Source organism: Choloepus didactylus, chromosome 1, assembly GCF_015220235.1.
Source record: "Choloepus didactylus isolate mChoDid1 chromosome 1, mChoDid1.pri, whole genome shotgun sequence".
Taxonomy (NCBI): Eukaryota; Metazoa; Chordata; class Mammalia; order Pilosa; family Megalonychidae; genus Choloepus; species Choloepus didactylus.
In genome coordinates this window covers 5820817-5927106 of record NC_051307.1, presented here as the reverse complement: position 1 = coordinate 5927106, position 106290 = coordinate 5820817, and the positions used below count along the sequence as shown (strand labels likewise).

General features: G+C 45.4%; 1 protein-coding gene and 2 pseudogenes across 3 annotated transcripts; 2 read left to right on the top strand and 1 right to left on the bottom strand.

The window, feature by feature from the left end:
• Positions 1-18736: 18736 nt before the first annotated feature.
• On the top strand, positions 18737-99680 carry FAM3B (FAM3 metabolism regulating signaling molecule B). Of its 3 annotated transcripts, none has more exons than XM_037831458.1 (8): positions 18737-18895; positions 19105-19273; positions 59394-59517; positions 81427-81485; positions 88618-88668; positions 89810-89897; positions 91366-91498; positions 99579-99680. In XM_037831458.1, exons 2-8 carry the CDS (start codon positions 19180-19182, stop codon positions 99666-99668), a joined length of 639 nt encoding a protein of 212 aa, XP_037687386.1. In that variant the 5' UTR covers positions 18737-18895; positions 19105-19179; the 3' UTR covers positions 99669-99680. The 3 variants fall into 3 exon arrangements, with proteins under 3 accessions (XP_037687386.1, XP_037687385.1, XP_037687389.1); XM_037831457.1 differs by lacking the exons at positions 18737-18895; positions 19105-19273 and adding exons at positions 38276-38497; positions 44830-44973; XM_037831461.1 differs by lacking the exons at positions 18737-18895; positions 19105-19273 and adding an exon at positions 38276-38497.
• Positions 62445-63578, bottom strand: LOC119530348 (annotated as a pseudogene).
• Positions 99681-102321: 2641 nt separating the features above from the next.
• Positions 102322-103480, top strand: LOC119542224 (annotated as a pseudogene).
• Positions 103481-106290: the final 2810 nt, after the last annotated feature.

The window sequence follows — 106290 nt, the reverse complement described above, 5'->3', positions numbered from 1 at the left end:
ATTCACGCTCCCACAAGGAGTGATGAGTGTCCCTTCTTCTCTCATCAGAACTGTGTTATTCAACCTTTGGATTTTTGTGAGGCTGATGAGTGAGGAACGATGTTTGGGTGTAGTTCTTATTTGTTCAGGGTTATGAATGAGGTTGAGCATCTTCAGACATTTAAGAATCTACTATGGTTCATTTTCCATGAACCGTTCAAATCTTTTGCCCATTATTCTATTAGGCTTTTGGTCTTTTGCTTATCAATTTCTAAGGAATCATCATATATTTTACAGGCTCTATCTATTGAGGTATTTTTACATAATAGTGTCATACTAGCTGTGCAACTGTAACAAATTACTTAATCTCTTCCTGCTTTGATTTTCCAGTGAAATGGTTCTAATAATAATTCTGCCTCCCAGGGTTATTATAGAGATTAACAGAGATGATATCTGTAATATGTTAGTATGAGGCCTGCACATAGGAAGAGTCATATGTGGTGATTAAATTTTTTTTTTAATGTAAGGAGATTTTCAGTTGCAAATATCTTAGCCAGTTTATCAGGTCTTTTGACTTTGCTCGTGCTGGTTTTCATTTGTTTGTTTTGTTTCTGCCTTCCAGAAAGGTATATACACACACACATACTCAAATTCACTAAATCTTTTCTAATAATGCTTCTGGATTTGAATCATTTAGCAAGAATTTCTTAACTCCAGGTTTATAAAGAAATTGTCCCATGTTTTCTACTAGTATATTTATGGTTTCATTTTTTACATTTAAACCTTTGATCCATTTGTAATATGTTCTTCAATTCTACTTTCTTACACTGTGTAGGTTTTCTACACTGTTTACCTGAACATAATCTGTCATGGATTGAGAGAGGTAAATTAAAATCTATCAATGTGCTTCTGTCTGCTTCTGTAGAGCTCATCTCCATTTTATGAATGATGCTATTATATTACTTGTCATACGTGTTATATATTATATATTCAATCAAATCACCCTTTTAGCAAATAAGGCAAAGTGCTCTTCTGTGTTTCATTTAGTACCCTTGGCTTAAAATCTTTCTCTACTAGTAGGAGACCCCAGACCCTGCTTTATCCTTGTTTACATCAGCTTGCTGTGCAGCACCCATCCTTTTATTTTCAGCCTTTCTGAACCACCTATACAGTTTGAGCCAATCTTTTTTCCCCACAATCCAGAGATTTTTTTAAAAAAATAAGTGAGTTATTAAGACAAAAACTTGTACATGAATCTTCATAGTGGAGTCATTCACAATGGCCAACAGATGGAAACAACCCAAATATACACCAACGGATGAATAAACAGAATGTTCTAAACCCATACAATGAGATTTTATTCGGCCATAAAAAGGAATGAAGTACTGATACATGGTACAACATGGATGAAGCTTGAAAACATTATGCTGAGTGAAAGAAGCCAGACACAAAAGCCCACATATTGTGTGCTTCCATTTGTACGAAATATCCAGAATAGGTAAATCCTTAGAGCCAAGAAACAGACTGCTTATTGCCAGTGGCTGTGGGGAAGAGGGAATGTGAAGTGGCTGCTTAATTGGCACAGAGTTTCCAAATATGGCTGATTGGAAAGACCCTGGAACTAGATAGTGGTGAGGGTTGCACAATATTATGAATGCACTACATATCACAGAATTGTACACTTTAAAATGGGTAATACAATGAATTTTGTTATAGATTTTTGCCACATTAAAAAAAATGAGTTAAAATCCATTTACATTCATTGAAATGGCAAAACAGTCTTGCTTCTGGCCTGTTTTATGTTTACATTTGTACAGATTTTTTCCTTTCACTATGGGATGTTTGCTTTGCTTTGTTTTTCATGTATAGTTCTTTTATTCAAAAAGTTTGCATTTTTGGTATAGAGGTGACCTTATAACTATAGCTCTATGTAATAGCAGAGAGAGAGTCCCTTAGTCCTATATTTTTAGACAATCTATTCCCACCATCTCCCTTTCTACCACCCTCTGATTTTAATCCATCTTCATATTCATTGCTAACTGTATAACAATATGGTATTTCCTCAAAAAGTTACATATAGAATTACCATATGACCCAGCAATTATACTTCTAGGTACCCAAAGAAAGTGAAAAGATGGTGTCAAACAGTTACTCGTACCCCAATGTTCATAGCAGCATTATGCACAATAGCCAAAACGTGAAGCAACCTAAGTGTCTACCAACACATGAATGAACAAAATGTGGTACATCTACACAGTGGAATAGTATTCAGCCACAAGAAGGAATGAAGTTAGGAGGTGTTCCGGTTGCTAGTGCTGCCATTAAGCAAAACACCAGAAATGGATTGGCTTTTATAAAGGGGGTTTATTTGGTTACAAAGTTACAGTCTTAAGGCCATAAAGTGTCCAAGATAAGGCATCAATTGAGTACCTCCACTGAAGGATGGCCATTGGCATCTGGACAACCTCTGTTAGCTCGGAAGGCACGTGGCTGGTGTCTGCTTGTCTCCAGGTTGCGTTTCAAAGTGGCATTCTCCAAAATATCAGTGTCAGCTTCCAACGGTCATCTTCAAAATGTGTCTCTCAGCTGCAGCTACTCTCTCAGCTCCTGTGCATTCTTCAAAATGTCCCTCTTGGCTGTAGCAAGCTTGCTCCTTCTGTCTGAGCTTATATAGTGCTCTAGTAAACTAATCAAGGCCCATGCTGAATGGGTGGGGCCACACCTCCATGGAAACTATCCAATCAGAGTCATCACCCACAGTTGGGTGGGTCACATCTTCATTGAAACACTCAAAGGATTCCAATCTAATTAACACTAATATGTCTGCCCACGCAAGATTGTATCAAAGATAATGTCGCTTGGGGGCACATAATACATCCAAACTGACACAGGAGACATGCTGCAACATGGAAGAAACTTGAAAACATTATGCTCCATGAAATAAGCAAAGCACGTAAAGACAAATACTACATGATATCACTTATAAAAGATGGCTAGAAATAGCAAATTTACAGAGATAGAAAGCAGGTTATAGGTTACCGGGGGATGACAGGAGGGAGTCTGTGTTTGGGAAAAAAATGATCCATGTATGGTTATATATATGTAGACTTCTCTTGATTGAGTTGTTAGCTTTATTTGTTTCTGTTGGCTCCCAGCCACTATACATGAAACAATGAATTTATTCTATTTCCTACCTTCCTCCCTGCTTTTCTTCTCAGTTTTTGTTAGTTGTAACATTTCTACATTGCTCAGGATATGTAAAATTTACTTTCTGTTCTACCTCATCTCTGAGTGTTCACCATTTATTTTTGCCATCGTTTTCCCCATCGCCTTTTAATTCGCTAATGTTTTCCTCTAGTGGTTTCCTCAAAAATAACTTTTAGAAAGAGTTATTTCCTGAGTTCTTGCTTATTAAAGTTGTTTGTAGACTTCATACTTTAAAAATGGCTGGATATGAAATCCTTGTTTTACTTTTTCTTTTCTTAAGTATCTTGAAGGTTTTGCATTATTGTCTTCTGGCTTTGAATATTGCTTTGGGGGAATCTGAGACCAGGCTTAATCACCCCCCTCCCCATCTTGCTAAGTGATGTGATATTCTTTCCTGGCCTTCCCAAAGAGTCTTTCTTTATCTTTAAAATCCCCCAGACTTACTAGGATATGTCTCATGCCAATCATCTGAGGTCAGATTTCCTGGTACAAGGAAGTTAAATACTTCTGACCCATTGTTTTAGTCCCTCTCCCTTTTAATGTGGACTTCAATTATACATTTGTTATATCTGCCTTGCCTATCTTCTATCTACCATTTTTATACTTTAAAAATATTCTTTTATCTCCATAATATTTTTTGCTTGCTTCATTTCTACCCACTGTGTTCTTTACTAAGTTTTCATTAGTGACAATTTTCCCTAGTGCTTCTTATCCCTACCTGTTATATTTGTTTTTCTTCAATGTCTTTCTTGAGTTTAGTCAGATCACATTTCATCTCTTCCTAATATCTTGTCACTTCTTCTCTGAAATTTTTGCAATTCTTCATTATGGGTGTTTCTCAGGGAAATAATTGCTTCAGCAAGTTTTGTTTTTAATTTTTGATGAAATGCTTGCTTATTTTTTTTTATCTGCTCTCTGAAAACCTTTTTGTTTGAGTGATCTTCATTAGATGGTAAGTTTTGCTGCTTTTTATGCAATTTTTTTCACCTAATGTCTGCATATCAATTCTGCCTGAGTTCCTGTTTAAAAACACTTATGATGGAATGAATTGGATTTTCCTTGGCCATCCATTTGCAGGAAGGTCCAATAGGATGGGAGGTCTAGGTAGCCTTCCAGGTCCCAAATTCCAATATTCCCTCCTACTGCTACAGATATAGACTATTTTCTGAAAATTTGGAACATGTATGTACACAGTGTCACAGCCCTAATTCTTCTGATTCTCTGAGGAGTTCTGCCAGCCCACTCACTCTCCTCTTCCATTCCCATTGTTGAAAAGAAGGAATGAGGCTTTTGCACTTCCTTGTGAGCCCCTCATTTGGTGAAATGAATTTTTCCTGGTGCTTTCTGAGATTGCCTGCTGCTGGACCCCCTAACCACTCGCGATCCTTCTGCTCTGCGTTTCTTCCCCATGACTTCTGCCCTATCTTAGCTCCTTCTGGCAGCTTCTACACATTCTCTGGCATCTGCCACTTATCTATCTCTGTTAGTTTCACTGAAAATGCAGGGTCCAGGTCTTTGTAGTTTGTTTTGTTTTGTTTCATTTTTCTTGTTGCTTTTCTGTGATTTCCAAGAGAAAAGGGGGAAGTTGCTGAATTTCATACTGAAGTTCATCCTGGAAGTCTGGCCTGCTGTTTTTATTGTATATATTTTGAAACAGTTTTCTTTTTAGCCACCGTAGTATTTTAGTTCTGTTATTTTTAAATATTTAAATTTTATCATTGAAATTTGGATAAAGATTATTACAAACATGCTCATTGCAGTATTGTTCAAGAGGGTAAAGAAAAATGGAAGTGATCTGAATCTGCAACAGTAAAAATAGTCAAAGTAATTATCACATATCCATAAGGTGGAATATTCAGCAACTATTAAAAATGTATTTGAATAATTTTAATGTCAGGAAGTAAGTATATTAAGATAAAAATTATATAAAATATCCATGCAGTGTGATTAACAATTTTAAATGCACCCCCCGACACACACACATATACTCATACAGAAAAAAGAGCAAAGTCTAGAAAGAAATGCAACAAAAAAGTTAAAGTTACCTCTAAAAGAATTACAGGTGACTTTAAATATTCTTCTTTAAAACTTTCTATATTTCCTAATTGGATATTACTTCTATAATCAGAAACCACTATTAAAAAGCAACAATAGCAAGCCTAGTCCTTTATTTTCTCCCTATCTATCACACTTGATCCCATCCTTTTTGTGTTCTCTGTCTGCCTGGGCTGGAAGACTGCATCACTCTTGTCTCCTCCCATTCCTTCATGCCTCCACACCCAACTCATCCTTAACCCTTTCCGTTCTACCTCAGAAACAGTGCAAGTCTTCCCACTGTCACTGCATTGTTCTAATTATCCACCTTCTGGACTCTTGAGTTGGTGTCCTCATCTTCTAGCCCTTAGCCTCTCCCATGTTGTCCATGGACTGTGCCACTTCCAGCCTAAACACTTCCAATGCCCAAACTAACCCAAATCCACCTCTTCCACCAAACACCTACCACACTCCAACCTCTGGGCACCCTATATTCTGACACCATCACTGGAGTCAGAAATGATCACACATTATGTAATAAATGGCATATGATAGGCTCCAGACAACCAGAACAGATGCCCACACTGCCACCTGGGATGGGCTCCCTGAATCTTCCCAGGCTAGAATCTAGCAGGGCTTCAATGGAGATGGCCTGAAGGCACAAAGCCTTGAAGGAGATGACGCCGTCCAGCATCTCTGTCCCCCCAGAAGCAGTTCTTTGTGAAATAAAGACTTGTCCCAGTACAGAGAGGTTAAAAAATAGAAGTCCAAGATGCTGCATGGCAACCAGTGCCATAGCTGATTAATGTTTTGATTACCAGAATAGTTTTATAGCCAGGAAATGTTCATCTTGTATGTTTTCTCTATACTTGCTTCTTCTGTACTTTCTCTCTTCATCTTCCTGACAGCATCATTCGGTAGCTAGAGCAGACAATGTCCCTGTGTCACACGAAACAGGCTCTGTCAGACAGCTCTGTGGACAGGTTTTCAGAGAGGTGGTCCAAATTCATACCTGCTCAGCAGTGGAGGAGATTGGTCACTTGACATATTGATACTATTATTTTTAAATCCTTGCTACTTTTGGAGGCATCTGCTTATTCTATTAGCAAGTTTGATTTTCTCTTTCTCTGTGCATCACCGGTTTTGTGAGCTATTGTTTCACCTCTCTGACCCACTTGCCATTTAGGTTTCCCCGCTTGCTCTGCCACATCATTTGGGTAGGCTTTAGGGCTTTCATATTTGGGTACCCTTTAGGGCATTCACATTCGCATAACATTCACATAACCCTGCATATGCAAGGAAAGAACATTCTAGTGGAAATTCACATCCTTGGCCCGAAACACTAAATTACCCACTGATAGAAAGCTGTGTTCTCTCCTGAGATTCTCTGAATCAATGTTTATTGATTGCGTTTTCATTCATTTGAAAGAGAGGGAATCACTGCAATGCAAGAGAAATGAGATAAAATGAGCCAAGAAACTTAAATCCCAGGGTTTGCTGGCCTCAGTTATGGAAGACAGAGATGGGACTTATTTGCAAACCTCCCTCTTTCTCTCCTTCTCACTCTTCTGCTCACCTGCACTTTTCCAAATGGGCCCAGATCCTCTCTTGCCTCCAAGCTGTTGTATAGCTGATTCCTTTTGCATAGAATTCTCTGGATCGGGACTTCTCAGACTATAATGTGCACACAATCACCCGAGGATCTTGTTAAAATGCACATTGTGATTCTGTAGGTCTGGGGTGAGGTTTCCCTAACCATCTCCCAACTGGTGTGGATACTGCTGGTCCACGCCCCCTTCGTGCAGCAAGGTCCGGATTATACCCTCTTCCCCTAACCCACCTTTCAACGGACACCCTGCCTGATTTCTGCTTCTCATCCTTCAGACCCCAGCCAGGCCTCACCTCCACCTGGAGCCCTCCTGGGATGGGATAAAAATTCCACCAAGCATGATTCCCTCATAATGTTGTGTTAATTTGGCCCGTGTCCCTGAGTGACTGTCAACTCCCAGAAAGCAGGCAGTGGGTGTGGTGACCATCGTTCCACCAGGACCCAGCCCTGTGCCTGGAGCATGGAAGATAATCAATACCTATCTTCCGGATCAATGGATGAATGGTTGCTTGTCTGTATTTCTCTACACGTCCTACAGTCTCATTAAAAGTAACCATTTCAATTCCCAATGGGTAAAATTTTTAAATGTACCAGGTGTGCATGTGTCTTGAGATCTGTTTCTGTGGCTTGCGCTCTATGAAAATGTGTCGATTTCATCTCTGGAGTGCTGGGGTGCACCTCCCCATCAATCTGCTGGGACTACCTGCCCTTCCCCAAGCCCCCACTCCCCACGCACCCTTCTGGGTACTTAGCAGGGAAGAAGAAGGCTGAGGGAAAGGGCCGTCTGAGCTTGTCTAAATCCCCCGAAGGAAGGCAGTGTGTCCATTTGTTCTTTCCCTCTGCACGTGGGGCGCTAGCTATTGTGTCCAGGGTGCCTGGTCTCAGGACAGCGGACATGTGCAGCCTTGGAATGCTATTTTTCCACTCGGGTTATCAACCAGGCCTCTGTTTCCTGTGTCCTCTTAGGTGGGCCTCCCACCTGCTCTTTCCACAGCCTCCACAGGGCTGCCGTCTGACCAGGTAAGGCAGGGGACCATTCCAGATGAAACAAGAACACTGATGCTTGCTTTCCCCTCATGGTTCCAATTTACATGGCATAGGGCATGCTTGGCTCACCTTTCTCTCCCAGCGTTTAGCACATTACCTGGCAGGTAGTAAGCATTCAATAAATATTTTTTCGTGGAATGAATGAATGAAAGCATTTGTGATGCCTCACTCTTAGCATAAATAGAAGTATTAATATAAGCAGTTTTTAATGACTTTGAAGGGAAATGAATGAATCCAAACAGTAGAGCTATCCTGAAAGAATAGTAAAGTTGAGGTACTTATCTTGGTCCTTTATTAGGAAAACCCCAGTAGCTTTTTGAAAGCAGGTGAATGCAGAGGATGCGAGTATTAGAGAGAGGGGAAGAAGGAAGAGGTGTTTCCTGAAGTTAATATCAGAATAAACCTGATGCATGTGGATCTATTTGCTCATAACTTTATTGCCATTGAACAAATGTTAGGGAGGGCTGGCTGCGGCTCAGGACCTGTCAGAGGTCGGGAGGGGATTACACTATAGATAAACAAGTCGGCGAGCAAATCTGTAAAATAATGCCAGCTAAGAACTGTGGAGGGTTGAAGAAATAAAAGGCAGGGAAGAGGGAGAGCGTTGGGGTGGGCTGCCAGGCGCCAAGGTCATTTATACCCTGTCTAGAAGGGAGGAGTACAAGAGGAATACACTGTCTCTGCGACAGCTGCAGGCTGGCTCACCCAGCTGGCTGATTATGACTTGATCACTAAGGTTTTCCCCTGACTGGGCTGTCCCACCCACCTTAGGCACTTGCACGGACAAGCTCTGCTTCAAGGAGCTAAAGCACCATCACAGTCCTTGTGGAGAGGGCTCAGGTGACATTTCCGTGGTCCTTTCATCGTGACATTCTGTTACTCTCATCCCATATTGTCTGGAATCAAAGGGTGAATTACCATTTTAACAAACTAACCCCATTAAAAAGTGCTTCCAGGGAGGTGGCCTAGCAGTGCTTCTCAAACTTTTGCGTACACAAATTACCTGGGGATGGTGTTAAACTGAGCATTCTAGTGTATCAAAAATCAGGATAACCTGTCTCCTCCCTTCCTTTGATTTCTGACAAACAAAATTTAATAGGCCCAATACAGAGGCACTTCTGCCAAGCCCCATATCAGCCAAACTAAAATCTAAGTTTCTATTCCCTGTAAATGCCTGGCTGGCCCAGAAAACAGAATTTAAACCAGCCAACCAGCTATTGCTAACTCCCTACTCTTACCCCAGCTAACTTCCTTATTGCTAAGCAACTGCCTGCGCTAAACATGCTAATAAATGTAACTTGCATTAACCAGTGAAGATTTCCTCCCTTTTTCTGTCTATATAAGCCTGTTCTCTCTACTCATGGAACTCCTCTCTACCTCATGGTGACTGGAATCCCCCCAGTTCATGAATTGATTCAATTAAACTCTATGATATCTGTGATGGTTAGGTTCATGTGTCAATTTGGCCTGGTCATGGTGTCCAGGTGTCTGGTGAAGCTAGCACTTGCCTAACCATTACTTCAAGGACATTTGTGGCTGGTTAATAAACCAGAAGGCTGGTTTATTAAATCATCAGTCAATTGACTACAGCTCCGACTGATTACATCAACAAAGGGTGTGTCTTCCGCAATGAGAGAATTCAATCAGCTGGATTTAATCCAATCAGTTGAAGGCTTTTAAGAAAGAGAGGGAGAGGACCTTCACTGCTTCAGCTAGCCAGAGAAGGATTTCCTGAGGAGTTCATCAAACACCTTCATTGGAGTTGCCAGTTTGCTGCCTGCTCTACGGAATTTGGACTCGTGCATACACACAGTTGCGTGAGACACTTTTATAAAATCTTATATTTATAGATATCTCTTGTTGATTCTGTTTCCCTAGAGAACCCTAACTAATACAACTTGGTACCAGGAGTGGTTCTTGAGAAACAGAATCTTAAAATGGACTTTTACAATTGGTTTTCTACTCTGATTAGATTCAAAGGCACTAATGACACCATTTCCAATAATCAAGATGGCAGTTACAGTCTATGGCATGAGTTGGCAATGGAGATATGCAAAATATCACCATTTAATCTCCTAATCATACTCTTGTACAAAGCAAGGCTCTGGGTGACAGTGTTTTTGACACATTCACAGAGTTTTGCAGGGTTATAAGGTATAATGAGGTTGGCTGGTCACGCTTAGATACACTAAAGTTATAAGAGAAAAGGATGAGCTAAAGGCTTCAAAATTGAAACTTAAGTGCCATATGACAGATGTAAAGTTTTCTATGTGTGCCCTGAAAGAAAATCTTATTTCCTGTGGCTGCAGACTTGAGATTTCTGAAAACTAGACCCAGAGTCTCATTGTGTGAGTAGCAGATTTACAACGTAAACTAAAATCTCAACCTCACAGTGTGTCTGCTGTTAAAGTAAAGGCATTGATTAGAAAAGAATGGGATCCTGAAACTTGGGATGGTGACATATGGATTGATAATAATGGCAGTGAGGACACTGGAAAACTGGATTCTGTTAGATATACAGAGTCTTTGATAGATATACCTGTAATGGTCTGTCCTGAGGAAACAGTCTGCCCTGAGGAGACAGCTACCCAACCTCCAGACTGCTTTGAGAAAATGGCTTCCTGACCTACAGTCTGCCCTGAGGAGCCTGCCATCCAACCTCCATCTAAAGAGATTAACCCTTCAGTGCCTGCTAAACCTCTGTTCACCTCCCCTGAGGAAGCAGCCCTCACTCCTCTGTCTGAAGAGATTAATCCTGTTTCATGAGATGAAACTACAACAGAATGTCCTGAGGTAAATGGCTTGGAGGATACTTCTAATTCTTTTCACGACACAACCCCATGACCTATCTTTGCTTCAAGACCTATAAATAGACTGAAGTGCCAACAGGCCCTGAAGGGTGAGGTACAAAGTGTGACCCATGAGGAAGTACAGTGTACTCCAAAAGAACTGTATGAGTTTTCCAAATCAGGGGAATATGTGTGGGAATGGATATTAAGAGTGTGGAATAATGGTGGAAGGAATATAAAGTTGGATCCAGCTGAATTTACTGACATGGGCCCACAAAGCAGAGATTCTGCATTCAGTGTTGTAGCTTGAGGGTTTAGAAAGGGCATTAACAATTTGTTTGGGTGGTTGCCTGAAACATGTTTCAAAAGATGGGCGACATTATCTGAGGCTGTAATGCCAGAACTGTGTTGGTATAATATAGAGGAGGGGATTCAAAGGCTTAGAGAGACTGGAATGTTAGAGTGGATTTATCATGGAAGACCTGCGTACACACCCCTGGAATGTCCAGAGGACAAACCTTTTACCAGGATTGTGAGGAATAAATTTGCGAGACTAGCTTTATCATCCCTGAAGAGCCCTGTAGTCGCCCTTCTCTGAAGGTCAGATATTACTGTAGGAACGGCTGTCACTGAGCTGGAATCCTTAAACACAATGGGGATAATCAGATCTTGGATTGGCAGAAGCCACATGGCAGCAGTTAATCACCAAAGACAAGGTGGCAGTGGCTACCATAATGGAAAACAGGCTCAAAGCAGCAGTCAAAATAATCTGACTCACAGAGACTTATGGCATTGGCTAGTAGATCACGGAGTACCTAGTACTGAAATAGATGGGCAGTCTACTAAATTCTTGTTTGATCTGTATAAGCCAAAGAATTCTAGGCCAAGTGAACAAAAGTCTACCTTGAATTACAAAAACAGGGAGTCACATCCCCTTAATCAATTTCCAGACTTGAGACAGTTTACAGATCCAGAGCCCCTTGAGTGAGGGGAATGCTGGGTACCCTCAGGGAAGGATCCTGTTACACTGCCAAAAGTTTATACTGTTAATCTTCCTTCTAGCCTTCCCCAGGGGGACATATGGCCTTTTACCAGGGTAACTGTGCATTGGGGAAAAGGAAATGATCAGATATTTTGGGGATTATTAGACACTGGTACAGAAGTGACATTAATTCCAGGAGACCCAAAACATCACTCTATTGCACCAGTCAGAGTTGGGGCTTATGGAGGTCAGGTTATCAATGGAGTTTTAGCTCAGGTCTGTCTCACAGTTGGTCCTATGTGTCCCTGAACCCATTCTGTGGTTATTTCCCCAGTTCCAGAATGCATAATTGAAATAGACATGCTCAGCAACTGGCAGATTCCGCACATTGGTTCCCTGTCTCATGGAGTGAGGGCTATTATGGTGGGAAAGGCCAAGTGGAAGCCACTAGAACTGCCCCTGCCTAGCAAAATAGTAAAACAGAAGCAATACCAGATTCCTGGAGGGATTGCAGAAATTAATGCTAATAGAACTGCTCTACATATCAAAATAGTACATCAAATCAATACTGCATTGCAGAGATTAATGCCACCATCAAGGACTTGAAGGATGCAGGGGTGGTGATTCCCACCACATCCCCATCCAACTCTCCTATTTGGCTTGTGCAGAAAACAGATGGGTCTTGGAGGATGACAGTGGATTATCGTAAGCTTAATCAGGTGGTGACTCCAATTGCAGCTGCTGTTCCAGATGTGGTATCATTGCTTGAGCAAATCAACACATCCCCTGGTACCTGGTATGCAGCTACTAATCTAGCAAATGCTTTTTTCTTAATAGCTGTTAGTAAGGACCATCAGAAACAGTTTGCATTCAGCTGGCAAGGCCAGCAGTTTACATTCACTGTGCTACCTCAGGGGTATATCAATTCTCCATCCCTATGTCATAATATTGTCTGCAGGGAATGTGATCGTTTCTCTCTCCCACAAGACATCACACTGGCCCATTATATTGATGATATCATATTTATTGGACGTAGTGAGCAAGAAGTAGCAACTACTCTAGATTCATTGGTAAGGTATTTGTGTGTCAAAAGATGGGAGATAAATCCAACAAAAATACAGGGGCCTTCCACCTCAGTAAAATTTCTAGGTGTCCAGTGGTGTGGGGCCTGTCGAGATATTCCTTCTAAGGTGAAGGATAAGCTGCTGCATCTGGCCCCTTTACAACCAAAAAAAAAAAAAAAAGACATAATGCTTAGTTGGCCTCTTTGGATTTTGGAGACAATGTATTCCTCATTTGGGTGTACTACTGCAGCCCATTTACCGAGTGACCAGAAAAGCTTCTAGTTTTGAGTGGAGACTAGAACAAGATGAGGCTCTGCGACAGGTCCAGGCTGCTGTGCAAGCTGCTGTGCCACTTGGACCGTATGATCCAGCTGACCCAATGGTGCTGGAAGCGTCAGTGACAAATAGGCTGTTTGGAGCCTTTGGCAGGCTCCTATAGGAGAATCATAACGCAGACCCTTTGGATTTTGGAGTAAAGCTTTACCATCCTCTGCAGATAACTACTCTCCATTTGAGAAACAGCTTTCACCTGCTATTGGGCATTAATAGAGACAGAACACTTAACCATGGGCCACCAAGTTACCATGGGAACTGAGTTACCTATCATGAGCTGGGTGTTGTCTGACCTGCCAAGCCATAAAGTTGGGCGTGCACAGCAGCACTCCATCATAAAATGGAAATGGTATATACCAGACAGAGCTCGAGCAGATCCTGAAGGCACAAGTAAGTTACATGAGGAAGTGGCCCAAATGCCCATGGCCCCATTCCTTCCACCTTACCTTCTCTTTCCCAGCCCACAGCTATGGCATCTTGGGGAGTTCCTTACAATCAGTTGACTGAGGAAGAGAAAACTCGGGCCTGGTTTACAGATGGTTCTGCACGATATGCAGGCACCACCCTAAAGTGGACAGCTGCAGCACTGCAGCCGCTTTCTGGGATGTTCCTGAAGGTGAGGGGAAATCCTCCCAGTGGGCAGAACTTCGAGCAGTGCACCTGGTTGTTCACTTTGCTTGGAAGGAGAACTGGCCCGAGGCGTGTTTGTGTACTGATTCATGGGCTGTTGCTAATGATTTGCCTGGATGGTCAGGGACTTGGAAGGAACATGATTGGAAAATCGGTGACAAGGAAGTCTGGGGAAGAGATATGTGGATAGACCTTTCTGAAAAGGCAAAAAACATGAAGATATTTGTGTCCCATGTGAATGCTCACCAGAGGGTGACTTCAGCCGAGGAAGATTTTCATAATCAAGTGGATAAAATGACCCATTTGGTGGATACCATCAGCCTCTTTCCACAGCCACTCCTGTCATTGCCCAATGGGCTCATGAACAAAGTGGTCATGGTGGTAGGGATGGAGGTTATGCATGGGCTCAGCAACATGGACTTTCACTCACCAAGGCTGACCTGTCCACAGCCACTGCTGAGTGCCCAATCTGCCAGCAGCAGAGACCCACACTCAGTCCCCGATATGGCACCATTCCTCAAGGTGATCAGCCTGCTACCTGGGGGCAGGTTGATTACATTGGACTACTTCCATTATGGAAGGGGCAGCGATTTTTTTCTTACTGGAATAGACACATACTCCAGATACGGGTTTGCCTTCCCTGCATGACATGCTTCTGCCAAAACTACCATCCTGGGACTTACAGAATGCCTCATCCACCGTCATGGTATTCCACACAGCATTGCTTCTGACCAAGGAACCCACTTCACAGCAAATGAAGTGAGGGGATGGGCACATGCTCATGGAATTCTCTGGTCTTACCCTGGTCCCCATCATCCAGAGGCAGCTGGGTTGATAGAACGGTGGAATGGCCTGTTGAAGACTCAATTACAGTGCCAACTAGGTGGCAATACCTTGCAGGGCTGGGTATTGAATCAGTGTGCACTCCAGGGTGCTATTTCTCCCATAGCCAGGATTCACGGGTCCAAGAATCAAGGGGTGGAAACAGGGGTGGCACCACTCAGTATCACTCCTAGTGATCCACTGGGAAAATTTTTGCTTCCTGTCCCTGCAAGCTTAAGCTCTGCTGGTCTACAAGTCTTAGTTCCTAAAGAAGGAGTGCTTCCACCAGGAAATACAATAATAATTCCATTGAACTGGAAGTTAAGACTACCACCTGGCCACTTTGGGCTTCTTATGCCTCTGAATCAATAGGCAAGGAAGGGGATTACTGTACTGGCTGGGATGATTGATCCTGACTATCAAGGGGAAATAGCACTGCAACTACAAAATGGAAGTAAAGAAGAGTTTTCTGGAATACAGGAGATCCCCTAGGGCGTCTCTTAGTACTCCCAGGCCCTGTGATTAAAGTCAATGGGAAACTGCAACAACCCAATCCAGGCAGGACTAGTAATGGCCAAGAAACTTAAGGAATGAAGGTTTGGGTCACCCCAGCAGGCAAAGAACCACAGCCAGCTGAAGTGCTTGCTGAGGGTAAAGGGAACATGGAATGGGTAGTGGAAGAAGGTAGTGATAAATATTAACTATGACCATGTGACCAGTTACAGAAATGAGGACATGAATATTTCCTCCTTGTTTTGTTATGTGTATGTTTGTATTTGTACATAAAGCAAATATCTTTGTTTTCTTCTCTGTCTTATCCCCTTATATGACATAAGTTGTATTGTTTATTTCATAGCATTTAAGTTAAAGGAAATCTAGTTTAAGATTTAATGTCACCCAAGGACTTGCACCCTATTCTGGAGAGATTTGGTACATTTCTGGTTGTATGCAGAACAGCTGAGTATTGTTAGGCAAAATATATGTCTGTTTTTGTTCTCTACTTAGAGATAAAGTTTGGTTTAAGGTGATGTGTATAACTGCCAGGTTGACAAGGTATGGACTGTGATGGTTAGGTTCATGTGTCAACTTGGCCAGGTGATGGTACCCAGGTGTCTGGTCAAGCAAGCACATTAATGCAAGGACATTTGTGGCTAGTTACTAAACCAGAAGGCTGATTTATTAAATCATCAGTCAATTGGCTGCAGCTGTGACTGATTACATCAGTGAAGGGCATGTCTTCCGCAATGAGAGCATTCAGTCAGCTGGATTTAATCCAATCAGTTGAAGACTTTTAAGGAAGAGAGGGAGAGAACCTTCACTTCTTCAGCTAGCCAGAGAAGCATTTCCTGAGTTCATCGAACACCTTTGTCAGAGTTGCCAGTTCACTGCCTGAGGAGTTCATTGAACACCTTCATTGGAGTTGCCAGTTTGCTGCCTGCCCTATGAAATTTGGACTCGTGCATGCCCACAGTTGCATGAGACACTTTTATAAAATCTTATATTTATAGAAATCTCTTGTTGATTCTGTTTCCCTAAAGAACCCTAACTAATACAAGATCTAACCAAATTTTGCTCAAGTTTTTATTTTAACATTAACAAACTCAGAGGTTCTCAGCTGCTCCTGTGGAACATTTGACAATGTCAGGAGGCTTTTTGGTGGTCACAGTGGGGCACTGCCAGTGGCCATCCCGTGAACAGAGGGCAAGGATGCTGCTGAACATGCCCCCTTGTGCAGGATGGCCCCCACCACAGAGAATCAGCTAACCCCAAACAGGGACAGTGGCCAGGTGGAGAAACCCTGCCTTCTACTCCAGTGGGCTCTAATTCTGTCTGCACTTAAGAGTCACCTCGGGTTCTTTGAAAAGACAATTCCTGGGGCTTCCTTGGATAATGCCAACCTCAGAATTTCTGGCATGGGGTGGGTGGGGGCTGGGTCTGTACTTTTCAGATGCCCTCTGATGTCCAATCTGGGCTGAGGAACAGTGGCCTCAACCAGCCTTGACCCTAATGGTGGAAAATCTGGGCTGGGTAAGAAGGTTGGTATTTGGGCTCCTTTCATGCCCCCTACTTTCGTGCAGCATAATCTTCGCCAACCCCAGCTGTAGAGCAAGTTGCTACAATGGGGTGTCATGGGAACACAGATTCCACTCACAACAGAGACTTTGGGCAAATGAGCTGTTTATTATTGCACAGTATAAAGAGTCCAGAACAGCAATTACTCTCTTTGTTACACAGCACAAAGAACTCAAAAGCAAAGGGGATGAAACCCCATCATAGCTGGTCTCCCGGGGTGGCCAAGGCAGCACTGGGTCGGAGTCAGTAGATGTCAGCTTTGCACACCCCACTTTGTGTCAGAGAAGAGAGCCCCATCTATACTGTTTGTGGGTGGTTTTTATCCACCTCGGAGGGAGGGGCCCTGCTGCTGAGAATTCCTGTTCTGAAAAGCATCTGGGGCTGCTTATTCCTGGTTTCCAGGTTTAAGGACTGGCTGGGCCTTTTCATTAGGCTTAACATCTCCCCCAGGTTGTGGAAAGCACACAAAAGAAAAGGAGTTGGGGACAGCGGAAGGCTGAAGGATGGCTGCTTATTGTGTGTCCACGATCTCCCCAGAGAAGGAGGTGGGTGAAGGTGAGCCTGGGTGATCGCCACTGTGCTGGTCTGAAGCTGTTCTGTACCCCAGAAAAGGCCATGTTCTTTTAATCCATTCCTGTGGGTGTAGACCTACTGTGGGTGGGACTGTCTGATTAGATTATTTCAGTTGAGATGTGACCCACCTCATTCAAGGTGGGTCTTAATCCCCTTACTGGAGGCCTTTATAAGAGAATAAAGGACACACAAAAAAAACCCCAGAGAGCTCAGAGAAGCCCCAGACAAGCTAAGAGATGAAATTAAGAGAAGCTCACAGAGAGGCGCACCAGAGACACCAAGAGGGAGCCTCTGAACCCAGGAGAGAAGGACCAGCAGACATCGCCATGTGCCTGGCTGCATGACAGTGGTGCCCAACTCGGGGTAACTGGTCTTCAGAGAAGGTATTGGCCTGTGGATGCCTTAATTGGGACAATTTGCATGGCCTGAGAACTATAGATTTGTAAGCTAATAAATTCCCATTGTAAAAGCTGGTATATTGCATTCCAGCAGCTTTAGCAAAGGAAACGCTTAACAGGTGTCTGTGACTTCCCAAACGTCAGCTGCCAGGGAATGCTGCTCACACCAAACCTGCCTGAATCTGGAGGCCTCTCCCCAGATGCCTGGGGGTTCCAACTCGACTCGGGTACCAGGGTGAGGGTTGGTGTTCTCTTCTGTTCCCTTTTCTGGAAACCAATTCTTTTCTGTTATCTGCCTTTATTTCCTTTAAACAGCTTAGGGAGTCCATGGGCTTTTTGTATTCAATCTTTATCAAAACCCTGGAGGTGGGCAGTTAGTAGGAATAATCCCAACCATCCAATTTATGGGTGAGAAACTGAAGGGCCAGAAGAGTTAGGTGAACTAGCTAGAAAAGTGGCAGAGCTGGGGTTAGAAGCCAGAGTTTATGCATTCAAATCAAATGACGTCCTCACTTTACTCCACTGCTTTCCATGGAGTTCATGCTCATTCATCCATTCATTCAAAATGCACTGGCAGTTCACGATGTACCAGGCATGTTGCCAGTTCTTGCCCAGAAGTAACCCTTGGGCTCTTGGGAGGGGGAGATGACAGGGAAGGTCAATGGGGGTGGGGGTTGGAACCCGGAGGAAGGGCCATCGCTGAACTCAGACTGAGTCTCACCAGCTGCATGACCTTGCAGACGTCACACTTTTCCGATCCTGGGCTGCCTCGGCTGTAAAATGAGCATAATCATCCCAGCCTCCCTGGATTGAGGCGACTCTGGGTGTGGGTTATCACTGGACAGGAAGAGAAGCACTGCCAGGGGGTTGGTGCAAGTAAAGCCCGGCTCCCCACCAGCTCTGCATTTTAGGAGACTTTCCTTCATTCAACGCATTTAATTCCCCAGTGCTCCCCGAGGGCCCGCCCCGTGCTGGCTGTTGGGACCCCCCCCCACCTTTCCGGAAACGACAGGGCTGCCGGGGAGACTGGCATGCAAAGAAATCTTGAACCCCATTCTCCAAGAGAAGTACGTGAAAGTACCCTGGGAAGCATTTTCACATAAGTATTTTAAAACGGAAGTAAAAGCGCTTCACACCCTTCTCTGCCTCCCTCTCTCGGTTGGAGGCCAAAAGCTCTTCCTGTAAGAAAGCGCATAACTGCTGGGCGCTAAGATGCCCATAACCCAGGACACTACCCGCCCGAGGGCGCGCACACGCCGAGCGGCCGCTTCCCGCGGCGGCCCTGGTCCCGGGACTGCCCCCCGTGGGAAGCTCACGTAGCAAAGTTTCAGCATCTGCGACCCTGGAAGGATCAGGTCCGCAGTCGGAGGGGCCCAGAGGGTGAAGGCCGCGTAGACCCCGCCGCGCGGAGACAGAGGCCGTGCCCCCCGACGTGGCCCCAGGGCGAGGGGTGGGGAGACGGCGGGAGGGGCGCACCGCGGACGCGCAGACCCGGGTCCACGGGGGGCGGGAGAGGCCGCGTGGACCCGCCTCCTCCCAACCCCCCCCCCGTTCCCTCCCCCAGGCCCCGGCGCGGCGGGAGAGGCGGTGCAGACCCGACGTGCCCACCTCGGGGGGCTCCCGCCCCGGCCCCGTCGGGATGAGGCTCCCCGCACCGCCGGCCGCGGGGATGGCGCCGGGGCGACGGCGAAGACCCCTCCGGGAGCGTGGAGACGACGAGCGCCCGGCATGCGGTGAGGGGTCGGCGGGTAGGGGTCGTGCTGGCCTTAGGCGTGGAGGGATCGGGAGCCAGGGGTCGCGGCGCGCTGCGGGCGTCACGTCGGGGCTGCGCTGGGGGTGGGGCTGGGGGCGGCGGACCCCCCGGGGCCCTGGAACCGGCACCCTGCCCGGGATCCGAGGCCGAGTCGGGTGTGGGGGGCGCCGGCAGTGCCCCCCACTCACCCTTCGTGGGCGACCAGGGAAGTTGTGACCTGTGGAGGGTTCTGGAACCTGCGCAGGGAAGGGCCGAGCGACTCGGATCAGATCCCTGAAAACAGTGTGAGCCCTTGGAGGTTTTCAGCTGGGGACAGACATGGTCAAACCTTCATTTTCGAAAGAAAGAGCCCCTGGGAGCCGAGGGAGGGAGGCCAGTTAAGGTCAAGCGGGCAAGGGCAGGAGCCATCAGCGTGGAGAGGGAGGATTCATCTGAGGGCTCTGAAGGAAGTGGGAGCAGAACAACAGGTAAAGAGCAGGTGCTGAGGATGAGGTGGGATCCAGGGGACTCCTGGGGTTTTCAGAAAGGTGTCAAGTGCATGGAAGGCAGTGACTTTGGCAATTCTTTTTTTTCCTCCTTTTGTTCACCACATCTATTTTCAGTTCTCCAACAATTCCAAAAGGAAGTGTGTTCAAAATAATCAGTTTCCAGGTTTGAGCCCACTCACATAGAGTAGATCTCATGGCACCAGAACCGGAGGTAATGTAGATGTGCACAGGCTGAGTGATATCTTAAGAATTTTACAGGGAGATAGAAAAGTGGCTGGTGTGGGTTCCCCTGCTGGAGGTCCAGTTGATATGCTCTTGGCTTCATGAGCCAGGTTGGGGTACAGGATAGGGTAAGAGGGTTAGTCCTACCACAAGCCTGAAACCACTAAAATATTGCAACTCAGTCCAACTTAGTAGATTGTGCCAGTTTGGATATATTATGTCCCCCAGAAAAAGCCATGTTCTTTATTGCAATCTTGTGCAGGCAGATGTATTAGTGTTGATTAAGTTGGAACCTATTGATTGAGTGTTTCCATGGAGATGTGACTCAATCAACTGTGGACAAAACATTTGATTGGATAATTTTCATGGAGGTGTTGTCCCACCCATTCAGGTTGTGTCATAATTAAATCACTGGAGTCATATAAAGCAGCTGACAAACAGAGGGAACTCAGAGCTGCAGCTAAGAGAAGACAAAATGCTCCAAGAGCAACATTTTGGAGAATGCCATATTGAAACCCAACCCAAGAGCAAGTGAACACCAGACACATGCCTTCCCAGCTAACAGAGGTTTTCCAGGCACCAGTGGCCTTTCTCCAGTGAAGGTGCCCTATTGCTGATGCCTTACCTTGGACACATTATGGCCTTAAGACTGTAACTTTGTAACCAAATAAACCCCCTTTATAAAAGCCAGTCCATCTCTGGTGTTTTGCAAAATGGCAGCATTAGCAAACTGGAACATAGATTTTAGTTGCGTCTGAGTTTTGGGAATATTTTCCAATGTATTTCTTTTATCATTTTTGGACTATTATGTACATATGCTATTGAGATGTTTTGCTTTTGTTCTTTTCCAAAGGATTTACTTTAAGAAATAGCTTTTCTCCTTAGAACAAGACAGCCTCCATGTTGTTTCTCTTTGACAGGTCCTTAGGTAACGTTTTTCTGAATCAAAACTGAAATTCAGCTGGTTTTTCTTTTGATTGATTATGTCAGGGAGAGACAAAATAGCCCATCAAAATATTAGTAATAAGAGTGACTATTTATGGGATATTGTTCTAGGTACCTTCCCTCTAGCTCTCACCTTACCCTCCCACAACCCTATGAGATGGGCGCTGTTATCCCCATTTTATAGATGAAGCAGCCGAAGCGCAGAAATGTTAAATGTTTCGGCCCGGTTACCCAGCTGGTGAGGGGCGGAACTAGCAAATCTGGATCAAGCTGATGTAAATTCCGTGTTTCTTCCTCCTAAACATTTCAACCACTGCACTCAGCCAAATTGTTTTATGAAGCGTGAAATCCAGCAGCAAAGGAAATTCGTTTGGGTGTCTGCTGCTTTTGCACACATCTTCTGTCCCATGTGAGGAGCAAATGGACAATGAACCAACCAACCTGGTGGGGCGGCCAGGGAAAGGACGGTGCGAAATGGTGCCTGGATGGCACGAAACATGGAGGTCAGTGTGAGCGTGAGAACGCTTCCCTTGGCCCCTGAGGACCTGCTAACTGCTTGGTGTGGATTCGTCTTCAGGAGAGAAGGCAGGGAACTCTGAGGCAGGGTCTGGCGAGGAGACCCAGGTCCTGGCTCCCAGTGTACCCCACGCTCTTCATTTGCCTCACTGGTGAAAGGGGGTGACCTGAGATCTTGCTTGGAGCATGGGGTTTCGCACTGCTCAAGGAGACATACGGCATTGTCTTCCTTCTGGGACCAGCAGTTGCATGATCCTTGAAACTGGAGTACTGATTTATGTTACACTATTGCCCGGAACCTTTTTCCATTCTCCAAACCAGAGTTCATTCTCTGCGAACCCTCCCTTACCGACGGATGGACAGCAGTTGCTCCAGCCTGCCCTTAGAGCTGCTCTCTCATTTCTGTTTCACTCAGATGCAGAAAATTGGGTGCCTTTTCTCACCAAACAAGTCACCCCCATGTGAAATGGCGTTTTCCACATGAAGCTCAAATTTTATTTCAGATTCTCCCTCCTCCACCGTCATGGCCAGGAGCAATGTGATGAGAAAACACAAGAAATGCTGTGAACTGCAGGGTCTCAACCTCTCCAGTCACAATCGCAGGAGTCAAAAACGGTCCAAAATGTGACCCTTCTCCCAAGCCCTCAGTGTCAGCTCCAGGGTGGCTTCTGTAGCCAGAGCTGTGGCCCAGCTCTTGGTTTCTCCAGACAACACTTTTTCCAAATGAAAACTGAAGGTCACTAAGGATTATTATTGTGCAAACACACGTGGCTCCTTCAGGAGACTTACAGACAGTCTGTAAGTAGCAGTTTGACTAGCAAAGCCACCGAGGTTTAGAAGTTCCCTCACAACACACTGACCCCTACCCTCCAGCCCAGCAGTGGCTGTCTCTGTGGCGGGAGCGGTCAGGCGAGTGGCCTCCTCGTTTGCGTTGCCATCCTGCCCGGCCAGGCTACTCCCCAGAACAAGGGAAGCAGTCCCCCAAGATGGCAGCTGTCCAGCTCCTGGTTGAAAGGAGGACAGAACGACTTATCAATTTCACTTTGCAGCTCACCTTTCCAGATTCTTCTGGCCCCGTTTAGCCTCAGAGCCTGCTAGGCTGAGTCCGAGCCTTCTACCAACCAGAGTTCACTGTCCGCTGGATTCTCTTCCTCCCAAGCTGTTGCTGCAAGGAAGCTGCGAGGCATGAGTTGGGAAGGAGGGTCGGCAGTTTTCCCCGGAGAGTGTGCCTTCCTTCCCCAGCCCTTTGCCCTCCCTCGTCTTGCTCCACAGGCAGCCTGTGGCCTTTTCCCCATTGGGCGAGTCATCACCCCTAATTCTTTGTGTTTAGAGAGGGAGCCTCGTCCCGGGCCCTGGCCCTTAGCATCACCTTCTCAAGGCCCTGAATGACCAGCATGTGCGAGAACTTTTCGGGAAGCTGTGTAGACTCCACCCCTCTCTTGCTGAGGGTTTTCTAACGTCTGCAGGGACTCTTGTGTGTTTCTGGTTCACTTTCCATAACTTTGCACTAAAATGTCAGTTGCACCAACCCAGCAATCTCTGTTTTGTTCGCTGATGTATCTCTGGGCTCTTAACGGTGCCTGGCATCCGGTTCGTGATGTGAAAACCTCTGTCTTATTGACTTGACTTGAACAAGGGCCTGTACCCTCCACGGGGCTGCTCTGTCTGGGCTCCTGGTGCCTGGAAGGATGAACACTTCCCTCCCCCTGGTGCAGCCGAGTCTCTGGCTGCCTGAAGGTATCGTGGGACAAAGCACGGCCCGCACCGATAACGGAATGTACTGAGTGCCCACAAGCTGCTGTCATCTGGGCTGGCTCTTGGCATGCATCATCTCATTTGATTTTCTCAGCAATCCCAGATAGAAATCTTCTTCCCATTTCCCAGAATAGAAGACTGAGGTTCAAGGGTATTGGAAAGTTGCGTCTGTCAGTGTGGATGGAACCTCCACTGACACCCGGGTCCACTGACTCCAGATTTGGATTATGTGTCAGTCTCTAGTGACTCTGCTCACTGTTTTGGTCAGCAAGTCTAAAGCAGCGGTTGTCAAACATTTTTGGTGTCAGACACCTATATACTCTTAAAAATTATTGAGGGCTCCAAAGTGCTTTTATTTATAGAGGTTATATCTCTTGACGTTTACTGTATTAGGAATTGAAACTGAGAAGTTTTAAAATTATTTATTTATTGATTCGTAGAAAAATAACAATACATCTGTTACAGATTAACAAATATTTTTATGAGACAGAATTTTATTTTCCAAGAAAAACATCTAGTGAGAAAAATGGCATTGTTTTACATTTTTGCAAATTTCTTTAATATCCTTGAAATAAGACAGCTGGATTCTCATATCTCCTTTTGCAGTCATTCTGTTGCAGCATGTTCTTTTGGTTGAATTCATGAAGAAAATCTGGCCTCACACGGATACGGAGTTGGAACAGTGAGGACTACTTAATAGCCTTTTGGGGTAGTTGTGGATCTGCTTCTTTGACACTATACCCAGACTCAACAAGTGGTAGCTTCTTAAGGATTTAGTTGCACTAAGGACTGTGAAAATCAATTTTTCTCACTCTGCTACATTGAAATGTCCTGGTCTGCCTTGCATTTTTTTTTAATCTTTTATTTTTTTTGATTTTTATTTATTTATTTTTGCCTTGTGCTTTGGATGTTTGCCCTTGCATGATTTTGTATTGTTAATACATCAGTCACTTGGTAAATAATGGTTCACTGAGTCATACAGACCTTCCGGATCTAACTCCTGAGAGAATGAGAATGGAAAAGGCAGATAACATCTTAGTATTATTAAGAAAATGGTTTTGATCTCACAAACTGACTGAAGTGTCTCCAGGAACCCCAGGGATCCCAGGACTACACTTTGAGAAGTGCTGATCTTAAAACTTAAAAGTAGAAGATAAATATATAAAATTCAGTATGTGAAACTAGGGAAAGGCAAATGAAGAAGATCTGAACACATGTTAGAAAACAGTAAAAAATCATGCTGTGTCTCATCACGTGAGTGTGTGTGTGTGCACACGTGTGTGTGTGTGTGTCTAGATCTGACTGTCCTAGTTGCTACTCAGGCTCCCAGGTCACAGAGGCACATTGTGCCATGATTCAGTACACTGGCTTCCCATGAGCCAGGGGCCTGCTGCAGAGGTTGGGGTGACCAGAAGTCTGCAGGGTGGAATGAGGGGCTGGCAGGGAAGAGGAGAACCTTCAAGGAAGGGCAGGGCGGAGTGCTGAGGATTGCATCCAGCCAGAGGCGGGACTGAGGACTGTTCACCCCAGCCCTGGGCAGAGGCAGCTTGTCACATGTGTGGCCAACAAGAGCCAAGAGCAGGCTTCAGAGGAGGCCCCTCGGGGTCTGAAAGGGCCCTTAGCAGGGTGGCTTGTGTGCACCGGGGTGGCAGACGGAGCTGTCAATGTGCCTCCACGGGCCAGTGGCCTGCGAATGTCGGCACACCTTCTGGCTCTCTCATTTCGACTCATCTACTTTTTATATTCTTATAACATCTTTATTGAAGTATCATTTATGTGCAATAAAATATGCAAGTCCTAAACATTTATAGCTCTTTATACTTACGTCACTTTTGACATATGGTATTTGTGTACTCACCACCCAGATCAAGATATAGAACTTTTGCTCCAGAAAGTTTCCTTCTGCTCCCACCCCCTCTGCCCCACACTCAGAAGAAACCACTATTCCACCTTCTGTCACCATAGATTTGTTTTGCCTGCTCTTGGACTTCACCTAAATGTAACCATACAGTATGTGCACACATTGCTTTTGAGGGTTGTCTGTGTTGTTGTGTTTATGAGTAGTAATCTTTTTCATTGCTGAGTAGTACAATGGATAGACCACAGTTGGTTTATCCAGTCTCATATGGATGGGCTTTTGAGTTATATCCAGTTTTTGGCTGTTATCAATGAGGTTACTGTGAACAGGAATACACGGTTGCTCTAGGATATGATACTTAGGAGTGCCATTGCTGGGTTGTATGGTAAGTGTATGTTGAACTTCATTAGACTCTGCCCAGTGGTTTTCCAAGTGGTTGTTCTATTTTACACCTCCACAAATTGTGTATGAGCGTTCCAGTGGCTCCACATCCTTGCCAATACTTGGTGTCAGTCTTTCAGATTTTAGCCATTCTTGCTTATACGTTGGTATCTCATTGTTGTCTTCTCTTTCTTTTTTTCTCTTTTTCATCATAGAATTTTCTGTAATTCACTTTTCTGTAGTTTACTCTATAAGATATTCCTGGCAGCCTGTAATAACTGTTTTTTCCATTGAAATGAGGGGTGAGGGACCCATATAAGGATTTAAAGATGTTTTGTTTTTGAGCAGCTATAGATTCCATTCCTGAGCACTGAAAGCTTCTCCTTTAAAGGAGAAGAAAACATGAAATGTGTAAACATTTTAGAGAATTAAAGACACCTAGTATATGTTTTGATCCTAAGACATCAAGGTATAGTTGTAATCATCATCTGCTCTACAGGTTCTTCATTTGTCACCCAAGTATTGTGAGAAGCAAACATGGTTGGTGTTTATGACCTTTAATTGGATGATCCCCACGACCTGTCTGACCCTCCCTCTTTCCAGGGCCTCATCCTGTAACTCCTGCTGTTTGTGGGGCTCTGCCTCTTGGTCAGTCTTCTGTCCTGTCACTCAGGATGTCTAAATTGGACTAATTACTCACTTCCCTTCCAACCTGCTGCCCCTCCTGACTTCCTGTCTCTTTCAATTAAATCACTAACTCACTCATTAACTCATTTATTCATTTGTTCACCAGAGATCTATTGAGAAGTCCTTCGGGGTCAGGCACTGTTCTAGAGACTGGGGTCCCAGCAATGCACAAGATGCAGTCCTGCCTCGATGGAACTTACATTCTGCTAAGGGAGACAGGCGTAAAGAGACTACAAACAAGGAAAGTAATTTGGATGGTGATCACTACAGTGAAGGATAGTGAGAGAGTGAGGGGTGAGGTTATTCTCTAGGGTGTTGGGGAAGGCTTCTCAGAGGAGCCCCGCTTTGTATGGAAATGGAAACGTCATGAAGGATGTTCTCCTAACCTCTTTGTCAGAATGGTGGACCATCTCTGCTTTCCTGCCTCGGACTCCTCATCAGTCCTCAGGACCTTTGATGTTTTCTTCCCTTTCTCTCTTACATCTCTTTATTCTTTTCCATTACAATTGACAGCACCCAAGTTGAAAATGCATCATTCATCATTTATTGTAATATCCTCCCAACATCCCAGCCTTTTCTTGCTCTCCACTCTAATCCATTCTGTCTGCTCTGATTCCACTGTCTCCCTGTGCTCCCCAGAGATGCTTCATTATCTTAGGGTGAAGGCAAGAACCTATTAGCATACACTGGGGAATCACACCTGAGTATAAAGCCACCACCTAATTAGCTGGGTGCTCAGCCTCTTCAAGTCTCAGTTTCCTCATCAAGATGGCATTAGCAGTTCCAACCTCCCTGAGTCATGAAGAGTATGGACAGTTGACACCAAGGGCCAAGCCCAGAACCTGGCACAAAGTAGGCACTCAGTAAATGATAACTGTGCCAGTTTGGATATATTATGTGCCCCACAAAAGCCATGATCTTTAATCTAATCTTGTTGGGTGGAAACTTTTGAATGTCTTCATGGAGATGTGACACACTCAACTGTGGGTGAGAACTCTGATTAAATTATTTCTATGGAAATATGGCTCCACCCATTCAGGGAGGGTCTTAATTACATCACTGGAGTCCTGTGAGAGAGTTCACAGACAGAAGGAGCTCAAAGCAGCTGAGAGAGACTTTTGGAGAGATGCTTGCTGATGCTTTGAGATGCTTGGAGAAGTTTAGAGATGCTAACCCAGAGTTTGCTCTGGAGAAGCTAAGAGAGGACCCTGACACTTAGATGCACAGGAGCTAAAGAAGCTAAGAGAGACAAGCTCAGAGACATTTTGGAGAAAGCCATTTTGAAATTCAACCCAGGAGCAAAGGACCAGCAGACGCCAGCTACGTGCCTTCCCAGCTGACAGAGGTGTTCTGGATGCTATCAGCCTTCCTTCAGTGAAGGCATCCTCTTGTTGATGTCTTAGTTTGGACATTTTTATGGCCTCAGAACTGTAAATTTGTAACCAAATAAACCCCCTTTATAAGAGCCAATCCATTTCTGGTATTTTGCATAATGGCAGCATTAGCAAACAGGAACAGTAACCTTTATTATTACTGTTTATATCATCATCCAGTCACTTAAGAACTCCTTCAGACTGAGTCTCTACCTTAACCAGTTGAATTTCACAGATTTAAATTCAACTAAGAATTGTCACATGTCTGGTGTGGGCTGAGAACCATTGGGGACTGCAGGAGACAGTGGAATGAACCATTGTGGGTATACTGCAGACCTCGCCAAGTGCAGGCACAGGAGATCTACTCAACTGGACCTTCCATTCATTAGGATTTGGTTTCAAGGCGGCAGACCAAATATCACATATATTCTAGTGTTGTGCCACATTTGGTCGGACGCAGTCAGCACTTTTAAAAGTTGAATCCTGGTTTTACTACTCCTGGTGACATAAGGCATGTGAGTGCTAGAGCAGAAGAAGATGCCTAGAACTGGATGGATGGAGAGGTTCAGCCAGCCAGCTAGTGTCCTTATGCCATGCCAGGTATGTGCCTAAAGGGCCCCTCAAAGGGAAAGTAAGCTTTTTGCATCTCAGCTCTGCATCTGTAAAATGGGAATAATAATAGTTGCTTTTGCTTTTAATTTAGTGTCTACCTTGTAGCAGGCATTGTACTAGCCAGGCCCTTTACATAAATTGTTTCAGAATAATACTGCCCAGTAGGCATCAATATCCCTATTTTATAGGCAGGGAAACAAAGGCTTGGAGAGATTAAATAATTTGCCCACGAGTGGTTAGACTATTACTGAAACCCAGGATGGTCTGATTTTGTGCTGCGGCCTTTGTCATCCCTTCCACTTGAGCCTCATGCCTTCCTGGGGACTGGCGCTCTCTCCTGGCCTCATCCCTGCCTGCTGCTCTGGGATTAGAGATTGGGGTCTGAAGGGTGGGAGGTCAGAGGTCAAAAGGGTCAGAGGAGACCAGGTGTTTTCAGTAATACAAGAGGCTTGAAAGTGGTCTGTTGATTTTTGTCTTGGCATTCAAAGACATTATTTTCATGGTTGCTCATTAACTGTGTAAAGAGTTAGTTTTCACCTTTAACTTGTGTCTTGTACAACGGCAGGTGCTCAATAAATATTTGTTAATTTTGATTTTATTTAATCTATGCCTGTTGCAAGACACAGTATCAGTGTCAAAAGAAAATCTAGAGAAAAAATGTAAAATGAAAAGATTTTTAAAATATGATTTTTTTCTGCTCTTGATGTATTTTGAAAGTCATATTATCAGTATTTCACTCAAGGAAATATGATACATAGGTTCCCTTAAAGAAACAATAATTAGTGGAGAATATCTGGAAGAATCTGAGGACTGAACCATGGGGTCTGAGGGCTCTGGTGGTTTGAAGCTATGTACCCCGGAAAAACATGTTCTTAAACTTAATCCATTCCTATGGGTGTGAACCCATTGTAAGTAGGACTTTTTGTTGAGGTGACTTCAGTCAAGGTGTGGCCCAACTACATCAGGATGGGTTTTAGTCCTATTACTGGAGTCCTTTACAAGCAGAGTACAATTCAGACAGATATAGAGAAAGCCACAGAGGGAGCAGCCAAAAGCTGAACATCAGAAGAACCCGGAGAAGAAGGGCCAGGCCAGGAGAAGCCACCATGTACACTGCCATGTGACAGAGGAGCCCAGGGCCCAGGATCTCTGGCAGCCAGCCCCAGAACGCCAGTCTTCAGGGAAAAAAGCATTGCCTTAATGATGTCTTGATTCAGACTTTTCCTAGCCTCAAAACTATGAGTCAATAAATTCCCATTGTTTAAACCAACCCATTGCATGCATGATATTTGCTTCAGCAGCCAGGAGAAAACTAAAACAATTGATAAGACTCCACATCTGATTCTTTAAATAAAAAACAAGAACCAGAAAAAAAAATAAAAACAAAAAACATCTGAGCCTTTAACATGCTATGAGATGGAGAATAAAGTTAAGAAGCCATCTCATTCAGCTGAGACAAGTAGAAAGCAGGAAGAAAATATGTTTGCATTTCCATCAAGATTTGCTATGAAGGATTGAAAGATTTTAATTTTAAAACAAAGAAGGAAAGAAAGTATATGAGAAGGGGACAAACTTTCTAAGCAAGACAAAACTCAAAAGCTGTAAAAAGAAAAGACAGGTAACTTTTTAAAAAAAACTCAAAAGCTGTAAAAAGAGAAGACAAAACTTTTTTTTTAATCTGCCTGGGGGAAAAATTTGACATACAAAGTAAAAAACAAACTAGGAAAAAATATTTCATTACATGTGACAAGGGACTAGTTAATATAGGATCATAAGAGCTACAGTATATTATTCAGAGTTATGTATTAATGTGTGTAGTAGGCTTCCATTTGTGTCAAAAGGGGAGCTGTGTAATGTGCCTGTATATGCAAAAGTGTCCCCTCCCGCTTTGTCCCCTTGCAATTTTTGTTGCTTGGCTTCTCCCAGAGTGAATTTGAGTGTGTTTTAAGGGGAGTTCCTTCATAAATGGTGGTACATGCTTAAAGTAAGCAAGCAAGGTGGAACCAAGAATAGTAAAAATTACCCTTGAAAAGCCCTTTAAATGAAACAAGAATGTGTAAACATTGCGAGTGTCAATTAGTGCAACTTCTCTCAAAATTACAAGTATATCAGCTCAGTAATTCCACTTCTAGGAATTTCTATTTCATCCATCCATTCATTTATTATTTCACTTAAGTGAAATGTTATATGTACAAGATTCTCATTGCAGAGTGTTATTCCTAACAAAAGGTCATAAAAAATGAAAATGTCTATAGTAGGGAACTGGCTAAATAAATTATGGTCCATCCCTGCTGTAGGATGCTCTGCACTGGTGGAAAGAACGGAGAAGAGCTCTGTGTACATAACTGAAAGGATCTCTGTTTTAGTTTCTTGGTTGCAAAAACAAATGCCATACAATGGGTTGACTTAAACAATGGGAATTTATTGGCTTGCAGTTTTTTTTTTAATTCAATTTTATTGAGCTTGTTCACATACCATACAATCATCCAATGTGCACAATCATTTGCCCATGGTACCATCATACAGCTATGCATCCATTATTCCAGAAAAGAAATAAAAACCAAAAAATAAAACTCAAATTCTCCCATATCCCTAACTCCCCCTCCATTATTGATTCATGGTATCGGTATAGTACATTTGTTACTGTTGATGAAAGAATGCTAAAATACTACTAACTGTAGTACATACTTTGAAATAGGTATATTTTTTTCCCTATATACCCCTCTTTTATTAACTTCTAGTTTTAGTGTCATACATTTGTTCTAGTTTATGAAAGAGATTTCTAGTATTTGTATAGTTAACCACAGATATTGTCCACCACAATTCACTGTTTTATATATTCCCATATTTTAACCTCCAACTTTCCTTCTGGTGACACACGTGACTCTAAGCTTCCCCTTTCCACCACATTCACACAACATTCAGCACTGTTAGTTATTCTCACAATAACATGCTACTGTTAACCTCTGTCCATTTCCAAACACTTAAGTTTAACCTAGTTAAACATCCTGTTCATAATAAGCAACCACTCCCCATTCTTTATCTTCATTCTATATCCTGATCTTATATTTCATGTCTATGAGTTTACATATTATAATTAGTTCATATCAGTGAGACCTGACAATATTTGTCCTTTTGTATCCGACTTATTTCACTCAATAAAGTGCCCTCAAGGTTTCTTTATCATCCCGTTTTTTGTTTTTGTTTCTGTTTTTTTAAGACGGTTTTGTCCACCAACCACACATTCCATCCTTAGTAAACAAATGATGGTTCCCTGTATAATCACATATTTATGCATAAACCACCATCTATATAAGGACATCTCCATTTCTTCCACAAAGAAGGTAGGGAAACAAAAGAAAAAGAAAAAGAAAGAAAAAAATGACAGCTTAAAAGCAACAAAAGGAAAGATAAAATTAAGCTAAAATACAATAAAAGAGTCAGATAACATTACCAATGCCAAGAGTCCCATACCCCTCCCTTATATCCCCCTCTTATAGGCATTTAGCTTTGGTATATTGCCTTTGTTACATTAAAGAAAGCATAATAAAATGCTTCTGCTAACTATAGTCTGTAGTTTGCACTGATTGTCTTTTTCCCTAATACCACCCCATTTTTAACACCTTGCAAGGTTGACATTCATTTGTTCTCCCTTTTGTAAAAACGTATTTGTGTATTTTATAATAATTGTTGCGCACTCTAGGCTTCATTGAGTTATATAGTCCCAGTCTTTATCTTTCCTCCTTCCTTCTGGTATCCCACATGCTCCTAACCTTCCTCTTTCAACCACACTCACATTCATTCAGTGTACTTACATTGTTGTGCTACCATCACCCAAAATGGTGTTCCAAACCTCTCACTCCTGTCTTTTCCTATCTGTCTGTAGTGCTCCCTTTAGTATTTCCTATAGAGCAGGTATCTTGTTCACAAGCTCTGTCATTGTCTGTTTGTCAGAGCATATTTAAAACTCTCTCTCATATTTGAAGGACAGTTTTGCCAGATATAGGATTCTGGGTTGACAGTTTTCTCTTTCAGTATCTTAAATATATCACCCCACTTCCTTCTTGCCTCCATGGTTTCTACTGAGAAATCCGCACATAATCTTATCAGTTCCTTTGTATGTGGTGGATTGCTTTTCTCTTGCTGCTTTCAGGATTCTCTCTTTGTCTTTGACTTTTGATAATCTGATTATTAAGTGTCTTGGTGTAGGTCCATTCAGATCTGTTCTTTTGGGGGTATGTTGCTCTTCTTGGATCTGTAATTTTATGTCTTTCATAAGAGATGGGAAATTTTCATTGATGATTTCCTTTATTATTGCTTCTGCCTCTTTTCCCTTCTCTTCTTCTGGATGCCCATGACATGTACATTCGTGCTGTTTATGTTGTCATTCAGTTCCCTAAGCCGTTGTACATATTTTTCCATTCTTTTTCCTATCTGTTCTTTTGGGTGTAGGATTTCAGGTGTCTTGTTCTCCAGTTCCTGAGTGTTTTCTTTGGCCTCTTGAACTCTGCTATTGTATGTCTTCATTGTGTTTTTCATCTCTTGTGTTGTGCCTTTCATTTCCATAGATTGTGCCAGAAGTTTTTTCAAACTTTTGATTTCTACCTTATGTACGCCCAGAGTTTACATTATACGCTTCATTTCTTTCACCATATCTTCCCTGAACTCATTGATTTGGTTTTTTATTTGATTTAGCATAGTTCTTTGAAAATCTTAAATTGATTGTTTCATTAAAGTGAAACAATGTCGCAACTGTATCTTAATTGAGGTGTAAGTATGTTCCTTTGACTGGGCCATATCTTCATTTTTCTTAATGTAATTTTTAGTTTTCTGTTGTCTGCTTCTGGTTTCCTTGGTTACCCCAATCAGATTTTTCCAGACCAGACTGGATTTAGGTCTCAGAGTGGAGCTGTATTCAGAGTCCAGTTTCCCTGAGGGTGTGTCTTAGAAGATTGACAGACTTCCCTATGAGGTCTCTAGCTGCTGTGCTTTTTCTAACCTGCCTAGCAGGTGGCACCTGTCAGCCTGTCACTCCCGACTGGTGTAAGGAGGTATGTTAGGTTATTTCTTTTTTTGACTGGTTTCCCCCAGGCCCTGGGTTCTGTGTTCTGAGGGGAGGACAGGCCCTTGAGCTGGGCCCCACCTCCTTCCTCTTAGGGAAGATACACCCCCTAGGGAGCTATCTTCTGCATTTCAATAGTTCATTTGTCTCTCTGACTCTGTCAACTCCACCCATGTCTGGGTCACAGCCTGTGAAATGAAAATGGCTGAGGCTTCACTGAGCCTCAGGTTGAGAGAGAGAAAAAGGGAAAGAAAGCCCCCTTCAGAGCCAATACATGGTCCCCAGTTTTGCCCTTCAGTCCGATAGAGCACCCAGTCCTCTGGGCTCCCCCTCCTGGGGTACAGGTGTTTTCTGGCTCTCTAAGGTCAGTCTCTAAAAGTCTCTGTATTTTTCTTTCATTTTTTAAATTACTTTTTTCCCCCTCCGTCAGCCCCACCTCCTCTCCAATGGGAGAGACCTCAGGGTATTTTGCTGCTTGTCTATGTTTGTAGCTTATATTCATCATTCGGCATTTGTTAATTAAAACCCCAGTTGGAGCTGGGCTGAGCTATAGTTGCTCACTCCGAGAATGCTGCTTTCTCCCCCAGCGAGGTCCTGCCACTCAGCCTGCTTTTGGGGGAGGGGGCACCTGGCACGGTTCCCCAGTTTTTACTTACAGATTTTATGCTGCAATTTCAGCCATTCCACCCAATCCAGGTTGATGTACGATGTGTATACAGTCAGTTTCCCCCAACAGTTGTTCCAGATTATTTACTAGTTGTTCCTGGTTGTTTATTAGTTGTTCTAGGGGACTGACTAAATTCCACACCTCTCTGTGCCGCCATCTCAGCTCCTGCCCTTGGCTTGCAGTTTTGAAACTAGGAGGAGTCCAAAATCAAGGCATCAGCAAAGTGATGCTTTCTCCTTGAAGACTGTGGCATTCCGGGGCTGGTTGCCACTGATCCCTTGATCCTTGGCTTTGTCTTGCACATGGTATTCTGCTTTCTTTTCTGGCTTCCATTGACTTACTGCTTCTTGCTTCCCGTGGCTTCTCTTCTTTGTGTCCAATTTTCTTTGCTTATAAGGGCTTTAGCTATATTGGATTAAGGCCCACCCTCATTCAGTTTGGGCACATCGTAACCAGCATCTTCAAAGGTCCTATTTACAAATGGGTTCACACAACAGGACCAGGGGTTGAACATGCTTTGGTGGGGGACATGATTCAATCCCCAGCAATCTACAAGGCATCTTGATAAGTAAACCAAGTAAAAGCACGGTATAGGACACTGAGAGTGAGCTACAGTTTGCTAAAATGTTTCCGTGTATGTGGGGATATACTTTCTTCTTTGGTCAAATATGTGTAAAGAAATTCTGGAAGGGCACTGAGAAGTTAATATCTTTAGTTTTCTATTTGGTGGAGGGGATACAGGGTAGGGTTAAGGAGGTGACGTCAAAAGTTCGGACTATGTCAACATAATAGCTAGTGAACATATTTATTTCTTAATGCTCTTGCAAATCAAAACGGAAAAACCTAACAACATTAAAAAATTAGCAACAGAAATATACACACAGATTTTGAACAGGAAAATGTGTCCAAGAAATCACTTTCATAATGGAAGCAATTAAAACTAAGATATTTTTGTCAACAACAGATTATCAGAGGTTAAAAACTTGTATTGGCAAAGGTTTAGGCAAATAGACAGCTCATACACCATTGGTGGGAGCATAAGCACTATTTCTTTGGAGGACCATTGGAAATGTCTGCTAAAATTCAAAATGCACATATACTTCAATTCAGTCATTCCACTTCTAGAAATTTATTCTAAATCTATCCTAATATTTATGCCAAGATGTATGCACAGAGGAATTCATTTATTGAGGCATTTCTTACTTCAATGTGGAAGTAAACAAAAGTGGAAAAGACTAAAAATAACCAAAAATGTCCTTTTGTGGCCTGTTTAAGGATGTAATGGTACATCCCAACAGTAGAACAGAATGCAGGGGTTAAGAACAAGATGCCAAGTCTGTGTGTGCTTATATTTTACACTCTCTACCATAATATAATAGAAAAGGTACATTGCAAAATGCCATGGACAATGTTTCCTTTTGTTTAAAAGGGGAAGGGGAACATATATGGGTTGGCACATGCAAAAAAGAGATCTGTAAGTTCCCTCTGGAAAGGGAACTCTAAGCCTAGGATTGGTGCTGGGAGACAAGCCTATTGAATAAGCTCCATGATGGTGGAGGGGCCATTAGGGAGAGAAGCATTTTGAAGATGAGCCAAGGTCCAAATAAGAGCAAACTAGGCAGGGAGACATGTAATTTTTAGTGCACATTTATATTATTTCATTTTTTAAATGCAATTTTATTGAGATTTACTCACACACCATATAATCCATCCAAAGTATACAATCAGTGGCACACAGTATCATCACGTTGTGCATTCATTGCCACAATTAATTTTCAAGCATTTTCATCACTCCAAAATAAAGAAAAAAAAGTTTAAAAATATAAAAAAGAATACCCAAACCATCCCATATCACTTATCCCCCCTATTATTTATATTTTTTTTGTCATTATTTTATTACATACACAGCATATTACCTACAGTTTGATTTAAAGAGAGTGTCAGTCACCAGGTTTTCATTATCACATAATCACATGATAAAAGCGATACAGTTATACAGTTATCATCAAGAATCAAGTCTACTAGATTACCATTCAACAGATTCAGGTATTTTCTTCTACCTATTCTAATACACTACAAACTGAAAAGGAATATCTATATAATGCTTAAGAATAACCTCCAGATTGACTTCTCAGCTCTATTAGAGATCTCTCAGCCACTGAGACTTTATTTTGTTTCATTTTTCCCCCCTTTTTGGTCAATAAGGCATTTTCAACCTCATGATTCCAGGGCCAGCTCATCCCTGTGAGTCCTGTCCCTCATTGTCAGGGAGACTTACACCCCTGGGAGTCATGTCCCACATAGCGGGGAGGGGGTTGAGTTTATTTGCAGAGTTGGCTGAGAGAAAAAGGCCACATCTGAGCAACAAAAGAGGTTCTCTGGGGGTGACTCTTAGGCAAAAATATAAGTAGGCTTAGCTTCTTCTTTACAAGAATGAGTTTCATAAGGGCAAGGCTCAAGATCAAGGGCTTGACTTATTAAATTGGGATTCCTTAATGCTTGCAGAATATCAGGAATTCCCCAGGTAAGAAAGTTTAATATTTTCACATTTTTCACCAGTCCCTCAAGGGGACTTTGCAAATACTTTTTTATTTTCTGCCCACAGTACTCTGGAATGCATTGGGGTATCATATTAACCTGTACAGAATAACAAGATTTCATTCCCTACTTTAGGTTCCATGCAACCATTTGTTTAAAAGCACATTTATTTTTAAATTTTTAAAGTAGCTTGGCTTTTATGTATGATCACGGAAATGCAACAGTGTTTTCATTTTTATGTTTCCTTCCAGTCTCTCTATGATAAATGTTCAGCTTTGATTTTTCACTTAACTTGGATTTCATGTCCATTTTACATGTATATTACAAGTAGTATCTAGTTCCAGGGTAATTTTCCAAGTGATTAAACAGTATTTGATTTAAATAGTCCTTTCTCTGTTTGTTGGCCTGGTAGGTTTCTTCCTATTTTTCAATTATCTGAGAGTACATAGCATTTCATCTTTGTAAAGAAATTCCCAGAAATGGATTTCATCATCTTTTCTAAAGGTCATAGGAATTGCTGAGGAAAACTTGGGTAGGAGTGCTTGTTACAGATGTTTTGGGAAGGCGAACGGGCTATGGGCAAGTCTGGGTGTGGGCAAGTGAAGCAAAATTAAAACAAACCCAAAGATAAAAGCCCAGCACAGGGAAGCTAAAGACAAAGGTATCGTTCCTGGTAGATGCAGCCAAGACGGGCTGTGAAGTGCTGGCTCAGGTGCACAGTTGTTAAACTACTTGCTCCGATAGCTGGAGGAGGCTGCTGAGCCTTGCTGTGGAGCAAATCAGATGGAGTTTGCAGCAGTCCTATTTTCCGACCCCTCTGATTTGGGGAGGCAGCAGGTGAGGGTGAACTGCAGGATAAACCACCATGTCTACATGACGTGTGTCTGGGGGCCCCTTGGATGGGGCCCCATGGGAGCTTCCCAAGAGGCAAAGTATTGCAGGGCGGGTCATGCCCAACCCCCCTGGTGACACCCCAGAGGGCAGATGAGTGTCCCTGGGCCAGGCTGAGGACACCTAATGCATGTTCCTGGAGCCTCTGGGCTTCTTGGGAGGGGGGAGTCCAGAGCAGAGCAGAGGGACTCTGGAGGTGGGGTGGCTGGTCTTTGCCAGACGCTGCCTCCCTGGGGCTCTATTGGCAACAGGCCGACTATTGTGGAAGGCTTGACTGGCCCTTGGTGGCCTGAGGCCACTGTGACAACGGTGGGTTCAAAAGCGAGTGAAACTCTGATGGGGCTTGGGAAAGTACACATGGTAGGGCGCAGAGGGATAGGCCGCCCTGAGGGAAGCCCCCTTCAAGCACCTGCCTTGACCCCCACCCCTTTGGGCTCCCTGGTCTCTGTGTAAACAGTTGGCGTCTGCCACAGCGGTTCCTGCAGACCGGTGCTCCATTCCCTCAGTGGACCCTGGCAGTAAATGAGAATGCCCGAGGCGGGGCCACCACGCTGCGCTGTGCCCGTGCCTGGTGAGCGAGAGCTGCTGTGGGGGACGCAGAGAACCTTACAAGGCGGGGACCGTGGACGTGGGCCCTGGGGACAAGGGCCGGCTGCCGCTGCGCTTTGCGTGTGCGGGGTTCAGGCCCTGCTGACCTTCGCAGCCAATGGCGAAGCGTGAAGGGACACCCTTGTGCCCTTACTAAGGAACCAACCCTTCCCGGCCCCTCGGGTCACGGTCACGTCAGCTCTGGCCAGGGGGTCAGCCGGGAGGAGAGCGCGGCCCGCCTCGGCGTCCGCCCGCCCCGCTCCCGGACGCAGCAGCGGACCCCCACCCGGCTCCCCGGCGCGCCCCGCACCCGCCCCGCGCCCCCACCCGGCTCCCCGGCGCGCCCCGCACCCGCCCCGCGCCCCCACCCGGCTCCCCGGCGCGCCCCGCCTGGCCCCGCGCACCTGCCCGGCCCGCAACCGCCCTTTGCCCAACCTGCCACGCGCACCTGCCCGGCTCACCGCCCGCCCCGAGGGCGTGTCCCGGCGGGGCGGCCCAGTTAGTGCGAGGTTCCCACCGGCGTCCCGGGAGCTGCCGCCTAGAGCCAGGAGTGGGGCGCCGGCTTGGCGGGAGCGGGCCCCGCGGGGAGCAGCACCTGGAAGATGCGCCTGGTGGCTGGGGGTGAGTGCGACCCGGGCCGTGGCAAGAGAAGATGGAAGGAGGGAGCGGGAGCCCAGGCTTGGGGTAGGGCGCCCCCTCACCCAGCCTGCGAGGGGCGGGTACTGAGTGAGAGAGCTAGAGGGTGGGCGGATGAGAACGGGGCGGGGTGGGGAGCTGGCGCGAATCCGGAAGGGGGCAATGGACCCCTGCCTGCCCATGCCCCACCACTCCAATTGAGGTGCAGCCCCGACCTTGGAGGGCTCCCCAAAGCTGCAGCTGGTTCCCGGGGGAGCGCCTGTGCCTGCTGCATCCCGCTGGGGGACCCCATGGGTCAGGGGCTGCCCTGGGGGCATTTCTGGGCTCCACCCGCTGCTGTGGCCCCTCCGGCTGGGTCAGGAGTCTGCAGCCACTTTTCAAGCTGACCGGTCTAGCAAATTAGGAAAAGTGAAGGAGACAGGGAGACCACCCTTTCCAAACTGCTGAGAGGTGTGGGTGGCTTAGAAGCAGGACTGATTAAGATCCAACACCTGATTATAACAGTCCCCAAGGCATCTTTTAATAAGGCTGTGTTTATTTTTTCCATTTGTCCAAGAATCCGTGACTGCCAAAGATTTGGGGAAAATAGGGAAGAGTGGAGGTGGGGAAACCCAATGATTTCACCAGGATTTTCATTGCTCAAAGCCTGTCTGCTTCACAGTGCCCTGCCACCGAGTCACACGGTGCTCTGAGGTCCCAGTGCTGAGCCCCCAGCCTCTGTCATGCACACCCTGTCTAGTTGGTTTTGCTGTTTTTTTCCTTTAATCTGGGGCATCTGGATTCTCCTGCCTGGGGCTCCTTGTCTTTTACAAAAACAGAAACTTCCCGGGTTTTGTTGGCAAGCCACTTCCCCCTCTCTGGATGGCACGTTCTCTGCAAGGGGAGTGGGATGCTCAAAGATCCCGGGGCCTCCTTCCAGCAGTAATATTCTCGAGGTGCAGCAGGTCACACGCCAGAAAGTTGTCCCAAACGCTGTCCTTTCTGCTCCGTTCCCAGAGTGTAGTGAAACCAAGCTGTAAGACTTTTGCCTTATAGTGTAAAATATTCATATTTTCTTTAAAAAATTTATTTACAAACAATACTGCTTTTTGGTAACTTGTGTGATTATAGGATAAATATCTCTGTGTGTGTGTGTGTGAGTGAGAGAGAGAGAGAAAGAGAAAGAAACACCTCACTCGGAGCATAGATTTTCATCAAAGCTCTTTTGGGAGAATTTTTTTTCATTATTTCTGCATTTTATACTTACAGTAGCATCATTTTGCTGCTTGCTTAGTGAAAAATTCAGAATTTCACTTTCACACACCGAGCTGGGATTCTTTCGTGACCTACGTGGTCCTTTCACATAGTGCTTCAAGAAATGCCAGGCTTGTCTTGATCGGGGTCTGTGTGATTGTGAGAGAAGTTGCCAGAGTACAGTCACGGCCACGTCACTTTTGATTCAGTGAGCCAAATCTCCAGTGAAAGACCAGGCAGCATTCTTGGACGTGATGTGCTACTTGATACTTCATTCAAACATTGGTGTTATGCCAGTCAGATAGTTCATAGGAAGGACAGTCACATTGAAAAACAGGCTGAATTAAGCCATCTCCTGGTGACTGGGTAAAGTAACCGCAATCCCTCAAAAAGGGCATTGGCGTGTGAACCTTTCGAGGTGGGTTCTATTCCATCGCAAGCCTGCCTGGCTGTTCAAGAGGGGTGCCTCCCAGCACTTATGCCAGCAAGCCTTAGGGGGCAGGACAGCAGAGCCCAGAAACCACAAAGAAGCCAAGTCCGCCAAATGTAGACTGCCTCCCTCCTGCTCCAGTTTACTAGAGCTGCCATTATGCAAAATGGCAGAAATGGATTGGCTTTGATAAAGGGGATTAATTAGGTTACAAATATACAGTTCTAAGGCCATAAAAGTGTCCAAACTAAGGCATCAACAAGAGGATACCTCCACTGAAGAAAAGCTGATTGCATCCTGAACACCTCTGTTAGCTGAGAAGGCACATGGCTGGCATCTCCTCCTTTGCTCCTGAGTTGCATTTCAAAATGCCTTTCTCCAAAATGTCTCTGGGCTTCTGTCTCTCTTAGTTTATCTTAGCTCTCTGCTTGGTTCTCCTGGGGCATTTCCCTCTAAGCATCTGTGAGTTTTCTCTTAGTTTCTCTAGTGCAGGCTCTGGGCTTCATCGCTTAGCTTACCATCTCCAAATGTCTTTCTGTCTGCATCTCCAAGTGTCTAGGTCAGTGTCAGCTCTTTGCTTCTCTCCAAAATGTCTCTCTCAACTTCTCTGAGCTCCTTCTCTCTGTAAGTTCTCTTAAAGTACAACAGTGAATGAATCATTGGATGGGTGGGGTCACACCTCCATGGACATGATCTAATCAAAAGGTCTCACCTGCAGTTGGGGAGTCACATCTCCATGGAAACAGTCAATCAAAAGTTTCCACCCAAAAAGATTGGATTAAAAGATCATGACTCTTCTGGGGTCCATAACAGTTTCAGATCGGCACCCCACCCCCATCCCAGCCCTCCTGGGCTTTCAGGTACAAGGAGTGTAGGGTGTAAACACCTGCAGGATAAGGTGACGGGTTTGTGTTGGCAGTGCCACCAGGAACTGCAGCTTCTTTGTCCAAGTTCAGGCGGAAGGAAATTCCATCCCTAGGAGGGTGTTCTTAGACATTCAGAATCGCCTTCTCCAGGTGGTCCCCGGATAGGGGGTGGAGGGGCGGGAGCCTCCTAAGAGCCCTGCACCGTAGCCTGGTTTGGTATAAACTGGTTGTGAGATTGCTTCCTTCTGCCATTAAGTGAAATGTCCGTGGCCAGCCTGAGAATCCTGAGGATGTGAGGGTGAGGTTGAGGGTACGTGCACACACATGCTAAATGAGGGTGATTCTGCTAGGTGGCAAGCACCTATAGGAGGATATTTCCATAAGCTGATGACGACTTTATTACCTTTTGGGAAAGTGTTGGTCCCTGGTTACAGAATCACAGTTTCCTGGATCTGTGTACATTCTCAGCCCACCACCCAAGCCAGATCCCCTCCCACCAGGACAGGGTGCCTCCCAGGAGCCATCTGAGGCTCACCCAAAACTCCAGGCTTCAGTTGCAGCCTTGGGCTCTCACCTTTGCAGATGGAATCCTCACCTGCGCCTCAATTCCGATGCTGGCTCCTCTTCTGCTGCCAGTGTCTGAGACCTTATCTTGGCAGGTTGCCTCACAGCCCGCCCACTCTGCTTTTGTCCCCGACCTTTGATGCAGGTGCCCAGCCCAGGGCCAGGCTGAACCATAGCTCACTTCTGCCTGCCTGCCTGGACTTTGGCTGCCACCTCCTAGCTCCCACGTCCTGCCCTCCCTCTGGCTGCTAGGAGACCTCTATGACTTTATGTTAGCCCCTGCAGTGGCTGCCAGTCCAGCTCTGATGATGGGCTGGTCCCAGCGCCAGCCCCTGGATTGTCCTCGCCTGTTGGAGGTGGCTCTGGTCTAATTGTGGCTTCTCCTAGTCAGCTGCATTCTGTCCCCAGGCTGGATGTCATCTGGCTGCACCCTTCACCCACAGCATACATGGCTTATAGGAGCCTTGAAGAATGTCCAGGGATGGGGAGCTTGTTGCTGCACGGGATGGGCCGTTTTGTGGTTTATTGTTCAACTGGTGAAGCTGCTGCTGCTTTTCATTCATTCTTCATTTTCTTCTCTGTCACTTCCACCCACTTGTCTTTGTTCAACTGGGAAGACAATCTTGTGTCCCTTCTGTGTATCTGTCATTTAGACATTTGAAAGGTGGCATCACATTTCCTTTCAGTCTTCTCCAAACTAAACAGCAGCACTGCTCAAAGATCTCACATGTGATATGGTTTCTAGAATATTCTCTGAATATTCTCTGGCCTGCTAGTCTTCCTCTTCAAATGGACTTGCATGAAATGGTCCACACACAGGATACGGTGGACTGCTGTTGCCTTTGAGACCCCACAAAGCTGACTCCATGCTTTAGAGGAGTGACACTGCGCTGTTCACTTGGGGTTCCTCCCACAGAATTTTCTGGAACATTGCAGGGGTCTCTTCATCATCCTGGGTGTGTAGGGACAGTCCTGGAAGGGAGACCCCTGTGTGTGCACTGCCCAGGGCTCCCGTGAGGTGTGTCCCAGCACAGAGAGACGTAGAAGGCTGCACAGAGGGGGCTGCTGGTTGGTAGATGGCCAGCAGTGTGCAGGAGAGAACGTGCTGAGCCGGGGGTCTCACTTCTCCAAGGTCCACAGCAGGAGTGACAGACTCTACAGTAGCTGTGGGTGGCTGAATGGAGCAAATGGAGGGAGGTGCTGCAGGACAGAGTGGGCTACAGACCCCAGCACCGTCTGATTTTTCTTCCTGCAGTTGGCTGAGAAATCCATTCCATCCAAGAGGCTGCACTGGCATTTGGCCCCAGGAAGCCGTCCCTGCAATGTGGTCCAACGCTCTTATGGATTTTATCATTTGCAAAATAGAAAAAGAAACTGGTGTTGAAATATGCACTTAAAATAAAATAAAACCCCAAGAGGAAACAGAGATGTCTGGCGGCCCGGGGAATGGTCCACTGGTCCAAGGTGCGGTGAGGGAGCTCAGTGGAGACCCTCATGAGTATGGGGTCCATATTGTCGCTACAGCAAGAGAAGAGTTGGGAGGCAGTTGCTGAGGTGGTGGTGGTCTGGCAGGGGATGGAGGCTGGGGAGAGGAGGAAAAGGCAACAGAGGGGAGATTTATTTTGGAGGTCGACCACACGGGGCTGGCCGAGGGAGTCCATCTTGGTTGGGATGGAGACTGTACAATTAAGGGAGACCCCCAGGTATCTGGTGGTGGGTTCCATCCATCTACTGAGATGCAAAGGTGTGGGGAGGGGCCGGTTGGGAGTCGGGAGAACCAAGAGTTTAGTTTGGGACCTAATAAGTCTGAAGCCTTGTGAGCATCCAAGGGTTGATGTCAGCCAGAGAGGAGCTAGGGGGAAGGCCTGGGACCGCAGAGCCTGGGGTCTGGAAAAGCCGAGCCCTGGGCAGGAAAGCCAGCAGAGAAGGGTGCGGCTTGCCCAGGGGGGTCGACCCTGTCAGGAAAATGGGGTCACTCGGGAGGGCGAGGACGGAGCCGTCATCCAGGGGCCCTGGAGGTTGTTGGACACCTTGACCGCACAGGGGCCTGGAGCCACGGGGTGGAGGGTGAGGAGGGGGCGACCCGAGAGGACTGTTATTTTGTGATGTTTGGCCTGAGGGAACAGGAGTGAGGCAGCAGGAAGGGTGTGGGGTCAGGTAAAAGGTTTCCTTTATTTTTCCTTTTCCATTTCCCTTCTCCTTTCCCTTCCCTTCTCACCTCTCCCCTCCCTTCTTCTTCACCTTCACCTTTTTCTGTTTTCTTTCTTCCTTCTTGCCTTTCCTCCCTGCCAGCCTTCTTTTCCCTTTTCTTTAAGACTGGAGCCAATGGACAAATCCTGCCATCTTTTGGGCAGGGCCCGTGGGCCTCACTCCATCACCACAGTTTTGCTCCTTGAACTGCTGAGCTTGCCCTGATCCGTGAGTTATTTAGGGGGTTAACTCAAACAGGCTTGGCGGTGGACTGCCGTGCGGGGTCAGGGAGCTGTCTCCTGGGCTTCCGGTCACCTAGGAGTGAGCAAATCCCCATTCCTTAGGGATCATAGAGACGTTTTGCCGCTGCAGATAGCAGCGTGGATGGGAGAGGTAGGATTTGGAGCCAATCTACTTGATAGATATTGGCAGGGACCTTCTGCCCGCAGGATCTTGGGTGTTCCCTCGGCTCGGCTCTGATTCTAATGATGGCCTCGGGGTTTCTGGCAATGGTACGAGGTCTGGCGGCCACTCGGCAAGGACTCATCGTGTGCTCCCTGGGTGCCAAGTGAGGTTCTAAGCCCTGGTGATGTAGCAGTGACCAAACAGACGGGACACCTGCCTCAGAAGATACCGTCTGTCCCCAGGGGCATGTTCAAATTTGATTGTGGCTCAAAAAAGGAAGCAGTGGCTTTCGTTTTAGAGGTCTGTGTTCCCAAAGCCCTTTGATGAATCGTTGACATCAGCACTTGCGGAACCTCTAAGACCCAAACCAATGGCAGTTACGAAAACCGGACCTTGAAAACCTTCCCGTCTTGACTGCGTTCTCGGCTGCTGTCCCCTTCATGTGCCTCCCCGCAGGGAAAGCAGCCAAACCACCCTGGCTCCATCAGGCAGCTCTGTGCCCGGGAAGCAGCATCACCAGGGATCACCTTCCTTTCCAGCAGCCCTGCAGGGCTGGAGGAGGGAGTGAGGACCCCCGTTGGGGTGGGGTCACGGTGGCACCCTCAGCCGCGCACCCTCCGTCTCCCTAGGTGCTTTGAAGGGAGTGTTCCTTTGCTTCGCCTCCATCTGTGCCTGGTATTCCGGTTACCTCCTCGTAGAGCTGATTCCCGACGTTTCCCTGTCACGGGCTGTCTACGGCGTTCGGAGCCTGGGGGTGAAGCCCGTCCTCAAAGGTAAGGGCCGTGAGCTTGGTGAACGGCAGCCTGCGCCTTCTCTGCAGCGCCGGCAGGTGCGGGTCCCGGGTGGAGGAGACGTAAGTGATGCTCAGGGCTCCGTCATCTAACCCCCACCACCCCGCCGTGGTAGGCACCTCCGGGCAGAGAGAGCAGCCAGCCCCCAGGTCTCCCAGCTGGGACCCCACAGCAGCCTCACCTGCAGCTCTCTCGGCCTCCACGCCTCTGCGTCCTCGGAGGTGACACATCTGGAGGGGCCCCGGGGCTAAGTTCTAGAAACATTTTGAGGCTTTCTAAAGGACGGAACAGCTTCTTAAAACCCGTATTCACTAGGTACTGTCTTTGGAAGCACAAGCAAGCAATGGGGTAAATTGGAAGGAAACGTCAGATGCCCAGAAGACCTTGTATATTGGTAGAGAGAGCTGCTTGGGTAGAACATCAGCTTAGAAAACTTCTGCTCTCTGTGTGGCACCCGCTTTATATTATTTCATTCACTCACATTTTGTTGTGAGCCTTTTTATTTATTCATTTATTTTTTTGCCTGCCCGCCATCCCCAGGCAGAGTTCCAGGAGTTGAGGATATAGACAGAGAACAAAACACACACGGTCCCTGCACTTATATTCTGGTGGGAAGAGATGATAATTTTTTTTTAACTTTTTAGTTTGAAGTAATTTCAAACTTACAGGACAGTTACAAAAATAATACAAAACCCATAGAGAGAACTCCAGCATACCCGATCCACCAACTTGTAATGTGTTGTCACGTTTGCTGTATCAGTCTTTCCATCAGTCTATCCATCCATCTATTTATCTACTTTCTCAACATTTGAGAGTAGGTTGCGTAGGAGACGATAATTATTAAATGAATAAATATATTATATCAGGACTGATCAGCGTTATGAAGAAAACTAAGGCAGGACCGTGGGGCAGGGTGTGACTTGCCATTTTCAAGAGGACGGTCAGGGAAATCTCTGAGAAGGTGACAACTGAGAAGAGATCCGAGTAAAGCCAGGAAGGAGCCATGCACCTTCCAGAAGGCTTTTTGCGAGTTTGGTTTAAAACATGGGTTGCAATTTGAAGCCTGAGGGGACTGGGTATCAGACAGACTTGGCCTGGAGACAACATTTATTTAAAATCAAAACAAACAAAAAGAAAACATGAGCAGGTGTTTAAAAATCAGGGATTTCCCATAAAACTCCAAATCTACATAATCTTTTGAGACATCAGCTGCAGCTGGACAGACTGACTGTTAGAAAGGACGTAGGCTCAGTTCCAAGGGCACTTGTGTTGGTTTAAATCCACTGGCATATGGAGGGAACAAGGGAAACTGAGGCCCATGTATTTTACACATAGATTACACACAGGTGATGTGAGGCAGGATGTTTTTTTCTCCTGCTTTCATTTTTTTTTTTTTTTTTTTGGTTTGTTTTAAAATAAAGTTTTTATTTTGGAACCATTTTCAATTTACAGAAATATTGCAAAGATAGTACAGAGTTCCTATAGACCCCTCACCCAGTTTCCCCCTAACATCATATATCCCCAGAGAACACTTGTCAGAACTAAGAAACTGATGTTGCACGTTGCTGTCAACTAAACTCCAGACTTATTTGGATTTCACCGGTTTTTCTATTAATGTCCTTTTTCTGTCCCCAATTCGAATCCAGGGGGCCACACTGCATTTCATCATCATGTCTCCTTGGTCTGCTCTGGTCTGTGACAGTTTCTCAGCCTCCCCTTGTTTTTCCTGACCTTGACAGTCTGGAGGACTGGCCAGGCATCCTGTCCAGTGTCCCCCAGTCTGGGTCTGTCTGAGGTTTCCTCGCGATTAGACAGGGCTGTGGGTTTTTAGAAAGACTCCCATGGAGCCCCGTGGCCGTCAGATCCCATCTGACCAGGAGGTATGGGAAGTCCACACGCTCACTGGCGCTGTCAGCCTGCAGCCGTGGGTAAGCTTTACCTTTTCCTGCTGTGTTCTTTGGAACAAGTGACTTAGAGTCACTAAGTCCAGCCCACCCTCAAGTTGGGGAGGACAGGAATTAAGCTCCACCTACAGGGGGAAGCCTTTGTATTAAAAATGTTAATTTGGTTACCTTAAAACAAATCCATTCTCATGGTTTAAAATTCAAATACACCAAAGAGTACAGAGTGAAAAGCCTCTCCCCATCTCTATCCCCAAAAGTAACAATGCCACCATTTTCTTGTGACTCATGCTAGAGGCATTTTATACACAGGCAAGCAAATGTATATAAAAATATGTATACATATATACACACATATATATACACACATATATATGTGTGTGTATATATATATACTTTGCTCCACCTTTTTTACACAAAGGTAGCCTGTGGGTTGCACTGTTCTGCACCAAACTGCAGGGTTGTTTGAACAAGTGAGATCCTGTGAACACCCAATTGTCTGATTGTGAGGGATGGTTAAGTAAATTACATTATTGTGTAGCAAGGGCCTGGCCACAGCCATTAGCAGTTCCACAAATAAATAGTTATCTAGTATCTTGGAGAAGTTATACACTAAATGAAAATAAAATTGAATGCAGAGTACGTTATGATTTCAGTTGGGTGAAGTTATCTTTCAGGAGGTTAAAGTGCAGAAAAGGTCCCAGGAGACTGTAAATCACTGAGGTAAGGTGGAAGGAAGTCTTGCGGGTATAATGTTTTGTTTTATATAAAAGAAATGTTAAAAAATGGGGCTGCAAGCTTCTAGGAACACAACCCGGAGGCTCCGGATGCCACAAGTGGATGATGAGACTCAGTTACTCTTTTCCTGGTCAGGGAGCAAAGGTCTGTTTGTCTTTCTAGGATCTGTCTCCCTGGCTTGAAGGTGTTTGTAGTTAATTGCTCTGTGGAAATAAGAGTAGAGCAAACACCCCACCCAGGGCCGGGTCAGGATGCAGATTCCTAAAGCCTGAATTATCAGGCTTGAGGCCACACACTTGTGGATTTTTCACACCCTGGCAGGATGAAGTGCCGCCCCTCAACCTGGCATATAACTGTTCATCCATCCATCCATTGTCCATCCATCTGTCTGTCTGTCCACTAATCCATCCATCCATCCATTCATTAATCCATCCATCCATCCATCCATCCATCCATCCATCCATCTATCCATTAATCCATCCATCCATCCATCTGTCCGTCCGTGTGTTTGTTCCTTTATTCACCCAGTATTTACTGTGTGGCCCTGTTCCAGGTACAGGGATGCAGCTGTGGCTAAGATGTACACCCGCCCCTCTTCATGGAGTATGCAGTCTAGTGCAGAAATAACCCAGTAGTGGTAGTGCATTGAGATATCAGGGCATTGCAGGAACACAGAAGAGGGGACTAAGCCAGCCAGGGGTGGAGGGCAGCTTCGTGGCAGAAATGATGAACAAGCCAAGTGGGAGTTAGCCAGGTTTGGGGGGCTTAGGGGAGGGAGGGGACACTCCAGGCAAAGGAATAAGAAAAGGCCACAGACTGGGCCCTGGGCCCAGCAGTTTGCAGTCATGATTTCATTTCATCCCCACAGTAGCCCTATGAGGGGGATACTATCAACTCTGTTTTTTTTTTTTTTACAAAACAGATTGTACATTCGATTGTTCACAGTCCGATTACATAGTTGTACATTCATCACCAAAATCCCTGACACCTTCATTAGCACACACACAAAAATAACAAGAATAAAATAATTAAAGTGAAAAAGAGCAATTAAAGTAAAGAAGAACACTGGGTACCTTTGTCTGTTTGTTTGTTTGTTTCCTTCCCCCATTTTTCTACTCATCCATCCATAAACTAGACAAAGGGGAGTGTGGTCCTTATGGCTTTCCCAATCCCATTGTCACCCGTCATATCCTGCTTTCATTTTTATTCTGCACTATACATCCTAGAAGAGATTGTTATCTCAGAGGGAAATGCCTGTTGTCAAAGCCCGTTTATTTACTAATTCAACAGGTTTTTATTAATTACCCTCTGTGTGCCAGGATCTGGGTATGACATATTTAAGGTTTATCCTGTACGTCTAAGAATCTCAAAGCCTAATCATGTGCAGAATGTATTAAATAAAAACAGGCATTTGGAATACAACTCTAACTGGGAATGAAGCCAAATTATAGAAAGATCCATTAATTATGTTGGAAAAATTGTAGAACCCTCAGGTAGTAAGCTGTGTCCTTTATAAAACTGCATTGGAATATGCTGCTGTCTTTTCCAGTCTAGAAATAAATGGTACAAAAGTAAATTGCACAAACATAAAAAACTGGGTAATGATAAAAAGTACTTTTGCAAAAGCCATGCCTTTTCAGATGATTTATCTTTAATTGTCAAAAATAAAAAGCTTTATAGAAATTGACTATGCTTGATGTGTTTTTACCTTTATTGAGGTGTTTACGTTGCACGTGCTTGTAATCAAATATACTTACTTCATAAACACCATGGGTGAGGTCCAGCATCAGGGGGCCCCACATGTGGAGGGCATGGAAGGCACCCCAAGGGCCTTAGTCTTTCTTTCATTGTATCTGCTTTTACACAAAAGCTGTGTCCTGGAGGAGGCGGCCGTGGTCTTGTTAAAAGTGTTCAAAATTAGCGTGGTTTCGGCTCCCATGGGGCAGGCCAGGAACACCCTTCCACCCTTTCCCGTGAGTGAGGCACATTGAGCGACGGGAACCCCAAGGGTGCTGGGTGGGAGAGGGTGGCAGGTGGAGCCCAGGGGCTTGGCGGCCACACCCCGGCTCCCGCTGGCTCCTGATGGGTCTCCATCCATGAATGTTTTTATTTGGAAATAGGCCCTTGAAAGGGGTGATTATTTCAGATGAGGCCAAACTGGAGTAGGGTGGGAAACGTACTCCGATACAACTGGTGTCCATATAAGAAGGGAAGAAGAGACATAGACAAGGGCAGGGGATACAGCCGCTTGCAGACAGGCAAGAGAGAAGGCTGTTTGGATTTGGAAGCAGAGATGCATCTACAAGGAGAGATGCATCTACAAGGAGCACCAAGTATGGCTGAGCAAGTCCAGGTGCTGGAAGGGACAAGAAAGGATTCTCCCCTACAGACTTCAGAGGAAGCATGGCCGTTTTGACACCTTGATTTTGGATTTCTGGGAACTGGGAAACAATACAATTCTGCAGTTTAAGCCTCCCAGTTTGTGGTACTTTGTTACAGCAGTCCCAAGCAACTAAGATATATGTCTAATTCTATGTTGTATTCACAACCCGAGAGTCCCTAAATGTCTGCCCCAAGGAAGCACCCCATAGACTTTGGTGGGCAAAACACAGCTCTCTTATTTGAGTTTGTATCAGAAAACAGCCAAGGGAGTCTTCTATGTTAAGACATTCTATACTACAACAGTCTGTATGTTTTCTGGAATAATAATTTTAAAAATCTGTATAGAGCTTTATAAACTTAAAAGCAGGAGAGCGTATAATCTTCATTCCCAATTAGCTTTTTTGATCTCTCCTTTTACATATTAGGTTGGTATAGAGAAGGTGGCAGTAGGGTCTCGGTGCACTGGAGTCTGGGGGATGGCTGGCTTTTGGACTTCCAATGGGGGCTGCCAGGGGCAATTGGTCAACAGAGCAGTGACTCGAGGGCTCGTAATTCATGCCCACTAACACGTTTTCTCTACGTCCACTCATTCTTCTCCCCATTGTAATTCACCTCCATCTTCACCATTGTCTTGACACCGCTTCCTGGAAGCCCTCCTGTGGCCACCACACAGGCAAACCCAGGGGCCTCTTTGTGACTTTGGGTGGTCCTGACGGCCACTGTGTCTCCCCCTGTCCTGTTCCATCTGTGGGGCAGCTCCTTTGTGCTGCTCCTGCCCAGGGCCCTGCCGGCCACCCCCTTCTAGACTGCTGAGGCTAGTGGGCCAGTGGCCTCTGCGTCCTGCTTCCCTCCCACCAAGGCCCTGGAGACCCAGCAGCAGGCCCCTCCCTGCCCTCCGTCCCCTGATTGGGCCTGTGTATCCTGGCACCCTCGCCAACACCGATGGGACCCAGCTTTCTGATTACGGCCAGGCTGCCAGGGCGAGAGCTGGCTGCTGTAACGTGCAGGCCTCAAGTTCCTGATGACTTTGGGAATGTCCAGCTGCACCTGAAGCTGTAATTTCTTCCTGACATGTGGGAGGAGGAATAAGGAACAGCTCCGCGGTCACACCCAAACTCATTAGAACCTCTTTATTTGCTTGACCACGTCACAGGGGCCATCAGCGAAGCGGTGCCAGTGTCAAAAGATGCCAAACCCTTTGCGGGACACCGAGTGGGTGTGGCCTCTTGTGTAAATGGCCTGCTCCTGTGCTTGCCCATTTTTCTATTGGGTTGTTCCCTTTTTTTGGTTTATTTTCAGGAAGTTGAGTACGCATGTTTGCTACCAACGCTATTTCCTACACAGCACTTACCACATTCGGTAATGATCTTTTTACTCATTTACTTTCTGTCTCTTCCGTGTGTATGAAGCTGTTCTAGCCTCTGCTGCGTCTGTAAAGTCTAGGACAGTAACGAGTATTTCAATAACAGTATTTGTCAAATGAGTGAATCTGGTTTGGAAGCCACATGCACTTAACAATACAGGCTGCAAAGGTTTCTCTTGAGGGCAAGTACAGAGCCCTATTGAGGTTGTCTTCCAACACTTCAGGTAGAAAGGCATTCGAATCATTTTCTTAGAAAGTCTGTGAGACAGAATAAAGCAAACAGGTGAGCTGGATTTAGTCACCTGCCTACCCTCTCAACCAAAATTAAAATAATGAATAATTGTGAAATATCTGTTGTTGAGAGAACTCTGAAGGGCAAGTTGAGAAGACTAATTTTTAATTCTAATTCTAGCACTGATTAGAATTCGTGTCCTTGAGTCGTTTCTCTTCTGTGAATGAAGGAACATGTAGATGCTAGCTATAGCTAAGGTGCTTTCCAATTCCAAAATAAATTCTGCCTTCCATGATTCCACATCCTCTGAAATAGAACGTGTGTTAGTTTCCGGTGGCTGCCGTAGCAAAGTGCAATTTGTTCTCTCCCAGGTCTGGAGGCCGGAAGTCTGAAATCCAGGTGTCGGCAGGGCCGGGCGCCCCCCGAGGTCTGTGGGGGAGGCTCTCCGTGGCCTCTGCCCTGCTTTGGGTGGTGGCTGTCCCTGGCTTCCCTGGCTCACAGACGTGTCTCTGTCTCTGCCTTCCCCATGTGTCTCTCTGTGCCTCTTCTTATAAGGCCCCAGTCCTTGGATTTAGGGCCCACCCTAATCCCATATGATCTCATCTTAATTGATCACATCTGCAAAGACTCTTTCCAAACAAGGCCACATTCACAGGCTGGGGTTTAGGGTTCTAATGAATCTTTTGGGGGACACAGTTTAATCCCTAGCACAACTCTGTGCATGTAGAAAAAGCCCAGCATTATAATCTTAAACATGTCACATGGTATTAATTTCAGTGCCCCACATATAGGGAACAGTGCCGCCTCTCACCCAAGGTCTCCCGAGGGTGACATGGTGTGCTACGTCCACGTAATAGGTCACACTCACATCTGTCTGCAAACGACGACCCGCCACCCATGGCCTCTGGAGAGCTCAGCGTCCTTCCACCCTGGCACCACTTAACTGCCTGACTTGTGCTTCCGCAGCTGGCGGCGTGAGCTCTGGTTTGCAGCTGCGCTGTGTTCCCTGCACGCGGAGGCACCAATAAATCATTGTCATCGATTACAAGGAAACTACCCCCCTCCACTCAGCACTCCTTTGAATGCCTTTTGCCCTTTCAGTTCTGTAGACTTAATCTCAGTGAACAATGAGGTGATTTGAGGCTACCGGAATGCTTTTTCAGCTGGCAAACAGAAAGCCATCCTTTTTGTTTGCCTTGCATACATGGGCAAGGCCAGATCTCATTGACTGATACTTCTTGTGACTTTGAATGGAGTCTTAGTTTGCCCAATTGCTATGACACGTACTGCACAGTGGGTTGTCTTAAACAAGCCTTTGTTGCCTCATGACTTTGAAGGCTAGAGGTCCAAAAGCAAGGTGCCGGCCAGGCCCTCTTTCTCCCTGAAGTCTGTAGCGTTCTGGAGCTGGCTTGCCACAATCCTCGGGGCTCCTTGGCTTCTTGCATCTCTGCCTCTCGCCACGTGGCCATCTCTCTCTCTTTTAGCTTCTGGCTTCTGGGGCTCACTGCATCCAATTTCTTCTCCTTATATAGGACTCAGTTATATGGGTTAGTTAGTTGGGCCACACCTTAACTAATAGCCCACTTTCCAGTGTCCTGTTTACATTGGGTTAACACCAATGTAAATCCCTGGAATGCAGATTAAGGTTACGAACATGCCCTTGTCGGGGTCCATGATTTCAATCTACTACAAGTGGGTCTCTGAAACCAGGTGGAATCATCTTCCTCATTTAGAAGGGCCAACAAGATCATAGTTCCCGAATCAAAAAGCATTTAAGAAAGAAAGATTTCTGGATGCCACTCAGGAAAATTAAAAAAAACCTGTGGGTCTGAGATAAGAGTCCATGAACCTGTATTTGTTTTAGTGTATTTGGTCTTAACACTTGGCTTGATGCACAGCCAAATTTGATAAAACTCAAACTAAATGATCTCTGTGGTTTCTTTGAAATCTTGGAATCTTTGTTGGATTTGGATATACATTTTGTAAACCCTCTTCTCCACTCTGAAGTCAGAGCCTCAGTCATTACATTCATGCGGGGACAATAAACCATCAGTGCCACCGTGGATGCCTGGAGACCTCGTGGGTCTGCTGTTTGCTAAGCTACTCAGTTTTGTTTGTGTTTTTAAGTAGCTAGAGAAAATGAACCAGGCTTTCCTCAATAAAAAATAATTTCTGCAAGTGTGGAGTTTGCAGGAGGAGGCAGCCGTGTCCAAGGAGAGCGATGTTGCTAATCAGGGGTGGTTGGTCTTAAACTGTCAGATAGGTTTTTCCCAAGAGACAAATGAACAAGATGCAGTAAGCAGGTTCATTGGGTGGGTGCATCTGCTTCTGTGCATCTGCGTGAACTTTGCTTTTCCAGTGTTTGGGGCAGGAATTTTAGAAAAAGCATGGGGAACCTCGACAACATGTCCCCAGTGGGACAAGAGGCAGGGTCTGGGAAGGAGACCCTGAATTAGCTTCCTGGGCTGCCGTAAGGAAGCACCACAAACCCAGGGGTCTTCAAACAGGAACTTATTGCCTCATTGTTCTGAAGACCAGAAGTTTGAACTCAAATGTGGACAGGACCTGCTCCCTCAGAGGTTCTCGGGAGGGCTCCGCTCCATGCCCTCTCTTGGCTTCAGGTGGAGGCCGGCAGTCAGCAGTTCTTGACTTATGGCAGCATAGCTCGGGCTCTGCCTCCAGCTCCACGAGACCTCCTTTCCTGCCTCCATCTCCACGTGCTGCCTCCTTGCTGCCTCTGGCTGGTCTGTGTCCAAATGTCCCATTCTCGCAAGGACACTGGCTGTATTGGATGTAGAGCCCACCTGTCCAGTAAACCCTCATCTTCCCATGGCTCTTTCCATCTGCAGTGGCTCCATTTCCAAATACGGTCTCATTCGGAGGTACTGGGTGGGGATGTCTTTTTTGGGGGACTCAGTTCACCCCATAACAGGCCCTGTCTGCCGAGATGATAGTGCCACTCCACAACCCCGCCCTGACTGAGGAATGCACTCTTCTCCATCCACATCATGACATTTTGTGCTTCTAGAAAATGGATGGAAGGCTAAGAAAGCCCCTGGCTGTGAAGGAAGGAAGGGAGGGAGGGAGGGAGAGAGGAAGGAAGGAAGGAAGGAAGACATTTGTGTTACCCAGACACTGTGAGAAAGATAAACGTTCCATCTCCAGGTCATGTCCCTCGTCAGGAGAGCCACATAGTCCTTCGAGAGCTGATGGCATTCGAGCACCTCCCTTCTAGAAAGTGCACCTGTGCACATCCAGGTGAAACAGAGCACACTGCGCCGTGCAGGGCTTACGAGTGCCGCGGCCACAGCTCCTTCTCCCAGCAAGGCACGGGGTTCTGCTTCCACTGACCCCCCAGCACCCAGGGGTGCTGCTGGCTGCAGGGATAGCTGGGGAGGAGGGCGAGGGCAGGGGGTCCCTCCAGCACCCCCGTGGTTGACTCCCACTCGGGCCTTTGGGTGAGTGAGCTGGGGTGAGAGGGTGGCTGTGCCGGGCACCAGAGTCGTGGGGGGCTGTGTTCGCTCGGCTGGAGTGGTCACCCTGTCCCTGGGTCTGAGCAGGCAGACGCCCCCGCGTCTGTGCCAGGCAGGCAGGCAGAGGGGGCACCCACAGCTCCTGAGCCTGCTGCTCCTTTCTGACAGGCGTGATGGGGAGTAGGAGCAGCTGGGTGAGGACCCCAGCTCACGGCTGCCCGCTCCCCTCCCTCTCTCTCCTGTCCTCCTTTCTTCATCTCCCAAGAGACGCTCCCTGTGAACCCCGGGTCTCTTCCCCACCCAGAACCCCGGCCTGCTCCTGCCGTCTCCCTCTACCCTCCCTTTGCAATCTGCTGCCCCTGCCGGGACTGCTCTGGGGGCGCTGGGCCCGGGTGCCCTGTGAGATCCTTACTTGAGGCTCAGGATGACTGCGGTGTCAGAGCCACAGAAAGGACACGGACTGGGTGCTGGAGGCGGGGAGGGAGGCCCCAGCTCAGCCTGCAGGTCCCAGGAAACCAGTCACGCCTTTCCTTTATTTTTACAATGAAAACTATTTTTTTTAAGTCAAAACTGTTATAAGTGTATGGGCGCAACATTAGGTGAATCGTAAAAATGCTGATTATTTTATAAATCTTCCAAGGCATTTTTAGAAAGAACCACTCTTTTGCTTTATTCCCTTTTCCTTCTTCCCCATTACTTAGATATTTAATTACTAATTTAGGTTTAACTTCTCTCTTCTTTCTGTATTGCTTTTGGTACTTACTGACCAGAACATGGGATTTGCATGGAAAGCAAAACAACAGCCAGATTTGTTGTCAGAAAATAGGGAGGCCCGTTTTTTTCTTTTTTCTTTTCTCTTTGTTTTTCTTTTCTTCCCTTTTCTTTTCTGTTCTTTTCTTTTCCTTTGGGGGGTTTTGTTATGAAAGTGAGTTCTGATTTAGAATGGAAAAATTAAAAATTACTCATTTTTAAAAGTTAACAAATTCAACAAACATCATAAAAACCCAGAGAAATAAGAACATTATTAATTTCTTGGTACATCTTTCTCCGTAACCTCTGATGTACATGGTCATTGCCTCTTCATATGACAACAGTTTTATAATATAATTTTCTGCAGAGAGAAGGATAATCTAGTTTTCCCTCCAGCATGATTGATTGAAGTGTATTTATTATTGATAGTTTAGGGAAGCTCCTCTTCATTGGTAATGGCACATACATTTTTAGGAATCCTGTCAAATTTGGAAAAGCATCTCTCCAGTTTCTTTCACATACAATCTCTGAAAATGTCAGGGCATTCCTAGTTTTCTTTGTAGTTGCTAATCTTAAGTACTTTTTGAGCTAATGGTTCTCCTGAGCTGGTTTTCCCACAGATGTCTTCCTTCTCATGGCATGAGTTTTGCATCACATCAGCAAGAAATGTACGTATTTTTCCAGTGTGCTTGTTTATATGATCCACTCTTCTTCATTAACTGGATTATCAAACAATCCAAGAACATCTTTATTGTTCCATATATAGGTTTACAGATTGATATGCACAGGAGTTTGTCACGGTAACATTTGCTTTTTCAGGCCAGCGTGCTGGGTTGTTGCAGAGCTCGATTTTTATTCCGGTGTCCTCACTCTCGATGCTTTAATTTAGAGCAGCATCTTTCACGTTTGTGCAGGACCTGGGAGGCGACACTGCCCGTCTGCCTCATGGAGATCTTCCTCGTAGACTCTTCTAGGGTCACCAGGTCCAGGTGCCCTGCGTGCATTCTTTTGCCTGGCTTTAAAACAAAGTAAAACTGCCTTTCCCAGTTTCCGTTGCTCCCCGCTGTGCTAACCTGCTGTCGTTCTGCTGTCCTAACCGCTATGTCGTCTGGGATTATGGAGAGAGCCGGGGTCCTCGCGGCTTCTCTCTGGGAACTCTTGGGCAGCCGACGTGTCGATGACCCACTTCTGCTAGTCAACGTGGTGCATCTCTCAGCGTCTACAGCAGCTTCACACACAGACTGTGTCCTTCCCAAGACCTGGTGCGGAGGGTCACGCATCCGTGGGGTCACCGCAGCACTCAGCACTGCAGTGGTGGCAAAAGAGCCTGGCAGAGGTCACCGAGAGGGGCAGGGAGGGCTGATTAAATCAACCGCCCCTGGTCGTGTCGAGAACAGCCCTGTCAGCTCTCCAGGGGACAGATCCTGGCGCACCTGTTCAGGGGAAGCTTCACCTGTGGGGTTGCGGGCTGACTCGTGTCCACGTCCTATGCCTGGCCGCGTGTGTGCGACCCTATTTGGAAATGAGATCTCAGAAGATGTGGCCAGTTAAGAGGAGGCCAGACTGCAGTAGGGCGGGCCCCAAGCCTCCCAAGAAGAGGGAATTTGGCCACAGACGGACGGACAGACAGTGAGAGACGCCATATGCCAGAGGCAGGGATGGAGCTGGGGGTCACCGGCAAAGCCCCACCAGGAACCGGCAGGCTTCAGAGGGTGCAGGGACCCCCCAGCACCTTGATTTCAGACCTCGAGTCCCCAGAACTGTGAGAGAGCATGTTACTGTGGTCTTAAGCCCCCCAGTTTGTGGTGCTTTGTTCCAGCAGCCCCAGAAGACTGGGACATACGCTAAGGGTACGTGCAGGCCATGTGTAGTGTGACTGTGTGACCCCACTGTAGCACTGTCTCTCCCTAAATGTGAGTCTGCACATACAGATGTCTGCGCACTTGGGAAATGGGCCACTTGTATTTTTGAATAGTATGTTAGTTACATTTTCAAATAATATGCTCAATATATTTTTATATTGAAATTTTTGAAAATCAAAGTAATGTAACACACTGTTTAAATAAGTTTGCCCTATGTTTTCCAACTTTGGAGACACCCTTTGCACACATAGGAAAAATCTGCAAGGAAATATACCAAAAGGTAAAATGATGAAGATCCCTGAGAATGGAAATATGTAGAGGTTTTCCCCCTTCTTTTTACTGGCAGAAATTAAATCAGGAAAGATAAAATCTACCTTATAGGTAGAATCGATAGGAATAAAAACTGGTAAATTGAAGTGAGTCACAGTAATGCGCTTTCAGAAGACAAACTATAAAACACAGTCCCCTGGCGGCTTTTGCGATTGAGGGCGGGTTCAGTTTCTCTTTAGTTGTCTGTCTGCTGTGACACCAGATTTCTGTAACACCAGAGTTTCGGTTCTGATGTTCATTAGGGGATACAATGGCAGTGGGTGGGGACAGACAAAACCCTGCCTTCATGGAGAAATAAAAAAAAAAAAAGTAAATATTTCAATATTAGAAAGTAATAAGTGCTAAGAAAATGAACTCACACAGGTGGGGGCTGGGCAGTGCTGGGTGGGCTGGAAGTTGAGATTCGCGGTCCAGTGAAGGAGAGAAGGGTACAAGCCATGCCACGCTGGGGACAAGGACCCTGAGGACTGGGTACGAATCGGCTTCAGCTCAGCCACAGCGACACACTCCATGTTCTGCTGCTTCTCTGCACCCCGAGTTCCTCCTGCCTGTACCTGCAGGGGGGCGCTGTTTGCCCTGGTCATGAAATCGTATCTTACTTACATTTACTTCTACGGGCTGTATTTGCTGGTCGTGTGCACTAAGTCAGAAAAACACAGTTATCCTTTAACTAGAGAGCCAAGCCCTGGTCCAGTGTCAGGGCCGAGGCAGTGCTGCTGCATTTTCCCCTGGACCTTGGGATTTGAGTGGGAACCTCCAGCAGCCTTGTGGGTTCTGTGGCTGACGACAGTGACACCTGTCACCTGAGTGTGGCTTGGTGACGAAGGGACGGGAGAGGTGTCCAGGTGCTGCAGCTTGCCCATCCAAGGTGAGACCATCTCCAGGGCCCTGCCAGCGCTGACATCGTCAGACTCCACGGCGGGACCAGGGCAGCCCATTTCATCGGGCATGGGTGACAGGGGAGTGGCCCGAGTGGCAGTGGGGGAGGCTGGGGCTGCCAGGACAGAAGCTGTCAAGTGCTCCACAGGTGGCCGATTTGCTCCCCTGCACTCTTAGACTCACAGTGTCCTCCTTGTATTGTAATGCAACATGTGCATCTCTGCATCGCACCCTGGGATACCAGTTATGATGATCAGGCCCCAGGCAGTGGCTCCCACTCAGATTAAAGTAGCCCCCTATCTTTAGGGAACTTTTCAATGCCCCTACTGAAACTGGAGATACCGTCTCACCCCTGCCCCTAGGTCCCCCCACCCACCCACTGGGAGTCGCTGCTAGGAGCTCTGAGGGGCTGGAATAAAGCTGCACAGACCAGCAGCGGGCTCGTCTGATCAGTGACCGTGCGATGCTAACTTACATTCTTCTTTGTCACAGCCCCGGTCCCCAAAAGACAGAAATGTGACCACTGGGCACCGTGCCCCCCGAACACCTATGCCTACCGGCTGCTCAGCGGGGGTGGAAGAGACAAGTACGCCAAAATCTGCTTTGAAGATGAGCTGTGAGTACCGGTTCTGTTGCATGCTTTCCTGATGCCATGATTCAGCGGGCAAAGGCGTTCTTCAGGTGTGTCTTATGAACCTCGCCCACCTGGCTGGGAGCAGGCGTCCTTCTTCACAGCCCACACCTCCTGTCCACCAGGTGTCAGGTTCGCAGTGGCCTGAATAGATCCAGGTTCATCTAAGTGAGAGAAACCGTGGCTGTTCCTGACCATGAGTGGGGGTTCTCTCCCCACACCCCTACCCTGTGTTCCAAAACTGGATTGACAGTTAACTGTGTTCATTCCTCACCAGGAATAATTTCCACTCTGAATTTTGAAGTCACTGCATGGGACCAAATTACCCTCCCCCCAGCCACGTGCATGTGTCAGCCCCGAGAATGGAGAACGAGCCCCTCGGGTCTCCAGCTGCAGGGTGTTCGCTCACCGAGGGCTCCAGGTGCTGCGTCCTGAAATCCGTCCTGTGTTTGCTGGAGGCCGTGCTTCCCAGGGGCTGCTCCCAGCCTGCAGCCGAGCACCTGGGGGTTCCTGCGAGACGCAGCTCCTCTCGCGGCTGACTGCACTCGGGCGCCAGGATGCCCCACTGGCCTCGAGGAACCTTCCCCAGATGACAGGGCAGCCTAGGACCCTTGTCCCTCCCTCATTCACTGGAGGTCAGGCTTGCATGCGACCTGATGGTTTTCCCGCCTTGGCTGCCCTCCAGCCTTTCCCATCTCCCCTGCATTTTCTCCCATAGGCATTTCCCCTATTAAAATCCCTATACATGTAATCCTTTTTTGGTACCTGCTTCTCTGAGGATTCTGATTAACACAGGCTTGGGCACGTACTTTCATCTTTGCCATTCTGAGGGATGAAAATTGGAATCTCGGGATAGTTTTATATTTTTGTAGTTATCTGTGAATGAATTGAGGGTCTTCTTATGCTAACTGTCCTTGCGTTTATTTTCTGTGAATCACCTGTTCATAACCTTTGTCCATTTTTATTTGTGGCGTGGATGTTTTATTGATTTGTAAGAACTCTTTATATAGTAAGGAAGTTAGCCTATTGTGAGTTGTGTAAACTTTCTCTATATTTGTCTTTTGACTTTCTAAAATGATTCCTTTAAATATGCTCACACCTTAATTAATGTTTACCTTTAATGAAGCCAAGAAAACACAGACCAGATAGTGAAAGCAATAAGAACAAAAAACAATTTTAAAAAACAACAAAAGCAGAAAACAACATAAATATGAAGATGTCACAAAGATCATGTATCTCTCATAATTATAAATGGTCTGAAAACTGCCAACTGGAGGAAAATGACTCCTAGATGGGATCACAGGACACAACCCCAAACTACGCTGTATATAAGCAACACATACACATAGAAAATGACTCAGAAGGTGGTAACTAAAGGATAGGCAAAAGCGTAATAAATATAGAAAGTGGAATTGAGAGTTTAATAGTAAATAAAATTAAAGTCAAGGTAAAAAGCATTAATCAGACAACTATAAAGGGTCTAATCTATAAGAATGATCTAAAAATCATTAACGCACTGCATTACATAGCATAAAAATTTACAAAGCATAAACTACAAGGAACCCAGGGAAAAACAGGGATAAAAATTTCAGTAGTAAGAGACTTTAATTAGCTAATATTAAAACATGAAAACTTGTCAAAAACTAAGAATACAGAAGAACTACACTCAATTTACAAGGTAGAACGGCTATAATATAAGTCTTTTCCAACTTTTCATTATGTGAATTTTCAAACATATTAAAAAATTGATAGACTAGTAGGGTAGCATCTATATGCCTACAACCCAGATTCAGCAATTAATATTTACCTTATTTGCTTTATCTATTTGACCTCTTACCCCCTCCATCCCCCAGCAACTATTGATCTGCTTTCTGTTACTATAATTTAGTTTGCATTTTCTAGAATTTTATATAAATGAAACCGTTTTTCTCTAACTTCTTTCACTCAGTGTAATTATTTTTATATTCTTCCAAGTTGTTGTGCATGTTGATAGTTACGTGCACTTACCACAACTTGTTCATCTCTTCATCTGCTGATGGACATTAGGGTTGTTTCCTTTTAGGCTGTTACAAATAAGCCCTCTATGGACATGGACGTCTGCTTTCATTTTTCTCGGGTAAATGTTCAGGGCTAGAATGGCTGGGTCGTATGGTAAGTGTATGTTTAACATTTTAAGAAACTTCAACATTGTTTTGCAAAGTGGTTGTACCATTCCTATCAGCAGAATATGAGAATTTTAGTTGATCCATTGCCAGCTTGGTATGGTCAGTCTTTCTAATATTGGACATGCTGATAGGTATGTAGCGGTATCTGACTGAGGTTTTAATTTGCATTTCCCTAATGACTCATGATGTTGAGCAGCTCTTCATATGTTTAGTTGCCCTATGTATATCTTCTTTGGTGAAGTGTCTGTACAAATCTTTCTCCCATTTTCTATTTGGTTGGTTGTTTTCTTATTATTGATTTTTTTAAAATTTGCGTTTATTTTCCTCAGAACCAAATGCTAGGACATGATTATATTGAAAGATTAACCAATGCTTCAGACGTTAGATTTGATGAATAGTTACAAAAGCCAAGCAACAGTTCATCCCCCAAATCTTGATATAAACAACTTAAAGAATTGCTCCTAAAATCATGCTTAGGCAAAACCCGCCTGGAACACATTGGAAGCAACATAGCCAAAGACATATATACCTCCTTCTCGTACAAAAGTTTTCAAAAACACTTGGAGAATTCCATAATTTATATTTTAAAAGAATGCTGTTTGATGAACAGAAACAATCAGAGAAAACAAGTGACCAGAGGATTATTTCTTATAATAAGGCAGCTAAACGTCCTCATATCTCAAAATCCTTTACAAAAGGAAGTAACTTAGTAAGTTCTAGTTCAGGATTATTATTTTCTGGGGTCTGTTACTTCCTTTTTTTCCTTTTCTTTTCATCTGCTTCCAGCTTCTTCAGTTGTAAGTGCTCCCAGTTTCTTATTCTTTGCTTTCTTAACCTTTTCCTTGATGGCAGCCACATCAATTTTAATTTCAGTAGAACCTTCCTTAGGTTTCACAACTGGTTTTTCTTTTGGCGGAATAAAAGCTTTGTTTCTTTCCTCTTGTCTCTAATTGAGACCTTCTGCTTGTTTAGCCTTTACTGTTTCCATTTTCTATCGCTTTTTCTGACTTGCCTTCAAAAAGTGTTCACCATTAACCAATTCTTCCTCAATATGACTTTCTGCCTGTGGTGGTGAGAATGGTGTCTATTCTTTTTTAACAGTTTTTTTCTTTGGCTCCTTGGATTATTCACATTTTGGGCTTTGAACTGCAGCAAAATTTTTTCCCAACTTTGTGATCTTAATTCAGAATCTTTTGCCAACTCTCATTTAATCATTAAGGTTTTAATGTTATAAATTGGATGAACAGTCTTCACAGTATCTAAGACTACCTTTCAAAAATCTTTTAAGCCACTGAAAGGTTCAATGACTGAAACCATGTTTCCCTGAGCCATAATGTGACAGTTTGTTAAAAGTTCCAATGCCTTCAGTGTAGATCCTTTGGGACCAATAAGCCATTGTCTTCCTTTTACAAACCTTCCTCTATTTCATACTGAAGAACCTACTCTAATGATATCACATGCAACAACATCCTGAAGAATTCGAACTGCCTGTTCAAATGAAACACTCCTTGCTAAAAGTTTTATTAGGTCTCTGGCCCTAGTGATGATGTATAGATCAAAAGTCGTCTTTGTTTTATAAACTGTGATGCTGTCCTCAGTCAGGTCTAGGGTTGCATTAATGTGATGTCCATTCAAGGCTTTCTGCACCAGTGACCAGCATCCTTTCAAGTAAGCTTCCCTATATTTTGGAAATAAAGTTGCAAAACTGTTTTCCTCCAAGAGCCTTCTGGGATTATCCTCTTTAGAAAAGGATGGTTCCTTCCAACCATCAAGAACAATGAGGGGTTCTTATTCATCCTGGTTCTCCCGCTTCAGCTTCTGGTTTCGAAACTCAGATTTCCCAGACGCTGTAGCTGACACGTTTGCTGAGGAAGATGCCATCTTTAAATTGCTTCCTCTCATTGATTTTGTGGTTTATTTGTATATTCTGTATAAGATTCCTTTATCAAATACATGATTTTTCCCTGTCTATGGCTGTCATTTCCATTTCTTAACAGTGTTTATCAAAGAGAACAAAATTGTTCATTCTGATTAAGTCCAGCTTACCAATTTTTTATTTTATGGATCATAATATTGGCACTCATATCTAACAACTCTTTGCCTAAGCAAGGTCACAAGATTTTCTCCCATGTTTTCTTCTAGAAGTTTTCTAGTTTTAGGTTTATGTTTTATGGAATATGATATGACCCACTTTGAGGTGCTTTCTTTTCTTGGTATGGGATAGCGATCAAAGTCATTTTTTAAATATGAATGTCTAATTGTTCTAGCACTACTTATTCAAAAGACTACCTTTCACCACTGAATTTCCTTTATTGGTGAAAATCAGTTGACTATATTTATGTGTGTCTAATTTCAGATTCTCTATTATGCTAGACATATTATCTTGGTAACTGTAGCTTTAAAATAAGCCTTGAAGTTCAGTAGTATAAGTTCTCCAATTTCATTCTTCTTTTTCAAAATTATTTTGACTATTCTAGGCCCTTTGCATTTCCATTTGAATTTTAGACTCGATGTATCAATTTCTACAAAAAGTGAGCTGTGATTTTGATTGGGAGTGCATTGAATCTCTAGATCAGTTTGGAGAAATTGATATCTTAACAATATTGAACTCTTATGATTAATTGTCCTAGTTTTAATCTATTATATACCCCAGAAAAAGCCATAATCTTGAATGCAATCTTGTGGGGGCAGACCTATTGTGAGTGAGAGCTTTTGATTAGGTTGTTTCCTTGGAGATGTGACCCTCCCATTCAAGATGAGTCTTAATTATTTACTGGAATCCTTTAAGAGAGCTCACAGAGAAAAAGAAGTTCAGAGATGCTTAGAGAGAGAAAACCCAGAGATGTTTTGGAGGCAGCCATTGAAACCGGTCTCTTGGAGATGCAGACAAAAGGACATTTGGAGATGCTAAGCTAAGAGATGAAGCCCAGAGTTTGCACCAGAGAAGCTAAGAGAGGACCCCCAGATGCTTAGAGAGAAAGCCACTGGAATCAGAAGCTGAAAGCAATGCACCCTGGGAGCAAAGGACCAGCAGACACCAGCCACGTGCCTTCCCGGCTGGCAGAGGTGTTCTGGATGCCATCAGCCTTTCTACAGTGATGGTATCCTCTTGTTGATGCCTTAGTTTAGACATTTTTATGGCCTTGGAACTGTAAATTTGTAAACTAATAAACTCCCATTAAGCAAACCATTTCTGGTATTTTGCATTTCAGCAGCTTTAGCAAACTGAAACATCAATGAACACAGCCTATCCCTCCATTTATTTGAATCATCTTTAATTTCTCTCAGCAATGTATTGTAGTTTTCAGTGTACAGGCCATGCAAATCTTTTGTCACATGTATCCCTAAGTATGTCATGTCATCTTTTGATGCCCTTTTGAATTGTATTTTTTTTTTTTTTTAATTTCAATTTCCAATTCTTCACAGCTAGTCTAGGGAAAGACAATTGATCTGGTATCCTGCAATCTTGTTAAACTCACAGTTCTCGTAGATATTTTGTAGGTTCCATTGGGTTTCAACATAGGTGACCATGTCATATATGAAGAAAGACTGTTTTAGCACATCCTTTCTGATGCACATGCCTTCAATTTCTGTTCCTTGCCTGATTGCACAGATCAGAACATCAATTCCGAGTAGAAGTGATGAGAGCAGATGTCCTTGCCTTTTACCTTATGTTAGGGAGACAGTGTTCAGTCATGCAGCATGAAATACGAGACTAGCTAGAGATTTTTTCATAGATATCTGTTACCAGCTTGAGGCAGTTTCCTTTTATTCTGAGGTTGCTGAGAGTTTTTATCAGCAGTGGATGCCAGGATTTGTCAAATGCTTTCTACACATTTCTTGAGGTGATTATATATTTTTTCAAGTCTGAGAATATGGTGAATTACTTTGATTTTTGGATGTTAAACCCACCTTGCCTTGTTATGATAAACTCCACTTGGTCATGATAAATTATCTTTTCTATATATTGTTGAGTTCAATTTGCTAAAATTTTGTTAAGAGTTTTTGCATCCATGTTCATGAGGGATGTTGGTCTATAGTTTTCTTATAATTTCTTTTCCAGTTTGCTAAAGCCCCATTATGCAAAATACCACAAATGGATTAGCTTTTATAAAGGGGGTTTATTTGGTTACAGATTTACAGTCCTAAGGCCATAAAAGTGTCCAAACTAACTCATCACCAAGAGGATACCTTCACTAAAGAATGGCCAAGGATGTCCAGAACACCTGTTTCAGCTGGGAAGGCACATGGCTGGCATCTGCTGGTCCTTTGCTCCTGGGTTGTATTTCAAAATGGCTTTATCCAAAACATTTCTGGGCTTCTGTCTTCACTCCACTCTCTCAGTTCCTCTGCATCCTTGCTTCTGTCTCCCAAGACATTTCTTTCTAAGTGTCTGGGGGTCCTCTCTTCGCTTCTCTGGGCTTCATCTCTTAGATTATTATCTCCAAACATCCTTCTGCCGCATCTCCAAGCATCTCTAAGCGTGTCTGTCAGCTCTGGCTCCTGTCTGTCTTCCTGAGCCTCTTAAAGGACTCCAGTGATCTAAATAAGACCCACCCTGAATGGGCAAGGCCACACCTCCATGGAAATATCTAATCAAAATGTCTCACCTACAGTTGAGTGAGTCACATCTCCATGGAAACAACCTAATCAAAAGATTAATAAGTCTGCTCCCACGAGATTGCATTAAAGAACATGGCTTTTTCTAGGGGACATAATAGATACAAACCAGCACAATTTATTTCTCTGGTTTTGGTATTCAGGTAATGCTGGCCCCTACAATGAGTTGGTCAGTGCTCCACCTCTTCAGTGCGGTCGGGGTTACTGCTTCTGGGGGGAGGGACGGCCGGTAGCTAAGCCCTCAGCTCTCGGGGCTGCTTAAAGGGTACCGGCGGCGGGGGCTCTTTCCCGGAGGCGAGGGAGAGGCGGAGGACTTGGCCGGGTCCTCGGCGAGAGGCGTGCAAGGTGTGGAGGGCGGCGATAAGGACAAGACACTCTTCATCCAGTAGGAGCATGCGCCAAAGAGGCTTTATTCAGGGGTGATCACAGGTTATATAGGCTGGTAAGAAGGGCAGGGCTGGAAAGGAGGTGAAGTAGCCTTAAATGGCAATACTGAAGGGAGAGGGGCTAGGATTGGTTCTGAGAGGACGCAGGAGCCGTTGCAGCGGGCGGGGGTTGTTCTGGCCACGGTGCATGCGCGCTGGCGGTGGCAGGAGTGGCCTTGGCACAAGGGAGTGTGTGGGCAAGATAGGGAAGTGAGGAAAGGGCGGTTGGGAGAAAGGCGGTTTCCTCCGGCAAGCCTCCCCTGCCCGTGACATTTTGGGTGAGGAAAAGGGAGCTGCCTCGACCTCGCTCCCCAGGCTCGGGGGGGGCTGCAGAGGGCACTCACGCCCGTACCTACTACCCTCCCCAGGGGGTGATCAGGTCCCCTGGCCCAGGCCTGGCAAGCTGAGGTACAAGCTCAGCTACCCGCAATTCCCCTTTCTTTTCTAATTAGAGGAAGAGGCTTTACCGGAGAGGCCCGCTAAGGGTGAGGGAAGGGGGAGGTCAGGGAAGGGAAAAAGGGGTTGACGGTGGCTCGGTGAGGCTGGAGCTCAGTGTTGGTGTGGTGCCTGGGCGCTTGACAATGGCTTCGCTGCAGCGGGCTGGGCGAAGGTGAGGGGTTTAAAGTTCAGGGGTTCAGAGAAGCTGGAACTCGAGGCGAGAGCGATGTTCAGGTGATTGGGAAGGGCCTCGCGGTCGGCGGGTTGACCGGTGGCGTTGAGGTCGCGGAGGGTTGGTTGTCATCTCGGAGTGGGGGGCGTCAGAGGTGGCGAGTCGCTGATACTGGATTTGCACGAACGAGGAAAAAATGGCATCCGTTTGTTTCCTTACAAGCTGGACAATTTTGCGGATGAGGCAGGGTCCTAAGATGAGAGCTAGAATAATTATTAATAGGGGGCCAAGAAAAGGAAGGATGTATGGGAGGATGGGAGTGAAAACACTGGACCAATAACTGGTGGCTTCACGATCTCTTTTACGTTTTTCCAGTCCTTCTCGGACCCTTTTCAGACTGTCCTCGACGAGACCTGTGGAATTGGCATAAACATAGCACTCTTCTCCTAGGGCGGCGCAGAGGCCTCCCTCTTTGAGGAGGAGAAGGTCAAGACCTCGGCGGTTTTGGAGCACTACCTCAGAGAGGGAATTGACAGAATTTTTAGATGGTAAATAGCGTTTTGTAAGTGACGAATGTCCTCGTCAACAGCCGCCCTGAGGTGAGTTAGGGCGGAGCCTTGACTGGCTAGTGCAGCGATTCCGGTGCCAGCGCCGGCAAGACCTAGGAGGGAGGCAATTGTGAGGACGGTGATGGGCTCTCGCTTTTGTAGAAGGGCAGGAGCTGCAGTTCTTTTCAGACGGAGGAAGAAGTCTTCTTCGCTGTGGTATAAGACCCTAGGGATAAGGACAATTAGGAGGCAAGTTTCTTTATATTCACTGATGATATTTGTGCTGAGACAGGGGGTAAGTCCTGTAGAGGAGCAGAGCCATTGGGAGGAGTTATGAGGAATGAGAAATTTTGCCGAGCTGCTGGGAGATGAGTAGCTGGCACAGGCAGTGAGGTCGGGAGAGTTACTGGAGCGAGGGCGGACGCACTTTCCCGTATAGGAGACTGAATGAAAGGTCAGGGGGACGGCAGAGGTATTCCAACTGCATTCCGAGGGGCTGTTTTCTGTGCTTTCTGAAAAGGAGAGGTTGGAGGCAACGGGCTCGTACAGTGAGGAAGAGGTGGAGAGGCAGAGCCAGCAGGAGGAGGTAAAATTGGGGTTGGAGGAGTTCACTGAGGCAAAGGCGGCTTGGATGAGGCTGAGGAGGGGAGAGGAATAACGAGAGGGGGGCAGAAAAGGTTGGGGTGGTGGGGTTGGCGATGCGTTGTTTGCAGCTGAGGTGCGGCTGGTTGGAGTTGAGGTGAGGCTGGAGAGCTGTGGAAAAAGGGGGTTAATGACTTTATTGGGACCTATGCCAGAGGGTGTTTTTAAAGCAGTATTTTGGCATGATTGGTTTACAGCCTCCTTTTTTATTAGAATAAGTGATCCTCGGTCGGCTCCTTTCTCATAGATTCTGAAGCCCCAAGTTTGACCGAGTAACCAGGAGGGATTAGTGGGGAGCTGCACTGTAAGATTAAGATGTGTGCAGGATCCCTCACTTTCTTGGCCGAGCCAGTTAACAGTAGGGAGTTTGCACCCTGTAGGGGCCCACTTTAAGGTAAGGTAATGATTAGGAACAGGAGGCTTCCAATTAGTGGCTAATGTTTCACACCCCCAGTATGCACAGTAGTACTTGTTGGGGGAATTACAGTACGATTTTCCAGGATTTGAGGATGGGCACATGTAATATTGGGCCTGGGGATCACTTACCTTTTGAGCGCAGGTTTCTTCGACTCTGGAGACAAAGGTGGCGAAAGGCTTACTCGGCTCCTGGAAGAGCTTGGTGAATTTATTAGGCCGACAGGCAGAGCAGTTGGCAAATGCTCGTAAGGCGATTCCCCAAAGGATAGGCCAAAAGGTGGCAGGTGCATTAATATAAGCAGACGCAGTTAGAAACGCTTCCGTGCCTAGATAGGCTTCGGGGGGATGATAGACTCCAATGGCTGCGTCTTGCTCACTTTGCTTAGCTGCTTCTGCCTGGAAGTGAGCACGCCAGTCAACAAACTGACCGGGGTTAAAAATTGAACGGGCAAGCGAGGCCCAGTCTTGAGGGAGGCAATAGTTCATGGCGAGATCCTGCAGTATTTGGGAAGCATATGGGCTACCTAACCCGTCCTCCTTGACGGCCCTGCGAAGCTGCTTGATAGTATCTAAGTCAATGGGATACCAGTCATGCGGTCTCTGTGGGGTGGGGGCAAGGTTAAGAGGAAAGCAGCGAAAAGCACGAGAGAAAGGAGGACGCGCTTGCAGAGGGCTTGGCGCGGGAGTGGGGGTAGGGGGAGCGTTGTCCCAAGGGTTGCCTTGAGGTGCAGAAGGCAGCCAGGGGTTGTTAGTCGGCAGGGTGGGAGGAGCGGCGGCAGCTGCCGGCAGCGGTTCCGAGGGGGAGCTCGCCGAAGGGGAAGGCGGAAATGGGAGGCCCCAAGCGTCGCAAGATGGCGGCGCGGTGGGCGTGGCTAAGACACAAGATGGTGGATCAGCCCCGCCCTGTGAAAGGGCGGGGTTCAAGGCACAAGATGATGGACTAGCTCCGCCCTGTGGAAGGGCGGGGTAAAGCGTATGCGGTTTCCGGCCCAGCTTAGGGCTGATGTCATCGCCGGAGCATTTCCTCCCCTCGATGGAAAAAGAAGGAGGAAGTTCGCCATCTTGGCGTGGCGCAGTGTTACTTTGCTTTTTGGGAGTCACCTCGAGCGCGTTGTTAATCTGCTCGACTAAGGACTCCGTGTCCGAGTCATGATTTGAATTAGTATCGCTATCTGAATCTGTTGGCTGGGTTGATAGGGCTTCTTTGGATTTAACGGGGCCTTGATCAGGGGGGAGGGAGCCTTGAAGGCAGGAGCGGATGGTTATCAAGGTGGGGAGCAAGCCGGGAGGGAAGCGCTTGCTCTCATGTTCCATGGCGTTGGTGACTCGATCAATAAGACGATCATAAATAACAGGGTCCCAAAGATGGCAAGTGGTGAGCCATGGGTTAAAGGGCAGCAGGAGGTCCCAGTATATTTGCAGCTGCCGGACAGACACTTTACAGCGATGCGTGTCTAGGAGACCCGCTAGAGCACGAACTTGAGGTGCCTGGCATGTAGATAGACGATTACCCATAGCTGAGGGGAGAGGAGGGGGGTTTGTTTACCGAGCAGAGAGAATGAGATAAACCGTGGCCTTGAGGCCGAAGGAGACGGCGAGAGCGGAAAGCAGTGCCCTTTGGCAACGGGAGCAGTCAGGGGGGGCAGTTGCAAAGAGGCACACGGTGCCAAATGAGGAAAGAAAGATACAAAGAACTACAGCAAAGTAATGGAGGGGAAGAGGGAGAGCGTTAGGAGGAACGGGGGTCATAGAAGTGCGCATACAAGAGGACGAAGAGAGCGTGGGGGAAGGGAGGAGCGGCTTCGGAGCAGTGAACCTGACACGGCTCCGGAAGCGGTGAAGGAGAGGCGGCCCTTACCTTGCAGGCGAGGAAACGGGAAGCTGGAGAGGCGTCCGGGCGAGCGGGCAACCTGCCGAACTGTCGTGTGGAGACGTTCCTCACACGGGGCACCAGTTGCGGTCGGGGTTACTGCATCTGGGGGGAGGGACGGCCGGTAGCTGAGCCCTCAGCTCTCGGGGCTGCTTAAAGGGTACCAGCGGCGGGGGCTCTTTCCCGGAGGCGAGGGGGAGGCGGAGGACTTGGCCGGGTCCTCGGCGGGAGGCGTGCAAGGTGTGGAGGGCGGCAATAAGGACAAGACACTCTTCATCCAGTAGGAGCATGCGCCAAAGAGGCTTTATTCAGGGGTGATCACAGGTTATATAGGCTGGTAAGAAGGGCAGGGCTGGAAAGGAGGTGAAGTAGCCTTAAATGGCAATACTGAAGGGAGAGGGGCTAGGATTGGTTCTGAGAGGACGCAGGAGCCGTTGCAGCGGGCGGGGGTTGTTCTGGCCACGGTGCATGCGCGCTGGCGGTGGCAGGAGTGGCCTTGGCACAAGGGAGTGTGTGGGCAAGATAGGGAAGTGAGGAAAGGGCGGTTGGGAGAAAGGCGGTTTCCTCCGGCAAGCCTCCCCTGCCCGTGACATTTTGGGTGAGGAAAAGGGAGCTGCCTCGACCTCGCTCCCCAGGCTCGGGGGGGCTGCAGAGGGCACTCACGCCCGTACCTACTACCCTCCCCAGGGGGTGATCAGGTCCCCTGGCCCAGGCCTGGCAAGCTGAGGCACAAGCTCAGCTACCCGCATTCAGTATTCTGGAAGAGTTTGTGTAGAACAATGAAATGGTGCAAATGCAGCAGGAAAAAGATATGCAATCATCATTGTGCAGACAGGTCAGGCTCAGGCTTCCAGGCTCACACCGGACACACTTTGATCTCTAGCTTGCCCTATTGGGACACGTGCGGACTGTCCTGGAAACTTGCTGAGTCTCGGGGTCTGTATTAGTTTCCTGTTGTTGCTGTAAGAAAATACCATGAACTTAGAGACATTGAGTAACACAAATTTTTGATCACATTTCTGGAGGTTGGAAGTGCGCAGTGGGTCAGCAGGGCTGCGTTACTTCTGGAGGCTCTCGGGGAGAACCTGTTCCCTTGCCTTTTCCAGCTTCTAGAGGCTGCCTGCTGTCCTTGGCTTCTGGTCGTGCATCACAACAACCTCTGCTTCCATCTAACTCCCGACTCTCCTGCCTTGTGATGATACTGGATCCACTCGGATAATCCAGGGCCATCTCCCCACCTCAAGGTCCTTTACTTCATCAGTCTGCAAGTCCCTTTTGCATGGAAGGTGATTTAGTCACAGGTTCTTGGAATTAGGACATGGGTATTTTGGGGTATGCAGGGTCTGAGGCTTTTCTAGAGGGCTGGTCCCGAAGGCATGCACTGCTATGTGACTAGCCATTGTAACTGAAACTCAGGGTCCCGGCAGTGAAACCGTGTACACCGTCAGTTGATGCGCACGCAAAACAGTGCCAGCAGGCTGATTGAGCCTACGGCACAGCTCTGTCCATGCCGTACAGCATCCTCAGTCACGTAAAGTACATCCTGAGGGCCAAGCCTCGGTCACAGTTCCAAACTCCCCAAGAACCATGCAAGGATCAAGTAACCAGACCTCACCGCCATATACCTAGGAGTGCAGTTGCACAAGGCATAAGGATGGTATACACATCTTCAGTTGCATAGATAATACCAACTTCTCCAAAGTGGCTTTATGGATTCACTTTCCGCCAGCAATTATGAAAATTCCCATTGTTCCAAATCCTCACCAGAGCTTGTTATTTTCAGTCTTTTAAGTTTTAGCCATTCTTGTAGGCAAGTATGATAGTTCATTTTAGTTTTAATTTGCTTTTCCCTGATAATTAATGAGTTTGGGCATCTTTTCATAAATTAACCAGACATTTGAATATCCTCCTTGGAGAAGGGTCTACACCTGATCAAGATGTTTGCTCATTTTTCTGTTGCTTTATGTCTTTTTCTTATTGATTTAAAGGAGTTCTTTATATATCTTGAGAAGGAACCTATTATTTGTTATTTATGATGTAAAACCTATTCCTACTTTTTAGCTTGCCTTTTTGCTTTCAAAATAAAGTTCTTAATTTTAATATGATTAAATTCATAATTTTTTTATTTTAAGATTACTATGTTCTAGTTTAAAAATTTTTTTCCTTTTCCTTGGATGATGAAAATATTTTCCTATACTGTCTTCTAAAAGTATGATTACTTTACCTTTCACATTCAGAACTCTAATCCACCTGGAATAAATTTCAGTGTATGTTGTGAGGTAGGAGTTAAGGTCCTGTTTATTTTTTCACATCACTTCCCAGAACCATTTATTTAACAAACAAAAAAAAGGGTCTTTCTTCCACTATTTTCCAGCATCACCTTTGAATAATTAAGAACTTTTGTATCCATAAATCTCTTTCTGGACCCTTCTTTCTGCTTCTTTGACCTATCTGTCTACCCTTATGCTAATATCACACTGTTTTAATTAAAAAAATTGTGCTAGATCTTGATACAAGGTAGTATAAAGTTTGCCAGTTTGCTCTTCTTCATGGACGTGTGCACTACTCTTGGCCTGTGGCATTTCCATATAAAATTTGGAATTAACTTGTCATTCCCTCTAAAAAAAATTCTGGATTTTTTTTTGAAAGGGACGGATTGAGATTGCATTGAATCTATAGATCAATTGGGGAAGAACTGACCTGATTACAATATTGAATCTTCTCATCTCTGAACATGGTATATTTCTTCATTTATATAGGTCTAAAATGTCTCTCCATTATTATAGTTTTGTGTGTAAAGATATTGCATATCCTTTGTCAGATTTATTTCTAGGTATTTGACAGTTTATGCTATTTTAAATGATATCTATTTATATATTCACATTCTAATTATTTGTTCTTTTTTGTATTGATCTTATATCATCAGTCTTTCTCAACTAACATTGATTTCAGTCGTTTGTCTGTAGACTTTTGGATTTTCTCTACACAGCCATAACCTTAAATAACAGCTTCATTTATTCCTTTTTATATCATTATACTTTTTATTTCTTCCTCTTGCCTTACTGCATTGGGAGGATCTCTAGTAAAATGCAGAAAATAAAGGGACACTGGGCTTCCTTGTTTCTGATATCTCTGGGAAAGCTTTCAAACTCTTACCATTAAGTCTAATGTTTGTTAAGATTTTTTGATGATATCCTTTATAGAGTAAAGAAATTTCCTCTTCTTCCTAGTTTCCTCTGAGTTATTTGTTTCTTGTGGTTTTTTCAAGCCATGAATAGCTATCTAATACAAGCTCTTTTTCTGCCTCTATCAGAATGATCCTATAATATTATTCTCTTAATATGGAAAATTACATAGATTATTTTCTAGTGCTAATCTGACATTCCTGGAATTAACCAAATCTGGTAACGATAAACTATACTGTTCATATACTGCTGGCATTGGTTTGCTCCTGTTTGGTTTCAGATTTCTGTGTTTATGCTCATGAATAAATTTGACGTCTAATGTTTTCTTGTTGGGGTCTGGAATAAAGAATATTCTTGCCTCAGTCTACAAGTCGGGGAGCGCTCTCTCTGTTCTCATGCAGAGTCTATTTTAAATTGTCTTTCTTCCTTAAACACTTAAAAGAATTTGCTGTTGGGTCCATCTGGGCCTGGAGTTTTCTTTCTGGGTTTCTTTCTGTAAAATGTTCAAAATTTCTATTTCTTTCTGTATCTGTTTTGTTAAGTTGTATTTTTCTAGGAATTTGTCCGTTTCATCTAAATTGTAAATCTGCAGATGTAATGATGTTGACACAACTTCTAAACATTTCAAGGACTGCAGAGTCTAAATGCTGTGTTCCTTTTTCACTAACATTGATGATTGGTGCCTTCTTTTTACCCTGATCAACGTCACCAGGGGTTTATTAATTCATTAGATTTTTTCAAAGAATCAAATTTTGGCTTCCCTATTATATGCTTGTTTCCTAGTCCATTTATTATTATTCCTTTTCTCCATGGATATTTTTGCTATAATATATATAATTTTTTATTCTTGAGAAGCTTTAGCCTATTATTTTCCAATATTTCTTCTTTATTTCAAAATATGCATTTAAAGCTATCATTTTTTCTTTGAGCAGTGCTTTAACAGTGTTCTAGTTTGCTAATGCTGTGGAATGCGAAACACCAGAGATGGATTGGCTTTTATAAAAAGGGGGTTTATTTGGCTACACAGTTACAGTCTTAAGGCCATAAAGTGTCCAAGATAAGTCATCAGCAATCGGGTACCTTCACTGGAGGATGGCCAATGGCTTCCGGAAAACCTCTGTTAGCTGGGAAGGCACGTGGCTGGCATCTGTTCCAAAGTTCTGGTTTCAAAATGGCTTTCTCCCAGGATGTTCCTCTCTAGGCTGCAGTTCCTCAAAAATGTCACTCTCAGTTGCTCTTGGGGCGTTTGTCCTCTCTTATCTTCTCCGGAGCAAAAGTCTGCTTTCAATGGCCATCTTCAAACTGTCTCTCATCCTCAGCTCCTCTCTCAGCTCCTGGGTGTTCTTCAGAGTGTCCCTCTTGGCTGTAGCAAGCTCATTTATATGGCTCCACTGATCAAGGCTCACCTTGAATGGGTGAGGTAACACCTCTATGGAAACCATCCAATCAGAGTCATCACCCACAGTTGGGTGGGGCATCTCCATGGAAACACTCAGAGAATTACAATCTAATCAACACTGATAGGTCTGCCCACACAAGATTACATCAAAGATGATGGCGTTTAGGGGGACATAATACATTCAAACTGGCACAAACGGCATCCTCAAAGGTCTGATATGTCATGTTTTTGTTATCATTCAGTTAAAAATATTTGATTTACATTATGATACCTTCTTTGACCTTGAAGAACAACGTCCTTTAGTGCTTCCCATGGTGGTATTCTGCTGGAGGTTAATACTTCAAGTTTATGTTTGCATGGCATGTCTTGATCTCATCTTCATTCAAGAAGGATATTTTCCCAGGCTATGCAGGCCATCATTTTCTTTCAACACATTCAGGATACCATTCAGTTTTGTCCTGGCATTGCTTGTTTCTTTTGAGAAGACAGACAGTTATCTAATTGTTGCTACTATAAAAATAACTGCCTTTTTTTCCTCCACTGGTTGCCTTTAAGAATTTTCTTTGTTTTTGGTTGCAGCTTTTTGTACCCTGATGTGTCTTGGTTTTTGTTGTTGTTGTTTGTCTTGCCTGGGGTTTGCTGGGCTTCATAAATATACATGGATGGAAGTCTTACATCATATTTGGAAAATTCTCTGGCCTTTTATCTTCTGCCCTGTTCTCTTTTTCCTCTTCTTCTGAAACTCTTAATGAAACATATGATAGACCTTAGTACTGTATTCACTACAGCTTATAATTCACCCTGCACTTTTCATCTTTTTATTTCTCCATCCTTCATGGAAGATATATTCTAGTTCACTACTTCTCTCTGTTCTGCCTTACCTAATCTGCTGTTAAACCCATCCACTGACTTCATTTAGCTTATTATTTTAGTTCAAGAACTTCATTTTGGCTCTTCTTCAAATTCATGCATCATTTTTTTGTAGTTTCTAGTTCTGAAATTTTCCATTTTATTTACCATCTTCTTGAACATACTCTGTATGGTTATTTTTAAATTGTGCTGGATAATTCTATATTTGGAACCCCTGAATATCTGTCACTATTTATCATTTCTGTTGGCCTTTAATACACAGTGGACTTTAATACACCCACGGCTGGTTTGTGTTGGCTTCTCTTATGTGCCTTGTTACACTTGATAGCATGCTAGAAAGCCCATTTAAGAAATTGCTTTAAAAAATTGAGGCATGGGGGAGAACCTAAGATGGTGGCTAGATGAGACAGGGCAAAAAAACACCTCCATGAAAAATGCTAGATAAAAACCAGAAAGTGACCCAGAACACCACTGCCAGCAATGCACCAGCTGGACAAGGTCTGCTAAATCCACAGGGAATGTGCATTTGGTGAAACCGGGAGCCTGCATTCTGAAACGAGTGAGTCAGCTGAAAGTCCCGCAGCCGCGCTGTGGTGTGGGGAAATGGTGGGCTGGCGTTTGGAGACGGACTAGTTCTTTAAAAAGAAAAAGCCTGGGAGCGGCTGCATATACAATGGGGAGAGCCATGCAGTGAAGCACAGCGGGAGCGGGCAGGGCTAACGCCTCGGTGTCTGACATGGAGGATACCCCTTCCCACACCCGCTGCTGATTGTCTCAAGACCAGAAGAGCAGAGGGGAGCCAAAGGGAGAAAAAAAATCCTTGCAGCCATCTCCCCAGCAAGCGGGGGACACTCCTGCCCGGGGCCAGACCCATAGCCCAGAGCCGCGCCAAGAAACCCAGTGTGACAGGGAATCTTTCCTGAAGCACTACACACAAGCCACAATATTGGCCATGGACAGTGGCCTTTAATACACCCACGGCTGATTGTCCCGGAGCTGGGAGGGCAGAGCTGTGGGAAAAGGGGGAAGTTAACGCGTCCCATTTGACCATCTTTGAAGCGGGCTGGGAGTGCCCTGCATGGCCCAGCAACCCAGGGTTTCCCTGGTGGGCCGGCGCGTACTGGTGATGTGGCACAGCCCTCCGTCAGCAGAGGTCCTGGAAGAGCACAGCTGGGAAGGGGGAACCGCTCGGAAATCCCAAGGACCCTACATGAATACCAAGGACTTGTGGGTCAGCGGCAGAGACAATCGGTGGAAAGACTGAAATGAAGGCTTAGGCTCCTGCAACAGCCTTAAATCTCTGGGAACACCTGGGAGGTTTGATTATTAAAGCTGTCCTGCCTGCCTGACTACCCAGACACACGCTCCACATTCGGGGCAGACAGCACCAACAACACACCCAAACTTGGTGCTCCAATTGGACCCCACAAGAATCAGACCCCCACACACCACAAAGACAAAGTTGGGGAGAACTGACTTGAGGGGAATAGGTGACTCATGGATGCCATCTGCTGGTTAGTTAGAGAAAGTGTACACCACCAAGCTGCAGTTATGTCAAACTAGGGATCAAGTAAAGCAAATGCCAAGAGGCCAAAAACAACAGAAAATCTTAAAGCATATGATAAAACCAGACGATATGGAGAACCCAAACCAAAACACCCAAATCAAAAGATCAGAAGACACACAGTACTTGGCACAATTAATCAAAGAATTACAGACAGGCAACAAGAGCATGGCTCAGGATATAAAGGATATAAAGAAGAACATGGCACAGGATATAAAAGACATAAAGAAGACCCTTGAGGAGCATGAAGAAGAAATTGCAAGAGTAAATAAAAAAATAAAAGCTCCTATGGAAATAAAAGAAACTGTTGGCCAAATCAAAAAAACTCTGGATACTCATAATACAAGATCAGAGGAAGTTGAACAACAACTCAGCCTCCTTGAGGACCACAGAACAGAAAATGAAAGAACAAAAGAAAGAATGGGGAAAAAAATTTAAAAAATCGAAATGGATCTCAGGGAAACGATAGATAAAATAAAATGTCCAAATTTAAGACTCATTGGTGTCCCAGAAGGGGAGGAGAAGGGTAAAGGTCTAGAAAGAGTATTCAAAGAAATTGTTGGGGAAAACTGCCCAAACCTTCTACACAATATAAATACACAAAGCATAAATGCCCAGTGAACTTCAAATAGAATAAATCCAAATAAACCCACTCCAAGACATATTCTGATCAGACTGTCAAATACTGAAGAGAAGGAGCAAGTTCTGAAAGCAGCAAGAGAAAAGCAATTCACCACATACAAAGGAAACAACATAAGACTAAGTAGTGACTACTCAGCGGCCACCATGGAGGTGAGAAGGCAGTGGCATGACAGATTTAAAACTCTGAGAGAGAAAAATTTCCAACCAAGAATACTTTATCCAGCAAAACTCTCCTTCAAATTTGAGGGAGAGCTTGAATTTTTCACAGACAAATGCTGAGAGATTTTGCTAATAAAAGACCTGCCCTACTTCAGATACTAAAGGGAGCCCTACCGACAGAGAAAAAAGCTGAGGGACTTCACCACCAGTAGATAAGTCCTATAAGAAAAGCTAAAGGGAGTTGAGCAGCCTGAAAGGAAGGGACACTAAACAATTGACTGAAACTACATGAAGAAATAAAGGGTACCACTAAAGATCACATGGTAAATACAAATACCAATACTACTGTATTTTTGATTTGTAACTCCACTGTTTACTTCCTACAGGATCTAAAATACATAAACTGTAATGATTAATCAGTGGTTTTGGACTCAATTTAAATATGTAATTTTTGACAAGAACTACATAAAAGTGGGGGAATGAGGGAGTATAGGAACATAGTTTATGTGTCATATTGAAGTTAAGTTGGTATCAGAGAAAAACAAGGTTGTGTTGTAGATTTAAGATGTTAAATTTAAGCCCCACAGTAAACACAAAGAAAATAGCAGAGAATATGACCATAGAGATGAAAAGTAGAATAGGGGTTCCAAGAAGTGGGGGAAGGGGCAATGGGGAGTTAAGAAATGAGTGTAGGGGTCCTGTTTGGGGTGAAGGGAAACTTCTAGAAAGGGATGGTGGGAAGGTGATAGCGTTGCAACATTCTAAATGTGATTAATCCCACTAATGGAGTGCTGGGGAGGGGGTGGAATGGGAAGATTTAGGCTGTATATATATGTTTCCACAATTAAAAAAAAAAAAAAAGCCAGTCTAAATAAATGACAATTAAAAGCCAAGGATGATCCTGGATGGGATCTGAGGATGGAGGAGGGGAGGCTCAAAGGGACACAGATGGGACATAAGGAAAAAAAAAAAAGAAAAGAAAAAGAAATATAGAATGTAAGCTTTGTATCAAGGTTGAATTTCTTGAATCTCTTAGCTGCGTTTAATGGGATTGCATAAAAGAATGTTCTTGTTCATGGGAAGTGTATACGTGAATTATAGTGAATGCTCAAGGATGTGTGCAGCTAGCTCTCATATGTTCAGAGGACAGAGCAATAGATGATGGATGATAGGGAGGGAGGAAGGGAGGGAAAGAAATGGTGATGTGACAGGATGTAAAAGGTGGTGGATCGGGGTATTGGGGGAGGGGGAGGGGTATGCTGGAGTTCTATTTATGGGGTTTGTACTGTTTTTGCAACTGTTCCTGTAAGTTTGAATTTATCTCAAAATAAAATTTATTATTAAAAAAAATTGAGGCATGGAATGATATTGTCTTCTTCTAAGGATTTTTGTTTGCCTATTCCAGGGACCTGAAACCATTACCAGAACAGGGTGGCCTGAATAAATAAAGACTGAGATGTCCAGGCCGCCCAGTTGACTCCAAGCAGGACTACAGTCCATAGAAGTTCTGTTTCTGGTTTGGTCTCAATTTTAGGATTCAGCGCTTTGTGGTCCCAACCCAAATAAGGCATGAGGAGTTTGTCCTGGCCCTTGACTGAGCCACCAGCCCGTGTACCCCTGGTCTCATGTGGTTGTCATAAGTTCTTCTCAGCTTCTTGGCATCTTTTCTGGAGTCAGAAAATGCTCCCGGAGTAACAGTAGCTTTGACTGCTAGGACAACTACCTGGGAATTTAGTGTTCCGCCAGCTCTTGGTCTAAGATGCTTTACTGCCTTATTAGGTCTCCAGTGCATTCAAGCAGATCTTTAAAAAAAATTCCCCATCTTTTCTGTTTTCCTTTATGGGAGGATAGGTTCAGATTACCCAATTTTCCATGATCAGAAATGTAAGGTTTTGTTTTGTTTTGTTTTTGCTTCTTTCAAGTTCTTATGAGATAGTCTCTAAAGTCGTCAAAGAGCTAGAAATCTCACTGAGAGTTCAGTTATACATGTAAGAAGCAAAATATTACAATGTTACATTCACTATTCCAAGGCATGGTAAAAGGAGGAACGCTCCAAAATTCTTTTTATGGGGCTAACATAGCATTGATACTAAAAACTGACGAAGGGTGGACACACACAAACCCTCAGCATTTCTCCTGGAAAGTCTTAATCTCCATGGCTTTAGGGAACAATTCTCTTGAATTTTGACATTTCCACATCTCCAACTCAAAAGTAAAAATTAAGTGAAGTACTCTAAGGTCTTTATTCAGGGAGATAAACTGGATTCGGTTTTGTGGTTGGATGAGACAATCCCAGGGGCCGATGGGGAAGTGGATGTGTGCGAGTTGAGGATGAGCAGGCGTGGATTGGGTTACTCACCATCTCTCACTACTTCATATTTATAAAACGGAAAAACAAATATTCATGAGATGGTGGAGGATTAGGCGAAAGAACATTTGTAAAGAGCCTGTGCTAAACAAATACTGGTTTCTCGTCTTACTGTCCATGTGTTTGATTATAAGATTAGAGACCATGTCTGAGTGCCCTGTGGCACTGAGACTTTTGAAACTTGGGGGTAGCTGGATGTGTATGGACAGGGAGGAGGGGAAGACTTTCTAAGGAGCTGCGTCCAGGCAAGTGCACATCCAAGAGGGGATGTTATGTGACATTGGTGAGAAGGATTACGCCCAGAGAGGATCTGATGAAGCGGGGGTGGGAGTGGGGATGGGGCTGCGGGAGCCAAGACTCACTTCTTAGTAACAAAGACACTCTTTGAATAACGCTTATTTAAATTTCAGGCTCATCGGGGAAAAGACTGGAAATGTTGCAAGGGGAATCAATATCGCCGTTGTCAACTGTAAGTTATCAAATGTTTTCTTTGAGACTTCTTTAAAGACTCTATCATCAGATTTTCAAAGATACTATGGTATTCACTGAAGTGATTTTTCTACACCCTCTTGTTTATGTTTATATCTTAATGCATTTTTAAATTATATATTTAATTAGTTTTACAGTGCCTCATTTTTTGCTGATTGTGGTTTATCATTTAAAAATAAAGGAATTAGACCCATGTCCACAAGACAAGTATAGATGAAAAAGCAGATTTAAAAAAAAGACAGCAGACGGCAGACTTAAACCCAGATAAACTGGCCATGGGGATGGAGAGCATCCGTGGAGCTGGGGCTGGAGCAAAACAATCACAGCTGCCACTGGAGGTTCTTGACAGTAAACACCCTAGAAGGTTTGGGCGGACGGTTTCATAAGGCATGCCTCTCGGTGATCCAGCGGGGGAGCCTAAAATGCAAAGAGGAAAGGGTTGTTCTGTGTCCTTCCAAAAATGCAGTTCATCCTCACCAGGCTTAGCTCCAAGATCCACAGTGGACAACGGAAGTTATACTTCCTGGCAAGAACCTGGAGGGCGGGGAATCTGTGTTACTGATGAAGACTGGATCCATATATTTTAAGGGTCAACCAACTAATCAGTCATGCTTTAAAAATACTGCAGCAGAACAAACCTTACTTGCGGGGACTGAGCTTGTGCCTCGACTTACCAGGCCTGGGCCAGGGGACTTGATATCACCCCCTGGGGAGGGTAGTAGGTACGGGCGTGAGTGCCCTCTGCAGCCCCCCCGAGCCTGAGGAGCGAGGTCAAGGCAGCTCCCTTTTCCTCACCCAAAATGCCACTGGCAGGGGAGGCTTGCCGGAGGAAACCGCCTTTCTCCCAACTGCCCTTTCCCCACTTCCTTATCTTACCCACATACTCCCTTGTGCCAAGGCCACTCCTGCCACCGCCAGTGCGCATGCACCGTGGCCAAAACAACCCCCGCCCGCTGCAACGGCTCCTGCGTCCTCTCAGAACCAATCCTAGCCCCTCTCCCTTCAATATTGCCATTTTAGGCTACTTCACCTCCTTTCCAGCCCTGCCCCTCTTACCAGCCTATATAACCTGTAATCACCCCCTGAATAAATCTCTTTGGCGCATACTCCTACTGGATGAAGAGGGTTTTTGTCCTTATCGCCGCCCTCCATACCTTGCACGCCTCTCGCCGAGGACCTTGGCCACGTCCTCCGCCTCGCCCTCGCCTCCGGGAAAGAGCCCCCGCCGCCGGTACCCTTTAAGCAGCCCCGAGAGCTGAGGGCTCGGCTACCGGCCGCCACTCCCCCTAGAAGCAGTAACCCCGACCGCAACTGGTGCCCCGTGTGAGGAACGTCTCCACACGACAGTTTGGCAGGTCACCCGCTTGCCCGGACGCCCCTCCAGCTTCCCATTTCCTCGCCTGCAAGGTAAGGGCCGCCTCTCCCTCGCCGCTTCCGGAGCCGTGTGAGGTTCCTTGCTCCGAAGCCGCTCCTCCCTTCCCCCACGCTCTCTTCATCCAGTAGGAACTCCTCCCTTCCCCCACGCTCTCTTCGTCCTCTTGTATGTGCACTTCTATGACCCCCGTTCCTCCTAACGCTCTCCCTCTTCCCCTCCATTACTTTGCTGTAGTTCTTTGTATCTTTATTTCCTCATTTGGTGCCGTGTGCCTCTTTGCAACCGCCCCCCCCTGACTGCTCTCGTTGCCAAAGGGCACTGCTTTCTGCTCTCGCCGTCTCCTTCGGCCTTGCAGCCACAGTTTATCTCATTCTCTCTGCTCAGTAAACTACTCCTCCTTCTCCTCCCCGCCAGCCGGCCGGCCCGGCTCGGAAGCAACTCCCCCTCCTCTCCCCTCAGCTATGGGTAATCGTATATCTACATGTCAGGCACCTCAAGTTCGTGCTCTAGCGGGTCTCCTAGACACGCATCGCTGTAAAGTGTCTGTCCGGCAGCTGCAGATATACTGGGATCTCCTGCTGCCCTTTAACCCATGGCTCACCACTTGCCATCTTTGGGACCCTGTTACTTATGATCGCCTTATTGATCGAGTCACTAATGCCATGGAACATGAGAGCAAGCGCTTCCCTCCCGGTTTGCTCCCCACCTTGATAACCATCCGCTCCTGCCTTCAAGGCTCCCTCCCCCCTGATAGAGGCCCCGTTAAATCCAAAGAGGCCCTATCAACCCAGCCAACAGACTCAGATAGCGATACTAATTCAAATCATGACTCGGACACGGAGTCCTTAGTCGAGCAGATTAACAACGCGCTCGAGGTGACTCCCAAAAAGCAAAATAACACTGCGCCACGCCAAGATGGCGAACTTCCTCCTTCTTCTTCCATCGAGGGGAGGAAATGCTCCGGCGATGACATCAGCCCTAAGCTGGGCCGGAAACCGCGTATGCTTTACCCCGCCCTTCCACAGGGCGGAGCTAGTCCACCATCTTATGCCTTGAACCCCACCCTTTCACAGGGCGGGGCTGATCCACCATCTTGTGTCTTAGCCACGCCCACCGCGCCGCCATCTTGCGACGCTTGGGGCCTCCCACTCCCGCCTCTCCCTCCGGCGAGCTCCCCTTCGGAGCCGCTACCGGCAGCTGCCGCTGTTCCTCCCACCCTGCCGACTAACAACCCCTGGCTGCCTTCTGCACCTCAAGGCAACCCTTGGGGCAACGCTCCCCCTACCCCCACTCCCGCGCCAAGTCCTCTGCAAGCGCGTCCTCCTTTCTCTCGTGCTTTTCGCTGTTTTCCTCTTAACCTTGCCCCCACCCCACAGAGGCCGCATGACTGGTATCCCATTGACTTAGATACTATCAAGCAGCTTCGCAAGGCCGTCAAGGAGGACGGGTTAGGTAGCCCATATGCTTCCCAAATACTACAGGATCTCGCCATGAACTATTGCCTCCCACAAGACTGGGCCTCGCTTGCCCGTTCAATTTTTAACCCCGGTTAGTTTGTTGACTGGCGTGCTCACTTCCAGGCAGAAGCAGCTAAGCAAAGTGAGCAAGATGCAGCCATTGGAGTCTATCATCCCCCCGAAGCCTATTTGGGCACTAGAGCATTTCTAAATGCATCTGCTTATATTAATGTCCCTGCTGCCTTCTGGACTATCCTCAGAGGCATCGCCTTACGCGCGTTTGCCAATTGCTCTGCCTGTCGGCCTAATAAATTCACCAAGCTCTTCCAGGAGCCGAGTAAGCCTTTCGCCACCTTTGTCTCCAGAGTCGAAGAAACCTGCGCTCGAAGGGTAAGTAATCCCCAGGCCCAATATTACATGTGCCCATCCTCAAATCCTGGAAAATCGTACTGCAATTCCCCCAACGAGTACTACTGTGCATACTGGGGGTGTGAGACATTAGCCAATAATTGAAAGCCTCCTGTTCCTAATCATTACCTTACCTTAAAGTGGGCCCCTACAGGGTGCAAACTCCCTACTGTTAACTGGCTCGGCCAAGAAAGTGAGAGATCCTGCACACAGCTTAATCTTACAGTGCAGCTCCCCACTAATCCCTCCTGGTTACTCGGTCAAACTTGAGGCTTCAGAATCTATAAAAAAGGAACCGACCGAGGATCACTTATTCTAATAAAAAAGGAGGCTGTAAACCAACCAGGCCAAAATACTGCTTTAAAAACACCCTCTGGCATAGGTCCCAACCAAGTCATTAACCCCCTTTTTCCACAGCTCTCCAGCCTCACCTCAACTCCAACCAGCTGCACCTCAGCTGCCAACAGCGCATCGCCAACCCCACCACCCCAACCTTTTCTGCCCCCCTCTCGTTATTCCTCTCCCCTCCTCAGCCTCATCCAAGCCGCCTTTGCCTCAGTGAACTCCTCCAACCCCAATTTTACCTCCTCCTGCTGGCTCTGCCTCTCCACCTCTTCCTCACTGTACGAGCCCGTTGCCTCCAACCTCTCCTTTTCAGAAAGCACAGAAGACAGCCCCTTAAAATGCAATTGGAATACCTCTGCCGTCCCCCTGACCTTTCATTCAGTCTCCTATACGGGAAAGTGCGTCCGCCCTCGCTCCAGTAACTCTCCCGACCTCACTGCCTGTGCCAGCTACTCATCTCCCAGCAGCTCGGCAAAATTTCTCATTCCTCATAATTCCTCCCAATGGCTCTGCTCCTCTACAGGACTTACCCCCTGTCTCAGCACGAATATCATCAGTGAATATAAAGAAACTTGCCTCCTAATTGTCCTTATCCCTAGGGTTTTATACCACAGCGAAGAAGACTTCTTCCTCCGTCTGGAAAGAACTGCAGCTCCTGCCCTTCTGCAAAAGCGAGAGCCCATCACCGTCCTCACAATTGCCTCCCTCCTAGGTCTTGCCGGCGCTGGCACCGGAATCGCTGCACTAGCCAGTCAAGGCTCCGCCCTAACTCACCTCGGGGCGGCTATTGACGAGGACATTCGTCACCTACAAAACGCTATTTACCATCTAAAAAATTCTGTCAATTCCCTCTCTGAGGTCGTGCTCCAAAACCGCCGAGGTCTTGACCTTCTCCTCCTCAAAGAAGGAGGCCTCTGCGCCGCCCTAGGAGAAGAGTGCTGTGTATATGCCAATTCCACAGGTCTCGTCGAGGACAGCCTGAAAAGGGTCCGAGAGGGACTGGAAAAGCGTAAAAGAGATCGTAAAGCCACCAATTATTGGTCCAGTTTTTTCACTCTCATCCTCCCATACATCCTTCCTTTTCTTGGCCCCCTATTAATAATTATTCTAGCTCTCATCTTAGGACCCTGCCTCATCCGCAAAATTGTCCAGCTTGTAAGAAAACAAACAGATGCCATTTTTTCCTCGTTCGTGCAAATCCAGTATCAGCGACTCGCCACCTCTGACACCCCCCACTCCAAGATGACAGCCAACCCTCCGCGACCTCAACGACACCGGTCGACTCGCCAACCGCGAGGCCCTTCTCAATCACCTGAACATCGCTCTCACCTCGAGTTCCAGCTTCTCTGAACCCCTGAACTTTAAACCCCTGAACTTTAAACCCCTCACCTTCGCCCAGCCCGCTGCAGCGAAGCCCTTGTCGAGCGCCCGGGCACCACACCAACACTGAGCTCCAGCCTCGCTGAGCCACCGTCAACCCCTTTTTCCCTTCCCTTACCTCCCCCTTCCCTCACCCTTAGCGGACCTCTCCGGTAAAGCCTCTTCCTCTAATTAGAAAAGAAAGGGGAATTGCGGGGACTGAGCTTGTGCCTCGACTTACCAGGCCTGGGCCAGGGGACTTGATATCACCCCCTGGGGAGGGTAGTAGGTACGGGCGTGAGTGCCCTCTGCAGCCCCCCCGAGCCTGAGGAGCGAGGTCAAGGCAGCTCCCTTTTCCTCACCCAAAATGCCACTGGCAGGGGAGGCTTGCCGGAGGAAACCGCCTTTCTCCCAACTGCCCTTTCCCCACTTCCTTATCTTACCCACATACTCCCTTGTGCCAAGGCCACTCCTGCCACCGCCAGTGCGCATGCACCGTGGCCAAAACAACCCCCGCCCGCTGCAACGGCTCCTGCGTCCTCTCAGAACCAATCCTAGCCCCTCTCCCTTCAATATTGCCATTTTAGGCTACTTCACCTCCTTTCCAGCCCTGCCCCTCTTACCAGCCTATATAACCTGTAATCACCCCTGAATAAATCTCTTTGGCGCATACTCCTACTGGATGAAGAGGGTTTTTGTCCTTATCGCCGCCCTCCATACCTTGCACGCCTCTCGCCGAGGACCTTGGCCACGTCCTCCGCTTCGCCCTCGCCTCCGGGAAAGAGCCCCCGCCGCCGGTACCCTTTAAGCAGCCCCGAGAGCTGAGGGCTCGGCTACCGGCCGCCACTCCCCCTAGAAGCAGTAACCCCGACCGCACTTACTATGCTCCAAGTTCTCGTTAAACTTCAAGGTAACAAATAGACCTTTCCCTTCAGCCTGGGCTGTTCTGCTTCTGGGCACGTGGAGGACACACTTTCACCTAAACTTCATCCTCCCAAAAGACGCTCCCCGTGTCTCCGTGGCTCCTCCAGGCAGCCAATGGCAGTCCAGGCTGCAGGGTCTGAACATGCCGTCAGGTTGTTAGTTGCAAATGTCAGAGTAGAAACAACACATCTACCCTGGGGTCCCAGCGTCCAGGGAAGGGCTTGCCTGCTTCCTGCACAAGGCTCCTCGGCGGCTCCCAGGCCTCTGCAGACCCAACCGGAGTCCCGGTCCTGGATGGAGAGTGCCCCTGCCATACACACACACATGCACACATATATGCACATGTACACACACACATGCACACACATCCACATAGGCACACACATTCTCACACATGCACGTGCATGCACATACACGCATGCATACATATGCACACACATATGCATGCATACATGCACTCGTGCACATGTACACACACATGCACATACATCCACATAGGCACACAATTCTCACACGTGCACATGCATGCACATACACGCATGCATACATATGCACACACGTGCACACATATATGCATGCATACATGCACCTGTGCACATGTACACACACATGCACACACATCCACATAGCCTCACACATGCACATGCATGCACATACACGCATGCATACATATGCACACACACATATGCATGCATACATGCACCCGTGCACGTGCATGCATGCACATGCACACACACGCACACCAGCAGGGAGTGGCTCTGTGGTAAGGGGCTTCAGACTGTCCTGCACTTTAAGAGCAAGCTCATCTGCTTAAATTCCCCTTGGACTCCTAACCTCTCCCCAGGGCAAGGAAGCCCTGTCTGCCCCAGTCCGCTTCCTGCTGGAAAATACTCCCAGCAGCCTCCCTTGCTCTGGACCAGCCACCACCAGGGTCCAGGGGCAGTGGCTGGGGCAAGCTGGGGGCTCTGGTGTTTCCGGGGGAAGAGGTGGGACGAGTGGGGAAGGAAGGAATAAAGATGAGATGTTACTGGCAGGAGGTGGGAGCCGCTGGCGCCCTGGCTCTCTGTCCCCTGGTAAAAGCCCTCCTGCAGGGGGGGCAGCCCCTCTTCTTCAGGTGGAGTCATCTCCTCAGCCAGGTTTCCGGAGAGAAACGGAAATACACCGCTCTGAGGGCTCTCGTGCCTCGAGTGCCTCCTGGGTTCCAATGAACTTCCTTTTTAAAAACCCTTTTCTTTCATTTTCAGATATAACCGGGAAAGTGACAGAAACAAGATATTTTGATATGTACAAAGATGGTAAGAAAATTATGTTCCTGTTCAAGTGGGTTAAAAACATAAAATTAAGATTAAATATACACATAAAAAATGTCAGACGTTCTTATCTTGCCTACTAAAAAGAAATGGCTAGCAACTTACGTGAATTTTCTAGAACAGTCTTATGTAAATCCTCTTAGGTTCTAATTGAGTTCACATCATACAGTTTCCAGGAATTATCTACAAGTATCTTTTCTCCGGTCACACTTTTCCTGCATCTTTCCCTGCTGTGCCCTCATCCAATAACAGGAAGGGAAAACGTCTTTTTTTTTGTTGTTTTAACCAAATGTAAAATGATGTTAGCAGCATCCAGCCCTGACTGTCATCAGCAAAATTCCTGCTGGGCTCAGAGCCCCTGTTCCCGGGAGCCCCAAGGTGCCCGTTCCCCCTCCACGGGCTTTCCCTTCCGGGCACGGGATCTCGGCTGCAGGGGTCCGTTGGGATACACCAGTCCCTCTTCTTTCTAACGCTCAGGGGTGTTGGAAACAAGTTTTCAGAAAGAAAATGGGTTAGAGTGGTAGAAAGTGCTGGAACCCAAGTGGAAAATCACAGGGCTCCCTTCCTCCGTGGGCATGGCTGGTCTCTCAGCACAGAACTGCCCGTGTTCCAGTTTGCTCTGAGTTGTCTTGTGCTCAGTTCTGCAGCGTTTCCTGTGGGCTGCTCTGCTCTACAAAGGCCACCGCTTTGGGCCGGGTCCTTTATTACTGATTCTTGAGAATTCCCTGACCATGTGCAGATGTTTTCATTTCAGTCTGATAGATGGAATCCGTCTTCAGGATCTGATTTCTAAGGAGGTTCTTTCCTCCAGGAGCACCAGCTGCCTTGTTCTTCAGTCTCCAAAAGCTCCTTATGTTGACCCCTCTTAGCTATAACCCTGTGGCAAGGTTCCAGGAGAGTTCCTTCCCTCCTGCCCCTGCAGTCCACCCTGGGGTCCCACCTCGGAACCCGGGTACCCGTTCGCTGGTGCAGACACCGGGCACCACTGGCACGGCTGGGAGAAGACAGAGGAGGGGTCAGAGGACTCCTGGAGGATATGGACCCCGAGCGCAGAAGGGAGCACAGCTCCAGGGCCAAGACTCCAGTCTCTAGGAGATCCTAACCCTGATTTGCATCGACCCAACAGATAACTCCGGACCCATGACTAAGTTTATTCAGAGTGCGCCCGAGAAATCCCTGCTCTTCATGGTGACCCACGACGACGGGAGCAGCAGGTGAGCATCCACGGGCTTGTCGCAGCGGTGAGCAGGAGGCCTGGCCAGGTGGGGGTGGAGGAGGCCGGGCCTCCTCAGAGCCCCTCTTGACCTTCTCAAGGGAAGATCCCACAGCCCAGGAGCCGGCTGCTGCTTCCGGGAGAAAGAAGGCAAGCACGTGCACGTCACACTTCCTCTCAAGGGGGAGAGCCCAGTGCGCGCCTCTCCCCTGGCTTCCAGTGGCATAACTCAGTCTCTGCCTCCATCCCACGGCTGACCAGATGTCTGTCCGTCTGTCTCTTTCTTACTAACTGTGGCCAGATTTCCTGTGCTTACAAGGACACCACTCCTACTGGCTTAAGAGCCTGCCCTGACCCAGTTTCTCTTAACTAATAACTTCCTCAAAGGGCCTGCTTGCAAATAAGTCACCATTCACCAGGACTGCAGATTGGAACTTGAACATGTCTTTTTGGGGGAGACAGTTTTCAATCCATAACAAGGGAGAATCTAGGTGACTAAGCACTAGAGCAAATAAGTCAGATTAGGGAGTTTTTCCAGGTAACACGAGGAAGCCACAGCTGGCCCTAATTAGGATAAAATGAGAACTGAGGGAAGTGATCAACTCAGGGTGGGACTCGGAGAAACAGGAAAGGAAATTGAGAAAATGTCTCTATATGAGGAACCAAAGAAGGATGAAGCAAACACCCATGCACTTGCACACAATCTGCACAGAGATTTCCCCAGCAGAAGTACGACTTAGCTCAGTGTTTCTCAAAGTGAGTTCTACCAAGTGAGCACACATGCCTTGTCTGCTCACCTTATCAGAGCCTCACAGTGCTTCGTGGCTTTATGGGTTTCCAAGAGGGTGCCGCGGCCACAGCACTGCCCAAATTTATTTGACTTCAGAGTCCTGTCTTGTGGAGTATTCTTACGCTGAGAGTCCTTGGAACACGCTTGGAAAAACTCTGATTTAATTCCTTTAGGAAAATCTGAACTTGTTTTTTTCTCTTATCCCTTTCTGCTCTCCTTCCTCTGCTTACTCTACAGTGCAGTTTTCCAGCGGCAGTATCCTTTAGATTTTCTGCTTTCTTTGTGACACTAGCTTTTTTCAAATATAAGACAGTTTTTTACCTTCACTTTAGTCTTTCAGTGACTTCCATCAACCTTATTTTGTGCTCAGTAAACAAGGGGCAACAAGGACAGGAAATTGTGTTGGCTGGGTGTGAGGAGATAACTGGACCCTAAAACACAAGGGCTTTTCTGAGTTGAGAATTAAAATTACCTGCCTCAGATTGAGGTCTAAACGTTGTCATATAGTAAACTAGAAATTCCACACACCCAGTGTGGGTGCCATTGTACCTCCTCCTGTTTGCCACACAAGGAGGTGAGAGGGCTCAGAACCTCTGTCCCAGCACGCACACACGTCCAGCATGCTGCCCGCCTGTTGGCGCATGTGAAACACTCCCCTGCTTTTTGTCTTTGCTGTCAGATTGAAGGACGACGCCAAGAAAGCCATTGAAGCTCTTGGGAGTAAAGAAATCAGGAACATCAGCTTCAGGTCAAGCTGGGTATTTCTTGCAGCCAAAGGGGTTGAACTTCCTGCAGGGATTCAGAGAGAAAAGGTGAGTGCAATTTTTAAATGTTCTTTCCCGCAAATAGCTGATATGATATAAGGGCTGTGATTTGAAAAGGTTCTGAGACGGTTATAAATTCCTGTCTCCAAGCGAGCTCCTTCCTGAAGAGAACCCACAGAGGGTGGTGCTTTGTGCACGTGAGACCCGGAGGAGGCTGCCAGGCTTTGAGGGCTCCAGTTCTGTTCTGGGGAAAGAACTAGTACTGACCGCTTACAGCGGGCAACGGGATTCACAGAGGCAGTGCTTGTAGAGCACTTAAAACCGGGCTGGCACCAAGTCAGCATTCAGTAACCGTCCGCTCCTGTGTTGTGGTGGTGGTAACTTGTTGCATGACTCGCTATAAATCCCTCCCATTATGGTCTTTATTTATCAAAGAAAAATGAAGAGCAACAGAACAAGGTTCTGATTTATGAAGCACTAAGGTGCTTGAGATAATTCCATCAGAGAGCTGACCGAATGTTGTACGAAGTACAAGGGGTGCATCTGGTGAGATCCCAGCCGCCTCTTCCAGAGAGTGAGGCTCTCCGGGAACCAGTGGTGGGATTTGTCTGTGTCAGAAGAGGAGGGGATTGGGCTGCATTGCCAAGGAGCAAGCCCTCGGCCATACTCTACTTCAGGAGAAGCTCCTCCTTTCCGCTCAGCTGGAAGCTCACAGAAGGCAGAGGTGTACATCTTCGGGGGAAGAGCCAGCACTCCAATTTCAGACAAGGACATTTGGTCCCTGTTTTGGTTTGGTAAAGCTGACAAAATGCAATATACCAGAAGTGGGTTGGTTTCTACAGTGGGGATTTATTAATTTACAAGCTTACAGTTCTTAGGTCATGAAAATGTCCATCAAGACATCAGCAGGTGATGATTTCTCCCTGAAAACTGGCTCCCAGAGAGCGTCCGGTAGCAAGGCACATGGCGGCATCTGCTGCCCCTTCTCTACCAGGTTCTGTTGCTTTCAGCTTCTGGCTGCTCTGTTTGTGGCTTCCTTTCTGAGCTTCAGTTCATGTCCTTCTCTCTCTTAGCTTCTTTCTTAGCTCCTGTGGGGCTTTTTTCTGTCCTCTATCCTCTTATAAAAGACTCCAGTAAGAGGATTAAGACCCACCTTGAAGGAAGTGGATCACATCTCCACTGAAATAACCTAATCAAAAAGTCCCACCTATCATAGATCTACACCACAGGAATAGATTAAAAGAACATGAACTTTCCTGGGGTACATACAGCTTCAAACCATCACGGTCCCAGTCCCCCTTGTGCTCTTGGGGTATGTTTACAGTTCTGGGAGGAAGAAAGGGAGATGGCAAACAGTTGCATCTTGGCATCTTTTCGTTGGCAAGACAGCCCTGGGTGGAGAAGAGAGTTGGGTAAGGGCAGTGCTGGCCAAACAACCAGATCACTTGTGGCCAGCTCCCAAGAGAAACCCCAGAAAGTCTCTGATAACCTCTATCATAGTACTCAGGAGGCTTGGAAATCGTTATTTTAGCATGCTTGAAGGACCCAATTTCACACCTTAAAAAGCATGTTTTCTACTTGTAGTTCATATGGTTTTGGCTATTTTTAGGGCAGTTTTAGGTTTACAGAAAAATTGCACAGAAGATACAGAGAGTTCCCATAAATGCCCTCTCCCCCCAACACTCCCCACCACCAGCAGGTCATGCTTGATGTGGGACATTTATAATGATGCACTATTAGTAACTAAAGCCTATAGTTTACAGTAGGGGTCACTCTTTGTGTTGCGCCGTTAGGTGGGTTTTGATACATGCATGATGCCATGCATTATGGTATCAAACAGAATAGTTTCACTGACCTACAGTTGCCCTGGCCCCACCTACTCATCCCCCTGCCCCCCACCCAACCCTGAACCCCTGGCAACCACTGCTCTTTTTACTATCTCTATAGTTGTGCCTTTTCCAGAATGCCCTGTAGTTGGGATCACACAGCATGTGGCTTTGTCAGCTTGGCTTCTTTGTCCCCCCGCTGTGTTCTTTCACACCCAGGAAGCCAGCCCTGCAGGAAGTGTCAGGAGCATTTGTTATCCAGGCTGCAGCCTAGACCTAATCATTCTGTCTGGACACTTTCATGTGCAGTCAGGACCTCATGGATTTGTCCAAAAGTGAGGGGTTCCCTCAACTCTGCTTGCTGAGGATTCCTGGGCCACCTGAACCCACACGAGGGGGCAGGCGTGTGTCTGGGAGGCAGGAAGCTTGGAGCCCGGGGTGAGGTCTGCCAGGGGGGCATGTGTGCTCTTGAACTCGTCGTGGCACCGCTCCAGCTTCAGCTCCCCAACCTGCACAGTGGAAGGTCGGGCCAGGTGATCCTTTTAGTCCCAGGAGTTGTCATATGGCTTGTGTGTGCATGCCCTTGGCTTTCCCTCAACTCAGCATCCTATAGGACCAGTCACCTTAGTGAGCACAGGCTCACCTTGTATGTTCAGAATCAGTCCTTGGAGTCTTAAAGACCTCCGGGCTTTATCCACTTAGCTGTGTGGTCTTCGCAAGTTGCTTAACCTCTCTGTGCCTCAGGATCACCACTGTGAGAAAGGGATAAAGACAGTATGAGGGGCCTTTAGCAGTGTGCTGAGCATAGAGTTGTGGAATCCAGAGAGCCTGGGCCTTTCCTGCTCCTTACCCCCCACCCCCAGCCCACCCAAACACACACCCCTCTGAACATGCTGGCAGACACTGTGGTTCTCAGCTTGACTCTCCTTAAAAAATGCTGATGCCCAGGCCCCACTCAGGCCCATCGAATCAGAATGTGAGCTGGGGCCTGGGCTGGCAATTCTGGTGCACAAGGATTTAGACCCACTGCTCTGATTTTAGGAGGCAGTGGAGGCCCCAGTTACCTCCTCCAGCGGCTCTGCTCTTTCCCCAGCCGCCTTACCCCGTCCCCTCCCTGGTCCACTGCAACGCAGTTCCCACTCTGACCACCCAGGGCTAGGCTGGACCTCGTGGATTAAAGGCGCAGTTCTCCACAGGGCCACCCTCACTTCAGCTGCAAGTTCAGGGGTTCCCAGGGCCCCCGTCACTTCTGACCAAGTGGCTGCAAGTTTGGAAGTTCCCTCCACCTCTCAAGTTTGATGATTCACTAGAAGAACTCACATAACTCAGGAAATGCTCTACGTAGGATTATGGTTTTATTAGAGCCAAAAGGTTGCAGATAAGGACCAGCAAAAGAAGAAGCAGGTAGGGCGAGGCTGGGAGCAGTCAGAACTTGTCACCTTTGCAGCACATCAATGTATTTCACCAACCAGGGGCGCTCATCCAAGCTTACGTGTCAAGTTGTCCTTATTGTTTCATCAAGCAGGCGGGAGGGAGTGAAGAGCTGACCACACGGTTCAACTCCAGCTCCAGCCCCGCCCCCCCGGAAGTCGGGCACAAAGCCCCCAGCCTCGGATCAGGTGCCCTATTCTGGCCGGCAGGCCCCACCCTGGGTCACCTCGGGCAGCCTAGACTCTCTGGTGGGGGAGGGGAGGCATGAGCAACACAGACACTCCTACCTGGGAAAGGCCACGGATGTGCAGGTTACCTCCCAGGAGCTGGGACAGAGGCCGGACCACTGCTTGGAGGCCATTTTCCTTACTGTACACCCCTCCGCCCTCTTTCCCTCCTGCCCTCCTCCACAGGCTTCTCCACTTGGCCAGGTGCCTGCTCCGCCCGCCCAGCTGCTCCAGGTGACTTAACCTGGCAGGCGTGCCGGTGAGCAGCGAGGACCCCTGCTGGCGGCCAGAGGCATTGCACCATAGGGGGAAGTGTTGAAACACCTGCCGTCTTTAGTACCAATGTGTTTTCCCCATCTGATTTAGGAGGGTGGCCGGACTGTATCAGAAAAGCTGGGAATGAGGCTTAAAGCTCTTCTAAATGTTAATGCTTCAACAAATCAGGTTCTCTATTAATTTAGACGCATAGCTCTGGGCATGTCACTCCCATGCGCAGAAGCTTTTAATGGGCCCACTACGTATTGACTTGAATTTTAAAATATGAGACTTTAAAGATGATTCCATCTGTTATAGTTTGCCAAGCTGCTATGACAAATACTATACAATGGGTTGGCTTAAACAACGAGAACTTACTGGGTCATGGTTTTGAGGCTCACGGATATCGGCAAAGCCGGCTTTCTCCCAGAGTCTGTGCATTCTGGTGGCTGCCGGACATCCTTGGGTGTTCTTGGCTTGTATGTCTGCCTGCTTTCACATGGGCTGTCCTCTCGTTTCTGGCTTCTGTGACTTCTGAGCTCTCTTTATAAGGCCTGAGCAAGCCAAATTAAAGACCACCCTCGTTCAGTTGGCCGCACTTAATGAAGACTTGTTCACAAATGAGTCCACACCCTGACTCAACTCGCCTTAACATATTCAAAGATCCTATTTACCATGGGTTCTCACCCACTGGAATGTGGATTAAGATTAGGAACATGTTTTTTTTTTTTTTTCCTGGGGGACATGATTCAATCTACCAGACCATACAACTTCCTTGTTTTCTAGAGATGTGTAAGTGAGGTTAAAGGTCTTTGGAGTGAGTGTGGCCTGGGTTTACATCCAGCCTCCATCACCACTAGCTCTGTAACCTGGGAATGTTGCTCCCTATCCCTGAGGCTCCTTCGCTTCCCCCGGGGTGGGGGTCATCGCACCTGACCTGCTCAGCTGCTCAGCATGTGTGTCACCTGCTGTGACGTGTCTGCATTAGCATCCCCTCCAGCCGTGTCTTCATCTTGGTCCCTGGTGACTCAGAACTGTAGCTCAGGCCCTTGTCCCTAGCCCAGGCTGTAGGCAGAATCCCTTCTCTCTCTTATTTCCAAGTCCTATGTTGTCCAACATCCCAGCAGCACTGCGGTGTCTTTGCCCATCTCCACACACATGGATTCTCCGTGATTGGATCTTTGTGCCTGTCTCCCTCTGTCTATCGTTTGCTCTTGCCAGTCTCCTTGAAGATCCAGCTCGAGGCTGCTTCTTTTAGGAAGTCTTACTAGCTTTTCTTCCCCCTGCCTGCAAGCTCTTAGGGTGCTTTGTACCTTCCTTGATGGGGCATCCCACTAACACATTAGTATTATTTGTCTTATATGCTTGGATTGTAACCTTTTGAAGGCAGGGAACACATTTTCTTCAATTTTGTGATCCCCAAAGTCTCAACAATGGGTAAATTATATAAGAAGTGTGCTTTTAAGAAGAGATGTATAACCAAGTAGGACTTATCCCAGAAATGTAGGGTTTGTTTACATCCCAAAGTCAATTAATGTAATACACCATATCAATAGCATAAAGGACAAAAGTCACTTGATTATTTCAATAGATGCAAAAAAAAAACATTTAACAAAATCCCAACATCCATTGCTGATAAAAACTCTCAGCAACCTCAGAAGAGAAGGGAACTTCCTCAACCTCATAAAAGTTATCTACAAAAACCCACAGCTAACATCATACTTAATGGTGAAAGACTGAATGCTTTCTTCTAAGATCAAGAACAAGACAAGGATGCTCACCCTGGTCATTTCTATTCCATGTTGTACTGAAGGGTCTACCAAGGGCAGTTAGGCAAAAAAATGAAGCAAAAGGCCTCCAGACTGGAAATGAAGATGTAGAACTATCTCTTCACAGATGACATGATGTTGTACGTAGGAAATTGTAAGGAATCCACTAAAAGACTATTAGAGCTAATAAATTAACAAGGTTGCAGGGTACAAAGTCATTATACAAAAATCATTTGTATTTCTATTTACTTTCAATGAACAATCCAAAAATTAAATTAGGAAAATAATTCCATTTATAATAGCATCAAAAAGAATAAAATATCTAGGAATAAATTTAACAGAAGAAGTGCAAAATCTGTACTCTGAAAACTACAAAGTAAGTAGAAAGATATCCTATGTTCATGGATCAGAGGATTTAATATTGTCAAGATGGCAATACTCCAAAGTGATCTATGGATTCACTGCAGTCCTTATCAGCGCCCCAGCTGGCTTCTCTGTGGAAATTGACAAACCGATCCTAAAATTCATGTGGAATTTCAGGGACCCAGAAGAGCCAAATAATCTTGAAAAAGAAGAACAAACTTGGAGACTCACCCTTCCAGATTTCAAGACTTACTACAAAATGAGAATAACCAAGACAGTGTGGTACTGGCACAAGATAAACGTATAGATCAATGGGCTAGACTTGAAAGTTCAGAAATAAATCTGCACATATTTGGACAATTGATTTTTGACAATGATGCCAAGACCATTCAATGGGGAAAGAATATTCTTTTCAACAAATGGTGTTGGAACAACTGTATATCCACAATTGAAAGAATTAATTTGGACCCTTACCTCACACCATATACAAAAAGTTAACTCAAAATTGATCAAATACCTGAATATAAGAGCTAGAACTGTTAAAATCTTAGAAGAAGATGTTGATATAAAATCCTTATGACCCTGTATTAGGCAGTGATTTCTTGGATATGACATTAAAAGCACAAGCAACAAAAGAAAAATAGATAAATTAAACACCATCAAAATTTAAAACTTCTGTGCCTCAAAGGGTACCATTAAGAAAGTAAAAAGATAATCCACAGAATGGGAGAAAATATTTGCAAATCATGTATTTGATCATGGACTTACAACCAGAAAGTATACAGAACTCTTACAACTCAATAATAAAAAGAGAAATAACCTAATTTTAAAATGGGCAAAGAAAGGGAATAGACATTTCTCCAAAGAACATTTACAAATCGCCAGTAAACACATGAAAAGATGCTTAACACCACTAGCCATGAGGTAATGCAACCAAAACCATAATGAGATACCATTTCATACCCACTAAGATGGCTAAAATAAGCAAAACAGATAATAACAGGTGTAGATGAGAATGTGAATAAACGGGAACCTTCCTACAATGCAAGAGAGAATGTAAAATGGTACAGCCACTTTTGAAAAACAGTCTGGCAGGTCCTAATGTTAAACATAGAATTACTGTATGACCAAAAATTCCATTCCTAGGTACATACCCAAGAGAAATGGAAACATAAGTCCACGCAAATCTTTTACATGAATGTCCGTAGCAACTTTTATTCATAAGAGCCAAAAAGTGGAAGCAATTCAAATGTCCATCAACTGATGAATGGATAAATAAAATGTGGTATATTTTATGGAACAGTGGAATGTTACTGAGCCTTAAAAAGGAATGATTCATGCTACAATGTGGATGAATCTTTAAAACGTTACACTAAGTGAAAGAAGCCAAACACAAAAGGCCACGTGTTGTATGAGTCCATTTATATAAAATGTCCAGAATAGGCAAATCCATAGAGACAGAAAGCTGATTAGTGGTTACCTAGGCCTGGGGGCATGGGTTGAGGAGGGGGTGGTGAGTGACTGCTAATCTGTGTAGAGTTTCTTGATTGGGTGATGAAAATGTTCACAATTAATTGTGGTAATGGTTATACACTGAAGTGTACACTTTAAAAGTGTGAGATTTATGACATGATTTATATCTCAATAAAGCTGTTATAGAAAAGAAGGGATGTATAACTAGACTTCTGAAGTTCAGAATGTTTGTCACTTTACTTAAGCATTTGGTTAATGTGCTCCATTATCTGTGTAAGAAAGAAGGCTAAAGCCGGCCCTAATATGAATACATGTTTATGGAGCAAGGGAGTCTAGGAGTACTCTGGAAAAAAATATAGTTCTTACCTCAAAGAGAAATGAAAGCCCAACATCAGAGCTCTGCTGTCTAATCACAGCAGCCACCAGCCAAAAGTGGCTGTTTACATATAAATTGATTAAAATTGAATGGAATTAAAAACTCGATTCATCAGTCACACTAGCCACATCTCAAATACTCAGTAACCAAATGGGGATAGTGGCTGTTGTTTGGACAGCACAGATACAGAACATGTTGGTCACTGCAAAAGTTTCTATTGGACAGCTCTGCATTAGCATTTTGGCTCACATATTATGACGAAGCACACTGAGAGGAAAATCAAGAACCCAATATAGGATCCCATTCTAGAAAGTGGTTTTGTATATATGCCTTTGCTCACAGTTGCCACAGATTCAATATTTGTTGATTAGCAGAGGGAATAAATAATATTCTTCTTCCCCTACACAGATCAATCACTCTGATAAGAAGAAGAACAGATATAATGGCTGGCCTGCAGAGATACAGATAGAAGGCTGTATACCACGAAAACCAAGCTAGAGTTGCACTTCCTTAATAAATGTGTTTTGTATGGAAAAATGTCTTATGAGAAGCTCAATCTTATCACTTTCAATCTTGCAGTCGATAGCTGTAAGTATTTTAGGTTTATCTTACACTAAACAACATTTGGTAGTTGTATAAAATCTTGGTACTTTTATGCCAGTACACATATATTTGTGTGGGTGCATGTATGTGTATACATATTTTTGTATTGATATGTATCAATGAGCAGGAAAACTGAAAGAAATGGAAATTGCTAAAGGGCATGAAGTGATTTACCCTGAAAAGGAGAGGGTTGAGGAAAGCAACTATTTTCTCCAGGTGTGGAGTCTTATTATCAGAAAAAAGTTTGACCCCTTTGTGGTCCAGACAATTCTGCAGAGACAAAAACTTTATTCTGTTATTACTAAACACACCCTAGTTCCAGACATTCATAGCATGGAAGAGCGAGTAAGAGTAGAGAGGACTTAGCAGACCTTCTTGAGTTTTTCCTGTAGCCCCATGAATTTATTCATTCATTCCTCAAAGAAGATGCCTCCTACCTCCTGGCACCAGGGGTGCAGTGGTGAGCAAGACACAGTCCCTGCCTTTATGTCTGGATGTCACTCCAGTTACTGGCCTTTGGATAATGAGGTGGAGAGGGAGGAAGCTCTGACAGACTGAGAAGGATCTGCTCTGAGGCCGGTGACATCTCAGATTTTCTAGGAGATGCACTCTTAGGTCCAGCTGTCCAAGATGCCTCACACTTAGTGAGACAGCATGTCAAATGATGTGCTGATTAGGGGTTAAGAAAATAAAGTCATGGGGAAAAAGAGTAACTACTAAGCATCCATTCTAACTTCCTTCCAAGCCTGGCTGCACGAGGAGATTGTTAGACACCAGAAGGGCTATGATTTTGATTCTAGGTGAATATGGCTTCTCAGAGTGTCCAGTCTCTCATACACAAGATGGAGGAGTCAGAAGAGATGAATGATTTTCAAGTTATCAGTGGGACTCTTTTTAAAAACATAGTGGCACAGACGCTACCCATCAACAAATGTGGCAATATGAGATGCCCCAGGGTGCCATTCCAGGCCAGAGTCTTTGAACAACTAGCAAAAATTAGTGGAGCCATCTTCCTCAAAATTCCAGAAAATAGTTAAAGGGTTGTAGTAACTGGGCAAATGCTAAATCAAGAAAACACAGCTTCAAAAGTGGTAGGAAAATCTCATGGTACCCTCACTAATCTCTCCCCCACCCCTCCCCAGTGTGGTGTGGAGCTGGCTTGTGCTTCCATTTTGGGTCCCTGGACCTGTTCTGGAGGGACCAGAATAAACTGTATTCATACTGGGGTGTCTATATGTTGGTGCCAGTCTAACAAGTGGGAGCCTGAAAGACTGAAGCAGGAAACTTGTCTGGACTCACCCTCCCAGAAGTTGTATTGCAGACATGCAGTTTGCAGACAGACAAAGCAATGTAAGAAACACTTAAGTCAAAGCAGCCTTTGGTAGGCAAAGTAAGCAAAGTTTTACCTAAATTAAGTCAAGTAATAGAGCACCCATAAAAGGGAGAAAGTCTGTTTCATAGGAAATAAAAGGACATCCAAATTCCTGTAAATTGAGGGATTACCAAGACTATGAACCAGCACAAGCCCAGGACAAAACTCAGATAAGATGGAGAGAACCCCACACTTCTCACTCACCTCAGGCTGATCTTGATAGGAGGGCTAAACCCTGAAGGAGACCACCAGCCAAAACAGAGCCAATTTTCAAAGTCTGTGAAAGGTGTTTTTTGAATTGCTTTATTTGATTTCGGTAGTCTCTGGCACTCAAGAAATCTCTGTTTGTATCATTAGCTGGATACAACCTTAAGGAACAGACAGCTCAGGAAATAAATCCCAGAATTAGCACTTTAAAATATTAAAATGTACAGTGTACAACAAAAGATTACAAGACAAACAAGAAATGATGGCCCATCCAAAGGAACAAGATATAAATTCAGAAACCATCAGTGAAGAGGACCAAACTTTGCACATACCAGATGAAGCCTTTTTTTAAATAAATGATTTTCATATGCTCAAGGATATAAAGGAAAACAAGGAGAAAGAACTAAAGTATATCAGGAAAACAATGAATTCAAATATGAGAATCTCAGTAAAGAGATAGAAATTTTTTAAATGAACCAAATAGAAATACTGGAGTTGAAGACCACAGTAACTGAAATGAAAAATTCCCAAGGCAGTTGCAACAGCAGCTTGGAGCTGGCAGAAGAAAGAATCAGTGAACTCAAACACAAGACAATTGAAATGATTCAGGCTGAAGAGCACACCAATATATACATTATGAGAGTCCCAGAAGGACAAGAAAGAAAGGGACAAAAAGAATATTCAAAGAAATAATGACACAAAACTTCCAAAATTTAACAAAGACATGAATATATACATTCCAGAATCCGGTAAACCCCAAACAGGATAAACCCAAAGGGAGACACACCCAGACACATAGTCATCCATCTGTCAAATGCCAAGGAATAGAAGAGTGTTCTGAAAATTGCAAGAGAAAAGCAATATGTTATATACAAGGGAGACCCAGAAAGATTGTGATTTCTCGTAAGAAACCATGCAAACAAGAAGGCAAGGGTGGGGCGGCGGGGAATGCAAGAAGCAGAGTGAATCATGGCAGATGTGTATATTGAAAACAATATGCTTTCCATGTTTAAAAAGCTGAAAAACCTGGATCTGCAACAGAATGAGATCTCCAAAATTGAAAGTGAGGCTTTCTTTGTTTTAAGCAAACTCGCCACCCTCTTACTGCAGCACAACCAGATCAAAGTGTTGATGGAAGAGCTGTTCATTTACACATCTCTCCTGAGCTACCTGCGTCTTTATGACAACCCTTGGCACTGTACATGTGAGATCGAAATGCTCATCTCAATGCTGCAGATTCCAAGGAACTGGAATTTGGAGAACTATGCCAGATGTGAAAACCCACAAGAACTAAAGAATTAAAAAACTGTGGCAGATAAAACCTAAACAGTTATGCAGTGAAGGAGAAAAGGAACAATTAGACTCCAAACCCAAAGTACGAGGGAGACCCCCAGTCACCAAGCCTGGGGTGGCCTCTACTGTTTGCCACAATTATGTGTTTCCATACAAATGCTGGACTGCAAAAAAAAAAAAAAAAAAAGTTGGAGAAAGTTCCAAACAACATCCCTCTGGATATTATTAAACTTGACTTATCACACAGTAAGATCAACCAGCTTTGACCCAAGGAATTTGAAGGTGTTCATGAGCTACAGAAATTAAATCTCAGTAGCAATGGCATTGAATTCATAGATCCTGCTGCTTTCTCAGGGCTTACTCACTTTGAAGAGTTAGATTTATCAAACAACAGTCTGCAGAACTTTGAACATGGAATATTAGAAGACTTGTATTTTTTGAAACTTTTTTGGCTCAGAGATAACCCTTGGAGTTACAACATCCACTACCTCTATTACTGGTTAAAGCACTACTACAATATCCACAATAACAGCCTGGAATGCAAAGTGCCTGAAGAATGCAAAGGGTGGTTTGTGGGGAGATATGTTCAGAGTTACTTTGAAGAATGTGGCAAAGACAAGTTACCAGCATACCCTGAAACATTTGACCAGGATACTGAAGATGACTAATAGGAAAAAAATACATAGGGATCATATAACAAAGTGTAAGAATCACTGTAGTTGGATAACTTAGAAATTGTTCTGGTTGCAACTAGTTCTGTATTTGCTATGACAGTGTCAGAGAAGCATATGTTTACATTTTGATTGTGTTGTCTATTTATGCAGCGTTAGCCAGCTAATGGAGGGTTTCTTTGATTTTTATTATTATTATTGTGACAATTTTAGTAATCAAGGGAATACTGCCATCCTGCTTGTCTTTCCATTTGCACCCTGATCCTACACTGGTAAACTGCAGGAGTTGGGTCCTAACGGTAGCATTAGTATTTCATAATGTCCTGTATAAATGTTTTTACTGCCTGTTGAAAATAATAATAAACTTGGTTCATATAAAAAAAAAAGACATTGGAATAAAATAAAGTAATGAAAGAAAGCAATTGCCAACCAAGAATTCTGTATCCAGTGAGACTGTCTTTCAAAAATGAGGGGAGATTAAGACATTCCCAGATAAACAAAACTGAGGGAGTTTGGTACCATTATATCTTCCCTACAAGCAATGCTAAAGGGAGTTCTTCAGACTGGAAGGAAAGGACAGTAGATATTGGATCAAAGTGGCGTGAAGAAATAAAGATCTCTGGTAAAGTTAACCGTTTAGGTAATTATAAAAACCAGTACTATTGTATTGCATTTGTTGGTATGTAACTCCATTTTTTACTTCTTACAGGTTTTAAAATGCAAATGCATTAAAAGTAATTATAAATCTATGGTTTCGTATAGACAATATTCAAAGATGTAATTTGTAATGAGTACAACAAAAAAAGAAGGGGATTGAATGGGGTATAGGAAGAGTATTTGTTTATGCTATTGAAATTGGTATCAAATCAAGCATGATTGTTATAGGTTTAGGATGTTAAATTTAAGCCCCATGGTAACCACAAAGAAAACATGAAAAATACATCCAGAAAGAAATGAAAATGGACTTAAAATGATATGAAACAAAAATCTACTACAGAAGTAGGCATTAATGGAAAAATTGAAGAACAAAAAAGTATAAGACTTATAAAGACCAAATAGAAAAATGGCAGAAGAAAGTTGTGCATTATCAGTGGTTACTTTAACTATAAATTGATGATACTCTTCAGTCAAATGACAGAGATTGGCATATTAGATTTTAAAAATTAAAGCATGACCAAACTATATGTGGTTTACAACAGACTCACGTTAAATTCAAAGACACAAGAAGGTTGAAAGTGAAATGATAAGAAAAAATATGCCATGCAAATAGTAACACAAATAGAGCTGGGATAGCTATACTAGTATCAGATAAAATAGAATAAGTCATAAAGTGTTATGAGGGATGAAGAAGGTCACAATATATTAATAAGGGGGTCAGTTCAATAAGAAGGCATGACAATTATAAAGATATAAGCAGAAACCCCAAAATATGTGAAGCAAAAATTTACAGATTTGAAGTGAGAAATAGACAGTTCTACAGTAATAGTTGGAGACTTCAGTACACCAATTAAATAATAGATAGAAGATCAAGAAGAAAATAGGAGACTTAAATGATACTATGAACCAACAGACAAATAACTAGTAAAGAGATTGAAGATTGAATTGGTAATCAAAAACATCCCAACAAAGAAAAGCCCAGAATGAGATGCCTTCACAAATGAATTTTTCCAAACATGTGAAGAAGAATTAACACTAATCCTGCCCAAAGTTTTCCCAAAAATCAAAGAACATTACCTAACTCATTCTATGAGGCCAACATCACCATAATACCAAAGCCAGACAAAGATACCACAAGAAAAGAAAATTACATACCAATGCCTTTGTGAATATAGATGCAAAAGCCCTCAACAAAATGCTAGCAAGCCAAATCCAAAGAAGTATACACCGTGACCAAGTGAGATTTATCCCAGGTATAAAAGGGTGATTCAACATAAGAAAATTAATCAGTGTAATATGCTACATTAACAAAGTGAAGGGAAAACAAATCTCATGAAGATCTCAGTAGACACAGAAAAGGCATTTGACAAAATCCAGCACCCATTCTTGATTAAAAAAAAAAAAATTCCTCAACATGATAAAGGGCATATATGTAAAAAACAAAAACAAAACAAACAAACAAAAAAACAGCTAATATCCTAATCAATGGGTAAAGACTGAAAATTTTCCCTCTAAGATCTGGAAAAAGACAAGGATGCCCACTGTCACCACTGTTATTGGACATTGTGCTGGAAGTTCTAACCAGAGAAATTACGCAAGAAAAAGAAATAAAAGGCATCCAAATTGGAAAAGAAGTAAAACCTTCACTTTTTTCAGATAACATGATCATATGTACAGAAAATCCTCAAAAATCAACAATAAAGCTCCTAGGACTAATAAATAAATTCAGCAGTGTGGTAGAGTACAAGATCAACACCCCAAAATCAGTAGTGTTCCTATACCCTAGTAATGAACAATTTGAAGAAGAAATCAAGAAAAAAAATCCATTTACAAAAGCAATAAGAGAAAAAAATAGGGACAAATCTAAATAATGATGTAAAGGACTTGTATACAGAAAACTACAAAACATTACTAAAAGAAATCAAAGAATACCTAAAACTATAAAACATTACTAAAAGAAATCAAAGAATACCTAAATAAATGGAAGGACGTTCCACATTCATGGATTGGATGACAAAATATTGTTAAGATGTCAATTCTACTGAAAGCAATTTACAAATTCAAAATAATCCCAATCAAATTCCAACCTCCTTCTTTGCAGAAATGGAAAAGCCAATCAGCAAATTTATATGAAAGAGTAACAAAGGTAGAGGACTCACACTTCCTGATTTTAATACTTATTACAAAGCTACAGTAATCAAAACAGCATAGTACTGGCACAAGGACAGACAGATGGACAAGTGGAATTGAATTGAGAGTTCAGAAATAAGCCTTCACATCTATGTCCAGTTGACTTTTGATGAGGTGCGAAATCCAT

What these genes read in the sequence shown, in the direction of transcription:
- FAM3B (XM_037831457.1), top strand. An exon ending in CAATATCGCCGTTGTCAACT is followed by an intron (nt 81,486 to 88,617) that starts GTAAGTTATCAA and finishes TTTCATTTTCAG; the next exon opens with ATATAACCGGGAAAGTGACA. An exon ending in CACGACGACGGGAGCAGCAG is followed by an intron (nt 89,898 to 91,365) that starts GTGAGCATCCAC and finishes CTTTGCTGTCAG; the next exon opens with ATTGAAGGACGACGCCAAGA.